Consider the following 144,179-nt stretch of genomic DNA (forward strand, 5'->3'; position numbering starts at 1 on the left):
GAAAAGAAAAGAATAAGAATGATTTTTTTTTTTTTTTTTTTTTTAAGTATATATGATGCTAGTATACTTAATAGCAATATATATTTATTCACAAATTGAATAAAAAAATATAAGAAATTACTATTTAGCTTAAAATGCATAACATACAGAATAATTTTCATCTAGCTATTGTTCCGGTTAGATTCTGACCTCTTTTCATCAGATGTCAGTTCGAATTCCTAATATGGTTGCTCGGCAGTATTCAAATTCAGCTTTAAGTCACAGTTCTTGATCTAATTAACTATACTAAATTATGCAAAACTAGCGTAACCCTTGAGCAATAAACCAAATCCGAACTACGCCATTTGCATCGGTTGCTTTTTTTATTGCAATAACTTTGTATTCTTTAAGTAGTCCAGTATGCTGCTGTTGTTGACTTTCTCGTTTTTAAAGTAGTTTTGTGGATTCCAGTGTATTATGCTTTGTTTTTCAGATTCGTCAATCATCATATGATTGCGTTCTGTAAACGAACTTGAAAGGAAAGTTTACAGCCAAATTCTCAACAATTTTTTTTTAGTCTGCAGTATTGTTTACTATCATTAAGAGCATTTTATCCTTCCTTTCCGTATGCCTTTGTTGTGTAACTGGAAGCATACTCGACGCATATTCGAGAGGTTCGGAGTCGAAATCCGGCGAGGGAACAGCTCATTTTTCACGTCTCCGGCTTAAAAAAAAACCTAATGACTGTACAAAGTAAACTTCAGCAGGTTCCATAAAGACAGCAGTCTGAAACAACAATGAAGCATGTGTTGTAACAATGAAGCACGTGTTGTGACGTACCGAGGAATTTTGTGAGCTTGGGCTGACTATAAGTTAGACAAATGAGCGTTAGCAACAACAACAAGGAAAAAACCCTGGAAACGCCCAAGAAGCCAGCCCGTTCACTGGAATTCGAACTCCTAACTGAATTACCAGTGTTCAGCGACAAAAACTCTCACGTAAATATCAGTGACCGATAATCGTAACTTAGTCGAATTAAGCAACAAAAATGAAGTTAAAATTGGAATGTAGTCACATTTGAGATTCCAGCTTTCTCTACTTATACTCAAATAGTTACTTATTCTTTTTTTTTAAAAAAAATAAGAGTAAATACTTTATGTATTTCTACTCTCAATTATATTCATTAAAACTGGAGTTTTACATTTCTTACGATCATTTTGACTCTGGAAACAATTTCCATCGTATACAATTTTAGTTCCACAACCTCTCTACCATTAAAATACACTCTTTGCTATTCAGAATAAAATCACAACCGTTCTATTTCTATATCGCCCTTTAATTTTAAATGTGTAATGGTTATTTTATTTGTGTTAACTGTTAAATTTGTTCAAATTATTTTTTAGTTCTCGCTTTCCAGGGTGTTTTTCTATAGGAACTACAGTCAGGTTATACAAGAAATAAATTTAGGGTAAGTTAATTAAGGTGTAGAGCCATTAGGTAATTTGGAAGCAGGAAAGATGAAAAATTAATAACCGCCTTCGCCGGGAGTCGAACCGAGGACCTCTGGAATACGCGTCCAGCGTGCAGACCACCACACCATGAAGGCATGCCAAAAAGGCGAGAGAAATACCCTATAAAGTGAATATGCTAGAGCTATCTATCTGAGCTCTCTAAAGTCCGAGCGGATGTTCCTAAATTAAGACTTTGGAACAAGTAATGAGCAGCTGAAGAATAATAGCAAACTATAGCTTTTCTAATCGTGGCAAAGTATAGCTTTTCTAATCGTAGCAAACTGTGCTTTTCTAATCGTAGCAAACTGTGGCTTTTCTAATCGTAGCAAACTGTGGCTTTTCTAATCGTAGCAAACTGTGGCTTTTCTAATCGTAGCAAACTGTGGTTTTTCTAATCGTAACGAACTGTGCTTTTTCTAATAATGTCAAACTATGATTTTTCTAATAGCAAATCGTGGTAAACTGTGGCTTTTCTAATCGTGACAAAGAAAAGCTTTTCTAATCGTAGCAAACTGTGGCGTTTCTAATCGTGACAAACTATGACTTTCCTAATCGTAGCGAACTGCGGCTTTCCGAATCGTGACAAGCCACAATTTGTTACGATTTTTCTAATCGTAACAAATTGTGGCTTTTCTAATGTTTGAACTATGACTTTTCTAATCGTAGCAAACTGTGGCGTTTCTAATCGTGACGAACTATGGCTTTCCTAATCGTAGCGAACTGCGGCTTTCCTTATCGTGACAAACTATGATTTTTCTAATCGTAACAAATTGTGGCTTTTCTAATGGTTGCAAACTATGACTTTTCTAATCGTAGGAAACTGTGGCTTCGCTAGCAAAGCAAAGATGCTTTGTTAGCTTCATTCTTTCCCATCCATGCCTTCTTTGTCAGCACCGTTAATGCCGCTTAATTCTTAAGATCAGCTGCAGGATTGGATTAAAATTATTACTGAAGCAAAACAAAAAAGAAGTGCAGAAAAGGGAAGAGACTTCTTTCTCGAAATCTTTTCTCAAAAACAAATGAAGCAAAATACACAAAGAATCCTGGAAGAAGATGAATGAAACATTACGGCACAATGACGCTGAGTTTGTTTTTTATAGCTTCAAAAAAATTCATCTCCATTTGTGGACGAATGTATCTCTTGACATGGCTCCTTTCTTTCACATTTATGAATGATAAATTTAGAACTACATATCATTGCTTCTGCGAGGAAAATGACAATCTTGATCGTTCCTTTTACAATAGAATCTTTGCAACGTCGTCACACAGCGAACGCCATTGTATATTTCGTCAAAAACCACATTCTCAAACTCAAACACCTGTACTTTAAGAATGTTAATATAATATACAAATCCTGTCATCATAAATCTGGAATGTGTCATCTGTAGTCGAAAGAAAACTTCCAAGAATTTTGACAGGCAAATTTCAAAAACAAGGTGAAAAATACTGAATCATGAAGATTTGATGCAATATCACCATAACTGCACGTTCTGTATTTCAAAACTAAAGAATGCTAACATTTAAAGAATTTTCAATGCTTTCAAAAATACAAAAACAATGACTAATGACTTTTGACAAAATATTGTCTTCGTTGGTGTCTCCAACATTTACTCTGCAGAACTGAACTTCTTAAATTTTGAATACTCGATAAATTCTGCTTTCACAAAATTATTTTATTACATGCCTGCATTTTACAGATCATTATATTGCACATTTAGTGTCATACTGTCGTCACTAAAACCACGAATCGGTATTTTTCCATATATTACACAATGCATTTTCAGTAGAGGCAGTTTTTAATCGAGTAAGAATAAACTTTTAGTTGAATAATAGTAAGTTCAGTAATAAGATTTTTCCTATTAAACTTTTCATAAAAATAAACCTTTTAATATACATTGGCTCCCACCAGCGGTTAAGTGATAAAGTAGCGGAACACTGGTAGTTCGGTTCGGAGTTCCAATCCCGGCGAATGTGCTGGATGTACAGGCATTTTCATATTTTTCACATGTGTAACTTGTATACAAGCCAGTTTCCATCAGAAAATCCTTCACAAAAACATCGTGCTGCATTTTGTACACATATTTAACCTTAATTTTTGTAAATATGCTTGTTTTGCAATTTTGTAGGTCTTGAGTATGTTTTATCAATAAATCTGCATTTCGTTTGCAAAATCTTATTGTTAGTCCAAAGGGTCCTTCCTTTTCCCTGAGGGACTATTGTTTTCGTTTTGCGATTTTGCGTCGAATCACTCAGAATGTCCGTTTTACTTTTCAAGCTGTTGCCAGCAAATATTATTGCCCTCTGCTATAGTTGAAGAAATTAAAGAATGACGAATCTGCATAAATGTATGTATGTTTCTCGCATTGTGGTAAAACGACGGTATCTAGAGCCATCCAATTTTGAACGACGTAATCCTAATGCGAATATGGCCATCTGAAATCCCAAATTTGAAATTTGGAATTTGTTTTATTATCGATTTCATATTTTGTAAAATTTTAACGAATTTTTCATTAGCAAACTCAAAGATACTAATTCGGAAGTCAAATAACAAAAATCAGCGTTATATTTTCAAAATTTTCACAGGACTAGTTTCAATGGTTTTACCGAACCATCATTCATTTGCGGTTTAGCAGCTGGGGATGGTGGTTCCGTAAAACCATCGAAACTAGTCCTGTGAAAATTTTGAAAATATAACGCTGATTTTTGCTGTTTGACTTCTGAATTACTATTTGTTCGGCGTGTTATTGTGTCTTAAACTCAAAGATTTCAACGCCAGTAATGGCAACAATGTACAGGAAGAACACTTTTATGTATGTATATCGGAAAATATATATGTATGTATATCTGCGTATCGGAAATTCTAAAGATATGCTCATTTCAAAATTATTTTGCAACATTGCTGTTGAACTGAATTTTATGGTTTAAGTGCAAAGAACATGATATTTAATAAATAAACGTAGCAAGAAAAAAAAAAAAAAGGCCGCTTTGGACGTAATTTAAAATCTAAACCCTTTCAATTTTTTTTTTTTTTTTCATTTAACCGATTACTAATCACAGTTGCTGATATGTTGATCTAAGCAGAATTACAGTAAGTCAAACTAAAATCTCCCGGTCTATAGTCTAGGTTTACACACTTACAGAAGGGCTATAAGTCTCGAAACAGCATTTTGCGTTGAACCACTAAAAGCGATGAATCACTTTTCAAATTGTTGCCACCAAATATTATCGCCCTGTATTACATTTAAAGAAATTAAATAATAAGGAATCTGCATGAAGTATGTATGTTTCTCGCTTTGTGAAAAAACAACAGTACCAGTACCTAGAGCCATCAAATTCTGAATAACGTAGTCCTCCACCCGCATATGAGCCCTTGGAAGCTCGAATTTGGAATTTTATTATCTATTTCATATTTTGTAAAGCATTTATGAGTTTTTGATTAAGAAATTCTTCGATTTCAAAGCGAGCAATGGCAACGCTGTAAGGGGGGGATTATCTCTAGCGCGCGAGACTGTGTATCGGAAATTCTAAAGATAGGCTCATTTTAAAATTATTTTGCGATATTGCTGTAGAATTGAATTTTATGCTTTAAGCGCGGAGAACATGATATTTAATAAATAAAGGTAACACACAAAACTTTAAAAAAGTCGCTTTAGGCGTAATATAAAATCTGAAAGCTTTCAAATTATTATTATTATTATTATTCATGACTTGAAATATAGCAAGTAAATAGTTCCCTACACAATCGTTTGGTTTTTCGGTTTACGTGATTACGGCAAAACTTCAAGTGCTCGAACATCGGACCGAACTACCTGTGCTCAAGGACTCCAGTGCCGCTCGGTCGTTGGTGGGCCTTTAAGAAGTGGTTATGCATACTTTAACTTGTTACCCTTTATTTTAGAAAATCGTTTTATCGTGTAACTAACAAGAGCTACTTTTTAAAAAGCATCTTCGATTTAAAATATTCTTTTCTGTAAATATTCTTTTGACTTGTGTATTTAAAAGATTAATTTAATTATATAATTAATCAACGGTTATTAAGATGGTAAAATTAATTTTTATTCATCTATTAATTAGTAGTTTTTATTTGGTTTAGATATTTTTATATCTCGTTAATTAAAATTTATCTTTATTTCATACGTTATTTTAAATTAAAAATTCTAAAGGCCTTCTTACTGCATGTTTTTTCTTAGTCATCTTTTACAAAGCTTGACAGTTTCCCACATATATATTATTTTTTTCAGCTGCGAGACATATAGCTTAATTTTTCCAGTAGACTGTAACCTATTTAAATGACGTTCAACTTAAAGAAAAAATTATTTTAATTATCCATCGAAAGAACTGAGGAAAAATTTTGTAATTTAGTCAAATGTTTTCTTTCGCAAGTTTCATACATCAGCAGTTGTTAACTGACGCGTTTCGGAAGTTTAAATGTGTGAAATTTTTCTATTTTTGTCGCTATGTTATTTTAATATATTATGGTTCTTGTATGGAAGCTTGATGGATGCTTATTACAGTTAACAGAGCATAATGTTTTCAATATATTATAAAATTCATAAAATTCTACATGTATAAGTGTAAGTAAAGAATATATTAATGAAGAATTATCTCCTATGAAATGTGAAGTGAAATTTAGATATTAAATGTGTACTACTGTGTAAATTAATAATCGGAATTTGTAAATGATTAAAGTAAAATGCTAGATACTAAATCTCCCGGTCTATAGTCTAGGTTTACATAGATTAAAGTAAAATGATAGATACTAAATCTCCCGGTCTATAGTCTAGGTTTACATAGATTAAAGTAAAATACTAGATTTGTAAATGATTAAAGTAAAATACTTTACTTTGTTGTTTGGATTTTTACTTGAACTGCGAAGCGACTATTTACTAAATTAAAACTATATCAATAACCAGACGTGAAAAGAGTAAAACAACCCTTTTATTTAACTCAAGAAATAATTTGCAGACGGCACCCTTGGTGCTTACAACTCAGCCAATACTTTTGGCTGTAACTCAAAAATAGAAATATAAAACTAAAACTAAATCTAAGTAAAATAATCAGCCGAAGCTGCACAGAGATAATTAAAGCGAGTTGACTCTTATGTCATACCACCGACCTACCCAAACCGTAGTTAAAATGCACGGCAGTAAAATAGCAAGCTTAAAGCAGTGAAACAACATAGCCTTTTCAGAACGCCTTCAAGCAGAACATGCTCTATCTGAAGTACACTGGTGTGCAAAAATTAAGGACGAGACGGTTTTTTCAATATAACTTTGTGCAAAAGCTTTCCAAATCAACACATTTAATACCGTAAGATTCCCAATACGTAAGGACACGAGTAATGTAAGCAACACTTACTAAAAGAGAAATCAGAGGGATAAAAAGAAGCTTTATCGAAATCGTAGCATGGAGCTCAATGCGACTGAAGGCCGAAACATCCCTGTGGTGGGTGTCCAGCAAGAAACATCCGGTCTTTAATACGGGATATTATCTCCCCTGACTGCTAGGCAGGTTTCACAGCGTCTGCCCATGCTGAGAATGAGGGTGTCAATGAGTTGTTGAGGCATTGCTGCCCATTCGTCTTGCAGCGCCAATCGAAGCTCCGGAATCGTTACTGGTGGTAAGGTACGAGCTGCCAAGCGTCTGCCTAGAAAATCCCACACATGCACGATGAAATTGAGATCCGGAGATCGTGCCGGCCAATCCATACGTTCAATATCCTCACTCTCTAAGAGCTGTTCGGCAGCTACTGTGCGATGACATGGTGCATTGTCGTCCATGAAAAGGAACTGCGGACCCATAGCGCCTCTAAAAAAGACGCACATATGGAAGAAGAATCTCGTTACAATAACGGATCCCGTTGACTGAACCTGCGTCGAAGATGTGAAGGTCTGTACGACTACCAAGCATGATGCCTCCGCAAACGAGAACACCACCACCTCTATACCTGTCCCTTTCAATGATGTTCGAGGGATGATTGCGGCTTCCCCGCTCTCTCCAGATGAGTATGTGATGAGAATCGCTACTCAGACTGAATCTGCTCTCATCTGTAAAGAGTATTCGTCCCCATTCATTGTCTCTCCAATTCCGGTGTTCCCGGCATCACAGAGAACGCCTTCTCCGAATGGCAGGCGTTAGAGGTACACACCGTACAGGGCGTCGTGCAAACAGACCACCACCGTGCAGGCTTCTGGCCACGGTAAAACGCGATATCGGTCGTCCAGTCGCCTGTGTCGGGTGTCTAGCGATTTCTCCCACTGTCTGCGGCCTGTTTCTTCTGGCCTGTAAGGCAATATACCGGTCATCTGCGGGTGTGGTTCCTCGCGGACGACCACTACTAAACCCCCGGATAGCTTGTCCTGTAGTTTGAAATTGTCTCCAAAGTCGTGAAACGATGCTGTGAGCAATTCGGAACTCTGCAGCCACACTTGTCACACTGCGGCCTTCCTCCAAATTCCCAATGATTCGACCTCGGGTAAAAGCATTTAGATGTCGTCTAACAGATTGATTATTCGCCATTTCTCGCTGAGGCAGCAACTCGGTGTGATTTTAACTGCTATACGGCGTGCAATCTCTTTGCCAGAAATACTAATCTTACACCGACAACATGCTTTATACTACTCAGACACTCCCCCATTACGTCTACCTGCATATCTGCGCATGTGCTACCTTACATCACCTTACTTAATCTCCTGATTGGTCTTTCTGTCCGCTCTGCCTCTTCGTTCAGCTGATATGCTAATTTTTCGACTTCGTCCTTAATTTTTGCACACCAGTGTAACTCAGACGCCAGTAAATGATATCTTTCTACTCTACTTTGTATATCACGCGAAACTGAATGTCATTCTGGCAGGAAATGAAAACAAGGGAAGACACAAAAGCTACGTTGTAGAATCATTTGGTTTTTTTGAAGCAGAAGACGTAAAAAGTGCGCAATGCCGTCGCCGGGACTCGAACCCTGGACTTCTCGAATACGAACCGAGTCTGCTACCGTTATACCCATGCTGGGTGGAGGGAGAAAATACCTTACATACTCTCCTTTTTTTAACCACCTTTTAGTTTGGGCGCCACTGTAGAGTCATTAGGTTATTTTGAAGCAAAAGACGTGAAAAATGTGCAGTGCTCTCCCCGGTACTCGAACGTGGACCTCTCGTATACGCGCCGAGTGTGCTAGCCGTTACACCACGAAGGCATGCTGGAAGGACGGAGAAAATACCTTAGAACGTAATTGAGCAAGACTGGTTAGTTTAAAACTAAAATAACGTTTCTTACAAATTAAAATCCAAAATTAGAGAATAAAACAAGGGGATTATTGCTGATCCCATAGAAAGATCCCGACTTATGGTAATGGGAACCTGCCCATACAACCACCAATAATTCACGAAGAGCGCGTTTCGTCATTTCGCATGTCTGAACCTAATTCCCATTCCAATTTAAAATTTTCTATTCAATTTTATGAAATCCGAATTTAAATCTTAAAGAAGTTCAGACATGTGAAATGATTTCATAAATTATTATTTCACAATAAAATTACCCCAGCTGAATGAAATAGTTCTTCTCCTTTATTGCCACTACTGCAGATGGCCAGTTTAATTTATTAATCCAACAGTTACACAATTCGTATTCTTCAAGTTCTGCCGACCAACAACACAGTGAATCTGACAGCTAAGCACAGGTATTGCGCTCCGGGTTCGATTCCCTGAGACTAAGTTGATAAACCGCATAAGGTTTTCATATTTTTTTTTAACGTACACACAAGTCGGCATATTAAATGCGCCTGTTCCAAAAGGCTTACATTTTTGATAACTTTGTAGCAAGAAAGCAGCGGCAGACAGACAGGAGTGCAGCTAGGGCAAAGCGTAGAAAGCAAGTGCGTAATGTTCAAGATGAAATCTCAAGTCAGACTGAGTTAGTTTTGGTTTTCAAAGCATTTTGATTGGACAGTTAATATTGCTGTAAAATTACTATTGGCTGGTTGAGTTTTAGTTCCATTTACGTCAATTACGTAAGAATCATATGACATAAACTTTTCTCGAAGTACAAATGGATATTGCTATTTTTAGAATAGAGAAGGGAAATTAATTTACACTGCTAATTTAATCTTTTACATATTCTTTATTTTTCTTACATACAGTGTCTCAAAAAAGTGATGGGACACTTGTGCTTTACAAAAGGAAACTGCAATAAAATAACTTTAAAAAACATGTAAAATTTTTTGTGGGTGTGCTTCATACTTAAATTTAGTAACAATTATTACATAACATACATTTTCTCAAAATATTAAAATATTAATTTAATAAAAATAAAATTGTTTAGAACGGAGCAAAAAATGGCTCACATAAGTGATAGGACACCATTAGATACTACTACGTACTACAATAAAAATATTTTTTTTTGGTTTTTATTTTTTTTGATATAAAAAGAATCATATGATTCAGGATAAAAGAAGACCTGGCCGACCATCACAGCTATCCAATGGAATAAAGCGAATTATCGTTCGAAATATTTAGAAAAAATCCAAGAATGAGTGCTCCTAAAGTTGCTGCTGATTTACAAGCATTATATGGAGTAATTGTTAATTCTAATTAATAATTAAGAAGAGTAATTCGATCTACTGGATATCACGGTAGAGCAGCCAAGAAAAAATTCTTCGTAAGTGAAAAGAATAGAAAACTCAGACTGGCTTTCGCAAAATCCAACATAAATAAGAATTCTGATTACTGGAATGAAGTTATATTTGCTGATGAGAGTAAATTTAATATATTTGGTTCTGACGGTAGAATCTTGGCGGGGAGAAAACCCAGGGAAGAATTTCGAAAACAGTACTTGGTGCCAACAGTAAAACATGGTGGAGGAGGAGTTATGGTATGGGGGTGTATGTCGTCCGCTGGAGTTGGTAATCTTGTTTTTATTGACAGTATAATGGATCAGTACAAGTATATTGACATTTTAAATCAAAATTTGAAATCTTCAGCATGAAAATTGAATCTTCATAACGATTTTAAATTCTACCAGGACAATGACCCCAAGCACAATGCTTTGAATGTTAGACTCTGGCTGCTGTATAACTGTCCTGAAATAATAAAAACACCCCCACAATCTCCACAATTAAATCCCATAGAGAATATACTAAAAGAATTGGAATCAAGAATTCGCAAACACACCATTTCTTCAAAACAACAATGAAAATCAGTGCTTCAAGAAGAATGGGGTAAAATCACTCCAGAAATCACAAAAAATTAGTCGAATCCATCCCAAGAAGATGAAATCACGTTTTAAAAGTAAAAGGAAATCCAACAAAATATTAAAACCTTTTAAAAAGTAAAATTTTTGGATAAATATTTGATGGAAAAGTAAGTGTCCCATCACTTAAGTGAGCCATTTTCTGCTCCGTTCTAAACAATTGTATTTTTATTAAATTAATATTTTAATATTTTGAGAAAATGTATGTTATGTAATAATTGTTACTAAATTTAAGTATGAAACACACCCACAAAAAATTTTACATGTTTTTTAAATTTATTTTATTGCAGTTTCCTTTTGTAAAGCACAAGTGTCCCATCACTTTTGTGAGACACTGTATATATATATAAAAGCCATTTCTTTTAAAATGTCCTCCAGGAAAGCATCACAGACTTTGGCGAAATCTTTACGTGCTGATCCATTAATAAAAAGGGAAGTGATAAAAGTGTATATTTTCAAGTTTACTCTTACTTAGAACATTCGCTTGTACACGTCAGTTTTAGTAGCTTAAATGTTAAGATTCCTTCTAGTAATAGCAGGAGGTCCTGGGTCTCGTTTCTAGGTCACTCTTCCAGCCTCTGAATATCATCCATACTAAAGAGAAATTATCTGGAAAGTCAGATGCTATTTTTAGTAACTAGGGAAGAAACACTCCTTTTTACTTCTCATAGCAAGTCTTGGGTTCTAAACTCAGCTGGAATTGGAACCATGAAAGTAGAAGTATGTATATTCTATCTCCATGGTTACCAGCCAATCGTGAATATTATGCTTGCAAAAAGGCTACTATTAAGTGGGAATATTTATGAAGATAAAATATGTATAAAAAATTCCAAAGCAGCTGGAGGGCAAAAGGTGATGAACGAAAATAATGAAAATGATCGTAGCTGTGTTGTGTATAATTTAGCATAATTTGACTGATTTCAGACAAGGCTATGCCAATGAAATGGTTCACCTCATTAACTCAGTCTAGCTTGCTTGCAAGCAATTTATAAAACAAAATATTTGTTCTTCAGCTTTAATGGTAAAATATTTTAAAGATCATAAAACAGCAAGTTGAAATTAAGTCCTGAAAATGCCATGTGTCCTAAATATGGCAGAAAAACTAGTATTTTAGTTGTAAGCTGCGAAGATTTTTTTCCGTTCGATTGCCGCCAGTCTAATAATTAATGTTTTTATAGTATTAGCCCAAAAGGGCAATTTGCTCAGAAGGGCTATTAATTTTATTTTGGCATTTTGCGTTGGTTCACTATAAATGGCGTTTCACTTTTCAAACTGTTGCCACCAAATATTAGAGCCGTGCATTATATTTAAAGAAATTAAATGATGAAGAATCTGCATGAGTGTATGTATGTTTCTTCCACTGTGAAAAAACAAAGGTACCTGGAACCATCCAATTTTGAATAACGTAGTTCTCCACCCGAACATGGGCATCTGAACGCTCGAATTTCTTATTTCGAACTTTTTTTGTTATCTATTTCATAATTTGTAAAGCTTTAACGAATTTTTTATTAACAAACTTAATGATTTCAAAGCGAGCAATGGCAACACTGCACGGGGGGGGGCATTTTTACCTCCAGCGTGCGAGAATGTGTATCGGAAATTCTAAAGATATGCTGTTTTTAAATTATTTTGTGATATTGCTTTTGAGTTGAATTTTATGGTAAGTGCGAAGAACATGATATTTAATAAATAAAGGTAACACACAAAACGGGAAGGGGAAAAAAAAAAAAAAAAAAAAACCACTTCTTTGGAAGTAATATAAAATCTGAAAGCTTTCAGATATTTTTTTTTTAAATTGATGGTTTCTAATTTTATTTTTATTCAAGAATATGACTACTATCAGCAGTTCTAGCTCTTAGGAGGAAATAAGAAAGTTCTAGCTTTTAGGAAGCATGAGTTCCTAGATTTGGATGATCTGTTTTATAAAATTCTTCGCCAATTTGTACAATACACCTTGTCTTCAACTAGGAATTCAAGTAGGTTAGGTTACGTGATTTCAAGGACTAGCTGCCCATGGGGAGGGATGCCTTCGTGGAGGACTTTTAAAGGGAAACTAAATCGTATCTATGTTACCCGCGGAAAAACCCGCGAAAACCAACCATGCAGCTAGCCCGTTCGCCGAGAATCGAATCCAGGTCGAACTAGCAGTGTTCAGCAACCTTACCACCCTGCGCTGGTGGGCTGAATTCATGTAAGAATATGGTAAGAATGATGATGGGTTCATTCGCATATTGGAAGTATCGTTGCGTTCGTACGGGTTCGTATAGATTGAATGCACACAGCTACAATGGTAGGTTGATAAGATATATTTTATCAAATAAAACACTTCAGAGATCTAGAATTTTTCACAAAGATAGTCCTGCAACTCTTCACGGTATCACAGAGTACAGTTAGTAGTTACACTTCAAACTACTATGAACGTTAAACACAACGCAATGCAAAGGCAGCTAAAGAGAATGCTACCGGAAATATCTCAGTACTCCGAACTCACGCTGAGCTAACAGCTAACAACAAGAACTGCGAGCAGATGCTCTCTCAGGCCTTATTTAGTTTTCGCTCGGCCGTCGGGATATTTCTATCTCTTTCTGTTTTCCGAAATGACTGAAAGGCAATATGAGAGTCGAGTTACGGTTACCGCTAACATAGTTATCAATTACATTTATTCATTTGCGATACCTACTACGGTGATATAGGGACCGTACGAAAATGTCGCCAAAAGCTCACAAAGTTTGGCGATAAGTCGCCAAATTTTAAAACAGAAATTAGTCGCCAAAACGGTTCCCAAGTTGGCGATATCTCGCCAAATTACCGAGATAACCATTTACTCAGTATTAAATAGACTTCCCTTTATTCTTACTTTTCCGGCATATCTCGTCTCTATATTTTTCGCGTTACATTACACAGAAAAATACAACGATTTCACATATAATTGCACTAAAATCATCTATCTATGTACAAGATTAGAAACAGTATGCTTGTTTTAAAGAAAGAGAAGTCGATTGTTAATCAATACAAATATTGTTAAGTTTTAGCTTTACGATCTGGTACTGCAATCCTGAAATAATATCAAAAACATTTCAAGCTTATTTCTTTCGTTTTAAGATATTTCGAATGAATTTTTTTCTGTTGTTTTCTTGTAACAAAATAAAAATGAATTTAAAAGCTGTCAAAAGTATCATTTCTTTTTGTATGTACTTGGAGGGAAGAAAAAAAAGCTATGGAAAAAATCTGAATCAAATTCTTCTTGTTTTTGTAACGGAATACTTAGAACAGAAAAAGAAAAAGAAGCAAAATAGTAAGTATTTCTTGAAAAGCTGCCAGTAAACATTGCATGCCAAGAGCGCAATGCCTCAACTCTCTGGAAAGTGTACGTTTGTGAAAAAACGAAGTCGAAGATAGGGGGTAATAATAGATTCACATTTTGGCACAACACGAAGCTCACCTGTTCCGGATTGCGTGTTCCAGGAACGAAAGGGTTTCAACGGGCTAAGTCTAAAGGACAGAATACAACGCATTCGAATATACGGAAATGATTACTGGAGATTCAGTTATAAATATTTCTTAACTAACTTCTTTTTTGTGTGTAGAAGGAATCGCACGTTCGGTACGGCCAATTGCAATAAAAAAAGGGAGGTACATAACTAGACGTTGTACCAGTCTCACATACAAAATTTCACCAATCTACGGCTAACAATTTTTGAGTTATGCGAGATATATACGTACTTACGTACGTACAGACGTCACGAAAAAAAATCTCTTTAAATCCATTTACAATCCGTTTTGTAAAAAAACTGATGTGTACACCACATGACTTCCTTGTAAGAAATATTAAATTATACGCATTTTTTCTTGCATTTCATTTAAACTTATTGGACTGAATTAAATCTACTTCACCGACACCGCATAAACCACAACAGAATAAATGCATTCTTTAAAATTCACTCTAGTATTTGTTTACCATAGCGATACTCTGGCGCTAGATTCACTTAACAGTATTATATTTCGTTCATATTATAACTCATAATGCATAAAATTTATATCATTTAAAGAATAGAAGTATCTAATCGTTGCCACATGTTCAAGTAGCTAGAATAGTAGCTTAAAACTTGAATGATGTATAAAAGAAATTAAGCAAACAAAACAAAAAAGAAACAGTTTTTCCCAGACGATTGAGTATTTCTCATTCAATTAATTCAGTTTTCACTTCCCGAGAAGGCAAAAATACATAAAAACTCGAAATATCTCTGTTAAAAATTACGAAGTAAATCTTAAACACTTATTTCCTCGAAAAAATTCCAGAAAGAATTAAGCATGATTTAATGGGCAATAATAAATGATGGCGTTATTTTTGTTGTTGCGAAGCTTACTTTCTCTAGATTAGCAACAGATCTACTAGTCTCCTGTTTCAAATGTAAACATCAATGGCCGCCTAAAATTGTTGATAATTCTAAAAATATTGTAGACAGATTTACTAAAGGCATAAAAACCTTAACCGGAAGATTAAAACAACATAATTCAGTCATTTTTAAAGCAAAAAATGTACAATTTACAAACATATAACAGCAAAGAAACTGATATCACTGAGCCGGGTAATAGAGTGGATATATATATAAATATATTTATATACGTTTGGTGCGGCCGATGGCAACCAAAATACGAGGTGCACATTTACATGTTATAGCAGTCCTATATACAAAATTTTAACGTTCTGAGGCTACTCGTTTTTCAGTTATGCGAGATACGTACGTTCGTACATACGTTCGTACAGACGCCACGAAAAATTCTCTTCAGAATTCATTTTAAAGCAGTTTTATAACTTTTTTGAAGGAAAAGAGTATTTTATTCTGTCCTTACGTACAGATATCACGCAAAAACATCGTTAAATTGCATTCGATAGCGGTCAAAATGGATATTTTCGTTGAAATATGCTGCCTGAAACTTTTCGCGATTACAATACTTCCTTTTTACTTCGTACAAGGAAGAAAAAATGAGTGAAATTCAATGATAAGTGATGGAAGAAAACTTGTAGGACAGGAGAAAGAAGTCATTTTCCTGTTCTCCTAGAAGTGGAAAACAGACTAGCTACAGTTTTTCTTAAAATAATTATAACTTTCCTCTAAAATAAGCCATAAAAATACAGTTAAAATTGAAAATAACAATATAAGCTTTCAGATTTGGGCGTTTTTTCACAGGGGGTTCAAAACGGGATTTGAAAAGTGATGCAGACATTCAAAGTCATTCGACGCAAAATACCGTTAGACTTTGTAACGTTTTTGCTTTGCTACGCTGCCAACATGATACCAGTAAGAAATGTAAAGAAATCTCGTACATAACATATCCGTGCTTGAAGGTGCACGCAATCTTAATGTTAATGGAATGCTTTAAAATCGCTGATGTTGTTAATCAGAAGTTCGTTAAAAGTATTTCTCTCCCGCCTTCTTATCTTGCAATAGTCAGCACACTCGAAGCGTATTTAATAAGGTCCGCGGTTCGAGTGCCGGCGATGGCATTGCTCATTTTTCATCTTTCCTGCTTCGAAATAACATAATGTCTCTACAAAGTTTTACAAAATATGAAATAGATAATAAAACAAATTCCAAATTTGGCCTTCCAGATACTCATATTCGAGTGGAGGACTACGTTATTCAAAATTTGATGTCTCCAGGTACCGTTGTTTTATGACAATGCGAGAAACTTTTATAGTGAATCAACGCAAAATGCCAAAACGAAATTAATAACTCTTCTCGGTTAACGTCCATTTGAGCTAATAATAGTATAACTAATTTAATTACTCTAAGAAGTTGAGATCCTGCGCTTTCTTGTAATATAAAGGTCAGCAGAACCAGTCAACTCGGGAAAGTTCCGAATTCCATTCTGAGAAAGACCTAGGTAACTGTTTCCCAATGTTTCTGTCTCAGATTCCTCTCGGTAAGGTATAAATATTTTCAGTGTTTATCTCTACTTTATCTAACTCATAAACTATAGATGAGTGGTATAGCGGGAAGAACTCTACAGTTGTAAAATTATTTACCTGCTGTAAATCGCATAAAGTAGCATTTTAGGTAAAAACATATAGCTCAAACATAATTCAAAGTAGGTACATAATTTAAAACTAAATTTCGAGATAGAGTTTCCTTTTAATAATTAATTGAAGAGCCTAAAAATACCTTATTTATGCAGTTTATTAAAAGCGCTCCTCTATGATATTTTAAAACAGTTCTAAAGTAAGATATTTGCTGGTTTATAAGACGCATTCCCTTTTTACTTCCTTGTACGAAGTAAAAAGGAAGTATTGTAATCGCGAAAAGTTTCATGCAGCATATATTTCAACGAAAATATCCATTTTGACCGCTATCGAATGCAATTTAACGATGTTTTTCCGTCATATCTGTACGTAAGGACAAAATATAAGGCTCTTTACCTCCAAAAAAATTATAAAACTGCTTTAAAATGAATTCTAAAGAGAATTTTTTGTGGCGTCTGTACGAACGTATGCACGTACATATCTCGCATAACTCAAAAACGTGTAGCCTCAGAACGTTGAAATTTTGTATATAGGACTGCTATAACATATAGAGGTGCACCTCGTATTTTGTTTGCAATCAGCCGCACCAAACGTATATAAATATATTTATATATATATCCACTCTATTACCCGGCTCAGTGATCTCAGTTTCTTTACTCTTATATGTTTGTAAATTGTGCAGTTTTTTCTTTAAAAAATGATTGAATTATGTTGTTCTTATCTTTCGGTTAAGGTTTATGTGCCTTTGTCAATCTGTAAGCAATATTTATACAATTATCAACAGTTTAAAAGCTGTTTAAGTGCAATTAAGCCTAATTTTTAAATAACATGGCGGACATATTTGTTTACATTAGAAACAGCAGAATAGTAGATTTGTTGCCAAGTTAGAGAGACTACGCTTCGCAACAACAAAGATAACGCCTTCTTTTATTACTGCGAATAAAATAATGTTTAATCCATTCTGGAATTTATTCGAGGAAATAAGTGTTTAAGATTTAGTTCGTAATTTTTAATACAGATATTTTGAGTTTTTATGTATTTTTGCCTTGTCGCGAAGTGAGAACTGAATTAATTGAATGAGAAATACTCAACCATCTATAAAAAACTGTTTTTTTTTTTTTTTTTTTTGTTTGTTTGTTTTGTTTGCTTAAATTCTTGTATACATCGTTCTAGCTTTATTATGATATTTGAATAGAACATGCGGCAACGATTAGATAATTCTTTAAATGATATAAATTTTGCGCATTCTGAGTTATAATATAAACGAAATATAATACTGTTAAATGAACCCAGCGCCAGAGTGTCGCTATGGTAAACAAATAGAGTGAATTTTAAAGAATGCATTTATGCTATTGTGGTTTATGCCCTGTCGACGAAGTAGATTTAATTCAATCCAATAAGTTTAAATGAAATGCAAAAAAAAATGCGTATAATTTAATATTCCGTACAAGGAAGTCATGTGGTGTACACATCAGATTTTTTATACACATGTTTGAAGGATAAAACTTTATTACTGATCATTATAATTTATCATTTTCTCAATTGGGGGTGGCTCGAAATGCCTCTGTCTGCAGCCCTGTTTCTATGTTCTTTAGCATATGCAATCACACGTAGCTTGTATGCTATGTTATAGCAATTCCGACGTTGTTTTTAGCCATAAATTGTCATCAAGTTTAAGAAAATTGAACAGTAGAAATTTCAAACATTTAAAAGTCGTTCACAAAAACTGGAAAGTTTAAACGATCTGTGATCGTCGATGACAGGGCATGCCCATTCACTGAACTCTACGTAAGTGTATTATTCCCACACTCCGCAAGGAAACAAGAAAAAAGTCGCATAACTCTGAATAGAGGAAATTTCCAGAAATGAAATTTCCTCTATTCAGAATTATGCAATTCTGCATTGGTTATTAATATAGAACATCTTTTTCATATAGACCGCAATAAAAAGTGCTGACTTCTATTTACATATATAACTGGTGTAAATATTTTTCTCATACGCATAGTTTTATGTAAAGATTGCATTTGGAGTCAGATTTTTATCACATATTTCTTTCTTCATCAAATTTACCACTTATTAAGTAATATTTCAGATCGATATTTTTGCGAAGTATCCAACATGTGTTTGTATTTATTTCAACCAGGTAGTGAAATCTTCATAATTGAATATTTTTTATGTAACTTTTAGAAGCAATCGACGATGCTTTAATTATTTTGTACAGGAAATTGCGTGGCAGAATATTTTCAACCATCTTGCTTAAATCTTAAAGCACACGAAAGGTCATGTGACATGACAGAAATATTACTGGATGCTCATTGGTCCATCCTAGAAGCCACTCCCTCGGTGGTTACACAAATGTGCACTTGTGAAATATGCGCACGGGGGAATACAACAATTTTCATTATAATTCTACTAAAATTAGCTAACTACAAAATTCGTAACAATATCAACAATATATACTAGGTACGCTGTTTACTGTATCTGTAAAATATGCCAGACACTCGTTATACTTATCTTTGAAAATTCATACGTATTATTTTCGTATTCGCAATGATTTACATTAATTATTACATTCAGCATATGTTGCTTTAATAATGACCAACTACTGGAAAACATTATAAATTACGTTCTTTTTTCTTCCCCCCCCCTTTTCAACAATAACGTCGATACAGAACTGTTTTTAATTTGTATTGACGTCAGAAGTTCATGTGATCAAAACCTGTATTTGAGAAATAATGAAAAACGTTCTTCGGATGCAAGAAATTCATGCGGTATTTTATGAAAAACGTTGTCCCCAGATTCCAAAAATTTTCATCTGCAGAGTGAAGAAGTCTTCGACTGATGCTTGGTCAGAATAAAGCATTTTGACGGACTCGACTAAAAGTAGAATTCTTAAAATACATTGCGTAATACAGAACATGCAGAACAAAAGGACGGCAAGAATTCTCTGCGCCGAAGAAGTTGAAGTCAATGTTTCAAAAATCGTCTGATCGTAGCATCGATATCGCAGTTGAAGTGTACTTGTCTGGATGGGAACAGTCGATATTTAGTGGAAATAAGTGTTTACAATTTTATATCTTGTTTAATATTTAAAGCTGCGGATCTTCCTGGAACTTTGCGATCTATATAAACTATGGATTTTTATAAGAAAGGTTAATGCGAATTTTCTGTAACATAAACATTCAAAACTCAGGAAGTAGGCTCGGAAAAGAGAAAAAGGACACTAATTATCAACTGCAAATTGAAAGCTTTTTTCTACGAAACTTAGGAATAAAGCTTCTTTGTTCTAAAGGAATTCGAATCTGAATCACGTGATTTTTCATCGCTGCTTTCCAAACAGTAAAAGTTGATGAAAGAAAAATTCGTCATTATTAAGTCCTCGCCATACTTGGCAATTCATTAACTGAAGTTTGTAAATAATGTGACAGGAATGTTTTTTTATTTCTGGTAGTTTAAGATGACGTGTTCTGTATTTTAAACTATATTAAACAAACTTTTATTATTATAGCTGAATAGGTAAACAGGTTGAATAATCTAATGGGTCACAGTCCCTGATGTGTATCAGTTAAAACTCTTAACAACTGAATCAGTATCCTTAGGGCAAAAAGAATTTATTTTCAAGATTTTCTGATATTAGACTGGGCAATTAAAAATATGGCATTTATAGTTTTCCTTTCAAAACTACATGGCATACCTTTTTTAAAGCCTCTTATCGCAGCATTTTAATTTTTATCTGCGAAAAAGAAAAGTGAAATAATTATCAACTGTTATGTATTAGCAGAAAACACTCTTTTGAATGACTAATTAGCAAGCCCGAGATTTAAGACATACTATAGCCTTAGATTTTAGGCGTGTAATCAACCTTTTATATAGCTGTTAAATATTTAGTTTTAGTTTGTGAAATATAAAACATTACTTTTATTCAAGTTTTTTATTTATCAACATTTTTTTTTTTTTTTTCTAATTTTTGTTGTTTAATTTATAAAACACTTTAAAAATAATCTAAATCTAAATAAATTCATATATATATTCTTCGAGTTTTGGAAATGAGGGAAGGGAAATAATCGTCCGGCAACGGGCCAAAAGATTGAGAAATACTATTACATGGGATCATTAACTGCGGTTTTGCCTTTGAAAGAAAAGTTCTCATTAAATCTAATCCGGAAGTTCCTTTCCAGTTCCCAGATGTCATTTCCATTCATTGTATAACAATACTTCGATCTGGCAACGTGAATAGGATCGAATGCGCGTGATGCAGACGATTGTCTTATGCATGACGCGAATATTCAGAAAGGTTGATAGGAAACAAAGAAGGCATTGGGGAGGAGGGCACAGTTCCCGAGGCAGAAGACATTTTTCCTCCTTTCGGCAGATGGTCTTTACGTAGAAAACCAGTCTATCGGAGAGGCAGATGTTTAACACCGTCAAGGGGATACATTTTTTAAGAGATACCGAGCCCTCAGGAAATCATAAAGTTCGCGGAGTTATGTCCTTACAGCTTCTTAGCTACTACTAACCTTTTATTGTCGCCGTATGTTTTTTAAAGCTCATTCAAACAAGCTAAACAGCTGGCGCAAAGAATTGTAGCCTTTAAATGTGTTTTCAGATTAAATTCGGAAAAATAATCATGGATCGTTCTGCCCTTGAATAAATTCTTTGGGAGGTTATAAAGCCGCACCTGTAATTCGATGAAAATTGCATAGCAGCTGTCGAAGCTGAGTCAGAGAGAGTTCTTACAAGGAAACGGTTATTGAAAGCAGTAAACTGTAGGCGTGTACAGATTTTATTGATGGATCTCTTGCAATAAATAAACACATAAACAAACAAAATGTATTTTAAAATAAAACCTAATTTAAGACTTTGCTCATTCATTTAATTAAAAAGTGTGTTCAAAATGCCATTTTGAATTTTCTGTAAAGTTATTTTTGTCCTCAGTGTTGCTTAATATGCTAACAGTTGAGGAAGATAATTAGCATTCATTAAATAACTGTCCCAAGATAAGCCATGTTTATTAGTCTGTGGTGCATTCTTAACTATTGGTGAAACAAAACATATTGCGAAAGAGGTCCGTGGCTCTATAAGCGACAACTTAAATTAGGCTTCTCTTATAGTATGACACTGACGATCACTATTCTGAGGGACAGGTTGCTTTAATTTTATGAGATAACGGAAGTATCTGCTTTATTATGTTCCAATCGCGGGATCTAGCCATTTACAGGCCTTGGCCACTACTAAGGCCAAAAACAGTAGTCTCTTTGTTATAGAGGTATCGAACAGGAGGGCCACCGTTGCCTCCTATGGAAGAGGACGGACAAATTATATCCATGCCTTCTTCCGGGATTCGAACCCGTGCCCTTCGTAACCGCAAGCATAGTCACTAAAACCACTTTACCGTCTGGACGGCGCTTCATTATATATGAATGGAATATTTATATTAGCAAGCATGGAAAAAATACAATAAAAAAAAAAAGAAATATAAAAATCTGACAGCTTTCAGATTTTACATTACACCCAAAGGGGCGTTTTTTTAGCGTTTTGTGAGTTACCTTTATGTATTAAATATCAGGTTCTTCGCACTTAAACCATAAAATTCAGTTCAACAGCAATATCACAAAATATTTTAAAACAGCATATCTTTAGAATTTCTGATAGGTAGTCACGCGCGCTGGAGATAAAAAAGTTTTTTTTTTTTTTTTTCGCGCAGTGCTGCTACTGCTTGCTTTGAAATCATTGAGTTTGTTAATAAAAAATTTTTTAAAGTTTTGAAAAATATGAAAATTCGGCCTTCCATATGCCCATATTCGGTTGGAAACGTACGTTATTCAAATTGGGTGGCTACTGGTGCCGTTGTTTTATCGGTGACCGGAAAAATGCCCACAGGAAAAATGCTCACAGGTATAAATGCTCACAGGAAAAAAGCCCACACAGAAATATGCCCATATAGAAAAAAGCTCACAAGGAAAAAAGCTCACATAAATATATGCTCACACGGAAATAAGCCGACTGATAAATAAAATAGGTAGAAATATCCTTGGATTAATCAATCAATAATTAATCGATTTGAATATCGTACATCTACGCGAATTGTTCATAGAAAAGTATTTAAATTACCAAAACATCTATGGTATCAAACTTATGTGTAGATTCAGTTGCTATATAAGATTAACAAATGGGCCGTTTTGAATTGGGAAAAGGAGAGAAAGAAGGGGAAAAAATGAAATAGAATGTACAGTAAAAAATTATTACAATTTTAATTGTTAAAAAAATAAAATAATAGTAAATATAACTTACACATTTTGTAATATAAACAATGCGAGAAACATACATACATTTATGCAGATTCTCCATTATTTATTTTTTTTTAAATATAAAACAAGGCTCTTAATATTTAGTGGCAACAATTTGGAAAGTGAACCGACATTTACAGTGAATCAATGCAAAATGCCAAAACGAAATTCCTTTTTGATTAAAAAGAAATGTCACGTTTATGTTTTGAGGAAATTACCGAAGCGAAATTATACATATAAAACTGATAATATAACGGGAAAAAGTAATTACAATTCCAAGCAAAGCAAATATTCAGGAGAAGAAAATTGGCTAAGCGTATGACAGAGAGAAATTTCAAATATTAATTAATAAAACGAAGAAGAATAATGAATAAAGACGAATGAAAATAAATTTTATAATATAAACAATGCGAGAATTAATACATTTCTTCTGTATTAATTCATTCAGTTAATACGTTCAAAAGATGCAGAATAGACGTGTGATACAGAATAAAAAGAAAGATTAAAAAAAAAAAAAAAGTCTAAAAGTTGAAATTTTGTATATATGACTGTTATAACATGTAGATGTGCACCTCGTATTTTGGTTGCAATCGGCCGAACCAAACGTATATAAATCCTATATTTATATATATATATATATATCCACTTTGTTACTCGGCACTGTGATCTTAGTTTCTTTACTCTTATATGTTTGTAAATTGTGCATTTTTTGCTTTAAAAATGATTGGATTATGTTGTTCTTATCTTCCGGTTAAGGTTTTTATGCCTATAGTAAGTCTGTCTGCAATATTTTTAAAATTATCAGCAATTTAAAAGTTGTTTAAGTGCCGCTAAGCCTAATAATTTTTTCCATGGCGGCCATTGCTTGTTTACATTTGAAACAGTAGAATAGTACTAGATCTGTTGCCAATCTAAAAGAAAGTAAGCTTCGCAATAACAAAGATAACGCCTTCTTTCATTATCGTGAATTAAATCATGCTTAATCCATTCTGGAATTTATTCGAGGAAATAAGTGTTTAAGAGATTTACTTCATAATTTTCAATACAGGCATCTTGAGTTTTAATGTATTTTTGCTTTGTCGCGGAGTGAGAACTGAAATAATTGAAAGAGAAATACTGAGTCGTCTGTGAAAAACTGTTTCTTTTTTGTTTTGTTTGCTTAATTTATTTTGTATATCATTTTAGATTTATTATACTATTTGGATAGAACATGTGGCAACGATTAGATAATTCTTCAAATGATATAAATTTTGTACATTCTGAGTTATAACATGGACGAAATATAACGTTGTTAAGTGAACGTAGCGCCAGATTTTCGTTATGGTAAACAAATACAGTGAATTTCAAAGAGTGCATTTATTCTCTTGTGGTTTATGCGCCATCGACGAAGTAGATTTAATTAAATCCAATAAGTTTAAATGAAATGCAAGAAAAATGGCTATAATTTAATATTCCGTACAAGGAAGTCATGTGGTGCACACATCAGATTTCTTAATATTAAAAATATAAATTACACGTTCAGAGTTAGAGTCCTTTAATGTGTTTACAAGTTTAGAAAATTCAAAAATACGCATACATTTGTCGAATTATTAGCCTAAAGACGCGATAGCTCAGAAGAGCTCACTGTCTCGAAATGAGATTTTGCGTTGAGTCGCTATAAAGTGCTGAATCACTTTGCAGATTTTTGCCACCAAATATTATCGATCTGTATTATATTGTGTTTTTTGTAAATTTTAGTATTGTCTTTTTACAGCGTGTATCAAATCTTCCAGTTGGAAAAGGGTTTCAATAGCTTAACTTTAATGAATGTTAGTAATTGTGTTTAATATGCATAAGAATTTAAATTTCCCGCTTTTTCACTCTTTTTAGATAGAAATTATTTATTCCAGAACAGTTTTACAAATTAAAAGAGTAGATGTCAGTCATAATTTCACACCTCTACTTATTTGTTTTCAAAATATTCTTGCATTGATTAGTAGCTACGAGTCCCTCCAACTTTGCACTTTAGAAAAACGAAGCATGAATCTTTTTAACGTCAAAGTGTGTGAGTCACTTGGTGATGCTTAGAGTGAACTAGGTTAAGAAAATAATTATACTTACGTAATTTATTTGTCATACTCAAAAGTCAATGACATGGAAGTGACGCTAGATATATAAGCAATTATTTTAATCTGAAAACTTTAATCTTTGATACAAGCTGTGTGTTCAAAAAGACACGAATGCCCACAATAGGTTCCCTGTCGCAATAGTCTAAAACAAGCTTTTCGCCCCAAATCCACTTTAATAGAATGGTGGTCAGTCGATTAAAAGCATAATCCTGTTTTATTATTTTTTTGCGTGTGAGTGAGCACAGTATAGTCATTCGTTCAATTGTAAACTCCCGAAGTTTCAAAATGTCAACTGGCAACAGTAAGGTCTGTTGTTGTTTTCCTTTTTTTCCCTCATTAAAAATAAGTTGCACGTTCAGTTCTGCCAGCTTTGAATTTAGTACTGACCGGATCGAACTGGTTTCCCGTGATGTTGTTCCCACGTGATTAGAACCCTCAGCGTGTCGTGTCACATTTCATGGATGCGGTGGCAGCAGCAGTTGAATTTTTTTCCCTCCCGGTATGAGAAACTGAGTAAGGCTTGAAGGCAGAAAAGCTTTGCTTCTGGGAATTTTTTTTAATATATTCTATATTGCTTTGCGCATGCGCAATTTCATGAAAGAACTCTGTGTTTATCCCTTAAACAGCTGTAGGCGAATATTTCCTGCCTTTCAAAATGATGTAGTGGGAACATAAGTTATTGTTTTTATAATATTATTAAAATTTTCTAAGTGGCAGCATGATTTAGTTTTTTTTTTTTTTTTTTTTTTTTTTTTTGCATAATTATTAAGATTTGCTGTGTGGCAACAACGAGTTCAGTTAAAAATGTTGTTCAGTTAAAAACTTTGAGTGATCCATAATAATCGTTGCGTAAGCCTTATTTCCTTAAAAAGCGTTGTTATATTATTTTCATGTTAAAAATAAGTAATATGCAACAAATAAGTTGTATAAAAATATATATGCTATGCTCAAAATTACAAATAGTATTTTTTCCCTCCCTTCTTTACATTTGTCCTTAGAGGTATATTTTTAATATTTATTGGAATTAAAAGAAAACGAATTTAGATCGCTTTCTTCAGCAGATTCCAAACTTCTGAACCAGAGAAAAAGCCTTTTTAGAATCAATTCCTTTAGTGGAGCTCCCATTAGGCCTGAGCCTATGTCTTAGAAGTTACTGATGTTTAAGAATAGCATTATAGGAGTAGTAAAAAGGTTAGATAAGTTAAGAAATTCAAAGTAAAGGAGATATCGAAATAGTTGTGCAATGTTAACGAAATGAAATTATATTTAATTTTTTTTAAATTTATCATGCATTTCTATTATTTATCAAACGGAATGTGATATCTCTATTTATTTCTACGTCATATTGTAAAAAAATTAGCCTATAACGTTGCGCGCCTCCAACTTGCACGCAACCAAGAAGTGACTGTGAAAACTTGTATAAAAGATAGAGCCTTGTGAAGGGTTTAAGTCCCTTTTTATTCAACGTAATAAATTACAATTGCGTCCTCTTGACGCTTACAGACTGTGCCAACTTGGCAGTCAAATAAAAATAATAACCTGAAAAGAAAATAAAGACAAGATTCTAACTACGAGGCTCTCTAAAATAACTAACTCACCGCGTTTTACAATACCGCTGCTAATTCAGCAGACTGAAGCTCACTGGAACGATTACCACTACTTCCCGCCAAGCACATAGGCCGCAACGCGGGGTTCTTCAATTCTCGCTATCTACCTCCGCGCTCGCTAAGTAAGAATATCACTTAGAACTCGTTTCCTTCTATTTAAATCATACTATTTCCGCTGATAATTTGAATCCTTGCGCGTTCTACTAAAATTTACATATTCTGGCATTGGCAGTTCCAGGGGAAAGTAAGGCTTGACAGGAAAGATAGTTTAAACTTAAAATAAATGTTAGTTAAAATAAATATAAACCCTACATTTGCCGCTGCCAGAATTTGGAAAACTTGAAAGCAGGTCCTACAAACGACCTGTTGTAAGTTTCTCTAATTCTGAACTAACTGGCGAGAACCTCGTTTACACAAAAAAAAAAAAAAAAAAAAAAAAAAAAATCTTATGTAACAATTATACTAAAATTCTGTTGCTCGTTACAAAGCTTCCTTCTTACAGCAACTTTTCCTGGACTTCATCAATCAATCTTGGTCTTTCCTTCCAGCATCTGGAAGGAATAAGTATCAGTATCTTTCTACATACATTATAATTTACACTTTCTTGACACAATAAATTTTTGTTTTCAAACGATTCGCTTTTCTTAGTTATTGCTTACTTCACAGTCATTCAATTTTTCAAGCATTAATTTAACTTTACCCTGGCTCTCCACCGTGTGTGGTGTCAAACGGGAATATTCGTGTTTTAGTCTTACAACACTTCCCCTAACCACCATGATTTGTTAGAATTCAACGACCAAATAGACACACCTTACTCGACATTCTACAACTCAATGAGCTACTTTAATATTCTTAAAAATTCAAATGTAGGTGGAGAACCCTACAAAACACATTCATTCTAACTTCCCCCTCATTCATCTTTAAACATGCAGGCTTTCGCTCTAAAGCATGACTTTATCTACAATTTAATACTTAAATTTTGACTTCATTGCTTTTAAGCATTCACTTTTAGCATCTACAATTTTATGCTTCTAGACTAAATTCTACTTTTACATAACATTCAAGTATTTACGTACATTTACAAAATTTTAATACATATGATTTTTACAATTTACCATAAAATGAATAAGAGAAAATAAATTTTTACTTTACTCCTTCTTCGCCAAGCTGGTGGCACTGAAACTAAAATTCTTATTAATACAAGAATACGAAGTTATTTTTATCTTCGGCCAAATTTTGGCTTTAACATAACAGAATTAGTCCTTCGACCAACAGAAAATGCTTGTTTTTAGCTTTTACACTTAAAGAAAATAATACTTTTGCCTTAGCTAAATAAAGTAAAACAAAACTAAGTCTCAACCGAGACATATTGACTTTCGTCAAAACATAGAACTTTACTTATGCATAACATTTCGGAAAAAAAGAGAAAAATATTTATAGAAGGTTTTAACTTATCTTTGAGTTTTCGATGCTTGAAACTCCGTCATCCGTTTTTGGCAAAATTGATCCCAAGTTAGAGGTTTCATGGATGTCAATCTTCTCCTTATTGATCTCCGAGTGTCGTCCCCGTTGCTTTTTCTTTTGCGTCCTCTACATGCTGGCCTCTTGACGGAGTAATCGTCTGGTTGTTGGCCTTTGCGTTTCTGCCTGGGACGGCTGGTCTTGACGTCCTCCGGTCTGGAGTCCTTCTTGAATTTCTTCTGTTCCTCGTATTTTTGTGCCTCCTGCTGGCGTTTCAGTTTCCGGAACGGCGGCCTTGCTGGCACCTGACTCTGTGGCCGTGTGCGCGTTCTCCTTGATGTGTAATTTCTCCTGCTATCCTTTGTAGGTGGTGTTTTTCTCTTTACCACGGTTTCTTTACCCGGTTCATCTGTATTTTTGTTTTTCTTAAACGCCGGAGTTTGAAAATCATTTTTTCTTTTTGATACCGACGTCCGGGTTGTAGAAGTGCTATGTCTCTCTTCAGTTCTCTGTTTCTTGGGTGGTGGAATAGTTGTTGTAGTCTCTGAACCTTCGTTTAGACTTGAGTCCTGCAAGAAACTTTTAAGGATTTCAAAATCATTTGGATTATAGTATTTTTTCACCTGGTCGGGACTTGCTTTACAGATTTCCCCTCTGTCGTTCTTAAGATATAATACTACCCCTTTGATTTCCTGAATTACATAGGGGCCTTCAAACTTTGGAGCTAGCTTTGCCATAAAATTGTCTGGGGCACTTGATAAAGAAAATTTCCGCTTCAATACGTTATCCCCAACTTTAAAATCTGCTTCACGGCGTTTTCTATCATAATAAAGTTTCTGCCTATTTCTTGCCGTATCCGAGGTTTTAAGCGCCTGATCAATCAACTTTTGCACATCTTGTTGTTTAAACTCCTGCTCTCTTTGTTGCACAAAGAATAATTTATCTAAACGCGTAATTAACTTTCTGCCTAAAAATAATTCTGCTGGAGTTTTTCCGGTAGTATCATGATGTGCCGTTCTTAAAGCATAAGCTAATTCATTTATGTAGCCATCCCAGCGCTTGTGATGTGTGCTAACGTAACTACGAATTATTTTTACAATGTTTTTATTAACTCTTTCTGCTATGTTAGCCTGTGGTCTATACGGAACCATTTTGATATGGCGTATGCCAAGTCCATTGCATATGTTTTCAAATATTTGACTAATGAATTGTTTTCCGTTATCGCTAATGACTTTTATCGGTGCACCGTATTTTAAAATGTATCTGTGTAAGAATGCATCTGCGACTGTTTTGGCTGACGCGCGTTTAAGTGGAACAATTTCTATCCATTTTGAAAAATGATCTACTATTACTAAAAGAAAACGATTTTTATTTAACTCGCTCTGGGGGAAGGGACCAAGAAGATCTATGCCTAAAATTTCATTCGGAAATGTAGCGCGAATGCTATTTAAGTACCCGGCCGGGCTGTAATTAACATCATTTATTAACTGACATTGATTGCAGGACCTGACATACGCCGTTACTATTTTGTATAATTGCGGAAAATATACCGCCTCGCGTACCCTTTTTATAGTCTTTCTGACCCCGAGGTGGCCCGCTGTTTTTTCTTCGTGCAACTCCTTCAAAATGCTTAATCGAAGCGAGGCTGGGATGACTGGCTTATACTCAAGATTTTCGTTTGTTGTTTTCGTATAGAATAATAAATTATCTATTATTTCATAGTTTTTTGCTCTATTTCCTATCGCATCGATATCTGTATGCTCAAAGCTTTCGGGGTCTTTCAAATAAGCATAGATATTTCCAAATTCAGGATCAGCTTTCAGTTCAGTAATAACCGTATCTCTAGAATCTAAAATTTTTGAAGTCAACACAGCGCATTTAAGTTCATTTCCTTCGTCGTCCAGTTTTATACGAGAAAGTGCGTCAGCTACATTGTTTTCCTTACCCGGTTTATATTTTATTGTGATATTATATTCTTGGAGTTTTAAAGCCCATCTTATTAACCTGGGCGTTACGTTTTTTCCCGAGTAAAGTCTACCAACAGCCGCATGATCCGAAAAGACTGTTACTGGCGATTTGCCGAAATAAACTCGAAATTTGTGTACAGCCATTAATACGGCTAATGTTTCTCTTTCTGTAGCTGTATAATTCCTTTGTGTCTGATTCAATGTTTTACTAAAAAATGCCAGCGGATGGTTATTTTGCATAAGAACCGCACCCACCGCATAGTCTGACGCATCTGCTGCAATTTCCAGGTTTTCGTCCCCCTCAGGGAATTTTAAAACAGGGGCATTAATAAGCGCTTCTTTTAATCTTTCAAAAGCTGTGTTAGCTTCCGTTTTCCACGTAAATTTACTCTTTTTTCTTTTGATTACTAAGAGTGGTTCAACAATATTAGCGAAATCTTTTATGAAAGATCGATAGTAAGAACATAATCCAAGGAAAGACGAAAGTTTCTTGGCGGTGTTGGGCGGTGGGAAATTCTTAATAGCTTTTATTTTTGAATCTTGCGTTTCTATACCCTTTTGCGAAATTTTATAACCGAGATATTTAAGTTCTTTAGTTGCGAACTTGCATTTTGAGGCGTTAATTGTAAGACCGGCCTCTTTTAATAATTTAAAAACTTGTTCGAGGTCATTAATGTGTTGTTCCAACGTACTACTCGTTATAATTATATCATCTAGATAAATTAAAGTTGATTTTCCTAGGACAGGCTTTAGAACAATGTCCATAGCTCTCTGGAATGTTGATGGGGCCCCACACAACCCAAAGGGCATGCGTAAAAATGCATAAGTGCCCGATTTTGTTATAAACGCGGTTTTGTGTATATCTTCGGGTCTCATAGCTATTTGATAGTAGCCAGACGTTAAGTCCAAAGTAGACATATATCTCGTCGATTTGATCTGTCTAATGATCTCGTCTATAACCGGCAAAGGGTAAACTGGGAATTTAGTTATGCTATTTAGTTTTCTATAATCGATAGCAAACCTCCAAGCCCTTTTATCCGAAGGAGGAAACTCGTTCTTTTTCCTACATAGTACGACTGGACTCGCGTATTCACTATTTATGGGCGTTATTATTTTATTCTTTAACATCTCCTGAATATGTTCTTCGATGATTACGTCTTTTTGTTTGTCATAGCGGTAAGGTTTAGTCCTACAAGGTTTTTCGGCATTTAATTGAATCTTGTGAGTCACGATCTGACAGTTTCCCGGTTTTTCTGAAAACAAATGAGAAAAATTACTCACCACTTGCTGTATTGCTTTACTTTCCTGGTCATTCAAATGGCTAAGGTCCAATTCAGGTGTCTCCACCGGTTCCACCACCCTCTGGTCCATCTCCAGCACCACGGAACTATCTTGAAAATTTAATTTGGCCCTCGCGGCCCTTAAAAAGTCCATACCTAAAATAAGAGAGTGTTGGAGGTGTTTCACCACAAAAATTAATACTTTGAGATTTTCCTCTTTTATCTGTAAGTTTAATGATACTTTCCCGATGCAGTGACATGTTTTTCCTTGCGCTGCTATAATTTCCGTATTTCTGGTTTTAAATAGTCGTATCCTATAAAAATTCTTTTTGAAGAACTTTTCACTCATAAAATTTCCTTCTGCTCCTGTATTTATGAGGGCTTCTACTGGTACATCGCCAACCAGGACTTGTATAATTGGTAGCTGTGAGTTTTTTACGATGACCGTGTTTAAATGTCTATCTGAGGGTTTTTTTAAAACTTCCGGGGTCTGGACCCTCCCTTTCACAGGCCCCTCTATTCGTTTAAAGCTTTCCTTTCAATCTGTGTCTTCTGGGTACGCGGATGTTTATTTTCAAATTTTCTTTTTGGGCCTTGACCTTCGAGTTTCGATGCGTTAGCTTGATAGTTCTTTCCCCCATATGAGCGATTTCCATTTCTGGTTTCCTCCTTCCTTCGGGTATGTTGAGAATATGTTTCCCTCTCGCTTTTTCCGCTATTCTGCGATTTTGAAACTTCACCGCCAATTCGAAAAGTTCCTGCAATGTGGTTGGGTTTCTAATTTCAAAGTAGTCTTGAACAGCGGGTAACAATCTTGGTAATATTATTTCAATTATCTCCGCATCGGGTTTTTTTCCATACAGCATATCCGTTAGCTTGATTTTTCGTAAAATAAAGTCCGTCAGTTGTGCTGTATCCCGTTGATAGAAACTATATAGTTCGGCTTCCAGCCGTGCGCGATCTTTCACTATGGGGAAGGCCTTTACTAACGATTTTTTGAAATTTTCAAATGTATACGTCGGGCTTCCAAATTCACCTAGAAGAAATTTGCCTATATTTTTCCACCATAGCGCGGCCTGTCCTCTTAGTGCTGATGTGGCGATGGCAACTTTTTGTCTCTCAGGCATAGGGTAGAGCTGAAAGTGGTTTTCTAGACCTTCTAAAAATACCGCCACCGAATTTTTTCCGTCGAAATGGACGTTTGGCTTGATTGATGCTCTCAAAGTCTGGACCAGGTATCCAAATCCTTCTGAGTTGTCATTTCTTGGTGTTGTCCAGCGGCTTCCATCCAGTTTTCGGCCATTTCAGTTCGATAAGTGTTCGGGCGCCAATATAACGTTGCTCGCCTCCAACTTGCACGCAACCAAGAGGTGACTGTGAAAACTTGTATAAAAGATAGAGCCTTGTGAAGGGTTTAAGTCCCTTTTTATTCAACGTAATAAATTACAATTGCGTCCTCTTGACGCTTACAGACTGTGCCAACTTGGCAGTCAAATAAAAATAATAACCTGAAAAGAAAATAAAGACAAGATTCTAACTACGAGGCTCTCTAAAATAACTAACTCACCGCGTTTTACAATACCGCTGCTAATTCAGCAGACTGAAGCTCACTGGAACGATTACCACTACTTCCCGCCAAGCACATAGGCCGCAACGCGGGGTTCTTCAATTCTCGCTATCTACCTCCGCGCTCGCTAAGTAAGAATATCACACCGAACTCGTTTCCTTCTATTTAAATCATACTACTTCCGCTGATAATTTGAATCCTTGCGCGTTCTACTAAAATTTACATATTCTGGCATTGGCAGTTCCAGGGGAAAGTAAGGCTTGACAGGAAAGATAGTTTAAACTTAAAATAAATGTTAGTTAAAATAAATATAAACCCTACAAGCCATACATAATAATTCTTCCAGAGCTCAATAAATCAAACTAATTTGCTAATAAAATTAATTTTTATCTTCAATGCGCGAGGCTGTCTATTGGAGATTCTAATGATATTGCTGTTTTTAAATATTTTTAGCCCAGTGGGGCATTAGCCCTTATGTGTCTGTAAATGGAAACAAACAAAAAAAAAAAAAAAAAAGAAAAGAAAAGAAAAGAAAAAAGAAAAGGGGGGAAAAAAGAAAAAAAAAGAAAAAAAAAAAGAAATGAAAAGAAGGGAAAAAAAAAGAAAAAAGAAAAAAAGCCCATTTAAGCGTAATATAAAATCTGAAGGCTTTCAGATTTTATTTTTATTGTTTTAAGCATCTTGATGTTATTTTTTTCGAGAACGTTTCTATAAAAAGCATGTAGTCATTATCTTCTTTTTTCAAGCAGCCCGATCAATACATAGGTCTCTTCTTAAAAAAAGATACTTTGGCTTTTGAAAAAAAAAAAAAAAAATAGTGTCATTTTTCCTTCCATTTACAGGTTTATTTCGTTTATTTTGCTGCATACATTGATCAATATGCCATTTTACATACACTGCCTTGCATAAACACTAGGTTTTTTTCTAAGCTGCAGACATGAAAAATGAGCAATGCCCTCGACGGGACTCGAAGGACGAACCTCTCGAATACGCGCCAAGCGTGCCACACCACGAAGGCATGCTGAGAAGGCGGAAGAAATATCTTATACGCTCCCATTTCTAAAGAGCGACCCAATTGCCAAATCCTGGTGGTGGAGAATCATCATCCACCACCTTTTTTTAGTTCGGGCGTCACTGTAAAGGCATAAGGTTATTTCGAAGCAGGAGAGTTGAAAAATGAGCAATGCCTTCGCCGGGAATCGAACCACGGACCTCTCGAATACGCACCGAATGTACTAACCATTGAACCAAGAAGGCATGCAGAAAGAAGGAGGGAAAACTACCTTTTATCATTTTAAAACATCGCGGATCGTGCATCGCCAATGCAGCACCATGTTCTATTAAAAATTATACTGCCTGTAGATGCAGTTTCACTCAAATATATCAATGTTCTTCCGCGAGGGTACCATCTTACTTCAGTGTGCAACAGGATTGACTCATGGTCCTTTCTTGAGTCTGTTTTAAGTCTACCAAGTCAGCTAAAATCTACTGTTGAAAAGTCACGGTTTTATACAGTTTATTATTATCTTTATTAATAAAAATTTACTGGCTACATAGCCTCACAAAGAACCCACAGAAAACTTGCGAAAAATTTTGTTACTATTATCGCTATGAACATTCAGAGCGAAGTGATTCTAGTAATTCTCTAAAAATCGAGAGTAGTGAAGAAGCTTCTTAAATGTGCAGTTGCAAGGAATGGCCAAGCAATCGTCTGCTAGAGGAGATGCGAAATTCTACTCGGCGCATTTCTGCAGACAGAATGTAATTTCTAAATTTCTTATTTTGATTCTACTTTTTGTTTCTTTCTTTATCATTTATTTCAATGAGTTTTGATTTATTTTATTTTTCTGAACAGGCAGGGGAGTCCCATAGAAGTGCAAGCAGAGCCCTCAGGGCACCGCGGAACATAGATTAGAAACCGCGGGCCTATGCTAATAAAAGTGTAATTTAATAGCTCCCTAATATAAATTTCATAAAAGTTAAGCCTATATTTTTATGTCTTTATTCATAGTTTAATATAAAAAAAAAACAAAAATTAAGTGGTATTAAATGTTAATTTTTATTTCGTGGCAGCAGATTCATCAATTGAGAAATATTTTATTACTTTAAATAACACAGGATATTTTTCCTCGACTCTTGTGTGAAACTTAAATTGCAAATTTCTGATTTTAATTTGACTGTTAGACAAGTATATAAATTATTTTTTTTTGTATTTCTATGATCCACTGATGATAGACAGAATAAATGCTATTGGACATCGGTAGCTTCTTCCTGAGTTCGATTCTGGCAGTGACACAACTTCAGTGCGGTTTGCTGTTTTTGTGATTTTGCTTTGTGTATTACCAGTGCAATTCAGAAGTTCCCGAGGTCTCATCATAAATATTATGTACTTTAACAAAGCGAAATATTAGCAAATATTGCTATTTGTAGTAAATGTGTTAACTTTCGGAAGTTATTTCGGTCAGTTAGAGAGAAAATGGATTTAAAATTTTTATTATATTTGTATTATCGGTACAAAGACAAAAATGTTTGACAATTGAAGGTTGTAATAAAAATGCATGATTTTCATGTAAATAATTTATATGCGTAAATTGTCAGAGAAAAATCAGATAAATTTCCTGATGCCATTCTAAGTTAAAAAAGCCATTCTTGGAAAAAAAAAGACTAATCTTAGAAAACTTAAAAGTGGCCAAAATAAGGCTTATCGATAGATTACGCAATTAATAAAATATTACGCATAACACGCATTATTTATTACATATAATAAATAACCAATAAATTATGTATTACTATTAAAATTTGTGCGTGTCTCCTTGTTTGTTTGTTTCTTTGTTTGTGGCATTATCTCGTCTGCAATGGCGAGGAGTTGAATTTCGAGAGAGGATTGCAAAAATTCTTGAGAAGCCATTCCGACGATTCTCATCTTCGTACGACTTTAATTAGCGGAAATATTAATTAAAAACTATAAAAATGCTAAATTTCGCTCTCATTTTTCCGAGTGGCAACAGCCTTGCACGCTGGAGATAAAAATCTGCTTTATTTCGAGAAGTGTTGCCGCTGCTCGCTTTCAAAACGTAGAATTTGTTAATAAAAAAATTTTACGTTTTATAAAATATGAAACAAAAAATATCACTGCCAAACATTAAATTTATTATTCCCAATTCCAAAAATTTGTGGGAGGCCGTTTAGATTGTTCCCATCTTCGTACGACGTTAATCAACCGAAATATTAATTAAAAACTCTGAAAACATTCATTTTCACACTCATTTTTCCGAGTGGCAACAGTCTCGTGAGTTGGAGATTAAAATGCTTTATTTCGAGAAGTGTTGCTACTGCTCTCTTTCAAATTGTAGTTTGTTAATAAAAAAATGGTAAGTTTTACGAAATATGAAATAAAAATAACATTTCCAAATATTAAACATATTATTATTATATAAGTCTTCTAACTTTGAAGAAAAGCACGCGATTGAATTTGACGTCAATGTATATCGAAAATTGATCGTAACCTTTTTGTTTCATGTTAGTGTAATTGACACGATATATTAGTGCCCCGTTAATTCTTTTATTAATATTCAGAAAATGTTGTTATATTACATTAAATTTAAATCATTACGTCATACGTATTAATATTAACCTGAAGTGTTAAAGTTTTTGCCTTCTGGTTCGTTAATTAAAAATATATATATATATTTACGAATTGGTTGTTGCTTGGAAAAAATGAGCTAATTTCTTTCATATCGAAATGTTTTCATACATTTGCATTTCGGGGGTACATAGAACTTATTATAATTATTTGCTTTGGCTGCTGCCCGCTCATGTAATTATAAAATGCGCAAGTTTCGTGACTTATGTACCATGGGCCGCGTCTGTTTCATAGGACACACAGGAAACAAAATAATATCTTCCCTCTTGGCATCTTCATGCACCCTGCTTGGCCTCCCAAACTGCCCTTGCAAGGGAGTAGTTCTTCTCTCTTATATTGAAATCCATTGTTGATATACAGTGCCGCTTAGGAAAAAAAAAAATTGCAACCCGCAGCGATGTTAGTACTTAATTTTTTTTTTTTTTTCTTTTTCGTGCATTATAATGAGCAGGAGCGGGGGGGTGGAGATGAATAGAAGGGAAAAGGAGAGACAGCAAGTTTGGGTTTCGGCATACAGCTTTGGTTCTTACCAACCCACAGTCACGCTAGGATCCATACCGCCAGGGGGCGCTGTTAAGTATGTTTCTGACCTTCATTTGGATAGGTGCCTGTTGAACGAGGCGTAGCTTGTCCATCAATTCTCTTCACCTATAAATCATATGAGAATAGTTCCACGATATTCAGGAACTCGATTTTCCACCGCAGTATTATGTATCTTGATTGCTATCGCCGAATTTTCCTTTTTTTTTTTTTTTTTTTTTTTGTTGTTATTTGTTTCGATCTGAAACAGGTTCTTCAAAGGTGATCCCACATCCGGAGTTGGGATAGGCTCTTTCCAGACCATTGTATACAGTGTTCCACAACAGCAATTTTTGTATTTTCGTGCATTTTTTTCCCCAAAAATGATGATAATGATAGAAATCAAGCAAGTTTTGTACCAACTATGTGAATCGTTTTATATTATACTAAGTAATTTAATTTTTTAAAATTATTTTTTGATTTCTAAGATTGCGATAATTGATGTAAATCATTAAATAAACACATATTGCTGGTCTCTTATATGAGAGTAAGGGTTCCGATACTCCACAATGTGTACAATTTTTGCATCTTTGGAACTTAACTTTCAATCACCTGCTGTTGACCCAAAGTCTTTCCGTAAACGTCATCGTAACGTATATTTTTACTTTTTAAGTATTGTAATCGCAAACAATTTCGGGTATCATATTTCAACGAAAATATTCATTTTAACTTTTTTTTTTTTTTTTTTTTGCCTGACGTCTGTATTTACGGACAGAATAAAGTATTATTTATTCCGAAACGGATTGTAAAATGGATAGTGTATTCAGACGTGGTTTTTTCGCGACGTATGCATGTATTTCACATAAATCAAACACGATTAGCCGTAGAACAAGGAAATTTTCTATATGGGACTGCTATATGATGTACTTGTGCACTTCCCTTTTCTGTTGCCGCACCAAACGTGTATATATAAATATGTAAATAAAAAATCTGATGTGGACACCACATGACTTCCTTGTACGGAATATTAAATTATACGCATTTTTTTTCCTTGAATTTCATTTAAATTGATTGGATTAAATTACATCTACTTCGTCGACAGCGCATAAACCACAATAGAATAAATGTACTCTTTAAAATTCACTATATTTGTTTACTATAACAAAATTTATATCATTTGAAAAATTATCTTATTTCAAATATTATAATAAAGCTAGAACGATGTAAGAAAGAAATTAAGCAAACAAAACAGAAAAGAAACAGTTTTTCACAGACTATTTAGTATTTCTCATTCAATTAATTCAGTTCTCACTTCGCGACAAGGCAAAAATACATAAAAACTCAAAATATCCGTATTAAAAATTACGAAGTAAATCTTAAACACTTATTTCCTCGAAAAAATTCCAGAAAGGATTAAGCATGATTTAATTCGCAATAATAAATGAAGGCGTTATTTTTGTTGTTGCGAAGCTTAGTCTCTCTAGATTGGCAACAAATCTACAATTCTGCTGTTTCAAATGTAAACAAATATGTCCGCCATGTTATTTAAAACTTAACCGCGGTTAAGTACATTGTTGATAATTCTAAAAATATTGCATAGAGATTTACTAAAGGCATAAAAACTTTAACCGGAAGATAAAAACAACATAATTCAATCATTTTTTAAAGCAAAAAATGTACAATTTACAAACATATAAGAGTAAAGAAACTGAGATTACTGAGCCGGGTAACAGAGTGGTTATATATATAAATATATTTATATACGTTTGGTGCGGCCGATTGCAACCAAAATACGAGGTGCACATCTATATGTTATAGCAGTCCTATATACAAAATTTCAACGTTATGAGGCTACTCGTTTTCGAGTTATGCGAGATACGTACGTACGTACATACGTTCGTACAGACGCCACGAAACATTCTCTTCAGAATTAATTTTAAAGCAGTTTTATCATTTTTTTTTGGAGGAAACGAGTATTTTATTCTGTCCTTACGTACAGATATCACGCAAAAACATCGTTAAATTGCATTCGAAAGCGGTCAAAATGGATATTTTCGTTGAAATATGCTGCCTGAAACTTTTCGCGATTACAATACTTCCTTTTTACTTCGTACAAGGAAGTAAAAAGAAGCAGTTAACGAGGTAAGAAGTAAGTACGAAAGTACTAAAAGTAAACATTAGCGCAATTCGCTGCTAAATTTAAATGAAGTTCAAAGGTAATGTGTGATCCAACTCATCAGCAAGAAGACATGAATTCTTCCAATAATGTAATACATGAAAAACAACCAAGTAAAAATCTAAAATATTAAGACATTGATCTGAATGTATAAAAGAAATAGAGAAAGCTAATCTGCAAAGATTAATTTTCCTTGTTTGGAGCTTCATAACATAACTTGTCAAGGGAAAAGCGTTTTGAAACTCCATACCTATTCGATTAATTAGATAGCCAAGACAAATTTCGTTCCGACTAATTCACTGAGACTAGGAAACGTAGTTCTTAATCACTTAATCAACGAATTAATAGAATCAGGAGTCACATTGAACTGTCTCTTTTCACGATTTGTAAAAAATAAAACAAATAAAAACGTAAAAACAATTTTACATTTTACAAAAACAAGTAAAAAATTGAGTTTTAAGAATAATGAAATAAAAATTGAAAAAAGCCTCTGAACTCATGAAAAAGTTAATTATGCAAAGAAGGTAATAAAAATTAATACAATTTCAAGCGATTGGTCTTTGTTAATGTAATTAAAAGAGACTGTCATAAATTACATCTTAAAAAAGAAGTGTCTCGAAAAAGACTGAAGAAAAACGTTTTAGCTAAATATAAATTATTTAATTGAATGTGAGTACAAAGTAAGCGAAACTTCTTAAAACTCAATTTTTTACTTGTTTTTGTAAAATGTAAAATTATTATTAGTCCGAAGGGATTTGAATCCCGAAGGACTATTAGTTTCGTTTTGGCATTTTGCGTCGGACTCATAAATGTCGGTTCACTTTTCAAACTGTTGCCACAAAATGTTAGAGTCCTGCATTATATTTGAAGAAATTAAATAATGAAAAATCTGCATAAATGTATGTATATTTCTCGTATTGTGATAAAACAACGGTACACAGAGTCATCGAATTTTGAATAACGTAATCCTCCAACGAATATGAGCATGTGGAAGACCAAATTTGAAATTTGAAATTTGTTTTATGATCGATTTCCTATTTTTTAAAACTTTGACGAATTTTTGATTAACAATCTCAAGGATTTCAAAGCGAGCAATGGCAACGTTGTGCAGAAAAAACATTTTTATCTCCAGCGCGTGAGTCTCTGTATCGGAAATTCTAAAGATATGCTCGTTTTAAAACTATTTTGCGATATTGCTGTTGCACTGGATCTTATGGTTTAAGTGCGAGGAACATGATATTTAATAAAGAAAGGTAACTCACAAAATGTTAAAAAACGCCCCTTTGGACGTAATTTAAAATCTGAAACATTTCAGATTTTTTTTTTAATGTTTTTATTTGTTTTATTTTTTTACAAATAGAAAAAAAAAAGAGGCAGTTCAATGAGACTCTTGATTCTATTAATTCTTTGATTAATTGATTACGAACTACGTTTCTGAGTCTCAGTGAATTAGTCGGAACGAAATTTGTCTTGGCTATCTAATTAATCGACCAGGTATGGAGTTTCAAAACGCTTTTCCCTTGACAAGTTCTGTTATGAAGCTCCAAACAAGGGAGATTAATCTTTGCAGATTTGCTTTCTCTATTTCTTTTATACATTCAGATCAATGTCTTAGTATTTTAGATTTTTACTTGGTTGTTTTTCATGTGTTACATTATTGGTAGAATTCATGTCTTCTTGCTGATGAGTTGGATCACACATTATCTTTAAACTTATATATATATGTAAAATATAAAAAATGCGATGGCTTAGCTCTGCGCGAACAAGCTACCTCTAATTAACTTTCCGCAATTTCAGAATCTTCCTCCTAGACCAGTACTTTCGTGAACATTCTGGCATGTTATATAACCACTAGTATAAATACTGAGTACGCGCCATTTTTTAGTCAGAGAGTCTGGCATGCTGGTTTACTTCACAAATTATCAAATTTCCTTCTGCCTAATAGCATCATTAAACTTACCCATTCTTATCTCTACCGACGCACACGTTTCAAGTAAGATGCGGGGAAGCTGTCTCATCAAGAAAAACGATTTTCCAGGCGTCCCTCAAGGTTCAGTTTTAGGACCGAAATATTTTAATATTTTCATAAATGACATGCCTGTCCCACTACACTCAAGTATTTTTAAATATGCTGACGATACAGTTTATCTTAACCAGTTCTAGAAATCCACAAAATGCTCTTGACAAACTCCAAATGCAAGCTAATCTAATCAATAAATAATGTGAAGATTGGAAAATTAAAATTAACGCAGCTAAATGTTGTGTTGTTTTATACCGCAGATACAGGAAAAATTATCTTGTTAACTACAATATAAAAATAGATAATTCACCAGTTCCTGTAGCAAGCTCATATAAATACTTAGGAGTGTACGTCGACAAAGCTTTAAATTTCAAGGATCAGTATCCAGTATACCATCAATTCAAATCATCAATATTTCAAATCCAGTATACCATCAATAAAGCTAATGCAGCATCATATCTCTTTACTCTCTGCTTGGAAGGAAATCTAAATTAAATCTCAACATCAAGGGAAAACTTTACATCACCCTCATCAGACCAATTCTACTTTATGCAGTTCCTGCATGGACGACTGTTGGAAAAACTGAACGCCAGAAAATAAACGTCTTACAGAATAAGATTCTTCGAAGCATTACCAAAGCACCTTGGTTTGTGCGTAACGCGCAAATTCATAAGGATTTAAAGATTCTGCCGATTCACGATCAAGTACTAACTACTGCACACAACTTCTTTGAAAAAATGAAAAATTCGCAATACCCGGCTATTAAAGAACTCACAAACTATGATCCCACTGAGGAACATGTAGTAAAATAACCGCGAACTATCCATCATAATGCATTATGGTGGTAGTATACAGTATATATATTTTATTCTACTTATTTCACGTATTTTAATACTCTTCATTTAATCAAGTTTTGCTTATGTTTTGGACTATGCTCTGACAAAGCTTATGGACTTTGATTGCAACTTATATTACTTAATTAAGACACAATAACACGCCGAATAAATACTAAGAATATTCTTGTCCGACAAGAATATTCTTGTCCAGGCTTTCTTATCTTATCTAATCATTTTTTCCTATCTTGTTCATTTGCGGTTTTGCAGCTGAGGATGGTGGTTCGGTAAAACCATCGAAACTAGTCCTGTGGAAATTTTGTAAATATAACGCTGATTTTTGTTCTTTGTCTTCTGAATTATATTACTTATTTTACTTATTATTTCTATTTAACCAAGAATTTATTTAGTACTGTGTAGTGTTTTATAACAAAGACTTTGCTTACAGTGAAAAATTTTAGTTCGCGGTCTTATGACTCCTTCACTCGCTACTGGCCATCTCGCATCACGTGGTGTTTACTCTGCAACTTTAAAGAAATAGATTTTCTTGCATGATTAATTAATTGTACTGTACCCGAATTGTGTTTCTGAAGAATAAGGACATTATTACCTCTTCAAATTCGCCTTTTTGAACTTCTACAGTCTTATTTTACGTTTTATTCAGCAATTTTATGAAACTTAAGACTTATTTTGCACCGACCACTGCTAATGACATGCCATTTAATTGCATTTAAAAATTACTATTTACTGAGTTTATCTCATAATTTCGATCTCGCCTTCGGATGTGGTGTATTTTTCAATACACCTCTTATTTTGTTATGATTACTAAGGGCCTTTGGTAAAATGTTTAACTACTGGTTAGAACTCCTAGAAGTTGATGCCAGAAGAAAAGATACGATCCTAGATCCTCTTTAGTCAGACTGCTTCCTACTATCGCTGCTACACAACTCTCCGCTGCTCTGTCCATCTTTCTTCCCTTTGTTAGAATAGCTATGACGTCAAAAGCCTATTCATCTTATTTAGTTTAAAACATTATTTGATATATAATTGAAGAATTTCATCTAAAAGAAAAAAAGATCTGCCATTTGAATTGAATAAAGATATGCAATTAAAAGCAAAATCCTTCTATGTCATCATTTTGCTATATTCCACTCAGCCAAACAATGTCCGAACTCTGATGCCAAGCTTCGTCATTCCTAGGCCTATCCGCAAAATCAATATACGCTGTTACCCGGCTCGGTGTTTTTATACCTATATGTTGGTAAACTGTGCATTTTTTACCTTAAAACAGATTGGGTTATGTTGTTATGTTCCGGTTAAGGATGCCTTTAGTTAATCTGCATGCAATAATTTTAGAATTATCAACAATTTAAAACTGTAAGTGGCTCTAGGCCTAACGTGCCAGCCATTTGTTTACATTTGAAACTCGTAGTAGCAGAGTGAATTAAATTAGCTGGTACACCAATTTCAGTGTCTTTTTGGCCAGTAGGACCAAAAGTTAACTTTCAGTTTTGTGCACCGAAAATTTTGTCTTCCTGTCCGTTGGTCGAATTAATTGTTTTTGCGCAGAAACTAATTTAAATTGTAAAAACTGTTTTTAAGTGTATTTGGTGTTTCACGTTTTTAATGTATTTTACAATTTTAATCAGGGATAAATAGAAGGGCTAGCTCATTTCTTTGTTCGACTCCTCGCCGACGTGAGCCTAATGGGGGGACGTAACAGGCAATAATCTGACGTCACTGTGATGCCACCTGTCCTGATTTCCCGCGTTTAAAACAGTAGTTTCATTGAGCTGCGAGACGATTTTCTAGAGGTTACATATCCCAAATTAATTTTAATAATATATATATCTGTTTTCTAATAATGTATATATTTAAAATAATTTATATATATGTAATTTTAGTCAGTTTTTATTTTAAATTCTATATTATAAAGTATCGTTTACGTAATATGGCTTTTTGCGCTGCAGTAACGTGCCGTAGCACTTACAGAAGTATGAAAGGATGAGATATTTTATTTCATGGGACCAAAGGATCTAAATGAGAGGTTGCTTTTGACGAAAGAATGGATACGCAAATGTCAAAGAGAAGATTCTATTAATGTGAAGAGCGGAAAAATCTGCAGCGAACATTTTCTATGCAGTGTTTATGAAGATGATATGAAAAATCGCTTGTTTGGATAGCCACAAAAAGAAACTGTTGAAATGGAATGCTGTGCCGAAAGTAAATTATGATGCAATAATAAATCGAAATTGATGAGGACAATAATAAATCAAATTTTAATGATTTTGAAATAAAACTCACAAATGAAAATGTAGATCATCCTGAATGTTTAAGGATAAACAAGAATGCATTGATAATTTGAAGAACAAAATAATATCCTTAGAAAATTGTATTAAATTGTATTAAAGTATTGAAAAATAGAGAAAAGAAAAATTTTAGAATGTTTTTTCAGCGAAAAATGTTGGACGACATCTAGACAGAAATTGGTATCAGAAAATTAAAATCGCAAATAGCGAAATTTGGGGGGGGGGGAGCACAAATCGGAGAATTTGGGAAAATGTCTAAAGCCTATTTTTATAAAGACGCAGATTAATGCATTACTGAAAAAGAAGAAACAAATCAGGTGGACTAGTGAAAATATTTCACGTTGCATTGTCATAAGAGCTCTGTCATCTTAAGCTATGATTTTTGGAAAGAAAAAAAATTAAGAAAAAAGTTGGAATATCTTTACCTAGTATTATCAAATTAAAGAAATGGTGTTTATTTTATTTTTTAGTGTTTTCTACATTTTAATGTAGTCCAAGAATTCAAAGTAATGTTCTAAAGAAGGAAAGAGGCGAATATTTGTATTCTGTAGAAAAAATATGCGTTCTCAGTTTCGACGAAATGCATATAGATTGAAAACTCTGCTATGACTCTAAACTGGACTAAGTTGGTTCTTTTCAAAATGTGCAGTTTGTTGTAATCAGAGGTCTCATTTCGCGCTCTGCCTCAAATTACTGAGAAACCGCGTTTTAGATAGAGGATTTGTTTTAGAAGATATAACTGTTTTAATTTTTGATATTATTAAAGAGGTTTTAAATAGAGATTGAGAAGAAATCAAATTGTGTCACAAACTAAAACTAAATTATTTAATGGTCAAGGGAAACGAGAGACAAAAAGTCGCTCCAGAGAAAACATTATTTTCAAAAAGTACCGCAAAAGGTATACTCTACCCCACAGGAAATCAGAAAGCATCTGACTTCTATGAGTTAATCGATAATATCTTCGGTATTATGAATAGTACCAACAAGAATAACAAGTATTTAACAAACTAATTTTGTTAAGTACTTGTTAAAGTTATTCTTATTGTATCCTTTGTAACTAATTATTGATTAGATTTTGTGCTAGATTAGCATTCTAGATAAAATGTAATAGTATAAAACATCAAGTAATTGGCATAAAACTCACACTTTTGAAAAATTAAATAACTGTTTTAGGTACTCTGAATAAAGCTATTAATTAAGGTAAGAATCTTATATACATTTATTTAATTGTAATATAGATATAAGTACAAATTACAAAATTATTTAAAAAATATCTATTATATTGAATCGGAAGAGAATTATAACAGTGTAAAATTTACAATTAGGCAAAAAATCAAACGTAGGTTAGCAGAAATGTTGCCATATATGTCATATATGTTTAAACCTATGTCAATGTAAAGTTGTTTTTTGAGTAAATTTAAATAGCTGCTATTATAGTTATCTTAGAAGCAGTATAAAAATTCTCTCAGTTAGCATGCAAATAAAGAAATGATTAGAAATAAACGTGCATTAAATAAAAAAACCTGCAAATAAAAATAAAAATAAAAAAAAAAAAAAAAAAAAAAAACCACGGAACTTTATGTTAAAAGAGTAGCACATTTTATCTTTTATTTTAAAATTGAGTAAGCATTATTAAATTTTTTAATGTTTCAGTCTAAAATGAATAAAGCAGTAACATTGCCTCTTCCAAATTATAGCTATCTTTCACACACAGCTCATTTTAAACGCTGGTTCAAAAACGCTAATTTCCAAGCTGTGGATTATATTGGCGCGCTCAGCGTCATCATGGCTACGTCATCACTTATCACTTTCTGCTTCAGGGGGAAAAGCTCTATGAGCTAGCCCTTCTCTTCTAAGTCCTGATTTTAATAGTTTTTATGTATTTTTGTTTTGCCACGAAGTGAGAACTGAATTGATAGAATGAGAATTACATCTCCGTTCGCCGGACCGAACTACCAGTGTTCAGCGGCTTTTACCGCTCGGCCGCTGGTGAGCCTAATTATTACCCTTGAAAAGCAGTGTAGAGTTCAGATTAACTAAGTGCGGATATGACTTCTCTTTATTTTGTTTATATTTCACTCACTGCCAGTGGCGGCATGGGAAGTCTGCAAGTGTTTGCGTGCTAATATTTTGGCAAATCTTAGCATTTTTGTAAATAATATGCACTTATTTTATGGAAATAAATCATAAATTAATTTAATATTTACATACTTTTTATATATTCTAAATATTCTGAAATATTTAACGTCCCTCTTCCCTCATATTTATGGGTTATATGCTTTGCTTACCAAAATATATTTTTTCTTATTTTTCTTCTATTAAAATTGGTATTTTGCTTGGGGAGGGGGGCATGTTCATGTGGATTTCATCTTCGCATTTTGGAACCAGTTTTCTTCCTTCATATAGGAAGAACTGGTATAATATTAATGAATAAAAAGACAAATGGATTTTAAAATTCATGCTTTCATCGCTGTTTGGAGCTCTAGCTTTCTTAAGTGTTGTCATTCTTTCGTTTTTATCATGAGTTATTTCCACCCCACTTAAGTACCTTTCTTTGGTAATTTGGAATTAATTCAGTGTTAAAAAAATTATTTTCATTTGTAATGTTACACCGGAAAAGAAACTTCATTACGAACATTCTGAATACATTATGCTATTATTATTACTCGACTTTATCATTATTCGACTGCGTGTCGAACATTTTAAAAAAATTATTCTGAACAGTAAATTTGAACTTAATTCCTGTATCCTGATGTTTAAAAAAAAAGTAGTTTGTCTAATTTGTGTTGCTAGATTTGTGTATAACTAGATTCTCTAGCAGTCCCATTTACAAAATTTCAGCATTCTGCGCTAATCGTTTTTGAGTTATGCGAGATGCATACGTACGTATAGACGCGTCATGGGAAAAAAAAAAAAAAAAAATATTGAATGCATTTTGAATCTATTCTACAATCTGTTTTGGAAAAAAAAAAAAGTCCTTTGTTTTATTTGTACTTCCAGGTGTCTCGCAAAAAAATTGCCTAAAGAGATTTGGGAACGGTCAAAATGGATACTTCCGTTGAAATATTATACCTGAATCCTTTACTTCCATACAAGGAAGTAAAAATTGCTGTTACTATTATTAGTATTACTACTGATATGAAAAAGTCCTAAATTTTTAATTCACTGCGACCTTGTGTTCCCCGATTCTTGCCGGATAAACAGTTTTAAGTAAAATTTGTCGCTTTAACTGGGAAAAGAGCTAATGCATTTCGTGTTCGACCTTTTGATTTTTCTGAATTGCACGCTTTGATACTCATGGTACAGAAATCTGCGTCACTCGGCTAGCTGCCCATGCGAGTTTGTATCTTTATGCATGCACAATAAATCACAAATCATTTTAACTTCGAAACGTACAAGGCCACGCTTCGTTTTCCTCTCACATGAATAAATACTGACTTTTGATTGGACAGGACATATTCCGCATGAGTTCCATTTCAGGGGTTTGTACAATACTCAGTATTAATAAACTAAAATTGAAATACCTGTTGTGAAAGTTTATGGTTCACTCTTTGCAACTTCACAACACCTCAATAATCTTCCCATCAAAGGATAAAATGGGTGAAACCACGCATTTATTAATAAGTGTCTTATGAATAAACTTCAAGTTATTTTGCGTCTTGATGAAGTATTAGACCTTTATAGACCAAAGGAATTTTGTCCCTGAAGGACTATTGTTTTCGTTTTGCGATTTTGCGTTCAATGATTCATTATAAATGTCCGTTTCACTTTTCAAACTGTTGCCACCGAATGCTAGAGTCCCGCATTATATTTGAAGAAATTAAATAATGAAAAATCTGCATAAATGTATGTCTATTTCTTGCGCTGTGATAAAACAACGGTACATAGAGCCATCGAATTTTGAATGACATAATCCTCCTACAAATATGGGCATGTGAAAGACCAAATTTGAAATTTGGAATTTGTTTTATTATCGATTTCATACTTTGTAAACCTTTGACGAATTTCTGAGTAACAAACTCAACAATTTAAAAGCGAGCAATGGCAACACTCTACAGGGAAAAAAACTTTTTATCTCTAGCGCGCGGAATTGTGTATCGGAAATTCAAAGGTATGCTCATTTGAAAATTATTTTGTGACATTTCTATTGAACTGAATTTTATGTTTTAACTGCAAAAATATAATATTATACTTAAAGAAATTAAATAATGAAGAATCTGCATAAATGTATGTATGTTTTTCTCACTGTGAGTAAACAGCGGCACCTAGAAACACCAAGTTCTGAATAACTCCTGAACTGACTGAATAGTCCTCCACTAGAATATGGATCTCTACAAGCCCAAATTTGGAATTTTGTTTATTATCCATTTCATATTTTGTAAAACTTTAACGAATTTTTGATTAAAAAACTCAACGATTTCAAAGAGCGAGCAATGGCAACACTTTACAGGGGGGAAAAAATAATTAGCGTGCGAAACTGTGTATCGGAAATTATAAAAATAGGTTTTTTTAAAAAATATTTTGCGATATTGCTGTTGAATTAAAGTTTATGGTCTAAGTGCGAAGAACATGATATTTAATAAATAAAGGTAACACACAAAACATTTAAAAAAACACCCCTTTGGACGTAATTTAAAATTTGAAACCTTTCAGTTTTTTTTTTTTTTTTTTTTTGTTTGTTTGTTTTTATCACGACTGCTTGAAAAATTGAGAAATTTCAAAATCATGACTTCAGTGATTACGATATCACAACACGACATAAGTGGTTGCTTTTAATTAATTAATATGTCAAATTTAAATAATACTTGGATAACCAAATTTAATACTGTACTCTAAATCTAGATGAAAAGAGGTACGCAGTTAGGTTGAGGATGTAAGGTTCATTATTAATTTCCATTTAAATTTACAAATATGTAGCTTAGCAGAACACAGTTTGAAGACCATTGTTCTAAATGAAAAGAGGTACACTGCGAAGAAAAAAAAAGAGGGGCAGTTCTATATCTCCCGTTCTACTGGGCCGATTGCCAAAATTCAAATTGCGTTTTTTATGTCTCGAAAACGCGACTGAGGGTATATATCAGATTTATACATAGCTTTATTCTAACATAGGTATTTTGATATAAAGTCGAACTTTTTGTGAAATAACATACCATTTTTTCCCCCACATTTCGATTTTACGATTCAAATTATGTTTATAGAGAATTTTAAAAATTTATCTTGGCGTATTTATTTTACTTTGCGCCAAGAATAATTCAACTAGGCGAACTTCTTCATTTATAGCAACCTAGTTTCCTTTCCTTTTTCTTCATTGTCCACGAACGAAAAAAAAAGTCATCGTTCATACTTTCAAATAATTTCTTTTTCCGCAGTTTACATAGTTAGGTTAAAGATCTGAAGGTGATTGTTAATTTCCAATTAAATTTACAAATATGCAAATAGCCATTTGCAGGGATTAATTTGAAATAAATAAAGATACATTCAAAGCAACAGCAGCAGACTCTCCTCTAGCAACCACCTCTCTATTGTAAGTGCCTCTGAAGGCGATTAGTAGTTCTTAAAATAAAAATAAATATCGGTAATGAAACATAAACTCTTAGACGATCACCTCCACAGAGAATCAAAATCATTTGAAACCACACGTGGTCGTCTTAGAAAAAAAAATTTTTTCTACTATATCCAGATACAAAAGTGCTTCTGTAGAGGACCTCCTTCCTTTGTAGAGCGGTTTAATAGTAAATACTAAACTAAATGGATAAAAGTTTGAATTTCTTATATCTTTTGCAATAAGTAGGCCACTATACAGTTAACTCCGATTGGTGATATTATTTGGCGAGATTTTGGAGTTCATTTTTTCCGTTCCTTATTTTCTGGTGCCCTTTTTTCCGTTTCCTTTTTTCTTGGGTAACTTTTTCCCTTGCGCCTGTAAAACAACTACCCACGCTTTCAAGTGATTATAGCCATCTGAGGAGGTGGCCGTATTAGACAGGTTACGCTCGATATCGATGTTCCTTGATATTCTGAGAAATAACGTCGCTTTCACCAGCTGGTCGTCTGCGGGTACCCAGTGTTGATATTGTTCAGTATAATACATCAGAATAACTTCTTATATCCAAGTTACCACTGACTTCCAGAGTAAACATTCTCTGTAAACTCAGAATCCCAATGCATGAAACATTGCTAAAATCCTCATTCAGCACAGTCAAAGTCTTGACAGGGTCTCTTTAATAACAACAGGTCATAAATATTCATCTTCCGAAGTAACTTTATAAATTACGCTACAAATGTTAATATTCTATAGAGATTTTTGGCTAGGCTTAACGACAGTAGAATGCTCCACCAATTGAGTACAAATGTTGATAGTCATATAACAGGTGGTACAGCAACTCAGCTGGTGGTAAGTAAGTAAGTAAGGTGGTTGCGGCGGGAGATTTCACTGTATTTGTATAAAGAGTGTACGGTTTTTTTAATGAAAGCTTATTAAAAAGAAACCTTCAGAGAACAGAACACCAGAGACGAACTCCTATCCTGGTTTATACCTTCAGGAATAGACAGACTCCGGAGACCATCGAAGCGGGCGCTGGCTCCGCGGTCTTCTCTGCGCTTTATACAAAGCATAGGAGAAACTGCACTCTCAGATTAAAAGAAATATGATGACAGTTGTGCTTCCGCGCAGCAATTCGGTCGCGACAAACATATTCATATGGATGTTCCATCTGATCTCCAAACCCCCAAGGATAGCCACAATTATCTAACAATGTTGAGATACCACAGTCAAGGGGCAGACAAGACAATACCATATATCTGGCTCGGTATCATATACCGATACCGAGCCTGGATCATCCCCCACACGAATGGAGGTTCTAGTTCTGTGAAGGCTGATTTTATGCCCCTTCCTGCCTAAGTACAGATCCTAGCCAGTAGCTTCACCGGTTTACCTGCGTCGACCCCCGGGAGGGGGGAAGAATCCTTCACAGCCGAGACTTTGCTTTTATTTACAGATACTTAAAATATGACATATAAATGTACAAATATGTTTTAAATGCACACAAATGCATAACACCCCGCCATCCTCCCTTTCTCCGTTCCCTCCTGGTGGTTTCACGGTCCAGACTGTTATTATGTCATGAGTCCTTCGGGCATGAGCCGGACATATTGCACTATTGTGCGACACTCGCGGGGATATTAGCTGAGATATGTTCAATTCAAGGCCCACCACTGGCTGAGCGGTAAAATCGCTGAACACTGATAGTTCCGACCTGGGCTCAGACACTGATAGACCTCCAACGGGCTGGTATGGGCTTTTGCGTGGTTTTTCCCATTTGTAAGTGTATAAGAAAAAGCTTCCCTTAGGAAGTCCTCCAAAGCATCCCTCAGGCAGATAACCCTAGTGTGCTTTGCCATAGTCAACTAAACCGAACCAAAACCAAATGCATAAAGCTATTATAAATGCATAGAATGTGTCTAATAATTGAAATAATTGCATTGTGGAAATAGTCTTCTAAAGTGCGTTATTACAGAAATATATGATTTTCGGTAGAAGATTCTGCTGATATGTTGCATTTCGTTGTTTTACAACTAATAGTTAATCACCTCCTTGAATACACGTTGCCATTTCACAACAGCAAGATACTTTCTAAAAATGATGACTACCTAGAGAAGAGAATAAAGAACAGGCTACGGTCAAAATTACTAGAGCTAAGAATATAACCTCTAGGAATGGCGGGGAAATAAATAAATAAATAAAAAAAGGAAATAAAATAAATAAATAAATTCTGGTTTGAAGGCAAAAGAAAAAATGGCACTAAGGGGACTGGGAGAATCAGCCGGAGAGAACCATTTTGTCAAATAACAGTAATTACCATTTCCAGATAGTTTCTACTACAAATTCTATGCTAAAAAAATAGCCTGGCCCTTTTTTTCTCTCTCTCTCTCTTTTTTTTTTCACTCAATCTTGTAGTCTGGCCTTGTAAATACAGTGATCGCATATAACGTCTCAGCAAGTTGACGATAAAAACGAATCAGCGGTGAAGTGAAGTGAAGCAACGGTTTGGAACAGGATAATGGCCCTATCAAAAGTGACTTGAGGCACGATGGAAATAAAATTGCAAAATAAAACAATACTAAAAATTGAAGAATAAACCAAAAAAAAAAAAAAAATAAATAAAAATAAAAATAAAAATAAAAAAACGTACCGCACGCAAACAGGTTTCTTTTTATGAGCTCCTGCTTCGCGATTGGTCTATCTTTGTTGCTATGGGAGCAACTTCACTTAAGCTTACTAACAGATAAATATCGAGTACTTATTTGTTTGCACAAGATACGTTAGTTATCTTTTTTCAGTTGTGAAAAGAAGCAGTTCACTCTGGTTTTGTGCGCGATATGGGGGGTTGATTAAACTTGAGAACAACATATGGATTTTTTAATAGTTGCAACGCACATGGATTAAGCATGTGTGTATTCACAAGATAAAAACGCTTTGTGATATTCCTGCTTAAAAGTTATTATTATTATTATTATTATTATTATTAGCCCTAACGGCGTTTCGCTTTGGCATTTTGCGTTGATTCACTGTAAACGGCGAATCACTTTTTAAACTGTTGCCACCAAATATTATAGCCCTGTATTATATTTAAAGAAATTAAATAATGAATCTGCTTAAATGTATGTGTTTCTCGCATTGTGATAAAACGACGGTACTTGGAGCCATCGAATTTTGAATAACGCACGTTTCCACCCGAATATGGGCATCTGGAAGCCCAAATTTGGAATTTTTTTATCTATTCCATATTTTATAAAACTTTAACGAATTTTTGATTAACAAAGTAAGCGATTTCAAAGCGAGCAAGGGCAAAACTGTACGAAAGGGAAAAAAAAAAAAAAAAAAAAAATTCATCTCCAGCTCGCGAGACTGTATCAGAAATTCTAAAGGGTAGGGTACGAACTGCGCGCAATGTGATCGAAGATTCCTCACCTCTTATCTAATCCACGAACTGCGCGACGTTTTCCTGTCCCCTCTTTCTAAGAACGTGAATTCTCAAGAAGATGGTGCTACAAAAAGTCATTTATCGCCATTAATGGGACATTTTATTGAGACTACAAGCCTCTGTTTTCGTTTATCAATATTGTAAAAATTCTGCATACAAAACAAATACTGATTTAAAATCTGGCGTGTGCTAAAGTAAAAATGAATTTCTTTTACACTCATTTTAAAGTTTTATGATGCTTAAAAGAATAATGAGCCAGATCTTTTTTATTGTCTGTAAGAATTAAAAACTTTCCAAGTTGTAGATTTTAGCTGCTGATATATATATATCAGTTTCGAATAATAAAATTCATGATGAAATAATGAATAATAAAATTTATGACACACATAAAACAGATACATAATCAATCTTTAATCTTTTAAATAGCGGATTTGTACGGCAACTTAAATAAGTTTTTTTCTTGTCTAGATAAATATTAAAAAATTATCTTAGATAGCAGAATGGTTCTAACTTTCAAATTTACCATTTTAGGTAAACAGTTCTAATTTAATTAAAAAAATTCTCTTAATTAAATCTAAAAATTAAATTTCTTAAGTGGTTCTAAATTCACACTAATATTATTGCAATACATGCCGCATTAAATGCGAGAGCTAACAAAGAAAATAAAAGGTATTGGTAAACGTTTTTCTAAGCTTTCCATTTAGAAAAAAATGACTAAAAATGGAATTCAATGACTAAAAATGGAAAGCTTAAGCTTTCCATTTTTAGTCATTGAAGTTATTTTAAGTTTATTTAACTTTCTTACAAATTCCATATTTTAATACTAGAAACGTTTAAATATTTATTCTATTCTACAGTTTCTCTACCTGATGTACTTTGGCATACATTTAATTTCTAATACGCATTTAATTAATAAATTGATAATTCTGAGCATCTGCAGAATTTTCATAATTAACAAAAAAAAGAAAAAAAGAGGGAAAAAAAAAACCGAACTCCCTTATATAAAATTCCCTTTTAATATTTTATACAGTAAATAAGTACAAAAAAAGAAAGAGCTGGGGGATCACTGGGACTAGAAACTCGGGTCGAACTACCAATGTTTAGTGACTTTTCCACAAGACCTTTTGAAATTAGGCTGAACAATATATCAAAGAAAATAGAAGATACAGCACACGTAAGAACAAAAGGGACTGAATTAGAGATTTACATGTTTGGTGAATGAGTTAAAATAAGTTTACCCTTAATATTTTGGGATTTTCAGTTCCCTTTTAATACATTCCTTTTCCACATATTGTTGCACTGTATTCTAGTTTTCATATATGTAGAATTTATATATTTTTTTATTATATATTTATTTTGTATTTATGCCAATTTATATTTAAATGATAATTTTTACAAATTCTTGCATCATAACTCTAGTTAACAGAAGATGTTTCTAACACCTTGGCAAAGCTTAATCCTCAGCATGCAGCTTATTTTCTAACCTAGTTTCAGGCTGAATTATTTATAAAATTAATTATTTGAAATTATTTGTTAACAAAGATGGTCGCTAAATCACACTAATAATATTTCTAACTGTTTTAATTTATAATGCAACGAGTTCATGTGATTTATAATATAATTCATTTATAATTTTTCAGCAGTATTGAAATTAATAGCAGATACTGATAATGTTATACATTTAGATTACAATGATTTAGATTGCCATTGCCTTCTTCACTGATGCTTTTATGCTACATTCCTAAAATTTCATAATGGCATACAGGTAAGTTTAGCTCATTCACCAAACATGTAAATCTCTAATTCAGTCCCTTTTGTTCTTACGTGTGCTGTATCTTCTATTTTCTTTGATATATTGTTCAGCCTAATTTCAAAAGGTCTTGTGGAAAAGTCACTAAACAATGGTAGTTCGACCCGAGTTTCTAGTCCCAGTGATCCCCCAGCTCTTTCTTTTTTTGTACTTATTTACTGTATAAAAATGTAGCGTAAAAATTTCAGTTCATGAAGTAAAAATACTTTTTTAATTTAATCTTTAAAAGTATTGCAGAAAGTTTTACCTTTACCTTAGCATATCGTTTTACAAATCCCTCTAATAAGAAAAAATAAGGAAAGAAATTAACTCAGTTTCGGTGATTGATACCTCGGTGCAAATTATATGTAACATTTTTCCCAAAGCATAGAGTTTATATGGATATCAATAAATTAAGGATTATTTCTCCATCTAATTTTCTTAACATGTTTATTCCAGAATTTTCTTTTCACGCTGTAGCGCTTAACTTTATCAGTTTTCTATAATCATTCAATTTCTCTAGCCATGGCAACTTTGCATACCTTCTGACATGTAGTTATATTTTTAACCACTGTATTTTAATTCCTGTTGACTATCAGTATATTATTCACTTGTTTCATAAATGCAAATATTTATTTTATACGCAAATCTACGTAAAATAGCAATAAAACTTCAGTTATGCGGAGCTCATGATCGATTGCTTGTTTTAGATTGAATGAAATTAAGCTTAATGTTACTGTTAATTAGCTTGCTATTAATTTAATTATACATTTCTAATTAATTAAATGTTCAGATATTTCTAAGTATATTATTCATACTTTTGCATCTCAATTTTAATTTTTAGTTAAGGGGACTCGTACACCTTAAAACCCATAAGATGTTCGAATAGGTGACTGTTGCAAGAATTGCGATAACTTATTTGTTTTAAAAGCAATTACTACCAACCTTTTACAGCTGACTACATAATATAGCTGCTTTCTGAAATAGTAATCAGAAATTTTGTATTGCCACAAATATTTTCATAATTTAATCCGCTTTGTGACAACATTTTTCGTCATATTTCCAACTTGCGCGCACAGTTTAAAACATTCTGTTTCATAATTTAATTCCATATTTAATATATAGCTTTTATAACATTTGGAAACTACTATGAACCTAAAATTCTAAAAATTTCATGTTAAATTTTTATTTTATTTCGAGTTGAGTTTATAAAATGTATTTTATTAACAAAATTTGTAATGTTTTCATCCATAAAATTTTTTAGTATTAAAATATTCATCAGATTGTTGGTTCAGTTAGAAAATAGTGCCCATATAAAGAATTCCATCAAATTTTAAGTATGTACCATGAGCCATTTTTAAAATATCATGCGCGCAAGGTGGAAACATGGCGAAATATTTTGTCACAAAGAGGATTAAATTACAAAAATATTTGTGACAACACAAACTTTCTGGTTACTATTTCAGAAAGCAGCTATATTATATAGTCAGCTGTAAAAAGTTGGAAGTAATTGCTTTTAAAATAAATAAAATATCTCAATTCTTGCAACAGTCACATATTCGAAGATCATAAAAGGTTTAAGGTGTATGAGTCCCCTTAAAAAAATAAACTTTTATTTATTGAGAGTCCTGATTGATTATATTAATTTGCAGTACTGTTTATCTAATTCTTTTCTTCTAGATAAATTTTAGAAAAAACTTCTTAGCATAATAATTTAAATTTATTTACATTTATAAGTCAGTGTTCCAAACGCATAGTAATGTTGTTATAATAGATTTCATGCTAAGCTTTTTTTAATTTAACTATTAATTTCTGCAAACATTTACATGATTAATTAACAAAAATAGTTTTAGCACACTTTGATATGGAATAATCTTTTGCACGCCAGTGAACTCTATCAAATTTTCCAGTCTAGTTCAGACATCTTGACTATTTTTGATGTAATTTATAAAAAAATATAATTGGTATGCTTTATAATTATTTAATTTATGATATTATTATAATAAATGAAAGATATTTGTAATGCTAATATGTATGTTTACCAATACTTTTTATTTTCTTTGTTAGCTCTCGCATTTATTACTATTATTCAAGTAATTAGCCTGCGAATTTTTGTTAACTTTAAAAGGCTGTATCACTTTTCGAATCGTTGCCACCAAATACTATCGCCCTGTATTATATTTGAAAAATTAAATAATGAAAAATCTGCATAAATGTATATATGCTTCTCGCACTGTGGTAAAACAACCATACCTAGAGCCACCCAATTTTGAATGACGTAATCCTACTGCGAATACGGGCAGCCCAAATTTGGAATTTGTTTATTATCGATTTCATATTTTGTAAAACTTTAACGAATTTTTGATTAACAAACTCAACGATTTAAAAGCGAGCTATGGCAACACTCTACGGGTGTGTGTGTGGGGGGGGGGAACCTTTTTATCTTCAGAGCTATGTATCGGAAATTCTAAAGATAGGCTCATTTTAAAATTAATTTGCGACATTGCTGTTGAACTGAATTTTATGGTTTAAGTGCGAAGAATATGATATTTACTAAATAAAAGTAACAGACAAAATTTTAAAAAAACGCCCTTTTGGTTCGTAATATAAAATCTGAAAGCTTTCTTTCTTTTTTTAGTCCAAAGGGACTTGAATCCCGAAGGACTATTAGTTTCGTTTTGGCATTTTGCGTCGGACGGATAAATGTCGGTTCACTTTTCAAACTGTTGCCACAAAATGTTAGAGTCCTGCATTATATTTGAAGAAATTAAATAATGAAAAATCTGCATAAATGTATGTATATTTCTCGTATTGTGATAAAACAACGGTACATAGAGTCATCGAATTTTGAATAACGTAATCCTCCAACGAATATGAGCATGTGGAAGACCAAATTTGAAATTTGAAATTTGTTTTATGATCGATTTCCTATTTTTTAAAACTTTGACGAATTTTTGATTAACAAACTCAAGGATTTCAAAGCGAGCAATGGCAACGTTGTGCAGAAAAAACATTTTTATCTCCAGCGCGTGAGTCTCTGTATCGGAAATTCTAAAGATATGCTCGTTTTAAAACTATTTTGCGATATTGCTGTTGCACTGGATCTTATGGTTTAAGTGCGAGGAACATGATATTTAATAAAGAAAGGTAACACACAAAATGTTAAAAAACGCCCCTTTGGACGTAATTTAAAATCTGAAACATTTCAGTTTTTTTTTTTTTTTTTTTATTGCGTCTTGTCAGCTACTTTCAGATCATGTAGTTGGCACTCGTCCAATTTTGAGTTTGAGACCACTGCCTTACTTCACAAATTCGCCGCCGAGTGTAGCCACTACTCTGTACTTTTCAAAATAATGCAAATGTTCTGAAACATACGGACTTTGGGCGTTACTGCATTACGTCACACAACTCAAATCCATAAATGCATTGATTTAAATGTTGAAGATTACAGCGTGTCTAGACTTAGCTCTTTCAATGCAGTCTAAGCAATATGAAAGTGAAAACCCTTTATGTTTTAAACGCAAATAGTATATCGCAAAGAAGAATTAACAGACGCTGCGCCATTTTATTTGTTTACTTTTTTTTTTTTTTTTTTTGCTGCTCTCTAGTAAAGAAAGCGTTGTTAGTCGATGCCAGATTTGAAAGGGCTATATTAGCGAATTTCACTCCGAGTTGCAGGAAGGATCAGAATAAACGTTTCGGTGCAAAGATAAGAGCAGAAGTTTTAGACAAACATCCTTGCAGATGTGTTGCACGTTACCTAATCTCCGATATGTAAGATAGGTACGCTTTCCATCTGTTTTCTATGCTCGTTAATCTTTTTCGCAACGTTCTTTTTGTTTTTTCTTTTCTTTTCTTGCTTTTCTTTTTAAAAAAAATACGCGTCCTCTTTTTATGCAGTTAGTCACCTGATCGCTTATTTGCGTGTCATGTTATGCGCATATTGAAACTGAATATCGTGAACTGAGGGTAACGCTTTTCAACCATCAGTGTGAATTCTTTTACTACTTTCAAAAGAATTCTGTTGCAAGAAGTAGAGAGAAACGTGAACTGTTTTTTGCCTTTCAATTTATTTTCGTAAACGAATTCTTTATCACATGATGTTGAACACATAGTCAAATGCGCGATACCATCTAGGTATAACTAATAGTTGTAAATTGTGGAGCCATTTTAACGAATGGTACAAAGAAAAATATCTTCAATCTTTTAACACTGAGTTCCATGTCCCATTATGCGGTAGAATTCGTGCCGAAAAATTTTCAGGTTGAAATGTTTTTTTGTGCAACGTGTTGCCAGCTCTATTGAATGTAATATTTACACGGTTCTTGAACTAGTTATTCTCTTTAGGAAAAAATAATCCACTTCTATACAAAACAACTTTAATTCGTAGGAACATAAATTGAAAATAAAATTATCTAATAATTACAAACTATTGGCGGAGTGTATTTTCATATATCGCTGTTCATGAATCTTTTCCATTACTTTAAAGTAGGGGTCTTCAACCTTTCACGCCCGAGTGCCACATCAATGAATTCACAAAGATCCGCGGGACACATGTCTGTCAAAAATAATTGTGTAGTCAGAAAATTTATATAAAAAAGGGAGGTTTGTTTTGCAAGACTACAGTTGATTCTAAGCGAAGAGATAGTGTTACAGATTTGTATATATATAGTACTTTAGCATTATATGAAAACAATTCTACACTGAGATTATTCATAAAGAACTTCTCAACGCAACTACTTATCAATCAGCCAACCTTACAGAAACATCTATAATAAACAGGATTAAAACTTTTCATAAGAAACTCAATATTACTTTCAATGCAAACTACAACAGATTTACTAATCTTTATGCGATTCCCAAATTCCATAAAACACCATTAAAATTTAGATTTATAGCTAATGGAACTAATAATTACAAGAAAAATGTAGACTATTATTTTTCAATTCAACTTAATAAAATCTGTAAATTTATTTTCAATGATTGTAACACTAATCATAACTATTGCTGGATCATTCATAATAACACTCCTGTCATTAATGCCATTCAAACCATTAACATCCAAAACATTAACTGCTATGATTTTGAAAACTTATATACCTCACTTCCTCTAGAAGAAATCTATACCAGTCTACTTGATGTACCTAAACTTTTCCCTAATATACTCAATATCATGACTCTTGACAAATGGAAAACCTACCTAAAATGCACACTTTTTCATAACTACATCAAGTTTCAAAATCAACTTTTTAAACAAGTCAGAGGATTGCCAATGGGCTTACATTCCAGCACCTTGATCTGTAATATCTTTTTATTTGTCAAAGAATTTAACTTCCAAAAAAATCTACAACCACAAGAGTTAAATTAACTACAAACACACCTACAGATATATTGATGACCTTATTACAATTAATAATTTTGGTAAAATTGAACACTCCGAGATTTATCCGAATTGTCTTACACTTAATAAAACTAATAATTCACAAAATAGCATAGACTTTCTAGATCTTCAAATCATTAACTACAAAAAAATTTTACTTTTTGACAAAACAAGAAACTTCAATTTCAATACTAACAAATTAATAAATTGGAACTCCAACATATCCAAAAAAGTAATTAACAATACTATAATTAATCAAATACAACGAATTAAAACTATATGCAGAGATACAATAGATTTACAACGCGAAATTTTGATCCTTATCAAAATTCTCAAAAATAATCTAATTCCCATTCAATTTATCAACCATTGCCTTAAAAGAGCAGGCGTTAAATACTCACTCTAAATCATTTAACTGATAGGGATATGATAATTTGTTCCTAAACCTGAAAAGGCGGTATAAGTTGGATGACTGTCAGTTGGAAGATTTGTATATAGTGTAATTACTCAATTGTATATATTCTAAAAAGCTAATTGTCTTCAGACATATACTGTTACTATACTGTTACTAAAAAAATGGGCCTATTTCATGCCTTTAGTCTGTCTATCAGCTCTTGGACAGTGAAAATTCCTTTTTCCTTTCTTAAATTCTTAATCATTGCGACACGACAATTAGCCAGAAATTAATTAATTTCCATTCACTAGTATTTTCAAAACAATCTTAACAGACAGTCTCTCTCAGATAAGAACTCCACAAAATACATCCCTCAAGAATTCCAAGTCCCACCCACTACCATAAATTACTTCACCCAGGTCTTACCGACTGATATTATTCAAAGCCCCTACTGCCGCTAAGAATTTTCGGACACCCTACACTTCTGAGTCAGACACGAAGAGAACACTTTGCCAACTCCCCACTAGAAAGAATGTAAGTTACTTAATACCATTTCTGGCCTTTATATCTTCATGTACATTCACTGATCTTATTTATATTATTTTCTATATTATTTTTATATTATTTTTATATTGTCTTTGATTTTTTACAAAGTTTGCATTATTTATCTTATTTTGTAATCTTCTATGTTTATTTCAACTTTACTTTGAATTCGATTTCATAATAACAATTTCCAATGCTTAATTTCTACAAATAATATAGTACTCAAATGCATAAACATGAAAGTGTCGGGGACGGTTACTCGAGTTAAATAGCATTTCTCGACAGTAATTGATTTTTACTCCAAATTGAATTGACTAAAATGCTTCATAAGAATAAGTTCTTTGAGTATCAGCATTGGTTCATAATTCCTTCTATTCGCGGAAATATTTGGCCTGACTAGAATTGCCGGTTTGGCTTTAATTTATAACTCGAGTAAAGACGAAACACTTTCGTATTTACGTATTTTTATCAATTATTGTTCATTGAACGGGAGTTGGTTTGTTCCCCTTGAAAAGTCAACTAATTTCCGATCAATGACAATGATTACATGTTTTAATTTTTCCTTTTACAATTGAAATTTTATTCTTCGTGATGATTTAACTCCAGTCCCCGTTAAAACATTATTAACATTTTACTTTCAAATTACTTCAAAACATCTTTCAAAATATAACTTACCAGTATGGATTCACACTTTTAAAATAATTCTACTTTAATTAAACTTAGGAGATAATATAATCAATTAATCAATACTGTTTAGGAAATAAATTATATATACTATATATATATACACTGGTTCCAAACAGTCAGATGGAAATAGAATTAAAATGTTTTAAATCTTTTTTAACTATGAAAAAAAATGTATAAAGATAATTGTACAAAACTGTGTTACAAAATGCATTTGCAATAAAAAAATAAAAAAAAAAAAAAAAAAAAAAAAAAAAAGAGAGAAAAAACTTACATTACTGGCAGGAGATGGTAGTTACTTTAGTTTTAATGTGAAATTTGACTTTGTTTTACTTAATTAAAGCTTCAATATCCGGTTAAATCTGTGTTGTTGCAATTTGTAAAGTAAAGTTCCTTCAAATTTTTTTCTGTCAGCCGTGTTCTTGGTTTTGAATGTAGGATTTTCATTTTAGAAAAAATCTGTTCACATATGTAGGTACTGCTAAAGATAGAAGGTATGAAGAGTGCGTGTTTACGAATTCCTGGATACTTGTCTTCGGTCACATGCTTCGAATAAAAATCAATTAATGTAGGATTTTCAAGAAAATTTCATTTTATTGCAGAGTCACACTGTAAATCTAAAAATTCTAATTGAAGTTGAGTTGGAACAATATTGCATAAGATAAATTACATAACAAAAATTGAAATTTTTGAAAAATTCGTCGGTTCCAGAAAATGTTATCTCAAATATCAGGCATATCAATGAAATGTTTTAAATATCAAGAATAAGAGAAAAAAAAAAATTTTTTTTACGACAAAAAGCTGACAAGGCAATTTTTCTTGAAATCAAAATTTCTTAAAATTCTTCAAATTCAAATGCGGGGCCACCAAAATACGTTCCGCGGCCCACGGGTTGGAAAACCCTACTTTAAAGGGTACTGATATTTTTAAATGTGGGGGGGGGGGCGGTTAAAGAAATGAAGTAATTCAACTGTTCATTTTTTAAGCACATAAAATGTGTTTAAAATATTCTTTCGTCTGTTTTATTAATTTCAATAAATATCTTTTGTTAATTATAATAGCACTGAAAATGTTTATAAAATTATCTTTTGCATATGTTACAAATGAAATGTATTTTAGCTTCGAAAAGTTCGATGCATTATTGAAGTAATAAGAATGAACCAAACACGATTCTGTACCAAAGTTTGTGATAAATTGTGCCAGACGCATCTTTTCTTAATTACGATAATGTTATTCATGTTCATGATTATCACTTGGATATACACAATATCACAAAATAATTTTAAAATCAGCATATCTTTAGAACTTCCGATACGCAATCTCGCGCGCTGGAGATAATCCCCCCCTTCCGTACAGTGTTATTACCATTGCTCGCTTTGAAATCGTTGAGTTTGTTAATGAAAAATTCGTTAAAGTGTTACAAAATATGAAATCGATAATAAAGCAAATTCCAAATTAGGGCTTCCAGATTCCCATATTCGGTGGAAGATTACATTATTCAAAATTGGATGGCTCTAGGTACCGTCGTTTTATCACAATACGAGAAACATACATACATTTATGTATATTCTTCATTATTTAATTTCTTTAAATATAACACAGGTCGACAGCATTTGGTGGCCATAATTTAGAAAGTGAAAAGGAGATTTAAAGTTTTTTTCGACGCAAAATGCCAAAACGAAATTAATAGCCCTTCTGGGCTACTGCTTCTTTGGGCTGATAAATAAATATTCTTATTAACTGCTTATGCTTATGCTACACTACAAGTAAAAATCTCTGAATTTGAAAATTACACATGGCAATCTCCCAAAACTGACATTTCTTGAAATTTCTCTGTCACCGTATCTACAGACTTCCCACTCTGTTCTTAGCAACAAAAAAGGGATTTAAAGCACTATGACAGAGGTGTTTCTCACCAATATACATCCAAACACAAAACTGTTATATAAGAATCGGCAGGTTCATCTATATCAGCATTTACTTAGCCATGAACTCCAAAACAAACACAGATTTTATTATATCAGCTTCATTATTTAATATGTGCACAATTAAACTAATTAATTGACCTAATTAATTAATAATTAACTTAATTAATTACATTTTTAAAGTATCCAGATACACTGAAAATTGCTTTCGAAGAAGACAATAGAGCAGAAATAGGAAGAGCTTCACAAAACATTATAAAAGTAATGAACACATAAAAAAGAAAGACAGATAAACGGTGATTTAAAGGATAAATTAAAGGTCATGTCGATTGGCATCATCCCAGAAACTGGCATTTTTTTGACACCGCGTAAAAGATAGAGATCGCATGTTACACGCGATGTGACAATTGATCGAGTGATACGGATGACAAATGTACTGTAGCTAACGTAACATAACGCTCCAAACGATTCAAAATTCTCCATCAAAGTCATTTCTACCACTGCATAAATGCTTAAATTATTCAGACATGGCAGTACTCTGAGAGCAGTCTATATGTGAGTTCATATGGAATATAAATTGAAGATTTTAAAGCTTCGCTCAAAAACAATATTTCAATACGTTACGTTATCAAGCAGTATTCAAAAACAATATTGCATGATAACGTAACGTAACATATCAACTAAAATTTTTGAAAGATTGTGCTAAAAACATTTCAAACATTAAAAAAAAAATCTAAAAGGTTTGAGATTTTTTTAAGGGTTGTCCAAAAGGGTTTGTTAAGGTTTGTTACGCTATTGCTGAAAAGGCGGTTCACTAGTCTGCTCTTACACTCTCTGCTGTTAACCCCCCCTTCTTTTTTTTTTTTTTTTTTTTTGGTAAGCTTTATTATTAAGCATCGCTTACTTAGCTCGTATACACTACACAGTTCAACAGCAAAATTTAAAAAAAAAAAAAAAAAAAAAAAAAAAAAAAATTTTAAATTAAAACGTACATAGCACCGTAAGTTTAGAATTTCCGATGCAAATGTTGGTATATATTTTTTACATTTTTTTCAATCGTTTCCCAGTTTAGCGAAAAAAAATTTAGCCCTAAGGAGCGTTAGCCCAGAAGGGCTATTATTCTTGAAACAATAATTTGCGTTGGATCACTATAAAAGGCTAAATCAATTTTCATATTGTTGCCACTAAATATTATCACCTGTATTATTTCAAAAGAAATTAAATAAACAAGAATGTGCATGAATGTAGGTATGTTTCTCGCATTGTGAAAAAAACGATGGTACCTAGTGCCATCCAATTTTGAATAACGTAATCCTCCACCCGAATATGGGCACTTGTAAGCCCGAATTTTGAATTTCGAATTTTTTTTTTTTTTTTTTTTTTTTTTTTTTATCTATTTCTCATTTTGTAAAAATTCAACGAATTTTTCATGAACAAATTCAGCGATTTCAAAGCGTTCAATGGCAACAGTGTACAGAAAAATACATTTTTATCTCCAGGGCGCAAGACTGTATCGGAAATTCTAAAGATATGCTGTTTTTAAATAGTTTTTGATATTGCTGTTTAATCGAAATTTATGTGATTTAAGTACGAAGAACATGATATTTAATAAATAAAAGTAACACACAAAACCTTAACAAAATTTCCTTTTGTTCGTACTATAAAACCTAAAAGCTTTCACGTCTTTATTCTTTATGGTTATCAAATTTTATTTTTATTTATTTATTTTGTTGTTATTTTAAAATCTTATAATGCAAAGTGTTTCCTTGAGATCAAAATTAATGTAAAGAGAAAAGAATGAAAAGCCGGAAATAATTTTGCTCTAATTTCTACTAATATTTTCATTTGACTTCTGCGATATTCGAAGGCAATATTCGAATAACAAAGGGCTGTTAAATTATCCGACATTGGAAGGCTATGCTTTATTTGGAGGCCATATGTTATTAAGGCTATGTGCTGAGAATTTAATGTATGCGAAACAAATATATTATTCGTGTGCATGACAATTATGCTACGCAATATAACGTGAGCAGTGCTATATGATAAGAAGAGATTAGACAAAATTTAAAATACTTCCACTCTGATATTGGTTCTTGAAATAAAAAAAAAAAATCTAATGTGTACACCACATGACTTCCTTGTCCGGAATGTTAAATTATACGCAATTTTTCTGCATTTCGTTTAAGTATATTGAATCAACAGTTAACGAATTTTGAATTAAATCTACTTCGTAGTATATTTTTGGTGCGGCCGATTGCAACCAAAATGGAAGGTGCACATCTACATGTTATAGAAGTCCTATATGCAAAATTTCAACGTTCTGAGGCTACTCGTTTTTGAGTTATGGGAGATATATACATACATATGTAGATGTACGTACAAACGTCACATGTATGTATGTACAAATGTCACGCACAGATGTCATGCAAAAACATCGTTAAATTGCATTCGATAGGGTCAGAATGGATATTTTTGTTGACATATGATAGCCGGAATTTTTCGTGATTACGATATTTCCTCTACTTCGTACAAGAAAGTAGAAGAGTTAGTCGTGAAGCCATCTAATATTCTGAGAAATACGATGCCATAAATTTAAAGACAGAAATTTCGTAAACATCTTTCAAATCCTGGGAGATATTTTTAGAGTAACCTTTACGCCCATCGTAAAGTATGCAAATGTAAGGCAAGTGTTTCCCCTTTATTTTTTATACAATCTGATTCGATTGTGTCTGAAAGGCTGAAACGAATATCGATTATTCTCTTTGCTGCTAATTAAGAACTTTGAACTTGCTAAGAGAATGGTAATTAACTTGTCTGGTAATGGAGAAAAAATTAAGCTTGCGCAGTTCTGATTCGTTTATAATGATAATTAATTCTACATTGTGCTCTTTACTACACAAAAAGCGATTATTATTCTCACTTCTTAACTTGAAATAATTACGTTATGTAAAAGTACAAAGTCACCTTGTTAACGTTTCATTCTGAAAAACTTCAGTAAGAACAGGAAAATGCAGATTTTCTATCATTGCAGTTTTTTTTTTTTTTTTTTCCCTTTGCCAGTAAAATAATGAGAATCCATGAAAATATTTAAGATTTTTAATTTGAGAAAGGAAATTCTACTTTCTCGCATTTTTGATACAAGCGATACCCTAAAGATAGATAGTATAGAGTAATATAGTTAGTATAGAGTAGTTAGTATAGAGAAATGCAGTAGGCGAAGTAGTATGTCATATGTATATGATATTCGAAATATTAGAGTATAAATATCAATAAAATAGATACTTTTTTCAATAAAATAGATAATTTCAGTAAGAACAGGAAAATACAGATACAAGATAGTTTGAGGCCCCTTTAGAACATTCTAGGTCCGGGCTTTGCGGGCCTGGGAATTAAACAGATTTCACGAGAGTATATAAACTTAGTCAAATACTGGAACTTGAGTCCTATAATCTTAACAGATATGTATCGAGTTATTGCTTTGTATCAGATAATATAATAAAGATTTAAAGATTTTTAAACGACCCTTTTTACTTCCTTGTACGAAGTAAAGGAATTATTGTAATCACGAAAATTTTCGGGTATCATAACTTCAACGAAAATATCTATTTTGACCGCTATCGAATGCAATTTAACGATGATTTTGCGTGACATCTCTACGTAAGGACAGAATAAAGGATTCTTTTCTCCAAAACAGGTTGCAAAAAGGATTTGAAATGGATTCAGAAGAGATTTTTTTTTCGTGACATCTGTACGTGTGTATGTATCTCGCATAACTCCAAAAACGAGTAGCCTCAGAACCTTGAGATTTTGTATATAGGACTGCTACTATAAACAGGCAGTTGTGCACCTCCCTTTTTGGTTGCTATCGGCTGCACCAAAAGTATATACATTTGCTTGTTTGAAATGTTTTAACATTTTAAAATTCTTTGTTGCATTTATATGATTATTTAAAATTTATTAATTATTAATTTCAATTTATGGTTTTTGTGAAATATTAGTTCTAAATTTCTTACTTTATGTCTTTAATGATAATTTTTCTGCAGCTTAATGCACGAAAATACTAGGCAAGTTTGTGTTTTGTTTTCAAAAGAATTGTTCTGTAATTATATGTATATATATACCCACTTTGTTACTCGTCTCAGTGAGCTCAGTTTTTTATTCTTATATGTTATTAAATTGTGCATTTTTTTTTGCTCGAAAAATTATTGAATTATGTTGTTCTTATCTTCCAGTTAAGGTTTTTATACCTTTAGTTAATCTGAATGCAATAGTTGTAGAATTATCAACAATTTAAAAATTGCTTAAATGCGGCTAAGCCTAATTTTTTTACGATAGAAGCCATATTTGTTTACTTTGAAACTTAGCAGAATAGTGAATTAAGTCAGTTTCTGCACCTTCAGTGTCTTTTTGCCGAATGGAACCAAAAGTAAACTTTCAGTTTTGTGGATCGAAAAGTCTGCCTTCTAACCCGCTGGCCGAATTGCTTGTTTTTGCGTAGGAACTCTAATTTTAATTGCAAAAACTGTTTTTTTTAATTGTTTTAAGTGTATTTGGTGTTTTATATTTTTCTATAGTTTTTCAATTTTTAATAAAGATATTTTGAGGTTTTGTGTAATTTTGCATTGTCGCAAAAGTGTGAACTGAATTTATTGAATAAGAACTATATCTCTAATGAAATTCGGGGAATTAAGTTTAAATGAAATACTGGGAAAAGTGCGTATAATTTAATATTCCTTACAAGGAAGTCATGTGGTGTACATTTTTTTTTTTAAATGAACTTGCAAAAAACAGGGTGAAGCTCGTGCTACAGATAACCACAGCTTGCGGCAATGCAAAACTCATATCAAATTAAGACTTAAATCAACAGTCTAAGACTACACAATATAGTCTAAGACACACTATATACTCTAAGACACTGACCTCTAGCGGTCGCCGTTCGCATTTTCGGACGCAAGTTCTATGTAAATCTTGTTTGTCATGGTATAACAGACCAGCATGTTAAGTTTGGCAACGACCATGTGAGACACCCTGTAGTAAATTATAGAAAGGGAATATTTGGCTTTTGTTTTCCAAATTTTAAAAACTGCCATTATCATGCAAAGTTTCGCTTAGTTTCAATTAAATTATTCGTTTATCTAAAACATTTAATTCAACGTTTATTTAAATTAAAGCGTAACTTATTTCTTTAAATTAAAACCGAAATCTTTGGAAAAAATTTGTCTTCGATATCAAATGTTATCATTTTCCGTATTTAAATTCCTTTAAGTTAAAAACTTTTAAGATGAATAAGAAACATCCATGCATTTAACATTTTTAAATGGTATTTATTTTTTCCTCAACAATAAAAACTGAAAGCAATTCCGAATGCTTTCTTCGAGACCACATTGACATATTTGTTATTTATTATTTTGTGATCTAATAAAAAAATATGCCAACATTCTGAAATATAAACGCATGAAATATGATTTAAGGCTTTGGATTTTTTTTTTTTATTATTATTTTTGTGAGCTTTTATTTATTTTTTTTTTTTTTAGTTGTTCTCAAGAAAGTATTCGAAACACTCTATACAAAGCTTCTTATATCTTTAGATCAAGCATATTTATAGCATTCGAAATTTTCGAAGGTCAAGCAAATAAATTCTTCAGAACTATTGCTGAAAAACAAGTAACTTACGAAGATTTGTCCATAGAACTAATGCAGACTATCTAATCCACCACGAATATGGTCTTCTGAATAGTTCTTTTGATAAACCGTTGATCTGTAAGAAAAGAGAGAGTATTGTTACGTTATTTTCTTCCTTCGGTACGTTCGTGTGAATTTGGAGTGAATAACGACGACATTTGATGAAATATCGAAAACAATTTATTTAACCATTATTAATCAGGGCAGCTCCGAAACACTTTTACAGTCGTCGAAGATCTACTATAAACACGCTGTAACAATCAGCGACACAGCCTCCAGGTTATCAGGCTATAACAGTGGAGACAGCTTCACTGCAAAGCACCAGAGTACAGCTCCCGACTCTGCTCGGTCGTTCTCGGAATTCCAGGTTCTCTCGAGACTCTCCACGCTACAACTCGCGATGCACTCGACGACACACAGAGCACAACTCCCGACTCTTTGGCTCAGTCGTTCCCGGAGCTCAACACGCTCTCTCGACGATGCACTAACCGCGATACACGAAGAGACTCTTTTGATGTACTCGAAGACCCACTCGGCACTCACTGGCCGGCTGTCAACTCGATCGACTCTGCACGGACTGTCTAACTCGAGACTAACTATCTCGCATTCTAGACGAGGTACTCTGACTGACTGCGGACCAGCAGGGTTTATATAGCTTTCGGCTTGTGTTCGAGAACATTCTGGGCTAAGCCGGTAAGAATTCGTTCGAGAAGGTTCTCCATCCGTCCATGGCATATCGCCAATTATGACGCCAAATGTCGCTAAATGGGCGATTTCTCGCCAAATGTGGCAACCCTGCTTTCCCTTCCATTTTATGGCAACCCTAAACTTGCTTTGCGGGGAAGCTATCTTACCGCGCCTTGACATTTCGTAACAATATATATTATATTTCGTTTAACATTAGAAAATCCTATGCAAGGAAATATGTGAAGCCATGATCATACTTCGGAATTGTGAACGAGAAGAATGGAAAGAATCTAGAAACATTTCTTAGCAAATGCTGACCACCGTGCGAAGTCCTTTGATGTAACTTCCACTGCCCTTTCGTATAACTAATTCTTAATTTGGTAAAATACACTCGTGTCCATAAATTAAGGATAATTCGGAGTCACGCGGAAATCGAACTCTAAAATAAATATATCACATGTAAAATCACTACACACATCTTCAAGAATCATATGCAAATTTCAGGAAGTAACCACCAGATGACACCGATGGTACGTCACAATGACGAGAGTGTATGAGAGTGATATATAAGGAATACAGGCAAAGAAGTAAAATTGTTCGCAAGCGCTTTATAAGCATTTCAGTGCAATAATCGAATAGTTATGACACAAAGGACGCATTTGGATGATTTTTTACGTGGTAGAATTATCGGCCGTCTGGAATGTGGGCGTACCCAACTGGAAGTATCAGACGAACTTGGAATTGCCTAGAGTGTCATCCCCAGGCTTTGGCAACGATTCCAAGATGATGGTAATGTGAGTAGACGTTACAGCACAGGTCGCCCCAGAGTTACAACGCCAAATGAGGACCGGTATTTGGCAGTTACTGCCAAAAGAAACAGGCGGAGCACAGCCTCAGACCTGCCTCGTCAGCTCTCTTCAGCCTTTGGTACGACAATTTCAAGGCAGACCGTGTACAGACGCTTAGGGCAGATTGGTCTATATGCTCGTAGACCTGTCAGATGCGTTCCACTTACTGAAACTCACAGTCGCCTGCGGTTAGCCTGGAGTAGAGAGCATGCATTGTGGACACCGCTACAGTGGGCTTGTGTGATGTTTTCCGACGAATCCAGGTTTAGCTTGCAGTCTGTTTCTCGCCGGACTTTCATATGGAGAGCTCCAGGTACCCGCTACCACCAAGAAAACATCATTGAACGACACCGTTACGGTGGTGCAGGAGTGCTCGTTTGGGGTGGAATTATTCTGGGTTCCAGAACTGACCTGCATGTTCAAATTGGAACCATGACAAGCCAAATCTGTCGGGACGTCATTCTGGAACAACATGTACGTTTGTTTCCGGGCGCCATGGGAGCACAATTTGTGTTTTTTAATGACAACGCCCGTCCTCACCGTGCAAACATCGTAAGCGAATGCCTTCAATCGGAGGATATCACCCGTATGGACTGGCCAGCATTCTCACCGGACTTGAATCCAGTAGAGAACGTGTGGGACATGCTTGGCCGACGAGTTGCAGCCCGTCAATCTCCTCCTACATGCCTACCGGAACTTCGGAGAGCACTGCTTTTTGAGTGGTGTAATATCCCCCAAGATCAGATCGATAATTTGATACTCAGTATGCCTAGGCGTTGTACGGACTGTATTTCATCGTCTGGGAGACATACAATGTATTAACAATCATACCAACCATGTAATATTGGTTTTTTGTAATTTGCTCCAGGCAGAAAAAATCGCTAATTTTTTTAATAATATCAAACATATAGCATCTTTTTTTGCTCTTTATCTTTTGTTTTATAAATAAGCTTTACAAATAAGTGAAATTTGCTTTGCTTCTAACTCTTCCTTTGCCTGATTTTGCATTATCCTTAATTTATGGACATGAGTGTATAAGATCTTTAAAATCGCTTTAGTATTTAAGCCATCCAATTTATATGAAAATCGGCCAAAGCGGTTCTCACACCAAATGTTGGCTAACTCAATCCAGAATATGTTTGTAGCTGTCAAGTACCCAGAGTATGGGAATACTTAAAATTATATTGGGAGAGACTGGCGAAAACAGAAGATGGGCGAATGCCAGGATTCCATCACGTGGAATGATCTGCGTCAAAAGTGGTTTGTAATTTGTCAGAGTCTTACGATGTCCAGCTGTGATGAAGAGGCATTATGATGCATCCATGAATAATGTATAAACATATATTAAAAATTTCATACATTCGGTTTCCTCTTCTGATAATGTGTCTACTATTTCTTGACCACAAAATTAATAAATTAATCTTTAGAATATCCGACAGTCTCGCGTGCAGGAGATAAAAAATTTTTGTTTCGTACTGCGTGTTGCCACTGCTGGCTTTGAAATCGTTGAGTCTGTGAATCAAAAACTCGTGAAGGTTTAAAAATATGAAACAGGTATTAAAACTACCTCGAAATTCAAGATTCGGGCTTCCAGGTGCCCGTATTCGGGTGGAGGACTACGTTATTCAAAATTTTATGTCTCTAGGTATCGTTGTGTTTTCACAATGCGTGAAACATATTTTCATCATTTCATCATTTAATTTTTTTTTAATATAATGCAGGAAGATAATATTTGGTGGCAACAATTTGAAAAGTGATACAGCCCTTTATAGTGATTCAACGCAAAATACCATTTCGACCTTCCGGGCTATTAATATCGAAACTTAAAAAAAAAAAAACCACCTTTTAGATTTTAGATAAAGGGGCGTTTTTTCAACCTTTTGTCTGTCGTCTTTATTTATTAAATATTATGTTCTTCTCATTTAAACCACATTAAATGCAATTCAACAGTAATATCACAAAATATTTATAAACAGCAGATCTTTAGAATTTGCGATAGGTAGTCAGTCTCACGCGCTGGAAATAAAAACGCCTTTTTTTTTTCGGACAATGTCGCCGTTGCTCGCTTTGAAATTGTTGAGTTTTTTTTAATCAAAAATCCATTAAAGCTTCATAAAATATGAAATAGGCAATAAAACATATTCCAAATTCTGGCTCTCAGGTCCCATGTTCAGGTGGAGGACTACGTTATTCAGAATTTGATGTTTCTATGCACCGTTGTTTTTTCACAATGCGAGAAACATTCATGCAGATTCTTCATTATTTAATTTCTTTAAATATAATGCAGGGTTCTAATATTTGGTGGCAACAGTTTGAAAAATGAAACGCCATTTTATAGCGAACCAATGCAAAATGCCAAAATGAAATTAATAGCCCACTGAACAAATTATCCCTTTGGCGTAAAAAGTGGATACGTGGATTCTCAGACACAAATTTTATGAAATGCATAATTCAAATCATATTCCTTCGATTCTACAGCATTTATTCATTATACTACTTTTTTCTCATATAAATATAGTTAAAAATGGATTGAGCCGTAGAGTCGATGTCGTTTTGTAACAGCATATTTTAACAAGTTACTAATTTTTCCTAATTAATTAATTTTTCTGGAATTCCTATTAAAACATACATGATATTTCTATTAATAAACAAAAGTCTGTTGTTCAGAACTATTTGTTAGATAGTTTTGAACATTCTGTTGTATTTAATTTGTATGGTTAGAAATTTATCACTGTCCGTTAATATTATTGAAATCAAGGGCACGCTCAGAACTGATGGCGTTTTAAAATTTGAGAAATAAATACCTAATCACTAAATTTCATAGTTTTGATACGAGAAAGGTGAAAGATAGTACAAAATATAAACGAGATAATAAATTACCCAGTTTTAGCAAATTTGATTGACGCTGCCACAAAATTATGTAAAATATAAGTTTCAGTGCGTTCCACTTACTGAAACTCACAGTCGCCTGCGGTTAGCCTGGAGTAGAGAGCATGCATTGTGGACACCGCTACAGTGGGCTTGTGTGATGTTTTCCGACGAATCCAGGTTTAGCTTGCAGTCTGTTTCTCGCCGGACTTTCATATGGAGAGCTCCAGGTACCCGCTACCACCAAGAAAACATCATTGAACGACACCGTTACGGTGGTGCAGGAGTGCTCGTTTGGGGTGGAATTATTCTGGGTTCCAGAACTGACCTGCATGTTCAAATTGGAACCATGACAAGCCAAATCTGTCGGGACGTCATTCTGGAACAACATGTACGTTTGTTTCCGGGCGCCATGGGAGCACAATTTGTGTTTTTTAATGACAACGCCCGTCCTCACCGTGCAAACATCGTAAGCGAATGCCTTCAATCGGAGGATATCACCCGTATGGACTGGCCAGCATTCTCACCGGACTTGAATCCAGTAGAGAACGTGTGGGACATGCTTGGCCGACGAGTTGCAGCCCGTCAATCTCCTCCTACATGCCTACCGGAACTTCGGAGAGCACTGCTTTTTGAGTGGTGTAATATCCCCCAAGATCAGATCGATAATTTGATACTCAGTATGCCTAGGCGTTGTACGGACTGTATTTCATCGTCTGGGAGACATACAATGTATTAACAATCATACCAACCATGTAATATTGGTTTTTTGTAATTTGCTCCAGGCAGAAAAAATCGCTAATTTTTTTAATAATATCAAACATATAGCATCTTTTTTTGCTCTTTATCTTTTGTTTTATAAATAAGCTTTACAAATAAGTGAAATTTGCTTTGCTTCTAACTCTTCCTTTGCCTGATTTTGCATTATCCTTAATTTATGGACATGAGTGTATAAGATCTTTAAAATCGCTTTAGTATTTAAGCCATCCAATTTATATGAAAATCGGCCAAAGCGGTTCTCACACCAAATGTTGGCTAACTCAATCCAGAATATGTTTGTAGCTGTCAAGTACCCAGAGTATGGGAATACTTAAAATTATATTGGGAGAGACTGGCGAAAACAGAAGATGGGCGAATGCCAGGATTCCATCACGTGGAATGATCTGCGTCAAAAGTGGTTTGTAATTTGTCAGAGTCTTACGATGTCCAGCTGTGATGAAGAGGCATTATGATGCATCCATGAATAATGTATAAACATATATTAAAAATTTCATACATTCGGTTTCCTCTTCTGATAATGTGTCTACTATTTCTTGACCACAAAATTAATAAATTAATCTTTAGAATATCCGACAGTCTCGCGTGCAGGAGATAAAAAATTTTTGTTTCGTACTGCGTGTTGCCACTGCTGGCTTTGAAATCGTTGAGTCTGTGAATCAAAAACTCGTGAAGGTTTAAAAATATGAAACAGGTATTAAAACTACCTCGAAATTCAAGATTCGGGCTTCCAGGTGCCCGTATTCGGGTGGAGGACTACGTTATTCAAAATTTTATGTCTCTAGGTATCGTTGTGTTTTCACAATGCGTGAAACATATTTTCATCATTTCATCATTTAATTTTTTTTAATATAATGCAGGAAGATAATATTTGGTGGCAACAATTTGAAAAGTGATACAGCCCTTTATAGTGATTCAACGCAAAATACCATTTCGACCTTCCGGGCTATTAATATCGAAACTTAAAAAAAAAAAAAACCACCTTTTAGATTTTAGATAAAGGGGCGTTTTTTCAACCTTTTGTCTGTCGTCTTTATTTATTAAATATTATGTTCTTCTCATTTAAACCACATTAAATGCAATTCAACAGTAATATCACAAAATATTTATAAACAGCAGATCTTTAGAATTTGCGATAGGTAGTCAGTCTCACGCGCTGGAAATAAAAACGCCTTTTTTTTTTCGGACAATGTCGCCGTTGCTCGCTTTGAAATTGTTGAGTTTTTTTTAATCAAAAATCCATTAAAGCTTCATAAAATATGAAATAGGCAATAAAACATATTCCAAATTCTGGCTCTCAGGTCCCATGTTCAGGTGGAGGACTACGTTATTCAGAATTTGATGTTTCTATGCACCGTTGTTTTTTCACAATGCGAGAAACATTCATGCAGATTCTTCATTATTTAATTTCTTTAAATATAATGCAGGGTTCTAATATTTGGTGGCAACAGTTTGAAAAATGAAACGCCATTTTATAGCGAACCAATGCAAAATGCCAAAATGAAATTAATAGCCCACTGAGCAAATTATCCCTTTGGCGTAAAAAGTGGATACGTGGATTCTCAGACACAAATTTTATGAAATGCATAATTCAAATCATATTCCTTCGATTCTACAGCATTTATTCATTATACTACTTTTTTCTCATATAAATATAGTTAAAAATGGATTGAGCCGTAGAGTCGATGTCGTTTTGTAACAGCATATTTTAACAAGTTACTAATTTTTCCTAATTAATTAATTTTTCTGGAATTCCTATTAAAACATACATGATATTTCTATTAATAAACAAAAGTCTGTTGTTCAGAACTATTTGTTAGATAGTTTTGAACATTCTGTTGTATTTAATTTGTATGGTTAGAAATTTATCACTGTCCGTTAATATTATTGAAATCAAGGGCACGCTCAGAACTGATGGCGTTTTAAAATTTGAGAAATAAATACCTAATCACTAAATTTCATAGTTTTGATACGAGAAAGGTGAAAGATAGTACAAAATATAAACGAGATAATAAATTACCCAGTTTTAGCAAATTTGATTGACGCTGCCACAAAATTATGTAAAATATAAGTTTCAGTGAAATGGCATTAGTTCCATCCACTGCGTCAATCTCATTGTCAGTGACAATCAAATCGAAAATAATCACTTTGTCAGTGACAAACACAGTTCTTATCTTTCATTCTTTTTTGATTAATAACGTCAGAAAGAAAAAAACTTTATCCGGAGTGTCATTCACTTTGATTTAACACCACGAATTATCATCGATTATAATCTTATTGAGAAATGAGGGCTTTATTTCCTTCGGATAAGTTTTCGCACTAGAATAGCAAACGATTTCCATGGAAAAGTAACCGAATAAGAAAACGTACGCTAGCCTCCAGTCGTTCTCAGTTCGGAGGTTACAAGGATTAGAACCTTTCATCTCATACTATGTTGCTGTTATTACAATAGCAGTGTTTTAAAAAACACTCGAGTTCCGATTGGGAGATAATAATATGACGTCAGTAACGTGACGTCATAAACGATGTGTTGCCATAAAGGGTGAACGAACGTACGTCTCTAAATCAGCGCACTGATGAGTGAAGTTCGAACTCTTTTTCAGTAGCAAATGTTTCGGTAACTTCTCAACGGTTGAAATTTATGATAAAATAATAGGCAATATCGTTAGTCCTCGTCTTGTTTTTGAAGGACGATGAGATGATGAAAGTTTTATAATGTACTCTGGAAAAGATAAATTAAAAAAACCTGATGTGTACACCACATGACTTCCTTGTACGGAATATTAAATTATACGCATTTTTTTTCTTGAATTTCATTTAAATTGATTGGATTGAATTAAATCTACTTCGTCGACAGCGCATAAACCACAATAGAATAAATGCACTCTTTAAAATTCACTATATTTATTTACTATAACGACACTCTGAATGCACAAAATTTATATCATTTAAAGCCACATGTTCTATTCAAATACTATAATAAAGCTAAAACGATGTATGAAAGAAAATAAGCAAACAAAACAGAAAAGAAACAGTTTTTCACAGACGATTTAGTATTTCTCATTCAATTAATTCAGTTAATTCTCATACAATTAATTTGCGACAAGGCAAAAATACATAAAATCTCAAAATATCTGCATTAAAAATTACGAAGTAAATCTTAAACACTTATTTCCTCGAAAAAATTCCAGAAAGGATTAAGCATGATTTAATTCGCAATAATAAATGAAGGCGTTATTCTTGTGTTGCGAATCTTAGTCTCTCTAGATTGGCAACAAATCTACAATTCTGCTGTTTCAAATGTAAACAAATATGTCCGCCATGTTATTTAAAATTTAACCGCACTTAAACAGCTTTTAAATTGTTGATAATTGTACAAATATTGCTTCCAGAATTACGAAAGGCATAAAAACCTTAACCGGAAGATAAAAAACAATACAAAATTTCAACGTTCTGAGGCTACTCGTTTTTGAGTTATGCAAGATACGTACGCACGTACGCACGTACGTACAAACGTTCGTACAGACGCCACGAAAAATTCTCTTCAGAATTCATTTTAAAGCAGTTTTATAATTTTTTTGGAGGAAACGAGTCTTTTATTCTGTCCTTACGTACAGATATCATGCAAAAACATCGTTAAATTGCATTCGATAGCGGTCAAAATGGATATTTTCGTTGAAATATGCTGCCTGAAACTTTTCGCGATTACAAGACTTCCTTTTTACTTTGTACAAGGAAGTAAAAAAAGATTAATTAGCTTAACTTTAATTTGAGGATTAAATTTTTACTAACTATATTACCGCTGCTTCCTCTTTATAATATGCAATGGTACAAACAGTTTTAAACCCATGCTGTACTGAAAATGGAGGACTCCTACATGAGGGAATATAATATTTACATTGTGTGAGAAAAACAGATCAGTTCATTTGCCAACAAATTTAGTTTACGAGATATCAGTTCATTTATGAATTCTAGTCTTAGCAACTATTTTTATTGTCTAATTATAAATTTATGCTATACTCACTCCACGTAAATGAAGAGGTGCTACGTGAGAAACTGTTTTACAAGATGAATCTTAAAAAATAGTGGTTTAAATCGCCTTGCTATGAACGATCAAAATATGACGTTAGAATCGCTTTTTGTAACAGACCATCGAAAAACTTATGGTTGAAAAACAAAATTAAACATCTGATTAATTAAATTTTGTGGAAGCTATTTACCTTCATTCGATTAGAAAATACTTATAATTAAGAATAATGTTACTAACAAAAATTAAGCCCAGTCAAAAAAGTTCTGCGTTCTTTGAGGCCAATATGAAGTTTTAATTTTCGACCAACTCTTAATCAAATTTTTGTTTATTATATCAGCGCCGAACTTTTTCAGTCACTGTTTCAAACGTGTCAAATGTAGACGTCTCCATTTGAGTTTTCATTTCCCGTGAATTGAAGAAATCGTTTTCAAAAATGATAACATGACTTTATTTAGTGTGGAATACAAATCACATTTTACACATTTTTTGCAAAAGACTGACAAATATTTACGTGAAATATTGCCAGTTTCCAGTGGATCAAGTGTTCGACCTGGTTTCGGATACCAGCAAACGGCTGACTGTGTGGTCACGTCGGAGTTTCTCTCTAACGTAAAGGCGATTCTAGCTACTTTCTTTCAGAAATTTCTTCAAGAAAGCATTCCTTTCCTTAGGCAAATCGTCTTAGTATGCTTTGCCATAAATTAGTAAATCCCATATAAACTTGACCCATATTAAAAAAATCATGGAAAATACTGTTGCATGCGTAGGAGTTCGTAATAGATTGAATGCATACAAAACCGATAAAAGCTTGATAAAATTTGTTTTGCCAAAAGAAGCACTTTACAGTTCTGGAACTTTCCACCAAAATACTAGTACAGCTATTTTCAGTATCACAGGGCACAATCAGTAGTTACATTTAAACTACTAGGAACGTTAAACCATGCGCAATGCAAAATGTATCTAAAAGGCGAAGCTCACACGGGGATATCACAATACTCTGAACTCACACACAACTGAGTAAACTAATGCCTTTCCAGTCTTAGTTTGCCCCCGGCCGCCGAGAAATCTCTAGTACCTTCCACTTCATTACAGCATTTTGCCCTACGTATTGCATCCGCATTTCTGTATTGAAGTAATGTATTATTTTTATCTTATATGTCACATAATATATTTTTAGTATGCATATGCTCTTTGTACCTCTGGTATAGCATCACTTGCGAAAATAGTATTATATGGTATTTCTCCCTCCTTCCTAGCATGCCTTCGTGGTGTGGTGGTCTGCACGCTGGGCGCGTATTCCAGAGATTCCCGGCGAAGGCGTTGCTTATTTTTTATCTTACCTGCTTCCAAAAATACCTAATGTCTCTACAGTATGTTTGCACAACAATCTGTAAATATTACGTATGTTATATAGTTTATATCCTATTCTTCTAGATGTAATGACTCCTATGTAAATTATGCCCTGCTTTATTTGTAATACTAGTTACATATGTTAAAGTTGTTCTCTAGATAATGGTGGGCGTGGTGCTGTACTGATTAACCACTATGGCAAATAGGCAGTGCCCACGTCCTCCGTCGCTTAGCATTTACCTTCCAGTTCTCGAAATTACTGGAAATCATATGATAGCCTCATACGGTTACAGTTACACATACGATCAATTACAATGCCCATTACAGTTATACAGGGACCGGACCCAAATACGCCAAAATAACCGCCAGCTTGGCGATATCTCGCCAATTTAGCGAGACAGCTATTTACTTAATGTTAAACAGACTTGCTCCTGTATTTTTTTTTCCGGCAGAGCATCTTCTCTTTTAAGCGTTTCATGTCACGCTATACAAAAAATCCTACAATTCCACTAAAATTATTTACATATGTACAAAATTCATAACAATATTTTTTTTGCATCCAGGGTAAAAAATAAAACAAACCAGGTAGAGGATATGTACAGGTTTACTATGTATGTAATAGTGTATTTTATTCATTGCACCTATATTATATCTTTTTAATCCCTGTTTCCTTCTAATACAATTATAAAAATATAGTAACAAGAGTCATTAAATTGAAATAAAATTTAAATCGTTAGCTAATATAAATTACGAGTGCAGAATTACTTCTCTCTTATTCATTCTGTTTTTATAGTTTCAGATTCAGACATTTGCTTTTCCTTTCTCTTCTTTTTCATTTTATTTTTTAATTCATGAAGAAGATGGGGGATCTTTTTTCAACTCCCCTTTTATTATACGTACATGAAAGCAGACCAAATGTTCCATTTGTTGCTGCATGTTGGTGAACCTGTCCCCATCCTAATCTCGGAATCTAGTTCTTCAAAACAAGCAATTATATGATTCAACAATCTGAAACTTTCTGCCATCATCTGTATGTAAGGACAGAATAAAAGACTCTTTTCCTCCCAAAAAATTATAAAATTGCTTTAACATGAATTCTAAAGAGAATTTTTCGTAGTGCCTGTACGTACGTACGGTATGTATCTCGCATAACTCAAAAACGAATGGCTTCAGAACGTGGAAATTTTGTATATAGGACTGCTATAACATGTAGATGTGCACCTCGTGTTTTGGTTGCAATCGGCCGCACCAAACGTATATAAATATATTTATATATATATCCACTCTGTTATCCGGCTCAGTGATCTCAGTTTCTTTACGCTTATATGTTTGTAAATTGTACATTTTTTGCTTTAAAAATGATTGAATTATGTTGTTCTTATCTTCCGGTTAAGGTTTTTATGCCTTTAGTAAATCTGTATGCAATATTTTTAGAATTATGAACAATTTTAAAATTGTTTAAGTGCCGCTAAGCCTAATAATGTTTTTGATGGCGGCCATTGCTCTTGTTTACATTTGAAACAGCAGAATAGTAGATTTGTTGCCAATCTAGAGAGATTAAGCTTCGCAACAACAAAGATAACGCCTTCATTTATTATTGCGAATTAAATCATGCTTAATCCTTTCTGAAAATTTTTTCGAGGAAATAATATTTTCTTTGTAATTTTCAATATAGATATTTTGAGTTTTTCTATGTACTTTTGCCTTGTCGGGAAGTGAGAATTGAATTAATTGAATGAGAAATACTGAATCCTCTGAAAAACTGTTTCTTTTTTATTTTGTTTGCTTAATTTCTTTTATACATCATTATAGATTTATTATAATAATTGAATATAACATGTAGCAACGATTAGATAATTCTTCAAATGATATAAATTGTGTGCATTCTGAGTTATAATATGGAAGAAATATAACGCTGTTAAGTGAAGAAGCTAGCGCCAGAGTGTCGCTATGGTAAACAAATAAAGTGAATTTTAAAGAGTGCATTTATTCTATTGTGGTTGATGCACTATCGAAGAAGTAGATTTAATTCAATAAGTTTAAATTAAATGCAAGAAAAAATGGGTGTAATTTAATATTGCGTACAAGGAAGTCATGTGGTGTACACATCAGATTTTTTATTTTAGTGTTCTTGTTTATCGATGTAATATGCAAAAAGTAAAAAATAAATAAAATAAAAAAGCATAACGCATTTAATCAATAATGATAAACGGAATTTAAATCTGAGTCATTTGATAGCCCATGGTTTAATTACTAGACTTATTTGACAAAATACATCGTATCAAACAGCGAGCAATTTATCATAAAAAAATAAAATAATAATAAAAAATATAAAAAACTTTCAGATTTTATGTTACGTCCAAAAAGGCGTTTTTTTTAACGCTTTGCATATTACCTTTATTTAAATTCTTCGCACTTTAACGATAAAATTCAGTTCAACAGTAATATCACGAAACATTAAAAAAGAGCATATCGTTAGAATTTCAGATACACAATCTCCCGTGTTGGAGATAAAAGTGTTTTTTACGCACTTCCCCGCACAGTGTTGCCGTTGCTCGCTTTGAAATCGTTGAGTTTGTTAATAAAAAATTCGTTAAAGTTTCATAAAATGTGAAATAGATTCGAAATTCATAATTCGGGCTTCCAGGTGCCCATGCTCGGGTGGAGGATTACGTTATTCAAAATTTGACAAAATCGTTTCTTCACAATGCGAAAAACATGCCTACATTCATGCACATTTTCAATTATTTATTTATTTTTTTTTAGAATGATGCAGGACGGTAATATTTGGTGGCAGCAGTGATTCGGCTTTTTACAGAGATTCAACACAAAATCTCGTTTCGAGACTATAGCCCTTCTGAGCTAATAAGCTCTACATAAATACGTCTCTATATATCTGAATTTAAGCTACAAATGTATACGGTTCTAGTCAAATTATGTGCCCTTGGCAACTAGAGCTAAAGAAGAGTATAGTAAGTATTCGCTGCTCTTCTTACGGTTAAAATAATCTTTTATGCAAATCAACGAAATATTTGATAGTTGTCCCCTCTCGGGCTTAAAGGAAAGCCTCCACTTCTTAAAGTAGAAAATAAGAAACTAAACTAATTCTAACTACTTAAAATTTAGCAGAAGCTGTACAGAAATAACTAATTGAGTTGGTCCTTAATTAAACCGGGCCAACCAGCGGCCGAGCGGTAAAGTCGCTGAACACTGGTAGTTCGGTCCGAGGTTCGAATCCCGCGAACGGGCTGGCTGCATGGGCGTTTTCGCGGTTTTCCCCATGTGTAACGTGTATACGAGCCAGTTCCCCTTAGAAAGTCCTCCACGAAGGCATCCCTCCCTCTAGGCAGATAGCCCTAGTGTGCTTTGCCATAATTAAATACACACCTTAATTAAACCTCGCAGACGAACACTAACAGGAACGTAAGACTTGTTTTTATTAGTTAGTAAATACAATAATGAGAGAAAAGTAAGTCATGAAAATATTAATGAGAAAATAAATAAAAAATTTGAAAGTTTTCAGATTTTATATTACGCTCAAAGGGGCTTTTTTTTTTTTTAACGTTTTATGTGTTTCCTTTATTTATTATATATCATGTTCTTCACGCTTAAACCATAAAATTCAGTTCAACGCCAATACTGCAAAATATTTAAAAAGAGCATATTTTTATAATTTCCGATACACAGTCTCGCGCGCTGGATATAGAAATGCTTTTTTTCTCCGTACAGCGTTGCCAATTCTCGCTTTGAAACTGTGGAGTTTCTCAATCAAAAATTCGTAAATGCTTTACAAAATATGAAATAGATAGTGAAAAAAATCCAAATTCTAAATTTGGGCTTCCAGAGGCCCATATTCTGGTGGAGACGTACGTTATTCAAAATTGGATGGCTATAGGTTCCGTTGTTTTATCATAAAGCGAGAAACATTTATGCAGATTCTTCATTATTTAGTTTCTTTAAATATAATACAGGGCGATAATTTGGTGGCAACAATTTGAAAAGTGAAACGCCCTTTATAGAGAAACACCACAAAATGCCAAAATGAAATTAATAGCCTTTCTGGGCTGACGTTCTTTGGACTGAAAAAAAAGTTTGCTGTCATACAACCCTAATTTCCCCCAGTCCCCTTATTTTTTTTCTCTTAATTTGGTGCTTGAATCAACCAGAATAAGAACCTTAGATCATCATTACGTAATTCGGAAAGATAGGCCTCATTAAGTAGAACAGCCCATATCAGGCTCTGGAGATACGAGGCCCGTGAAAATAGAAGTAAAGCTTAAGAAAAGCCTTGGATAGGGGGGGAAGCAGTGCGAAAAAACTAGCCAAGAGAAGAGGAAAAGTCGCCATTGCGTGATCTCAGCTACCTTTCAAGTCACGGAGAACTGCCCTGCTATTTCATTTGAAGAGAAAGTTCGTCCACTCGTGGATATGCAGTTCTTGAAGCGTCTCTTCCTTTTTAGACTCGATCTACTCTTGTTTTATTAGAGGAAAACTTTTGACACAAGTCTCGAAAAGATTACAGCTTTCGAGGAATTGTGATTTAGTTTAATGTGTTTAAAACAATATTTATTTATTTATTTAATCGATGATTGAAGAGAGAGGAAGGCGAGGAAAGAAATTTAACTTCTTATGACACAGGAATTTCCTATTTTCTTATAAGAATTATTAGTTTTCCTTCTTTTTGCGTGTGAAGGGGAGGGGATTTAATAATAAATTTCCTTTTCAGCTTTTAATTTAATAATCAATTTATTAAACACGTAGGATTTATTATAACTTAGGTGATATTTCCTTAACACTTCTACCTTGGAGAAGGATTAAAATAATTTTCAGCTGATAGGTAATCTTTACATAAAAATCATTCGGTAGTTTAGCGTAATACTTTAAATTGGTAATTATTTTAGAATTATTAAATCTAGAGAGCTCTAGATAAGTGTTTATATCAAAAGTATTACTTAAAGATAATGCTTAAAATAATTTCAGAAAATTAATCGAAGTAACCTGTCCTCATCAGTTCATTCCCTACTAGCCGTAGTAAGTAGTATAAAAAATTACAAAATTATAGCATCAAAACCATAAACAAGCTTAAAAACATTTAAAAAAACCTTTACAGCAGACCGAGTTAAAAAGAAACATGTAAGTAGAAGCAATCCAAAATATGAATAAATAATAAAATATAAAAATTTAAAATCATGCAGGTCGGAGTAAAATTTGCGGAATTGTAGCATCAAAACCATAAATAAGTTTAGAAAAGCTTAAAAATCTAATAAATGTTATTTTCTTTTTCAGCAGACTGAGTCCAAAAAGCAAACCATGGAAACCCAAGCAATGCAACAAATGAAAAAATAACAACAAACGGAAATCTAAAATAAAAAAACATTAAAAAAATGCGAAAGCTTTCAGATTTTATATTACGTCCAAAGTAGCTTTTTTTTAACGTTTTGTGTGTTACTTTTATTTATTAAATATCATGTTCTTCGCACTTAAACCATAAAATTCTACTCAAAACTAATATCACAAAATATTTTAAAAACAGCATATCTTTAGAATTTCCGATACACAGTCTCGCACGCTGGAGAGAATTTTTTTTTTCCCGTACAGTGCTGCCATCGCTCGCTTTAAAAGCGTTGAGTTTGTTAATTAAAAATTCGTTAAAGGTTTACAAAATATGAAATAGATAATAAAACAAATTCCAAATTCTAAGTTCGGGTTTTCAGATGCCCATATTTTTGTGGAGGACAACTTATTGAAAATCTGATGTCTCTAGATACCGTTGTTTTTTCGCAGTGCAAGATACATACTTACATTCATGCAGATTCTTCATTATATAATTTCTTTAAATATAATGCACGGCCCTAATATTTGGTGGCAACAGTTTGAAAAGTGAACCGATGTTTATAGTGAACCGACGCAAAATGCCAAAACGAAGTTAATGGCCCTTTCGGGCTGATGCCTTTTGCTCTAAAAATAAAAGATAAGAGGAAGAGTTAGTTCTTAAATCTATAACGTTAGAGCAACAATTGTTTTGAAATGAAAAACTATGAATTCGAAATGCCGAGTAGCATTAGAATGGAGTTAAGCCTAAAAAGTACTAAGTTATGAAATTACATTAACAACGAATTTTAAAATGACTAAGAACAGGAAAAAATTAGAAAAAAAAATTGTCGCCCAATATTAAAAATGGTGTAATAAAAATGAATAACTAGCAAAAGGTCAAAAACATCGAATGCCTGGATTATAAATCCGAAATGGAACTGCGATTTCTTCCCGCCAAAAAAATTAAGCCCAACTGATGCTTTAATTCACTTCATTTCAACAAATGGAAAAAGTTGTAGTGCTTTAGCATCAAAATTGATTAAATTTCTAATTTCAGCGAGCGAAAGAAGTTGTAGTGCTTGGCGCAAAAATATTTTCGGAGAAGTTATAATAAATTTTGAAGAATAAAATAAATAAGTTCGAAGAAGTTGCAGTAAAATCGTACTGATTAAAAGAAGAATTGGTATTAAAAATGCGAAGAAGACATGACAGTGTCTAGTAATCGCGAGGAAAGTTGTCAGCAATTTTAGAGAACTCAAGTGAGGAATTAAGCAAATACGTTAAAAATTATAAATAACCTAAAAAAGAAAAAAGGCAGAAAGCAAAATAAATTGTCAATTCAGAATATAGAACTCACTCAAGAGGAGTTTTTTGAGACTTAGAAGTTGAAAGTAGGGCCATTTTGTTAATGAAAGAGATAGATAATTATTACACAATCTAATTATTCTTGTCAAAATTCTTACATTAGTTATAATTTTGATTTAGACTGTTTAATTTTGATTAGATGGAGTTGATATTTTTGCCGTCATAATAGTTTCCAAAACTAATGTTATGAAATGTAAGTACCTCTCTATTGACTTATCCCTTTAAGTGTACATTTACAAAATTATATAGGTGATAATGAGAGGTGGCAAACTACATGTTAACTGGACAAAGATGAAGGCAGGATCAGGAAGACAGGAAGGACAAAGATCAATAAAAAAGTGAAAATTACTCTTCTGATTTTAGATTAAGAATGATCAAGTTATATTTTGTTTCTCAATATCGCTGCAGACCCGGTGAAACTGATGTAGTCGCTTTGGGCTGCAAAAACCTGGTGCCGACTCTGTTTCTTACTAGCGAGAAGAGTATTGCCTTAAAAGGCGGAGTATATAAGGTATTTTCTCCTTCCTTTCTACATGCCTATGTGGTTAACGATAGCACACTGGGCTCGTATTCGAAAGGTCCAGATTCAAGTCCCGACGAAGGCATTCTTCTGATTTTAGATTAAGAATGATCAAGTTATATTTTGTTTCTCAATATCGCTGCAGACCCGGTGAAACTGATGTAGTCGCTTTGGGCTGCAAAAACCTGGTGCCGACTCTGTTTCTTACTAGCGAGAAGAGTATTGCCTTAAAAGGCGGAGTATATAAGGTATTTTCCCTCTCCTTTCTACATGCCTATGTGGTTAACGATGCACACTGGGCTCGTATTCGAAAGGTCCAGATTCAAGTCCCGACGAAGGCATTGCTCATTTTTCTTGTTTCCTACTTCAAAAATCCTAATGACTCTTCACGCTTGCAAGTTGCAAACACATGTTTTATAAATTAACATTACTAAAGTTTAAACTTTTAAGAATTTGCTGTAGTACTTTTTTTGTGAGAGGGGGAGGGATAAATTCCTTCTATATTGACGATCTCAAGAAAGTCAATACTGAATTCAACAGAATAATTCCTTAAAATGATAGAATGGACATTTTGTTGATCACAGCTCATGTTACTATTTTCTAACATTTTTAGTAGATGTTAAATAACTTTTATTGTCTGCCGCAGTAAGTTCGTTCGAAAATGAATTTCGTTTCATTTTTTACGATAAATTATTGACTTTTGCTCGAGAAATTTGTTTAATAACCCGAAACTGAAAGATAAAATTTCTTTAAAATTTTCCCTGGGCAGCATTTAGTGAAAAAAATTAATCAAGATATTTCTTTAAAAAGTAGGCTAATAGGATTCTAATAAAAAAATTCTTCGTCTTTCTTTTTTCATTTCTTACATAAGTACATGAATAACTAATAGAAGAACCTTGTAATAATTTAATCCCTCATCCTATAATTTGTTTTAAAAAATGATAAAAGATTTAGCAAGATAAAATGTTTAAGTAATACAGAATTTTTATTCTATGATAATTTGATAATAACTGGCTTATAAAGCGTTCCTACTTGTCACAGTGTAAACAATAAATTATTATTATGCATGAAGACGATTTTATTTATAGAAACGTTACTGTTAAATGTGCCTCTGCCCACGAAAATTGAAAAATTTGGAGAACTTATTATTGAGTATCTTCATTGCACTGAGTGATGGATCTTCACGAATAATTAAAAATCTCACTAGAGTCGTGAAATCGAAGAATAATGCGATGTGATTTTAGATTTTGATTTAAATGGTAAGTAAATTCGAATGAAACCGGCCGAATGTAAAATTTAGCAACGAAAATCTGCTATAAAGAAATAACTGAGCAGAACAAATCTTAATACATCAGCTCAACTGAAATCACACTCTAAAAGGCTAAAAAAATTGATATGAGCACAATGTAAAGCAAATACTGTAAACAAAAACAACAAAAAAAAAAAAAAAAAATTAACCGCAAAGACTGTAAATCCAATTAAAATCTACCTTCGTCATATTACCAATTTTCGGAAATTACGTGACTTTGTTCTCGTCATATCCTGTATTTCCTGCGAGCTTTTATCGCGAACATGAACAAGATGTCCGCTTCCCTTCCTTAATAGTTATCCCTTCCTTAGTAGTTACTGTTACTGAAAAGTCGATAGTGTTTTTTTAACTTTATTTACTATTGCTCAATAAAATTGTATTTTATTAAATTAAAATATGAAATCGTCGTGCTTACCCCCAACTCATTTCTTATCTGGGGATTATAAATTTGAAACAGTTACAGATTTCAGTTATTAGGGATCGATATTTAACAAAAACAGTGATATCCTACTTGAAATAAAGACATGTATTTTTGGGGGTAATAAAGGTTTTTATAGATTAAAGTATTTATTTAGATCTGGCTTTTTATATGGAATCACAAAGTTACTACTCTACAAGACCCTAATCCGTCCTGTCCTGGCTTACGCTTCGGAGATCTGGGCTATGACCTTGAAGGAAGAAGGGATCTTTCGAACGCAAGGGCTTGAGAAGTGTTTTCGGTGGGATTCAGAAAAATAGCATCTGGCGTAGAAGACGCAACACCGAATTATACCGAATGTTCAAAGAGCCAGATGTTCATGGTATTAAAATAGCCGCCTCAGTTGGGATGAGTATGTTATCCGTATGAGCGAAGGTAACATACCAAAAGAAATGTTTTCAGCTACACGAAGTAACACAAGAAGAAGACCTAGACTTCGATAGATAGATGGTGTAGAAAAGAATTGTTTAGTCCTTAAAGCTAAGAACTGGAGGAGTCTGGCTGCTAGTAGAGGTGGTTGGAAACGTCTAGTTCAGAAGGCCCTGGTTCCCTGTGGACTGTCGCGCCATAGATGATGATGATGATCAGATCATCGAGAAAGTGTGATATTTATTTATTTATTAACATAAAATCTAATTTGCTCATATTTTTGTGCGCTTGACAATGCTTCATTATCCCTGGTCTAAATGTTTCACATATCATAGTTACTTGTATATTTCCTCTCTAGTTTTGTTAATCTTATCTACGAAAATTGAGAGGGGAGTATTTTGCAAATAATTTAATTTCTGAAGGATGCTGTTTTTATAAGAACATAACAAATGAAAAGTATTCATTGATAAACTACCAATAACTATCACAATATTATTTATTTTAAAAAACAAAAATATTTCAATTAGAACACATAATAAATAATATTAACATTATTAATATCTAATGAGCTATCTTCATTTTCATTTCCAATATCATGATTCTCGCCTGCTGTAATTGTTGTCCACTGTTATCCTCTGGGCTTCAAATATTTAATATTGCTACAGCTTGTAAGTCGTCGCCATTGTCACTGTTGTCATCGTCTGGAGATGACACTCTGATCTCCAGACGATGTAGAGACTGAGTGGAGATCGACCACTCTGTCTTTCCACGTCAGAACCATCAGCATTAGGCATTTAGTTTAGACAGTGGTATAAGTATCACAGAGACATAAAAGGCATAAAATGGCATCCTTTCATCATAATGCATAAATGGCATAATCATAATGCATGAAAGGCGTCCGTTCACACCTGCGAGACAGGTCCAAGTGGTAGCCAATTAGAGAAGGTAAATTTGCGCATGCGTAAATGTGTCTGCAGCTTTCCCGCTCAACAGGTATCGCGCATTCGTTGTGATTGATTGACTCCTGAACCAAGTTGGCATAAAATTCAAAACTTCGAACTTTATGCCAAAACCCATAAACCAGTTTTTGTGATGTAGGTTTTTGACCTATAGTTTTTGTGTTTTGTGATGTTTTTTTGGTTACCTAGCAACGAAGTTCGGCTTAAACCAGTTATGACATTTACATTACCGTCTGAACGGAGCCTTTGATATTCCCGTCTCATTGAAGTTCTTTACTGTAATTCAGAGGTTCTCAACCAGAGGGAATTCTCTCCGTAGGGGAAAGGGATTTCATAGGTTCAGAAGGGGCGATGGGGATCATTCTTTTATTTAGTTGGTAAGTATTTAGTTTCATTTTATAAATATAAAAAATCTACTTTTTTCAAGTATTTATTAGCATTTTCTATACTTTTTGTTGCTTAATTTATAAAACATGATGAAAAATTTAAATCTATATAAATGTATATATGTAATTTCGATTCTTGGAAAGAAGGTAGGCGGGCTGATTTTCTAGCAGTAGTGAAAGGGGTAGTAGGGGAAAATAGGATGAGAACCTCTGTTATAATTACTTCATCCGTCAGAGCCCATCCACCCAAAATCCACAAGGAAATCATTTAGTAGGACGTAAACAATTCCTGCGTAGACGATTTCATTTTAAAATTTAGAGAAGGTCTTTTTCCGAAAGCCTCGAGGAAGGGATAAATGACATGAACACTTCAAAGATTTTTAGAGCCTTAAGCTAAAAAACTGAGGGGAAAAGGGAGCGAGGAAAAGAGATTTTAAATACGATATTTACCAAGTCGTTCTTGAAATCAAATCTCTATGAAGGCTCTTTTTTTAGATTTCATATATTATTGAACAGGAATGACGAATTATTTTATACAAAGAAGTTGAAATCGTATCAAATACAGGAACAAGCTGTCTAGAAAGAGAGACAAGAGTAAACAATTGTTAACAGGCAAAATGGTATCCATAGATATAAGTGTGCGAATGTATGAAACATACCATTAAAATTTTAAAAACGGGATGAAATTTCTTCCAGTGACTATCACTGAAAATAATTAATACATCTAAACATATAATTATAACTCTTCAATCGGAAAAGCGTGTGGCCTCCAAACCTCAACGTTCTTTCAAGACCAATAGCAGCATCTGCTACCTATTACCTGAAGCCTTCCAGTGTACTTACTGCCTTAATGGTCTGGATACGTTTCAAGATCCATATATATGTAGCTACGTATTTAATACAGAGGGTCTGTCTCAAAAAGGCCCCGGGAAAAGTGTGATAAAAGTCTTATAACACGAGAAAATGAAGCAACATTTGTACATGACATACCTTTATGTTTGAGAAGTGAAAGTGTATTACAAGAGGTACTGGAAGTGTTCATCCCCGCACCTGTACACACAGATCAGTACGGCACTACATGTTCTCGTATATTGCTAACAGAGTATTGAGCGTCATTGCCTGGATTTCACGGCGGATGTTCTGACGTAACTGGTCGATGGTACGAAGTGTGTGCTTGTGGGCATTACCTTTAAGGCAACTCCTTAGGAAACAATCAAGGGGTGTCCAGTCTGGAAAAATGATTCCTACGCAGTCATATCCACTGTAGAGGTGGGGCATGTTGTCCCATCTTTCTGGTACCAGACAAGGGTCAGCTTGGTTAAGCCAACTGGCTCATAAATTCATGAAACAGTGCCTGATACACTTCACTGGTGACGGAAGTATAAAAAAATTGCCCCGACGATGCAGCGCTGTGATAAGGCACAGAACACGCCCATTGTCTGTGAATGAAGGGGTTCCTGGACGATTACATGCTGGTTGTCACTACTCCATAACCGTTAGTTCCTGTATCCTTACAAGTGGCACCACTCTTCATCACTATACCACATCTACTCTGGCAGCTGCATACACCAAAATGCAGCACCGTGTTCAATTGTGTATACAGGCTGGGGAAGGTCCTTCTAGCCCCTCTTGTAATGTACTTTCATTTTTCAAACATAAAAACATGTCAAGTAAAAATTTGGTATCATATCCTCTTGCTATAAGATTTTTATCACACACTTTTCCCGGAACCTCTTTCGAGTGGACAACCTGTATAAAGGTCATTATTGTGATTAACAGACTGGACAGTTAATGGTGGTATATGAGACTGCCTTTAATCATATTCTTCTAAGGTGACTATCTCCGCAGAAGATAAAAATAGTTTGGGATGAAGGTTGTTGCCTAACAGAAATTTTGTTCTTAATATTGTATATTTCTTTTACATAATTTCAGAGTTCCTTTCTTTCGTCACGGTTAGATATATGGTTTGAAGAACAGCCTTTAAGAGCAGGAAAATTTGCCGTCTGTAAAAAGTAGATAAGAAAACGAAATTTTTAAAGCCTCAGAAACACTGGTGAAGCCTATCTTCAGATACTATTTACTTTTATGACTTTATATGGCTGCAAATGTAATATTCCCGAAGCTGGAAGTTTATCTAAGGTTGCGTCGTCGATCGTTTTTACCCGTCACATTTATTCCTACAATCGTCTCACCGATTTCATCAGTGTGAAGTGTTGAAAATAAAAAATAACAGATGTTATCTTATGACGTTATCTTCACGCATATGAATATATTCAGCAATGTTGAACGTCTCCCATTATCTGTGTTTACACAGGGCTTTAGAGACGCGTATTATTCATTTTTATTTAGTGTAGGAGTTGCAAAAATTGCCAGCAGATTTTTAAGACAAGAATTTTTCTGTATACGGAACAGTATAGAGCAGGCCTCGACAATTTATGACCCGTGGGTCACCGGTTGTTCATATGTTTCGGTTAAGGTTTTTATATCTTTAGTTACACTGCATGCAATAGTTGTAGAATTATCAAAAATTAAAAAATTTAAGTCAAATTTAAATTAATCAAAAATTAAATTAATTTAAGTAAAATTAAGTTTAGGCCTAACTATGTCGCCATTTGTTTACATTTGAAATTCTTAGTAAAACAGTGAATTAAATTAGTTTGTGCACTAACTTCAGTCGTTTTTGCAGAATAGGACCAAAAGCAAACATTCAGTTTTGTGCATCAAAAAATATCTCTTCTTGCCCACTGGACAAATTGCTTCCTTTTGCGTCGAAACTCTAATTTTAATTGTAAAAATTGTTCTTTTCAACTGTATTTAAGATTTATGTTTTTCTGCATTTTACAATTTTTAGCGAAGATGTTTTTATTCATTTTTGCCTTGTCGGGAACTGAGACCTGAATTCATAATAAGAAATATATCACTAATGAAATTCGAGGAAGTAAGTTTAAATAAAATGCAGCAAAATATGTGCATAATTTAATAGGCCATATAAGGAAGTCGTGTGGTTCTAGTTAGTTAGTTCTAAGCACTGGCCCCCAGCCCACCTAGCAGGGAAAAAAAAAAAAAAAAAAAAACCGTAAAGTAGATACATACATTTCCAAGCATTCCCGGTGAATTAGTACATAAATGCGTCGTTTCCATTCCTGACTGTTTTTCAATTAGTTATTATTATTCAAATCTTTTTTATATTATCAAAATTCATCTTAAATTTATAAGTTACCTCAATTATTTCTGTTTTCAGTAAGATTTTCTGCTTTGTTATATCTCGATACCAATATTCTTCTTATTCTCATTCACCGTTTGCATAATATCTCTTGCAAATTTTCTAAACAATTTATAATTACTAAATAAATCCTCAAACTTCGCAAATTTATATTTTTCTCTCACACTTCCAGTCAGGCAACAGTCCTCGACGAAATGCTTTGAATCGCCGAATTTATTACAAACTTTACATATATCATTTTCCTGGAGGTGGAACCTTTTTAAGTAAGCAGGGAACCTTCCATGTGCAGTGAGAATTTGATTAACATTTGCATCTCCTAAAATTCCCATTTTTTTGCTAATTTTTAAACATTTTAGATAGTTTTTGTTTCTTTCAGAGAGATCCCATAAATTTTTCCAGTCTCCAATAAGCTTGTCATATATTATAGTACATGTCTTCTTTTTCGAATCGGAAGTCATGTGGTATCCACATCAGATATTTTTATTCAAGGATTACGAATACAAATTCATGAAATGAAGAACACAAATAAACATTCACAAGGCCTCTTCGCCAGCAAAAGAAGAGTCAATCTTAATCTGAAAAAACTCATATTATAATGCTTTGCGCTTAAGCCTTGCGGAATGGTCTTCCAATCTTTAAACTATCAAACACCCCGTTCACCACAAATAATATCCAGAAATTTTGAATTGGCAAAATTCAAGTCTTACTTACTTAAAAATATTTTTAACCTATTCAATGTTGATCGAATGGGATTGTATTTTCCCTATCGATTGTGCCAATAAGAAAAAAAAAGAAAAAAGAAAAAAGAAAAAAAAAAAAAAAAAAGAAAGAAAGAAAGAAAAATGGGAGGAGAGAGTTCTGTATTTCCCCTTTTTCTGGTCCGATTGACGAAATTCAACTTGCGTTCTTCACGTCTCGAAAGCGCGACTTATATGCATTAGATTTATATATAGCATTTATTGATATGCATATTCGTGTAGGGGAAGTTTCTGTAGACAAGGATTTCTAAAATACATTGGTTTCTAGATTTTTTTATTATTTTATAAAAAATTAATTTTTAAAAAATTTAATTTTTTAAGAAAAAGTTTAATTCTTGACTTTACTTGCTTGTTTCTCAAAAGACTTAATTAGTATTTTCCTTTTTGAACTTTAATTCTTAAATGCTAATACTTAAATGTTAATTTCTAAGGGTACCACTTTATTGGAATTACTTTTGGTTTTGACTTTTACCCTTGCCTGCATGAATGACGAAACACGAATTGAATGATTGGAGAGTTAGGTTTGGAGGCAACTTCCCCTTGATAAGTCTGTCTCCTGCCTACTCTACGATCATTCACATATGCATTTTTTAAAAAAAATGTTTAATTTAATTTTAATTTATTAAATAAGTAGATTTATTTTCATGGATAGATTTTGAACTTGATTTGCTTATGCTTCTGAATTTAAATGATATTGTAGATTAGTTCGAGAATTAAATCTTTTACATGTTTGCATATTTTTAAATTATTTTAAATTATTTTGGCTTTTTTCCTTTTTTTAAAATTTAAATTTGCTTTTTTACTTTTTTACTTTTATACGTATTTGTTAAGAATTTAAATTTGTTTAAATTTAAATTGTTCTAATATAGGTATTTTGACACAAAATCGGACTTTTTCTGAAATGGCATGCCAATTTTTTTCCATATTTCGATTTTACGACTCAAATTATGCCTAGATAATAAATTTTGTAATTTTGGTGAGAAATTTAATTTATTTTGGCAATTTTTTTCCAGTTTGCCCCAAAAATAATTCACTTGGCGAACTTCTTAATTTACAGCAACCTATTTTCCTTTCCTTTTTCTTGATTGTCCACGAGCGAGGGAAAAAAAAAAGTTCATAATTTCAAATAATTTTAACAAAGTGCTTAAACTACATTTGGCGTTGTTATCGCTTATAATAAATACGCCAAATTTCAAAACGCGCTAAAATGTAAAGTAGGGTATATCTTAGGAAATTTTGTATAAAAACTCTCATTTTTTGCAAGTATGCTTTTAGGCGAATTTTATTTACAATGAACCTTTATTTTGAAATATGAAGGGAAGAATCAAATAAGTTTAATAAAAAATAGATATTAATAAATATATATCAAATTCAATTAACATAGAGAAGCTAAAATTTTGAGAGCTAATTTTTTAAAAACTACTCGTATGATTTTTACAAAACTTGGCAGTTCGGTGTAATTTGAGTCGTAGAATCGAAATATGGAAAAAATTGGCATGTCATTTCAGAAAAAAAAATCCAATTTTGTGCCAAATACCTATATTAAAACAATGCTATATATAAATCTAATAAATATCTTAAGTCGCACCTCTGAGACATGAAAAACGCAAGTTGAATTTCGTCAATCGGCCCAGTAGAACGGGAGATATAGAACTTTTTTTTGGGGGGGGGGGAAGTGTACATCCTCACTATTAAATGTCTCAAGACAATTACGTCTAACTAATATTAAATGTCTAATTTATTGACTCTTAAAAAAACTTTAAAATGTAGATACTATTTCCATTACCGTCTAGAAGTATGTTTCTGAAGTTGACAAAAATCATATTTTCTTTAATCCTTCCTACGCCCAGTAACACCGTAAGAGTGAATTTTCATTTTTAAAATTCAAGGTCTTGTTTGATACTCTTACAATATTCATTCTTCGACTTGTTACTTTTCAATTTTCTTTTAATTAGCTCAAAAGGACTTTTTACTTTTCCCTATATTACATTTAAGGAAATTAATGAAAAATCTGCATGAATGTATGTATGTTTTGCACACTGTGAAAAACTAGGGCAGCTAGGGCCATCAAATTTTGAATAACGTAGTTCTCCACCAGAACATGGGCACCCGGCAGCCCGAATTTTGAATTTCTAATTTTATATTTCATACTTTGTAAAACGTTAAAGAATTTTTAACAAATTTAATGATTGGAAAGCGACCAGTGGCAACACTCTACGGATTAAAAACTTTGTTATCTCCAGCGCGCGAGACTGTCTATCGGAAATTCTAAAGATATGCTGTTTTTAAACATTTTGTGATTTTATGTGGCGAAAGTGCGAAGAACATAATATTTAATTAAGAAATGTAACACACAAAACGTTAGACAAGAAAAAACGTTTTGCCAGCCATCTTACTCAGAAAACTGTACATTGATATGATAAACCGAGAAAAGACTGAAAAAACAGAAAAATGTATGGCACTACTTCATCAGGAATTCTAAACACAGTTGCTTTTAAAATTTTTGTAATTTTGCTGTTGTCAGATTTTAATTACTTTTTATTTTTATTTATTTATTATTTTATTCTCCATATATTCTATAATCGATATAGATCTCAGGATGAATAGGTGCAGTACTATAGTATTTGGCAGCGATTTTTAATTTAAATTCAGACAGTTAATTACTAAATTTAAAGCTTTTATTTTAGAAAATAGTATTTTTAAAATCATTACAAATTAAATTTAGCAGAAAGCTAAAATTATATTTAATAAATGTTTTTAGAAAATTTCGCGGTTTTTTTGTGCACTATTTTTACATGACAATTTCATTCAATATTTCATTGCAATTTGATTATTTAATTCTATCTTCCTAAGTTTCATGCAGTTCCATTTATTATATTCACTATCATCCACTAATGCTCATTATCTTTAGAAGACTGCTAATTTTCTACAAATTCCTCAACGCTTTTTTCCTGCACTTGATACAAATTTACATCGTCTGCTCGCGATTCATTACATTTATTCAGCAATTACGAAGTTTCGTGAGAAGGAAATTTCATGACGTAAGCAGTCACGTGCTGCGCGGTGCCTCATGGCGCATCTTCGAAATCGTTTGGATCCGATCCCAAGCAGATTGGAATTAAAATTCCTCAACACCACTACTGGATGACAGTGCCAGAACATTCTGTACGCTAATTGAAGTGCTGAAGTCAGAGCAAACATGCACCGAAGGTAACTAAAAAAAAAAAAAAAAAAGAAAGAAAGAAACTCTGGAGAGATTGTAAGAAACGATAACAACTCATGCAATATATGACGCTTCGGAAATCGCAAAACGGATGCCAAAGTGTTTGTTGGATTACGAGTTATTCTAAGAATTATTGCAACATCTTCGAAATGTATCTAGTTTTGAAACACTGGATAATTTAGAGCTTTATGACCTGTCATGCTAGCTCTTTCAAGTACTTTTAATTAAAAATTTGTAATAATTTTGCAAAAAAAAAAAAAAAAAAAAAATTCTGTTTTTTTCACTCTTTTCCCAATTCATCACTACAATGTTCAGTTTTCTTACTAAGATGGTTTTTCAAAACTTTTATTGTGTTCATTTTGTTTATTAAATAGCATGTTCTTGGTGTTTAAATTCGATTCAACATGAATTTCGAGTCAACAGCAAAATCACAAAATATTTAAAAACATCATTTCTGTAGAATTTCTGATAGACAGTCTCCCGCGCTGGAGATAAAGATGCTTTTTCCGTACAGTGTTGCCACTACTGGTTTTGATATTGTTGAGTTTCTGAATCAAAAGTTCGTTAAAGTTACAAAATATGAAATAGTTAATAAAACAAATTTGAAATACAAAATTCGGGCGTCCAAATGCCCATATTCGGGTGGAGGACTACGTTAGTCAGAATTTGATGTATCTAAGTACCATTGTTTTTTCACGATGCTAGAAATATGCATACATTCGTGCAGATTCCCCATTACTTAATTTTTTAAATAATACAAAGCTATAATAATTGGTGGCAACAGTTTGAAAAGTGATTCTCTGTTTAATAGTGAATCGACACAAAACCCCGTTTCGTGACTAATAACTCCTTTAGAGAAAAAAGAAAATTTTTGGATTCAAATAAGGATTTATCCTGTTTAGTGGAAGCATTCCTAATGTTCAAAACCTGGTACTATAAAAAGTGTCATTTCTTGTGCACTCTTAGAATTTAATTTATCACCATTTATTTAACAGCTATAGTTTCAATCTACACCCCCCGGTCATGTTGATGCAATTAACTGAAAGATTTGAAGATGACTATGAGAAAATTTGGCAGGTGACTTGATGAATTTTTTATAAAATCTGTGATTCATTTGATATAACAGCTGTGGAAAGAAATAACATTTCACCTTTGTCTAAGTCAAAACCATCCTTTGCAGAGTAGGTAGCAGACTTAAAAATCTTATAATTCTGTGCAAGAAAAAAGTTCTTCGTACTCAACGTATGCAAACTTACAAATCTACTTTTTATTTTTTTCAATTGTTAAAATGTGTAACTGTTTGCAAATTTTATATAAAATAATTCATGTATAAGTTAAAAAAAAATCTGCTTATCAGTGCCATTTTATGCAGAGTTATGAACTAATATTAATAACAGCACCGAGTTCTTAAAAGATTTCGTCTCAGCCCATTTCTTATTGAAACTTTGTACGAAAATTAATTTTACTTTCCATTCATTAAAAATAGGTGTCGCTCGCGCTATCTAATTAAATCTTTTTTATTGCGTCACATTTTTAAGAGTTTTAGTAACATATTAAGATAAAATATTTGCTTCTTCTTTAAATTCAGTCTTTAGATTCGATCAATCGCATTGTTACTCCAAAGTTTCTATATTTCTTGTTATAAAAATAGCATAGTGTTTGATAATAAAACTTTTAGAAAATGCGAAATACAAGTAGCATTGCCAAATATTAAATATATTATTCCCGATTCAAAAAATTCGTGGGAAACCATTTTGACTGTTCCTGTTTTCATACGACTTTAATCAACCGAGATATTAATTAAAAATTCTGAAAGCACTCATTTTTCACTCATTTTTCCGAGTGGCAACAGTCTCGCGCGTTGAAGATGAAAATGCTTTAATTCGAAAAGTGTTGCTACTGCTCGCTTTCAAATTTTAAAACACAAACTGTCTACGTTAAATACGGACGTATGGTTATTTAATAACAAGCAGGCCAGGTAGGCAGTTTAATTACCTTTATTTCAAAGGGAAAAAATGTATGTTTTATAGTATGCCAGTAGTTCCTTTCGTGTGTGTGTGTTTGTGGGGAGGGGGGGGGAATAATTCAGGTAAGCATGTTGCCCAACTGCAAAAATATACATTTTTAAACACAAAATTATTATTTAAATTCGTTAAATTAATATTGTTACGAAATGTACAGGCGCGGTAAAATGGCTTCCACGCAAAGCAGTTTTAGGGTTGCCATAAAATAGCAAGATAAGGCAGGGTTGCCACATTTGGCGAGAAATCGCCCGTTTGGCGACAAAATTGGCGATATGTCATGGACGCATGGAGAACCTTCTGGAACGAATTCTTACCGGTTTAGCCCAGAATGTTCTCGAACACAAGCCGAAAGCTATATAAACCCTGCTGGTCCGCAGTCAGTGTGTGCCTCGTCTAGCGAGCTGATAGTCAGTCATTGAGAGTGTGCCTCGTCGAGAGGGCGAGAGTGAGTGCCTCATCAAGTGCGAGATAGTTAGTATCGAGTTAGTTAGCCCGTGCGAAGTCGATCGAGTTGACAGCCGGGTAGCGAGTGCCGAGTGGGTCGTCGAATGCACCGAAAGAGTCTCGTAGTGTATCGCGGTTAGTGCATCTTCGAGAGAGCGTGTTGAGCTCCGGCAACGACTGAACCGAAGAGTCGGGAGCCGTGCTCTGCGTGTCGTCGACTGCATCGCGAGTTGTAGCGTGGAGAGTCTCGAGAGTACGTGGAGTTCCGAGAACGACCGAGCAGAGTCGGGAGCTGTACTCTGGTGCTTTGCAGTGAAGCTGTTTCCACCGTGATAGCTTGGTAACCTGAAAGCTGTGTCGCTGATCGTGTCAACGTGTTTATAACAGTTCGACGACTGTAAACGAGATTTTGGAGCTGTTCTGATTAATATCGGCCAATAAAGTGTGTGTCGATCCTTCATCAAGTGTCGTCGTTATTCACTCCAAATCCACACGAACCCCGTACGAACGTGAAGGAAGAAAACGTAACAACTGGTGTCAGAAAAGAAAAACACAACAATATTGTAGGAAAATGCCTACAATGCAGAAGGAGTAGGAAAAAAATTTCTGTGACACGTATCTGTATTTTCGAGTCAGTAATAGAAGATAATGTTACATTTAAGTGGCACGATAGACTTTTGCCTGTGCATGTGAAGTGGATATTTTATGTTAATCTTTTACCCGTAATAAACTTTGAACTCTTTAAATGAATAAAATTAGATGACAGGATGACTTAAGAAAAAGAACACTACTCCTTTATTTTTCCTCAAAATCAAATCAAATAATCTATCAGTGGTTGCTGGGCAGCAATCTTATGTTGCCATCTTACAAAAATTAAAACGTACAGAAATTAAAGATAAGATGAAGAGGAACCATTGAGGACGCTACACCTGGTTTCAAGTTGACCAAACTAAGTTTCTTTGCCCAAACCCTTTATTATCTGTAAATCTTCTGTTTGCAGTTATCTGCACTAAGGTATCGCGAGATTTGTTTCCAATCTCCTAGCCTTTTCTTTTAAAAAGAAATAAACAGAAAAGGAAGACAAAAAGGAGAGATGCAGGAGCTTAACTCCTTTCGCAGTAATTATCTATTCTTTATATTTTCTTGCACAGTCATTAACTTTTTAAAAGATAAAATTCTATGGAAGGTTACGGTTGAAAAAGCTGTTACATGGTTTAAATTTTCTCTTCTGTTTTTTGAAGACTTGTAGCATCCGGTTGTGCATCGGGAAAGCAAGAATATTTTTTTTTCTCTTTTGTTTTGTTTCTTGATTGTTTTTTTTTTTTTTTTTTTTCCCTTCCATCACCGTTGTACATCATTATTTCGGTCTTTATGCCCAGTGTTAGTGAAAGCCTTATATCTTTCATTTTTTTAAATCTTGTTTCTGTTTCAGAACTAAATGAAGCGTTTTATTTTGGTATGGGTTTTATGAGATCTTTGCTTCATCAAAAAACGTGAAATTTTATCTCTCATGTTGAGTTCAGAAAATGTAAGGAAAAATACTTTTCATCATTTGATATTTAAATCAGCTTTCGCAAGGAAATATGACTTCGAAAATTGGATGACGCTAACTTAATGATATTCTTTTATCCCTTCTTTCTGGTTCTAAAGAACTACATTCTGAAAACTTTCATCAACTAGTTATCGAGAGACGCAAGCCAAATGACTCGAGTTTTTTCACAAAGACATATAATTTCCGTCTTGAAAAACTCGAAGCATGGGAGTCGTCTTTGGGGGGGGGGGAATAATTGAAGTTTTTATTTAAAAACTGATCACGCGCAGATTTCTCGTTGTGTAGAAATAGCAACAAACGCTTTGCATTATTAACCTTCATGAAGCTGAATTTATTTGGGAATATTAAACAGGGAATTCTACTCTCGGTTTATCATTATAGAGTTCGTCGGTACTCGATTTTAGAATCTTGTATTCTTTGGTAGCACAAATTAACAAGCTCTAAGAAATTGTATGAGAAATTATTCCTAGATCTTAACACAACAGAAAAGTCAGAAGAACGGTGTAAAGAACCTTTTATTCAATCAATATAGGTTCATAGATGGCCTAATTCGAGCTTACATGAAACCAACACTTCTGGCTTAACTCAAACAGGTGACTTTGAATTTAAAATAAAATGTATTAAATTAGACTTACGTCTCACAAGATAATGTAAAGCGCAGGAAGGCTCTGACTCGTAGTAGCCGGCGTAGCAAGCTTGATGGCTAGAAGCACTCAACGCCACAGCATCAAAGGCGAGCCCGAGTTCGAGTCCCGAAGAAGTCTTCGATGTTTACAAGTTTATAGTGTCTTTGCAGGCTGAGGGAGATTAACATGCATGGGAAGTTGGAAGTCCTGCCAAGTGGTTTGATAGTAAGAGAAAAGGGATTTTGAATGGAACTGCGAAAGTTGTACTGTCACCCATAGGGTACCCCAGGCTCATGCCAGCAACAGATGCAATCTTGTACGCCCCGTCACGATAAGTGTCGTGGACTTCTCAATTTACTATCAGACAAAGAGGTAATTTATATTAAAAAAAAAAAAAACAGTAGTAATTATAGAAAAACACAAAGTAGTTTTTCTATAATTTTAAGTGTTTTTCCTTTAGCATAAAATTAATTTTTTAGTATTTTGAATAAAATTATTTTGGTTAAAGAAATTTTCTATGGATTTAATAATATTGCAAGAATTAAGAGTATTGTAATTACTCTTTTCGCTTTCACCACGAGTGTATCTTTTGCATTTATTTTGATAAAATTGAAAATTGTGATAAATGCTAGAGTTGTTTTGATCTCTACTGTGTTGTTCGTAGATTTAAAAAAAAAGTGAACTTATAAAGTGTTTACATTAATTCAATTTATTATTATAATTCATTAAGTTTGTTATTAAATTTATTCTTTTTCCTAATTGCAGGTCTACTGCGGTCAGAAACATTACCCGATTGAAGCTAATAATAGTGAAGGGAAGTGCTAGTCGATCTGACTCTTGTATTTCCAGCACTATTAATATATAATAAAAGCAAATATTTAGCACTACTGGCGATTCCCTTCTATAACTTCAGAAACGATTGGAATAAAAGTAAAATCTGTACTTTTCAAGAGAAAGAAAAGCTAAACTCCATTTCTGGCTTCAGAAGTTAAGAGTAATTTATTAGTTCTTGCTAAAAATTTATAGCAAGCATTTATTTTATTTATCAAATGCCTGGCCATTGACCATCAGGTCATTAGCCAATGAGCTCTTCAATACTGCTTTACAATACAGTCTAAACTCTTAAGTGCAGAGCACAGGTCCAGATGAGCAACCTCCATGACTTATCCAGAATCACACAAAGCACATAAAGGTGAGGCAGTCAGTCATGTCCAGTGAATAATCTAACTAAACTCAGCCACAGCAGTAGCACAAGGACAGTCCGAGACACAGTCCGCTTTTAATAGCACCCTCCATGAATTTTCAGTAGCACTAACAGCAGCATTATCAAAGCATTTTTTATAAATCGTATGGATTTAAAGTTTAGCAGAGTGAAGAGATAGGTCTCTGGAAGGCCTTTGGAGAGTATCCGTACATTTTTTGGCCAAAACGTCAGCGATCTCATTTCCCCAAAGGCCACAATGTGATGGAACGCACTGGAAATAGGCACTGACACCTTCGTATGAATTCTGCTCAACAGCTCCCTGCAGCTCTGGACACGAGCACTTTGTTTTCCTGGGTTACTTGCTAAGGCCTGAAGAGCAGAACTCGAGTCCGATAAAATTAGAGCCTTATCAAGAGATGGGCAGAGCTGTTGAAGGACTAAATGGATGGCCTCGACTTCACCATCAAAATAGGTTCTATGAGAGCCAACATATAAATAAAAGGAAAACAGATCACAGAAGACGCCTGCACCAGCGCCTTGGGTGAAATCCAAAAGGGAACCATCATGTAAATATGAAGCCACTCACCAGGAAGACAGCGAATATTAATGTTTTCCAAAGCGATGGCACGAACAGCATTTGTGCGTAGGTCGTTTTTCCTCACAATGCCAAGTTCAATCTGACATCGAGAAGCATAAACTCCAGTGGATTTATATGAGTTAGGCCTTTTCGTTATAATGGCATTATACTGAGCGATCTCCTGGGTGCATTGAATGGAATCCTTCTGAGTCTTTAGATTACATTCTCTGTTACGATCGTATTCACGCCAAAAAGAAATATTTGGGAGTCTAGTAAGTCTATTATAAAAGATAGCTGCATTCCTCCGAACCAGGTTAGTCATTGCCTGTAGGTCACAAAGCAAATGCATTTATAGTAAATAAAGTGAACTTATTTGAGTCTCTTTTGAAAAATTCACTAAAGGTAAGATAAGCTTCTCCAGAGAAGGTTATTTGTTTATTAAGTGCAATACGCACGTGCATCCCTTTGTAGAGGTCTTTCTCTCTCTCTCTCTCTCTATATATATATATATATATATTAAAAAAAAAAAAAGTGCATTTTCACATTACACAGGCATTTTCACAAACAAAAACCAAATCAGGTGAACAAAGTTTTATAGTTCCGCAATCATTTTTAATTTTATGCACACTATGCATTTTAATAACCCCAAATATAGTCCAAAACATGTGGAAAACAATTAAACCTTAAGATGATATGGAACAATATGGATAAAAACATACGGATGTTAAGGAAGAAATTAAAAAAGTTCTGCTTGCAGAAGCTTATAGTTTTGTTGAGAGCAGAAAATTAAGGAAAGGTTTATCGAGATGTATAAGATAATTTCTTTCTCCTTTCCGCATGCCTCCGCGGTGTAATTGAAGCAAACTCGAAGCGAATTCGAGAGCTCTGGAGTTCGAATCCCGACGACGTCTCTGGCCATTTTTCACGTCTCATCATCAAAACCCCTAACGACTCTTTGCAGTGGCTCTCACACTAAAAGGTGATGGACGTCACCACCAGGATTTGGAGATCGGGTCCCTTAATCCCCAGTCGCCTTTTAAAAGGGGGTGAGTATATAAGGCATCAGAGGTAGGCGCAGCTCGACTGACCTAACCAAACAAATAAAGTCTCATGGTCATAACAGGCCATGAGTATGTAAGGCATTTTCTCCCCACTTACCGCTTGTATTCGTGGTGCAATTGAAGCATACGCGATGTATATTCGAGAGGTTCCGAGTTCGAATCCCGGAGAAGGCACTGCACATTTTTCACGCCTCCAGCATGCAAAACTCTAGTGACTCTACAAGTGGCACTCGAACTAAAAGGTGGTGGACGATAATCCGTCACCACCAGGACTTGGCGACTGGATCCCCCCAATCCCCACCCACTCTAAAATCGAGAGTATATAAGGTATTTTCTCCCTCTTTTCTGCACGCCTTCGTGGTGTAATTGGAAACATACTCGACGCGCATTTGAGAGATCCAAGGTTCGAATCTCTGGATCTCTTGAAAAATGTGCCCGTGATGAGAAAAATGTGCACGAGGGCAATGCACATTTTCCACGTCCCCAGCATCAACACAACCTAATGACTCTACAATGTATTTATCCAAAAAAATGTGAAAATATACTTCTTTTCGCTTAATCGCGTCCCTTGGAATACTTTTGTTTTTAAAATCTAATGTTATATGTGTAATTTATAAAAACTGTATAGTCTTCTTTTGCTTACTATACTTCCAGAGTATGGCACTGCACATTTTTCACGTCTCCTGCTTTAACAACAACAACAAAAAAAAAAAAAAAAAAAAAAAAAATTATTCCTCTATAAATATACAAAATAAGTTAGATTTCAAAAGACTTTTCTGTTTAAAGCCATTAAATAATTATTTTTAGATTACCGAATTCAAGCATGAGTGATAGCTGAAACAAATTTTTAATTGTGACGGTTCCACCATGATTTGCGTAATGGAAGTAATTTTCGAACAAATAAATTCTTTCATAAATGACAATATGTTATTTAAAAATCAAAGCAGGAAGTGTAAATCTGTCACGACGATAATACTTTCCTCTGGAATGTGCTGCAAACCATATCATCATAAAAGTGAGGTGGAGGAGGTTAATCATTTTTGCATCTTTGAAGTAAACACCCAATCTTGATATAAACCTTCAGCCATTAAACCCTTCGAATTCTGCTGTTCTCCGCCTATCATTTAACTTTTTTAAAGCAGTGAATAAAATCAACATTCACTGCTTTAAAGAAAGTTAAATGACTCATTTTCCTCTGCGAACAAAAACCACGATTGTGAGAGCATCTCGCAGAATAAAAAGACAAAGCAAAAAGCTTCGTTGGGTAACTCAACTCTTCACGAATTCGGTCGCTGCTTTTCAACTTGACGATCCCTTTAGTTCCTTTTTCTTTTTTAAAGACTGAAGCACACAATAAACGGCCATTGAAGAACAAAATAAAAGAATTATCCCGGCCTAAGCAGTGACCGAGCAGCGCATTTAATGCGCCACTCGTCTCACACAATGAGGCGCAAGAGGCCTTGTGGATGTCCGGTTGGACAATTGAGCCAACTCTATGAGATAGAGATCTCACAATGATTGTTCTTTGCCTAGCTGTCCCTTTTTGCTTTTTTTTTTTTTTTTTTTTTGGTCCATGCATGTTCGTGCTGCATTTCTTATACTACAGGTGTGACAGGAGGACCTTGAGGCTGAAAGTGACAACTACTCGGAGATTGTAACAAGGAAGGTTGCTCTAACAATCACGCAACGTCAGTTGCTATGTGCCGCTAGTTCGCACAATTTGTCACTTAAAATATTATAATGTAACATCCTCTTTAATTCAGATTTTCCACAATGCATCTTTGTTTTCCTTGAAATGGCACTGAAGAATACTCAGAATTATAATTTCGATGTCATCCATTTTCTAGAATATTGTATACATAAATACAGGTTTTTGTTTAATCTCCATGCGGTGTTTAAATGTTAATGGAAAAGATCTCATATTCCCAGTGAGTTAGGAATTATAAAGTGCAGTAAGAACTTGATTATCCATCACTTTTATAACCGTCAAGTTTTGTTTAGCCAGCAACCATCCGCTGAGACAACTCGATGTCCAAACCGAATCCAATACGTGTCAAACAAAGAAAGAAATTCAAAAGCAGAGGAGAGAGTTTGTCTTAACTTAAATTAAGCCATATTCTGAAGTAAAATATACAATATAGCAATGTAAATTAAAACTATATATACATATATATATATATATATATATATATATAAAGAAGAAAAGAAGAAAGTCTGTTTGTTCGCTAATAAGTGAGTCAATACTATAGGTATCGTCAGCAAACTTTTAATATTTCTTTTCTGGGTCCTGGAAAATGTCGAAGTCCACATTAAAAAAAAAAAAAAAAAAAAAAAAAAAAAGTTGGAGATAAAAATGCTTTATTTCGAAAAGTGTCGCTACTGCTCGCTTTCAAAATCGTAGAGTTTGTTATATACAAAATAAATATCTTATAACTGCACTCTGCATGTCTTCAAAATATCCGGATGCAGTTCTTGACGCAAATCAACACCACGATTGTTGATGTTTTCCTTCAAATATTTAATCGAATGGGATTTCCATAGGAGGTTCAAACCGATCAAGCCACATCTTTTACGAGTGCGCTGACATCGAATTTCCTAGAAAAATTCGGAATTAAAGTTAAGTAAAGGCTCTATTAGCTCTTCGAACCACTATTCACGACAGTACCAGTTTGTCGCCCGCCGAATTAGTTCATGGCAGAACTCCAATTATGCTACTGTTTGAAAAATTATCTGGTAAATAAGAGGAAGAAAATACAGTAGTGGACTATATTTTTTGAACTAATGAATCGAATGAGGAAATGTCAAGAACTGTCTGTCCAGCATATGGAAGAAGCCAAAGAAAGGCAAAAACTCTGGTGTGATCGCAAATCCGTAGAACGTAAATTTCAAGAAGGAGACTTAGGAGCTCCATCGAAGCCAGACAAACTATCAGTTAAATGGGTAGGTCCTGGAAAAATAGTTCAACAATTATCAAAGACAAATTATGTAGTCGAGTTTCCCGAGAAAAATAAAACTCAGGTGTACCACATTAATGTGTGTGAAACCGTATTTTCAACGAGCAGAAAATATAAACTTGTTTTGTTTAAAAGATAGGATAAACAGCTATGAAGATGAAATACCGAGTCTAAATTATAGCGCAGATACTGAAATGTCTGAAGTTTTGCAAGGCATCCAGTTGAATTCACTATTATCTGAAGACCAACGAAACAATTTAAAGCAGTTGATATACAAGTATTCCTGTATTATCTTTAATGAACCAGGATATACTGACCTTCTTGAACATGATATAGAATTAGAAGCAGAAAGATCGATATGCACGAAACCTTATCAAATGTCTGCCAGACAAACCGAGATTTTAAAAATTGAAGTAGAAAACATGATAAAACTCAAAGTAATAGAACCAGGTGAATCGGATTTTAACGCTTCACTCATACTGGTTGGTTGAAGTTCCTGGAAAAGAGGCAAGACCATGCATTGATTACCGTCGCTTGGACAAGGCAACTATAGGACACAGTATTTTCCCTTGCCAAACATTAAACATTTAGTGAAAAAGTGTCATCTGCCAGATATATAACTGTTCTAGATCTTACTCGAGGTTACTGGCAGATCCCATTAACTAAAAGAGTTACGCTGCTTTTGTGGCAAGTTTTGGAACATTTAAACCCTTAAGGTTACCTTTCCGGCTAAAAAATGCAGCATATGATTTTAGCCGCTTGATGGCAGGATTATTAAGAAACTGTGAAGAATTTTGCTGTACCCTATATTGACGATGTTGCAGTATTCTCGCAAACCTGGGAAGAACATTTGAAGCAGTTAGAAATTATTTTGGAGAAGATGAAAATTGCTAGACTGCATATTAAGCCTTCGAAATGTCAGTTTGCACATACGATCGTCAAATATTTAGGTCATGCAGTAGGACAAGGTCAAAGAAGACCAGCATAAAAGACTTCCATAAACCTACCACGAAAAACACAAGTCCGGTCATTTTTGGGACTTGCGGGGTATTATCGAAGGTATATTTCTGAATTTTCTGTGGTTTCTGGACCACTGACAGATCTGTTAAAAGGAAAATGTTGCAAATCAACCATAAATTGGATTGATGACTACCAAAACGCTTTTGATGAACTCAAGAAACGGTTAAGACAAAATCCAGTCTTATACAGTCCGAACTTTTCTCAGCAATTTATCGTTCGGTGCGACGCTTCGGATATTGGTATTGGCGTTGTATTATCACAGATAAAGGCTAAAGACGAAGAACATCCAATAATATTTCTTAGAAAAAAAGTTTTCACCTACTGAACAGAAGTAGAGTACAATAGAAAGGGAGTGTGCTGCCACTGTCTTTATAAAAGTTAAAATTCTACCTAGATGGACCTCATAAGTTCATTATTCAGACTGATCATAATCCTCTAGTATGGTTGGATAAAAATACTGGGACTAATCCTAGACTATTATGATGGACTTTGATCTTACAGCCTTTTAACTATGAAGTTGTGCATAGAAAGTCGAAGCACCATCAAAATGCTGAGAGTTTAAGTCGTTGTATCCAAACATCTCACAACTAAAAATATACATTCTAAGAAGTTTAAAACTTCATTGTTTAAATTTTTCTAATATTAGAATATTAAATTTTTATTTAAAATGCTTCTTTCAAAGCACTTGTACTCATTTGGTTAGGTATCTAATTGTATTTGTTATAGATATGATTGAACATCTTTTCTGTCGTTAAAAAAATTATGTGTTTGAACTGAAAAGTTTTCTTGAAAGTTCCATAAAATTGAAAGAAAAACTTTTCTTCGAAAAGTTCCCCGTGAGGGAAGGAATTTGAGACTAACGTATTTGCTTTGCTACGCTACGAACATAATTTCACTAAAAAATGTAGAGAAACCTCACGCAAAGAATATCCGTGCAGACGATACACGCGATTAAAACTGTTTTTCAGCTTCTGTAAGTTTTGACTAATAAAGTTGGTTGTTCGTTCAAAAAATGGCAATATTTCTTTAAAACTTCATTTACAGTACCAAATATCCCAAGTACACAAGTATGCTCTTTCTATCCACCTACCCAAGTAACAAGATCTTTCAATAAATATCACTACACATATTGTGGCGGGAATTTGTTTATGCTTTGCAAGTTCGTTGGTATAAACAATCTTTGGAGAAATCATTAATCTTTACCATTCTGTTTTCCTATAGCGAAATGAATGTTAATTAATAATTTGCTGCAGCGCAAGTGCAGCAGACATCTAAAAGTTTTATGCATTTTTAGTCAGTCCCTGCAAATTACATTTCTATCCAAGTAACACGTCCTTTCTACAAATCTACCGAAGTATCTTTCCCAACTATTAAGTATCCCAAGTACCCAAGTATGCTATTTTTATCCACTTACCCAAGAAACATGTTCTTTCATTGTTTCACATGTTGTGGTGGGAATCTACACATGACCATTTTGTTTTCCTACTGCGCAATGAGTGTTAACTTTCTGCAGCGCACATCTAAAAGTTTTATGCATTTTCGGGCAGTGCCTACAAATTACATTTAAAAAAACATCTAAAATACAGAGGCTGTTCGCACATTTTTTAGACGATTTTGGTAAGCGGTAATAAAAAATTGTTTGCTGCAAAAGAAGTAATTGCAACTGTACTATGTTTTTAAAAGTCAAAATTATGGTCTGTGGCTTGAAAGTTTTGTTTTTATTCAAAATGGCGAATTTAACAAAGCAGTGGTTCGAAGGCTACATTTACGCTCTTTCCGAAGAGAAATATGCATACTCCGTTATCCAAAAACGATGTGAGAGTCATTGTTTTGTGATATCTAAAGCGACGATAGGTAATATCATCAACAAGAAAGGAAAAAAGCGTCAAATTGGAGCCTCAAGTGGGACAAAAATTCCAAACAAATACCCAAGGAAAAAACGGACATCTTCGACTATTGCAAAGGTACGTTGTTTAATGTTAAAAGAAAATCCCCCTAGTCAAAGGACAGTTGCAAAATCATTAAAATGCCCGGTGTCCACTGTAAACAAAATGATAAACATTGATTTAAACCTTAAGAAAGCGAAAAAACGCAATGTGCATCGTCTTCTTCCACAGCTTATAGCTCAACGCAGGACATGCTACAGAATTCTATATGAGAAACACTTATCCAATGAAAAATGGAAAACAATTGTCACAATAGATGAAGCATGGGTGTATTTAAATGATTGTAACAAAAAAAGAGCCATTTATGATCATAAAAGAGGAGAAAAAAATTTAAGTACATGGTTCAAAGAATCGAAAGAAAGTTTTTCTAAGGGATTCATGATTGTTGCTGGTTTTTCTTATAATGGCAAGTTAAAAATAAAGAGAGTGCAAAAAAATGTCCCAAATACTATCAGGAACATATTTTATCGCCAATTTTTCTGAATGAAATTCCATCGCTTTACCCACAGTGCCATTAATCTGTGAGACTCCATCAGGACAAAGCTAGCAGTCACACATCAAAATCCAATGTAAATTTCCTAAAACAAATTGAACAAAAAATTGGTATCAAGGCCATACATACTCTTCACTGATATCCCTACTAAATCACCCAATGTGTCAGTTATGGATTTTTGTGCTTTCGGATTTTTAAAAACTGCAAAACCCTAACAGGACTCTGGAAAGCTGTTCGTGAGGAATGGGATAGAATATCTCTTCTGCCACTTCAAAAGGCATTATTATCCTGGAAATTGCGGTGTCAAAAGATAATTCAGAATAAGAGATGTCAAATAGAACATTTAAAACACAAGAATTTTATGTAATTTAGTTTTATGAATACAATATACATCGTCTAAAAAACGTGTGAACAGCCTCTGTACCGTTGTATTAAGCATAGGAGCTCTAAAAAAAATTCCAAATGAGATTGAGTAATATAATCTCCGGAAAGGGAGAAGAAGCCAAAAAGGTTAGAAAATGGTGATCTGCTATTATCCATGATGACAAGACTCTCGAGATTGACGTATAATCGGAGACTCCACATTATTTCTTTCGTTTCAATCAAGCTTACGTTCGTCATCTAAAGAGAAAAAGGACATTAAAGCTTGCAAAGTTTTAAGCTTGACGTAATTAGATTAATATCATTCTAAGTTAATCTTATTTACGACGAAATTTAACTGATATCAAGAATGACACAAAGACAATTCTCTTGGTGACTGCGTCGTACATTTTCAGTGTGGATGCAAAGAATTTAGGATTTTCCTTCCGATAAGATGTTAAGACATATAACTGTATTTGACGTTTTATTACCTTTATCAGTTTGCCAATTACTTAAGCACGTATAACTGTTAACATACAAATATGTATTTTTATCAAGGTTTAGAAGCACTATAAATGGCTTGTTTTCGTTTTTCAATTGGCATAATCTGTGATCGCGCCATATTCCGTTAAGAGATATTCGTGGCATATCTCCTGATAAGGACTTAAGTTGTTAAATGACTTGTTTTTCACAGGTTTATAAATCAAAGTTCTCTGTTTTGGGTGAATTCCTTATTTATACATAAAATTCTGATAAGATAACTAAGTAGTTGTACGATAAAGGTCATAAAGATGTGCTCATAAACTTCGTAACAGGATGCAAAACATAATTAATTCATCTTGGAGAAAGACTTTTAAAGAAGAGAAAAGTTTATTGGTTATTAAAAATTTTATCAGCCCAAAGGGCATTAGCCCAGGGGGGCTATTAATTTCGTTTTGGCATTTTACATTGAAAACATTAAATATCCGTTTCACTTTTCAAATTGTTGCCACCAAATATTATCGCCCGGAGTTATATTTAAAGAAATTAAATAATGAAGAATCTGCATTAAGTGTATATATGCTTCACCACATTGTGATTAAAGAACGGCACCTAGAGCCATCGAATTTTGAATGATGTAATCCTACTGCGAATATGGGTATCTGGAAGCCTAAATTTGAAATTTGGAATTTGTTTTATTATCGATTTCATACTTCGTGAAACTTTAACGAATTTTTGATTAACAAGACTCAAGTATTTCAAACCGAGCGATGGTTGTACAGAAAAAAACATTTTTATCTTCAGCGCGTGAGATTGTGTATCGAAAATTCTAAAGATATGCTCAGTTTAAAATTATTTTGCGATATTGCTCTTGAACTGAATTTTATGGTTTAAGTGCGAAGAACATGATATTTATTAAATAAAGGTACCACGCAAAACGTTAAAAAAGTCCCTTTGAACGTAATAAATGAGCAATTTTTTTCTGTCATAATTACTTTTCGATGTAACCTGCAATTATCATTGAAGTGAAATTGGAATAGTTTGACAATGAGGTTGCATTATAGGTGTTTACCTTTTTCAGCGTTCACAATAAAAATTATAAAAGAGAAATATTTCTATAAAAAGTTTTGGTAAAGCTGCTGTAGTTACAATCGGCAAATTGGAAATTATTATTCATAAATTAACTTATTGTATTTCTGCGATTTGAAGATGCTATTGATTGCGAGGTGTGATAAATCCGACTGTGAGAAAGATTTTTATTTTATGAAAATAAAATAAATTAAATATTTAGTAAAATAATAAAAATAAATAACAGCAACCCCCCCCCCCAAAAAAAAAAAAAAAAAACTGAAAGATTTCAGATTTTAACAGTCACCCAAAAGGCTTTGTTCAGGTTTTTACGTTCTCGCTGTGCTCACAGCTGCTGCAGTCACTCCTACTAACCTTTTTTTTTCATTCTGCTTTATTATTAAACATGATTTTCTTTGAACTTACGCCATATACAATACTACAGCAAAACTACAAAAAATTTAACAGCAGTATAGTAGTATAAGTTAAGAATTCTTGATACAGTGTTAAGAGTTGGCATACATTTTCCTGGATCCCCCCCCCATGTTCATTATATCAATATTCAGTTTTCTTACTAACATGGCTTGACAAAACATTTTTTGTCTTTTTGTTTTTCACGCTTCGTGAGTTTATTTTATTTATTAAGTATCACATTCTTGGTGACTACGCCACAGAAAATTCGATTCAATGGCAAAATCAGAAAATATTTAAAAACAGCATACCTTTAGAATTTCCAATGCCTCGCGCACTAAATATATATTCCCCCCCCCTCCCGTACAGTGTTCCCATTGTTCGCTTTAAAATAGTTGAGATTGTTAATCAAAAATTCCTTAAAGTTTTACAAAATATGAAATAGATAGTAAAGAAAATTCAAAATTCGGATTTCCAGGTGCCCGTATAAGTGTAGGCTCGGGTGGAGGACTACGTTATTCAAAACTGGATGGCTCTAGGTACCGTTGTTTTTTCATAATGCAAGAAACATGCATACATTCATGCAGATTCTTCATTATTTAATTTCTTTTAAATACACAGGTACAGTGATAATATTTGGTGGCAACAATCTGAAAAGTGATACGCCGTTTATAGGGATTCGACGCAAAATTCCGGTACCTAGAGTCATTGAATTCCGAATAACAAAGTCCTCCACTTGGACATGGGGCGCCTGGAAGCCCGAATTGGAATTTCGAATTTTTTTCACTGTCTATATCATATTTTGCAAAATTTTAACGAATTTTTGATTAAAGAACTCAATGATTTCAAAGCTAGCAGTGGCAACACTGTAGGGAATACAACATTCTTATCACCAGCGAGCGGGACTGTCTATCGGAAATTCTAAAGATATGCTGTTTTTAAATATGTTTAGCCCGAATTGTCTCGAAACATGTATGTGTCTGTAAAACAAAAAAAAAAAAAAAAAAAAAAAAACCTCGCCCGTTTGGGCGTAATATTAAATCTAAAAGCTTTCAGATATTTTTTTATTAAGTAGTTGTTTCTAATTACAAATAAGTACAATGAAATCCTCTGTGAGACGACCACTATGGTTCCAGATTATTTTTGTCTTCTGTGAAAATGGTCGATCTAAAATATAATTATTAGTTAGACAATTTTCTATTCCTATGACTGATTTACCATCTTTAAGGCTCTTAGTGTCTGTTCGAGAGAACAGAAGTGCGGCATATCGATTGATTAAAATCATTATATTAATTGAAATAAAATTCAGATACAAAGGTAAGTGGTGAATAATGGGATTAACTTACTGAAAAATGTACTCTGCTGAAGTAATTAAACAAGCAACTAATTTTTTGGAAGAGAACGAATTCAAATATGTCAAAAGGAGGTGACCAGAATAATTACAAGAACCGAAAATGACATCTTAGATTAAATTCATCCTTACAACCAACAAGTTAAAATGATTTCTTCACATTAGTTCACCAAAACAATATAATTAAAATGTAGACAATGCTATTTAAATGCACGTAGCGTATTCGGAAACTAAGTACCGTTTCATTCTAGCGCCGTCGCGGCGCTGTGGTAGGCGTCCCGCGCATGCGCACTAGTCTTTCTTGTTCACTGATTTTCAATTGTCGCCATTTTGGTTGCTCTATGTTGTGTTTTCAGTTTGCTGTGCACATTCAAAATGTTTAAGACAATTAGTTCTCCCGCTGACTGTGAGATTCGTGCCGTGATTAAATTTTTGAACGCGAGGAATGTTAAACCGGCCAAAATTTATCGTCAAGTGACAGAAGTTTAAGGTGAATACGCGATAAGTGATGGAATGGTGAAAAAGTGGGTAAGAATGTTTAATGCAGGTCGAACAACGGCGTGGTCGGCCTTCTGTTGTCACCGATGATTTGGTTAGGAAAGTTGATGAAGCAATTCATGAGAACAGACGCTTAACAATGACAGCTCTTTCAGAGGCATTTCCACAAATTTCACGAGCTTGGTGGCAAGCGCTTTAGATCTGACGATGACGCGAAAAATGCTGTGGAGTCGTGGTTATCAAAACTGGAAGTTTCTTTGACGATGGTATACAAAAACTGGTCACCCGCTATGACAAGTGTTTGATCATTGGCGGAAACTATGTTGAAAAATAGTTTAAGACATGTATTTTTATGTAAAAATAAAATTGGATTCGAAAAAATTGTTTTACTTTTTTTTTTTTTTTTTTTTCAAAACGGTACTTAGTTTCCGAATACGCCTCGTATATATATTTACTAAGGACAAGTGCTTCACAAGAAAGACGACAGACAAATATTAGGAAGATTACTACAATATTGATATAAATATATTTATGTTACAAAATAAACTGATGAAATCTATTACATGAACTAAAGCTAAATTATAACTTATATAAACCTATTGCGCCAACTTATTAGGTCATAATACTTTACGCTATCAAATGGAAACATTTACATTAAACAAAATGGGATATATGCACTTAAAGAATTCGAGATAATCTTACAATGTGAAATGACATCATCTCAAAAAAAAACTGAATCATATAATAAACTTTACATCAAGAAACTATTATGAACTAATATAATAATGACTGTTGGTCTACTGTTATTATATCTATCAGAACTATTATAATTATATCTAATGGTTATGATACCACTCAAAATGTCAATGTACTATTAAAAACTATTATATATACTAACTTTTAAGTATTATACATGATCATGTCATTGTCAATTCATCTGTCGATTACGATACCTGACGTTGAACTATAGCAAATACGAACTTTTAATCTAGAGCCATTCCTAGAGCCTAACTTATTTAATAATCCTGCTGAATAGACATAAAGTATACAAAATATTAACAATTGAGAAGTGTTTACCTAATTTTGGACTTATTTATTAATAACTATTAAGAACTATTATAAACACTGATTTATAAGAACTAAATGTCGGTGAACTACACTGAAGTGACAAAAGTCATGGGATACCTTCTAATATTTTGTCGGTCCTCCTTTTGCCCGGCAAAGTGCAGCAACTCGACGTGGTATGGACTCAACAAGTCGTTGGAAGTTCCCTACAGGAATATTGAGCCATGCTGCCTCTATAGACGTCCATAATTGTGAAAGTGTTGACGGTGCAGGGTTTTGGGTACGAACTGACCTCTCGATGATGTCCCATAAATGTTCGATGGGATTCATGTCGGGCGATCTAGGTGGCCAGATCATTCTCTGGAATTGTCCAGAATGTTCTTCTAACCAATCGCGAACAATTGTGGCGTTGTCATCCATAAAAATCCCATCGTTGTTTGAGTACGTGAAGTCCATGAATGGCTGTAAGGGATCTCCGAGTAGCTGAAGGTATCCATTTCCAGTCAATGATCGGTTCAGTTGCACCAGAGGACCGAGTCCATGCCATGTAAAAACAGCCCAGACCGTTATGGAACCACCACCAGCTTGAACAGTGCCTTGTTGAGAACTTGGGTCTATGGCTTCGTGGAGTCTGCGCCACCACCCTCAAACCCTACCATCAGCTCTTACCAACTGAAATCGTGACTCATCTGACCAAGCCACGGTTTTCCATTCGTTTAGGGACCAACCGATATGCTCACGAGCCCACGAGAGTCGCTGCAGGCGATGTCGTGCTGTCAGTAAAGGCACTCGAGTCGGTCCTCTGCTGGCATAGCCCAAGGAAGACAAATTTCGCCGCACTGTCCTATGGGACACGTCCCTCGTACGTCCCACATTGATTTCTGCGGTTATTTGACGCAGTGTTGCTTGTCTGTGAACATTGACAACTCTACGCAGACGTCGCTGGTCTCGGTCGTTAAGTGCAGGTGGTCGGCCACTGCGCTGTCCATGGTGGGATGTTATGCCTGAAATTAGATACTCTAGGCACACTCTTGACACTGTGTATCTCGGAATGTTGAATTCCCTAACGATATCCGAAATGGAATGACCCATGCGTCTAGCTCCAACTACCATTCCGCGTTCAAAGTCTGTTAACTCTCGTCGTGCGGCCATAATCACGTCAAAGCCTCTTGACATGAATAACTTGAACACAAATGAAAGCCCTGCGAAAGCATTTCGCATTTATACATTTTCTACGCGATACTACTGCCCTCTGTATATTTGCATATTGCTATCCTATGACTTTTGTCACTTCAGTGTATTATAATTATTCTTGTTGTTTATAACACCGATAATTTTGCCAGTAAACTATTATGAACTACAAAGAATTATTTACCAATATCCTATAAATGTACCATTATGAACTATATACAAATTATATACGAACTATATAGCAATGAACTATGTGAACTGTATGCCAATATATTACTTTGAACTTTTATGAACTATTACAATAATAAACTTATTAGGATCAATGAACTATTTATCATTGATGTATTGAATATATAAACAGTGTTATATTTGGATATATGTACTGAATTATTATACTAAACTAACTTGAATTGTACATTGCATTATATATTGGAATTAGTGAAACACTAAATTGTGCTATTCATTTAAGTACTGTACTAATTAATTTAGATTCTCAAACCTTTACCATCTATTAATAACTAGTCAAAATTGTACTGTATGAATTGTATCAATATTATTATACCGAATTATACCGAATATATATGTATTATACCGAATATATATGTATTGCTACCACCAAGACCAAATTGTACAAGTCAAAACTGGATATGTATCCAAAGCATGTAAGTGTGATGGCACCACCTCTGAAATGTTATGTACATTTTTGTATACATTTTCGAAATTTTAATAAATGTCTGGAGTCTTGGTTGGCAGTCCCGGGGTTCACAGGAGGTCTCAGGACTGTCGGTGTGGGGTGAAACAGTTGTTTCCAGCCACGACAACTCGGTGAGCCCTGTGATCTTTTGAGTTTTCTCTAGATTAAAGTGTGGTGGGACTATACGTACATTACTTATAGTAAACATTGGGAGTCCCACTACATTACTACCAGACCAGATCAGACCAGCTTGTAAAGGGAGGTGCACTACTAGATGAACAGCTGTCCCATATACAAAATTTCAATGTTCTACGACTACTCGTTTTTGAGTTATGCGACATACATTATACGTACGTAGAGATTCATACGTACGTAAAGATGTCACGAAAAAAAATCTCTTTTGAATCGATTTGACAGTCAGTTTGGGGAAAAAAATAAGCCTTTATTCCATCCGTACGTTCAGATGTCACGCAAAAATATCCTTCAAATGAATTCGATAGAGGCCAAAATGGCTATTTTCATTGCAATATGATACCCGAAATTTTTAGTAATTACAATTTTTCCGTTACTTCATGTAAGGAAGTAAAAAGCAGTATAATATTTGCATTTAAAAAAAGAATCTGCTAAGAATAAGATCCATACGAAATACTTTTAAAGCAGTTTCGTTTAAACAGCAAACAAAATTAAATTCTTTAAAGACAATCTAATGGAGAATGAAATACGGGAATTAAAAATGTTACATAGTTTTGCCTCCTTAAAGCAACAACCTGAGACATTTACTACTTAGGCTAAGTAAATTTAGTTTCCGATGGCGAAAGACAAGTTTTCGCAAATTATAGTTCCTAATTTCTGAATCACGTGACAAAATCGATTTGTAGCATTAAGGAAGTTTTTGCTTTTGGCAATGAAGTGCTTCGTAAGTGGAAATACTTTGACGACATTATTAAACACGAAGAATTTCAAAAATAAAGTAATCTGGGGTTATACAATTTGTATTTGCATTAAATCGAGTTGTTTACGGAAGTTTAAAAAAGAAAAATTAAGTGCTTTTCAGAAAAGTTGATTGCCAATTCGATCTCTGTTCCTAATATTTAGCAACAACTTTTTAAATTTCTTTAAAACTATTTGAAAAAATTTAAGCAATAAATTACGTCTTCGACGCTTATTAATACTGGAACTCTTAAATTTTATTTGAGTTTTACGCAGGTGCACCTAGACAAGAGCCAATGCACTTCGAAGCGATTTTTTTTCAAAATTCGAATGAGGTTTTTTTTTTTTTTTAGTCCAAAGGGATTTCAGTCCCGAAGGACTATTGCTTTCGTTTTGGCATTTTGCGTCGGACTCATAAACGTCGGTTCACTTTTCAAACTGTTGCCACAAAATGTTAGAGTCCTGCATTATATTTGAAGAAATTAAATAATGAAAAATCTGCATAAATGATTGTCTATTTCTCGCATTGTGATAAAACAATGGTACATAGAGCCATCGAATTTTGAATGACGAAATCCTACTGCGAATATGGGCATCTGAAATCCCAAATTTGGAATTTGTTTTATTATAGATTTTATATTTTGTAAAACTTTAACGAATTTTTGATTTACAAACTCAATGCTTTAAAAGCGAGAAATGGCAACGTTATATAGAAAAAAAAAATACTTTTATCTCCAGCTCGCGAGACTGTGTATATCGGAAATTCTAAAGATATGCTTAATTTAACATTATTTTGCGATATTGCTCTTCAACTGAATTTTATGGTTTAAGAGCAAAGAACATGATATTTAATAAATAAAGGTAACACTCAAAACGTTAAAAAAACGCCCCTTTGGACATAATTTAAAATCTGAAAAATTTCAGATTTTTTTTTAAAATTTTTATTTTATTTTATTTTATTTTATTTTATATTTTTTGATGAAATTGCATCAAATCAATAAATGTCACCTAATGTGACAACAATCACGCAGCCATTGTTGCTGATGTATCACTGTAATGTTGCTGATATCAGCACTGTTGCAATCGGAAAAATGAGGACGATAATTCTGTGCAGTTTTTAAATTTAATGTTTCTTTTAGATACTGAACGTTTGTCGAGAGAAGGCAACGAGAAGTTAATTTATTTATTAGGATAATTAATATCTGTATTAAGGGGTATTGCTTATTTCAGTGTAATATTTTTTAATATGTAATACATTTTTATTTTATTTTAGGGGCTTTGTCCCTAAAGGACTATTGTTTCCGTTTTGCGATTTTGCGTTGAATCATTATAAACGGCGAATCACTTTTCAAACTGTTACCACTAAATGTTAGAGTCCTGCATTATAGTTGAAAAAATTAAATAATGAAAAATCTGCATAAATGTATGCATATATTTCTCGCATTGTGATAAAACAACGGTACATAGAGCCATCGAATTTTGAATGACGTCATCCTCCTACGAATATGAGCATGTGGAAGACGAAATTTGAAATTTGTTTTACGATCGATTTCATATTTTGTAACACTTTAACGAATTTTTGATTAACAAACTCAAGGATTTCAAAGCGAGCAATGGCAACGCTCTATCTTTTTTATCACCAGCGCGCCGAACTGTGTATCCGAAATTCTAAAGATAGGCTCATTTTAAAATTATTTTGCGACATTGCTATTGAACTGAATTTTACGGTTTAAGTGCGAAGAACATGATATTTAATAAATAAAGGTAACACACAAAACGTTAAAAAAACGCTCCTTTGAACGTAATTTAAAATCTGAAACCTTTCAGAATGTTTTATTATTATTATTATTAATTATTATTTTATTTATTTTTAATTGTAGAAATTTTACTCAAAAATGGTGCATCAATTAACTGAGTTGTTTATTATTCTTATTATTTTTTCTAAAGTTGTTCTGCAGAGCAAAATTCTGTGCAGTTTTTAAATTTAATGTTTGGTGTTCCCTTTAGGCATTTTTCCGGTACAGTTAAAAACAAGAACGCGGCCAGTCTTCCATTAGGGATAAAGAAGTTACTGCTGATATTTGAGGCATTATTAACCGCAATTGCTGCACTATACCCCCAGAAACAGTTTGTAAAAAATGAATTTTCCGGTACACTTACATAAATATTTTTTATTTAATATATATAAATCGCTAACAAAACTGTTGCTACAAATGTTAGAGTCTAATTAAATAAAAGAATAAACAGAAAGTCCTTATACAGTGTCTCACAAAAGTGATGGGACACTTGTGCTTTACGAAAGGAAACTGTAGTAAAATAAATTTAAAATATGTAAAAATTTTTTGTGGGTGTGTTTCATACTTAAATTTAGTAACAATTATTACATAACATACATTTTCTCAAAATATTAAAATAGTAATGTAATAAAAATACAATTGTTTAGAACGGAGCAAAAAATGGCTCACATAAGTGATGGGACACTTACTTTTCCATCAAATATTTATCCAAAAATTTTACTTCTTATAATGTTTTAATATTTTGTTGGATTGCCTTTTACTTTTCAAACGTGATTTAATGTTCTTGGGATGGATTCGACTAATTTTTTTGTGAGTTCTGGAGTGATTTTACCCCATTCTTCTTGAAGCAATGATTTTAATTGTTGTTTTGGAGAAATGGTGTGTTTGCGAATTCTTTATTCCAATTCATGCCAAATATTCTCTATGGGATTTAAGTCTGGACATTGTGGTGGTGTTTTTGTTATTTCAGAACAGTTATACAGCAGCCAGAGTCTAACGTTCAAAGCAGTGTGCTTGGGGTCATTGTCCTGATACAATTTAAAATCGTTATGAAGGGTCAATTTTCGTACTGAAGATTTCAAATTTTGATTTAAAATGTCAATATACTTGTCCTGATCCATTATACTGTCAATAAAAACAAGATTACCAACTCCAGCGGACGACATACCATAACTCCTCCATACCATAACTCCTCCTCCACCATGTTTTACTGTTGGCACCAAGTTCTGTCTGCGAAATTCTTTCCTGGGTTTTCTCTAAACCAAGATTCTACCGTCAGAACCAAATATATTAAATTTAATCTCATCAGCAAATATAACTTCATTCCAGTAATCAGACTTCTTATTTATGTCGGATTTTGCGAAAGTTTGCGAATAGTTTTCTATTCTTTTCACTTACAAAGAATTTTTTCCTGGTTGTTCTACCGTGATATCCAGCAGATCGAATTACTCTTCTAATAGTCTCAGGATTAACAATTACTCCATATAATGCTTGTAAATCAGCAGCAACTTTAGGAGCACTCATTCTTGGATTTTTTTAAAATATTTTGAACAATAATTCACTTTATTCCATTGGATAGCTTTGATGGTCGGACAGGTTTTCTTTTATCCTGAATCATATGTTTAATGATATTGAAAACTGTTGAATGACTCATATTAACTGTTTCAGCAGTTTCTCTAATAGATTTTTCACGTTCAGTATGCAAATTAATAACTAATTTTCGAATTTCAGGCAAGGTTTCTTTTCGTTTAGCATTCATGGCTGCACAGAGCTAAAAAACACAAAAATTCCAAAACAAACTGGAGAGAAAGACTGCAGACGATTTTATAAATTATTGCCAATTGCTTTTGAGTAAAAATAAAAACCCAACAAAATATTTCTATTGTAGTACGTAGAAGTATCTAATGGTGTCCCATCACTTATGTGAGCCATTTTTTGCTCCGTTCTAAACAATTGTATTTTTATTAAATTATTATTTTAATATTTTGAGAAAATGTATGTTATGTAATAATTGTTACTAAATTTAAGTATGAAACACACCCACAAAAAATTTTTACATGTTTTTAAATTAATTTTATTACAGTTTCCTTTTGTAAAGCACAAGTGTCCCATCACTTTTGTGAGACACTGTATATGTTATTTTAAATAAATTGCTTATGCAATCGTATTACATACTATTATTAATGCATATATTAAATAAGTTCCATTAAATTATGTTGTTATTTTTAATAAATTGTTGACAAAGTTGCATAAAATACTATAATAAATACAACTTTACATTAAATCATTTTTATATGCATGTGTTACCGTGAAAAACCGAAATTGAAGAATGTCGACTTTCACCGGAGAATATCAACATTCACCAAATACGTCGGTGAAAGACCGAATATTTCACTATATTCTTTTATATTCGGACCCTCACCGGTTATGTCGACAATCACAGATATGCTCTGGTGAAAGTCGAAAAGAGAGGTCATAAAGGGCCATAATAGTTTAAGTTGTTGCAATCAATAAGATTTGAATCACATAATTTAGTAAGTTTTTTATGACTGTTATTTTATTTTCTCATTTAGAACGTACTGTATAATTAAGTAAGTTTTTAATTTCTATTATTTTCCTTTCTCATTTTGAATGTATTGTGTGTTTTAGGTTCTCATGTTCTTAAGTTCATATTTCAAGTCTCAAGTGCGTTTATTCGGGACTGAATTACGGAGAAGAAAATATAATATTGTTATGTGTTCAACATTCACCAGTATGGTCACCAGTATGGTGAATGTCGACATTGACCGGTGTAAGTCAGAAATAAGAGTATTTGGAAAATATTTCGGACATACACCAAGAGACTATGTGAATGTTGACATTCACCGGTGAAAGTCGACATTCTCCAGATTTCGGTGTTTTACCGTAACATATGTATTAAATTATTTAGGCTTAGTATATATCGAATGTATTAGTGTTTACCGTAGTCAATTTAGTTTTCATGCATGCATATATAACATTTGGCAACAAATCGCTCTTTCTCAAACCCGAATTGCGCCAACGCTATTTACTTTCGCCAAGACCGTTTGTTAAAAATGCATGACAGCTTGGTATGTTAAAAATATTCTTCAAAGGGGGGTAAGGAAATGGTCTAAATATATCTTGCGATAAAATTAGCCGTGTAAAGGTAAGCTATGATTTTTGAACGATATTTTAGAAAGCAAAACATCGTCTTATATTGAGATAACATCCAGTGTTTTAAACTAACGCAAGTAATTATTTCAACACGATCTTAAAATGTTTATTTTTGTTTCTTGCCCTTTCGATCTTAAATTTTTATTGTCTGGTAAAACTTTATCTTTTTATCTTTGTTCAAAAAGTTTAATCAAACTGCGTTTTAAATGTAACCGTCATCATATTTTTTATTGTAATACGCAGCAAGCTCTACACTCTTCAGGAACGGAGAAGCAATTGTGATAAAACGCAGCCCATACTTGAAAGCTGTTGTTTTAGCCTCCCGCCCCCCTCTGCAGCGGATGCACCGAACATGAAGTCCACACTAAAATATTTGGCACCATCGCAATCTTGGAGACCTTGAAAGTGCAGATTATTACGTCGTAACGCGCACGCAAAGTTGAGGAGAAAATTCGTAGCTGCCGCCGCGTACAAGTGACCTTGATCTTGATCCCAGCCATCGTAACATCTCCCAAGGGCACACGAGCTTGCTGGGGCTTTGTAAAAACGCAGTGAGTTCCAGTATGTGACTCCATAAAATGGATGGGGCTCTTTCACTGCTCGCTTTGAAAGGCATTTCGCCAGGGAAACTTGGTTTAGTTTCTATATAATAGTAACCGTTTTCTTCGCTGGTTCATACTTTTATTTTTAAATTGTATTTATGACTGAATAATTAATAGGATGCTGCTATCTGATCAGTACTGCTTGTATGAGCGAAGATCAGTTTTTCTGAAAATTTTTATTCCGAAGCTCTCAGATTAAACATTGTAATTGAAATTAATGGTATTTTTGTGTGATAATGGGGTTCTAGATTTAGTTGCAATATTTATCGCGAATGTCCTCTCAAAAGTGAGAATATTTTCTTAAGAATCTATTTATTTTGTACAAATTAGAGTTAGTTTAGTTTATTTGATAATGGCAAAGCACTCGAGGGCTGCTGCCTAAACGCAGAGATGTCTTCGCGGAGGACTTTCTAAGGGAAACTGACTCGGAGGGAAAACTTTCTAAGGGAAAACCACCAAAACGCCCATGCAACCAGCCCGCTCGCCGAGATTCGAACCACGGACCGAACTACCAGTTTCAGCGATTTTGCCGCTCGAACGCTGGTGGGCCTTTTTTCCTGAATGAAAAAATTCTCAGGACAAATAAGTTTTTGGTCCTGAAAAAGACGGACTTGTGTTTGATCGCCCTCGAAATCCATAGTTGTTATAAAATTTATTATTCAAATTTTTTCAAATTAAAAAAGATCCCTTCCAGTTTTTTTAACCCAAAAGGGGCTAGTAGTTTCGATATGGCATTTTGAGTCTGTTCATTGTTAACAGCGTATTATTTTTCCAACTGTTTTCTTTTTTCCCTCCCTCCTTTATCCTCCCTCTCTCTCGCCCCTTTTTTTAGCCCCAAGGGATTATTTTCCCAGAAGGGCTATTAATTTTGTTTTGGCATTTTTCGTCGTCCACTATGGAACGCCGTTTCACTTTTCAAATTGTTGCCACCAAATATTAGAGCCCTATATTATACTTAAAGAAATTAAATAATGAAGAATCTGCATAAATGTATATATGTTTTTCGCACTGTGAGAAAACAGCGGCACCTAGAGACACCAAGTTCTGAGTAACGTAGTCCTCCACTAGAATATGGGTCTCTAGAAGCCCAAATTTGGAATTTTGTTTAGTATCCATTTCATATTTTGTAAAACTTTAACGAATTTTTGATTAAAAAACTCAACGATTTCAAAGCGCGAGCAATGGCAACACTGTACGGGGGGGGGGGAATAATTAGCGCGCGAAACTGTATATCGGAAATTCTAAAGATAGTTTTTTTAAAAAGTATTTTGCGATATTGCTGTTGAATTAAAGTTTATGGTTTAAGTGCGAAGAACATGATATTTAATTAGCGCGCGAAACTGTATATCGGAAATTCTAAAGATAATTTTTTTTTAAATATTTTGCGATATTGCTGTTGAATTAAAGTTTATGGTTTAAGTGCGAAGAACATGATATTTAATAAATAGAGGTAGCACACAAAAAGTTACAAAAACGCTCCTTTGGGCGTAATATAAAATCTGAAAGTTTCCAGATTTTTTTTTAATGCAAAGCTTTAGTTGTACTTATTATTTCAGTTTTAAGATATTATTTTCCAATTTTTCATTTTTAAACGTTGTGAATGTTTTAAACTTATTATGCTAGAATAAAAAGCACATTGCTATGATGATCAATTACTTAAGTTTTTCACGATTATATGAAATTTTTCCAATCCATCTGTGAAGAAAAATTTCTTAAATTTATGAATTTTACTATATCGAGGAATTCCAACGTTAAGCCTTTGAACTCGTGCTCTGAAAACGTAGAACAATTTTTTGTAATATCCGTTACATCACAAAATTCCGTGAATGAAATTTCTAGAAATATTATTCGGCTAGAAAAGAAATGACTAATTTTTTATTTATTTATTTATTTATTTTTAGTTTATTTATGTTTTTTATTTTATTTTATTTTATTTTTATTTATTTATTTATTTATTTATTTATTTATTTATTTATTATTTTATTTTATTTTATTTTATTTTATTTATTTATTATTTTTTTTCCCAGAGAACATATAGACTGTTCGATCCCGGAAATGCAGTTCTTTTTGGCCCTATGACAAAACATAAAACAATACAGTTAAGGGAACAGGCAAAAAACCGCGTAACTGAGAGTTGAGGGAATTCAAGCGCTCCCTTTTACTGACTAAAGAAGTCAGGCATGTGAAGGATATCGTTACTGACATCTTTTGTGCTACTGGTTACCAAATAATTTCAGCTTTTCTTATGAATGTAGAAGTGTTTAAAAGAAAATGAACACTGACTACACATATCTTACCCATTTAGTTGATGTGTCAACTAAATGGGTAACATTTGTTCCCGATTGCTTGTCTGTGGTCTATGTGTTCCTTGAGAGAGGACATTTGGTTAATTGTTCAGTGGCTAATTGTTTATGGTAAAGCCTGCTAGGACCATAGAGGCAGTTCTTCTCAGAAATGCCTCTACGAAGGCATCTCTGCCTTTAGACAGACAGCCCTTACATGCTTTACACTATTTAGTAAAAACGTAACGTGGCTTATGTGCCTAATTACATATAATTTAACGCGCTTAATTTCATATTAACGATTAGCCATCAAGTTTCAAATTTTTGATTTAAAACACGTTTTAGGATACATTTAATACCAAAGTCAAATTTTCTAGTAAATATATTTTGAGAGAGCATTCGATACCACTTTTAGCTATTTTACCCAGTTTAATAGTTCTCCGATAATATAATAAATACTAACTATCCATTTCACATTTAAACATGAACTTCACTGTCATCAGATCGCACTCTTGATTATCTTGCAGAGACATTAGGTATTTTAAGCAACCACGATGAAAAATGAGCAATGCCCTTGCCGGGACTCGAACCTCTCGAATATGCGACGAGTGTGCTGGCCACTACACCACGAAGGCGGGAGAAACACCTTAGCCTTACTCTGCATAATATTGTTTCATTTTTTTAAACTGTTAAAACAACTAGTTGATCTAAATTCACAAATACCTGAGATTTATATATATATATATATGTGTGTGTGTGTGTGTGTGTGTGTGTGTGTGTGTGTGATGTACCAGCTTTTGTCAGGAATAAATAGATTATTGAAGAATCATAAATGTAGTCGTAACTTAAATTATCAGACGATAAATTTTAAAAAAAACAGGATCCATTTATTATTGGTCGGGAGAAATAGCAGTTACAAAATCAGATATCCGGAGTCAATAAAAAAGAACTACTAATAACATTTTTTGTATGAAAAAAAGTTTACTGCATCGTGACATTTAAGGGAAAAAAAAGCTCCGATATTCTTTTGCGAGTCTTTTTATAGCCTCTGGAAAGGCAGAGATTCCAAGAAATGACGTCAGCCTCGTCAGCCATTCCAGTTCGTTTTAAATATTTCCAGAACATTCTATAACTGTACGTGTAGAAAAGGCGGGAAAAGCAACTTGACTACGGGGCTGTGGATTTAATTCCACGTACTTTTAAATAAGAGAACGTCGCCATTAAAAATGAAAAGAACATGCAGTTAGAATTTGAAGTGTATTCTTGACTATGGAATTTTAATATATATATCAGTATATTAATCAGTATATCAGCAATTGCGCAAGTAATAATAACTTGTATTCGCACTAAATAGATTTAAGATCATACAACATTATATATATATATATATAATGTTGTATGAACTTAAATAAGTTAATAATAATTTATTTCCTTATATATATATATAATTTATTTCCTAAACAGTATTGATTAATTGATTATATTATCTCCTAAGTTTAATTAAAGTAGAATTATTTTAATAGTGTGCATCCATACTGGTAAGTTATATTTTGAAAGATGTTTTGAAGTAATTTGAAAGCAAAATGTTAATAATGTTTTAACGGGGACTGGAGTTAAATCATCACGAAGAATAATATTTCAATTGTAAAAGGAAAAATTAAAACATGTAATCATTGTCATTGATCGGAAATTAGTTGACTTTTCAAGGGGAACAAACCAACTCCCGTTTAATGAACAATAATCGATAAAAATACGTAAATACGAAAGTGTTTCGTCTTTACTCGAGTTATAAGTTAAAGCCAAACCGGCAATTCTAGTCAGGCCAAATATTTCCGCGAATAGTAGGAATTATGAACCAATACTGATACTCAAAGAACTTATTCTTATGAAGCATTTTAGTCAATTCAATTTGGAGTAAAAATCAATTACTGTAGAGAAATCCTATAAAACTCGAGTAACCGTCCCCGACACTTTCATGTTTATGCATTTGAGTACTATATTATTTGTAGAAATTAAACATTGGAAATTATCATTATGAAATCGAATTCAAAGTAAAGTTGAAATAAACATAGAAGATTATAAAAAAAAGATAAATAATGCAAACTTTGTAAAAACGAATCAAAGAAAATATAAAGATAATATAAAAATAATATAGAAAATAATATAAATAAGATCAGTGAATGTACATGAAGATATAAAGGCCAGAAAAGGTATTAAGTAACTTACATTCTTTCTAGTATATATATATATATATATATATATATATATATACACTGATTAAATAACATTGATGATGCTTTTTTATGTCTTAAAACTCTTTCAAAGATAGCAGACTACTACTCACGTATATGTATCGAATAACAAAGATTTTTCATTCATAATTTTGTATTACATTTAGTTATCAATTAAACATGTTGCTAAATAAAATTTAAAAAAAGAAAGACAGAATTTAATTTTTTTTCAATTTTTAGCTAACCCAAAGTGTAAAACCAAAGTGATTATTTTCCATTTATATAAAAATAAAATGATAATATGTGGATGACAAAACATGTATTTTACTTAAAATATTTTGGTGTTTGGAACATAAAATAAAAGTAGCGAATACTCTATCAAAGGTATCGAAAGACGTATACAGTTTTAAAGGTAACGTAAAATCGCTGTTGCAAGTTATCGAAAAATAACCACAATGTGATTTTTGCGTGAATCTCACTAAACTATACAAATTTCTGTTATCTATCCAACAATGAATGTTTCTTTTATGCGGGAGTGTCCCGCTTTTCGATTTGTATGGAACTGTCCTGTGTGGAAATACTATCAAAGTGCCGTTAAGGAAGCTTTGGATGTAAACAAAATACACCCCCTCTGGAGACCGAAGCCTGGGAGTAGTGCTTCACTCGTAGTGCGGAGTTGGCCCCGCCTTCTATTCTTACCTCTATGGCTAGGGCTATCTGGGAGGGATGTCAATGGGGAAGGTATGTCTCTGTGCAGAGTTTTCTGAGAAAGTCTAGTTTGTAATCAGTTACATAAGCAGCATGTAGAATTTATTACGCAGTTAGTCCGTTCACTCGAAAAACAATTCGAGTCGAACGGCTAATGGTCAGACATCTTAGCCACTCTTAATAAGTTGGCTTCGCATTAACAGGAAATGAAGCTTCCACGTCTTGAAACCAATTAGTATCACACACTAATGATTATAGATATTTTGCAAAAACATGGTAAAAATAGAGCTTAGCCGGATACTTACTCAGCGAAATGGGAGTATAATATAGTCTGTCATTAGGTTCATTTGTATAGGTTTGCTGAAGTTAGCAGAAATAACACGTTAATTATCCAGCGAAAAACATGTTTTAGTTTTCGAGCAGTATTTCAAGAAATGATAGGATCGTATTATTTGACTTTCTGAGTATCGGAAAGAATGACTTTGTTTTCTTACCGTTACGAGGTGCTGAGTTAAGCAAGTACATTAGCATAATGATGTGGAAAAATCATTAGAGCAGAATGTTTAAATTTCAAACCCAACCTCCAGTTCGATTATCTTATTTTTAGCATCGTACTAATGACATTTTGAATTAGTTTCGTTATTCGCTAGGATCTGGTATCTTTTGCTTTTGCCATAAAGAAGGATCTTATGAATCACTGCTAAAAACAAGTTCGAAATTATTAACCAGCAACTTAAACGCATTTTCCAAAAATTTCAAAGGGAGATAGGTGGATATTAAAATTTTTTGTAAAATACAATTATGGAAGTTTAAGAAGAGGACAGAAAAAAATATATTCATTTAAGTTCAGAACTGAAATACCTTTTTAAAACGTTCTGGGGAGGATCAAACGGGCGTTTTGTTTCATTAACACACACATACGCGTTTCGAGAGCATTTCGGATACGCCAATTTGGACTGAAAATATTTAAAAACAGCATATCTCTACGATTTCCGAAATCTCGCTCGCTGGAGATAAAAATGTCTTTTCCGCACAGTGTTGCCATTGCTGGTTTTGAAATCATTGAGTTTGTTAATTAAAAATTCAGTAAAGTTTCATAAAATGTGAAATAGGTAATAAAACAAATTAAAAATTCGGCATTCCAGGTGCCAATTTTCGCAGTAGGATTACGTCATTCAAAATTGGCAATTTTCAAGTGATATACGTTTTTTATGAATCAAATGTTTGTGCCAGAAAACCCCATGCTTATTATTAGTCCAAAGGGGCTTTGTTCCTGAAGGACTATTGCTTTCGTTTTGCAATTTTGTGTTGAAAACTTTAAAAGGCTGTATCAGTTTTCAAATCGTTGTCACCAAATACTATCGCCCTGTATTATATTTGAAGAAACTGCATAAATGTATGTGTGTTTCTCGTATTGTGATAAAACAACAGAACCTAGAGCCATCCAATTTTGAATGACGTAATCCTACTGGGAATATGGGCATCTGAAGGCCCAAATTTGAAATTTGGAATTTGTTTTATTATCTTTTTAATATTTTGTAAAACTAAAATATAATTTTCTTCTATTTGTTTTGTAAAACGGCCGCACAGACGGTGTAGTGGTTTAGGGAAGCCTGTCTGCGATGCCGAAGGGCCTGGGTTCGAATCCCGGAGAAGGCATGGTTGTAACTGTCCGTCCCTTCACAGGAGGCGATGGTGGCCCAGCTATTAGGTGCCTCCATAATAAAGAGACCACCACATCTGGCCTTGTATAGATTAATGGACTGTGTTACACTGTAACTGTTCACAATCTTGCACAGGAAAAAAAATATTTTGTAAAACTTTAACGAACTTTTTATTAACAAACTCAACGATTTAAAAGCGAGCAATAGTAACCTCTACGGGGGGGGGACCTTTTAGCACAAAAATTAGTTACAGAATATTTTATTGAAAGGCCATGTAAATATTAACTTTTAAAGGATTTGTTTTATATTCTCAGTTCTCAGCTTTGAGCAGAGCCGCTGAATTATAACGGAATACGTAATGCCATTTTCGACTTCCTTTCAACATTTATGTTAGGCACCAGAAATAAACTGCATTTGAGAAAGAAACTGAATGATTATTGATGTTTTATTTTTGTTGAATTAAAACTTTGGAGCTAAAATATTTTCCCGTGCATTTCAAAGCTTTTTTTTTTTTTTTCACTTTAAATTATTACTAATAATAATTACAATAAATATCTAGTTAGGTCTATAGTTTAGTCTATAGTTAGTCTAATAGTTTCTCTAGTTAGGTCTTGAGAAATAATTATTACTTATAATAATTACAATAATAATTACTAAATTATTACTAATAATAATTACAATTAATAAACAAACAAAATGTTTATTTTTTTTAATTTATTTATTTATTTATTTATTTATTATTATTATTATTATTATTATTATTATTTTTATTTTTATTTTTTTTTTTTTTTTTTTTTTAAAGTTTGAACATATACAAGTCAAACTTTAGTAGCCGATAAACTAAATTCGATTTGACTTGGAATTAAGTGAAAATTTGGTCGAGATCAAGTACACATAATATTACCCTTCTATGTCTGGCTGCAGAGTAGAACAGCTTGACTTAACACTTTATGAGTGTCAGAACTTTACATCAGCAGGAGCCGCCGGAACCCGCAACCCAAGTCCGAATCATTTAAGTCTTTGACTAAAATAGTAATTCCATCTGTAAACCTAAATAACATATAAACTCTGGTATTTTAATTAATTTTTCAATAATTTTTTATTCATTTAAATTTATTTATTAATTTTTATATATTTATTTACATATTATTTAATGTAGAAGTCATTATTAGCCGAAAGGGTTTTAACCCAAAAGGGCATTTTGCATTAATTTCGTTTTGGCATTTTGCATTGATTCACTATAAGTGGCGAATCACTTTGTAAATTGTTGTCTTTTTAAATTAGAGCCCTGTATTATATTTAAAGAAATTAAATAATGAAGAATTTGAATAAATGTATTGCATGAATTTGCATGAAAGTAATTAAAATGAATGAATTTGCTACAGAAAGTAAGTTTCTCTAGTTAGGTCTTGAGATACCAATTCCTTCAGATGGCCCCCGAAGGAAGAAATCCAAAGGTGTCAGATCTGGAGATCGTGGGGGCCATAAAATCGGAACTTCACGGCCAGTCCAAAGGCCTGAATACTCCACATACCGCAGTTCTCTAGGCATTTTTTATGTATTCCAAGCGAGGTTTTTGTCTGCGCAGAGTTTGCGCGGTATTGATGGGACACCCTGTATTTCAAATGAAGTTACTGGTAAGTAAATCGGGAGTACTGTCCATTCTTCGATCAGATCTGTTTCCAACTATTATACAGTTTCGGTTAGGTAGGGATATGCCGCAAGAGCACCCGCAGCACTCCGATATTCTTTTGCGAGTCTTTTTATAGCCTCTGGAAAGGCAGAGATTCCAAGAAATGACGTCAGCCTCGTCAGCCATTCCAGTTCGTTTTAAATATTTCCAGAACATTCTATAACTGTACGTGTAGAAAAGGCGGGAAAAGCAACTTGACTACGGGGCTGTGGATTTAATTCCACGTACTTTTAAATAAGAGAACGTCGCCATTAAAAATGAAAAGAACATGCAGTTAGAATTTGAAGTGTATTCTTGACTATGGAATTTTAATATATATATCAGTATATTAATCAGTATATCAGCAATTGCGCAAGTAATAATAACTTGTATTCGCACTAAATAGATTTAAGATCATACAACATTATATATATATATATATAATGTTGTATGAACTTAAATAAGTTAATAATAATTTATTTCCTTATATATATATATAATTTATTTCCTAAACAGTATTGATTAATTGATTATATTATCTCCTAAGTTTAATTAAAGTAGAATTATTTTAATAGTGTGCATCCATACTGGTAAGTTATATTTTGAAAGATGTTTTGAAGTAATTTGAAAGCAAAATGTTAATAATGTTTTAACGGGGACTGGAGTTAAATCATCACGAAGAATAATATTTCAATTGTAAAAGGAAAAATTAAAACATGTAATCATTGTCATTGATCGGAAATTAGTTGACTTTTCAAGGGGAACAAACCAACTCCCGTTTAATGAACAATAATCGATAAAAATACGTAAATACGAAAGTGTTTCGTCTTTACTCGAGTTATAAGTTAAAGCCAAACCGGCAATTCTAGTCAGGCCAAATATTTCCGCGAATAGTAGGAATTATGAACCAATACTGATACTCAAAGAACTTATTCTTATGAAGCATTTTAGTCAATTCAATTTGGAGTAAAAATCAATTACTGTAGAGAAATCCTATAAAACTCGAGTAACCGTCCCCGACACTTTCATGTTTATGCATTTGAGTACTATATTATTTGTAGAAATTAAACATTGGAAATTATCATTATGAAATCGAATTCAAAGTAAAGTTGAAATAAACATAGAAGATTATAAAAAAAAGATAAATAATGCAAACTTTGTAAAAACGAATCAAAGAAAATATAAAGATAATATAAAAATAATATAGAAAATAATATAAATAAGATCAGTGAATGTACATGAAGATATAAAGGCCAGAAAAGGTATTAAGTAACTTACATTCTTTCTAGTATATATATATATATATATATATATATATATATACACTGATTAAATAACATTGATGATGCTTTTTTATGTCTTAAAACTCTTTCAAAGATAGCAGACTACTACTCACGTATATGTATCGAATAACAAAGATTTTTCATTCATAATTTTGTATTACATTTAGTTATCAATTAAACATGTTGCTAAATAAAATTTAAAAAAAGAAAGACAGAATTTAATTTTTTTTCAATTTTTAGCTAACCCAAAGTGTAAAACCAAAGTGATTATTTTCCATTTATATAAAAATAAAATGATAATATGTGGATGACAAAACATGTATTTTACTTAAAATATTTTGGTGTTTGGAACATAAAATAAAAGTAGCGAATACTCTATCAAAGGTATCGAAAGACGTATACAGTTTTAAAGGTAACGTAAAATCGCTGTTGCAAGTTATCGAAAAATAACCACAATGTGATTTTTGCGTGAATCTCACTAAACTATACAAATTTCTGTTATCTATCCAACAATGAATGTTTCTTTTATGCGGGAGTGTCCCGCTTTTCGATTTGTATGGAACTGTCCTGTGTGGAAATACTATCAAAGTGCCGTTAAGGAAGCTTTGGATGTAAACAAAATACACCCCCTCTGGAGACCGAAGCCTGGGAGTAGTGCTTCACTCGTAGTGCGGAGTTGGCCCCGCCTTCTATTCTTACCTCTATGGCTAGGGCTATCTGGGAGGGATGTCAATGGGGAAGGTATGTCTCTGTGCAGAGTTTTCTGAGAAAGTCTAGTTTGTAATCAGTTACATAAGCAGCATGTAGAATTTATTACGCAGTTAGTCCGTTCACTCGAAAAACAATTCGAGTCGAACGGCTAATGGTCAGACATCTTAGCCACTCTTAATAAGTTGGCTTCGCATTAACAGGAAATGAAGCTTCCACGTCTTGAAACCAATTAGTATCACACACTAATGATTATAGATATTTTGCAAAAACATGGTAAAAATAGAGCTTAGCCGGATACTTACTCAGCGAAATGGGAGTATAATATAGTCTGTCATTAGGTTCATTTGTATAGGTTTGCTGAAGTTAGCAGAAATAACACGTTAATTATCCAGCGAAAAACATGTTTTAGTTTTCGAGCAGTATTTCAAGAAATGATAGGATCGTATTATTTGACTTTCTGAGTATCGGAAAGAATGACTTTGTTTTCTTACCGTTACGAGGTGCTGAGTTAAGCAAGTACATTAGCATAATGATGTGGAAAAATCATTAGAGCAGAATGTTTAAATTTCAAACCCAACCTCCAGTTCGATTATCTTATTTTTAGCATCGTACTAATGACATTTTGAATTAGTTTCGTTATTCGCTAGGATCTGGTATCTTTTGCTTTTGCCATAAAGAAGGATCTTATGAATCACTGCTAAAAACAAGTTCGAAATTATTAACCAGCAACTTAAACGCATTTTCCAAAAATTTCAAAGGGAGATAGGTGGATATTAAAATTTTTTGTAAAATACAATTATGGAAGTTTAAGAAGAGGACAGAAAAAAATATATTCATTTAAGTTCAGAACTGAAATACCTTTTTAAAACGTTCTGGGGAGGATCAAACGGGCGTTTTGTTTCATTAACACACACATACGCGTTTCGAGAGCATTTCGGATACGCCAATTTGGACTGAAAATATTTAAAAACAGCATATCTCTACGATTTCCGAAATCTCGCTCGCTGGAGATAAAAATGTCTTTTCCGCACAGTGTTGCCATTGCTGGTTTTGAAATCATTGAGTTTGTTAATTAAAAATTCAGTAAAGTTTCATAAAATGTGAAATAGGTAATAAAACAAATTAAAAATTCGGCATTCCAGGTGCCAATTTTCGCAGTAGGATTACGTCATTCAAAATTGGCAATTTTCAAGTGATATACGTTTTTTATGAATCAAATGTTTGTGCCAGAAAACCCCATGCTTATTATTAGTCCAAAGGGGCTTTGTTCCTGAAGGACTATTGCTTTCGTTTTGCAATTTTGTGTTGAAAACTTTAAAAGGCTGTATCAGTTTTCAAATCGTTGTCACCAAATACTATCGCCCTGTATTATATTTGAAGAAACTGCATAAATGTATGTGTGTTTCTCGTATTGTGATAAAACAACAGAACCTAGAGCCATCCAATTTTGAATGACGTAATCCTACTGGGAATATGGGCATCTGAAGGCCCAAATTTGAAATTTGGAATTTGTTTTATTATCTTTTTAATATTTTGTAAAACTAAAATATAATTTTCTTCTATTTGTTTTGTAAAACGGCCGCACAGACGGTGTAGTGGTTTAGGGAAGCCTGTCTGCGATGCCGAAGGGCCTGGGTTCGAATCCCGGAGAAGGCATGGTTGTAACTGTCCGTCCCTTCACAGGAGGCGATGGTGGCCCAGCTATTAGGTGCCTCCATAATAAAGAGACCACCACATCTGGCCTTGTATAGATTAATGGACTGTGTTACACTGTAACTGTTCACAATCTTGCACAGGAAAAAAAATATTTTGTAAAACTTTAACGAACTTTTTATTAACAAACTCAACGATTTAAAAGCGAGCAATAGTAACCTCTACGGGGGGGGGGACCTTTTAGCACAAAAATTAGTTACAGAATATTTTATTGAAAGGCCATGTAAATATTAACTTTTAAAGGATTTGTTTTATATTCTCAGTTCTCAGCTTTGAGCAGAGCCGCTGAATTATAACGGAATACGTAATGCCATTTTCGACTTCCTTTCAACATTTATGTTAGGCACCAGAAATAAACTGCATTTGAGAAAGAAACTGAATGATTATTGATGTTTTATTTTTGTTGAATTAAAACTTTGGAGCTAAAATATTTTCCCGTGCATTTCAAAGCTTTTTTTTTTTTTTTCACTTTAAATTATTACTAATAATAATTACAATAAATATCTAGTTAGGTCTATAGTTTAGTCTATAGTTAGTCTAATAGTTTCTCTAGTTAGGTCTTGAGAAATAATTATTACTTATAATAATTACAATAATAATTACTAAATTATTACTAATAATAATTACAATTAATAAACAAACAAAATGTTTATTTTTTTTAATTTATTTATTTATTTATTTATTATTATTATTATTATTATTATTATTATTTTTATTTTTATTTTTTTTTTTTTTTTTTTTTAAAGTTTGAACATATACAAGTCAAACTTTAGTAGCCGATAAACTAAATTCGATTTGACTTGGAATTAAGTGAAAATTTGGTCGAGATCAAGTACACATAATATTACCCTTCTATGTCTGGCTGCAGAGTAGAACAGCTTGACTTAACACTTTATGAGTGTCAGAACTTTACATCAGCAGGAGCCGCCGGAACCCGCAACCCAAGTCCGAATCATTTAAGTCTTTGACTAAAATAGTAATTCCATCTGTAAACCTAAATAACATATAAACTCTGGTATTTTAATTAATTTTTCAATAATTTTTTATTCATTTAAATTTATTTATTAATTTTTATATATTTATTTACATATTATTTAATGTAGAAGTCATTATTAGCCGAAAGGGTTTTAACCCAAAAGGGCATTTTGCATTAATTTCGTTTTGGCATTTTGCATTGATTCACTATAAGTGGCGAATCACTTTGTAAATTGTTGTCTTTTTAAATTAGAGCCCTGTATTATATTTAAAGAAATTAAATAATGAAGAATTTGAATAAATGTATTGCATGAATTTGCATGAAAGTAATTAAAATGAATGAATTTGCTACAGAAAGTAAGTTTCTCTAGTTAGGTCTTGAGATACCAATTCCTTCAGATGGCCCCCGAAGGAAGAAATCCAAAGGTGTCAGATCTGGAGATCGTGGGGGCCATAAAATCGGAACTTCACGGCCAGTCCAAAGGCCTGAATACTCCACATACCGCAGTTCTCTAGGCATTTTTTATGTATTCCAAGCGAGGTTTTTGTCTGCGCAGAGTTTGCGCGGTATTGATGGGACACCCTGTATTTCAAATGAAGTTACTGGTAAGTAAATCGGGAGTACTGTCCATTCTTCGATCAGATCTGTTTCCAACTATTATACAGTTTCGGTTAGGTAGGGATATGCCGCAAGAGCACCCGCAGCACTCCGATATTCTTTTGCGAGTCTTTTTATAGCCTCTGGAAAGGCAGAGATTCCAAGAAATGACGTCAGCCTCGTCAGCCATTCCAGTTCGTTTTAAATATTTCCAGAACATTCTATAACTGTACGTGTAGAAAAGGCGGGAAAAGCAACTTGACTACGGGGCTGTGGATTTAATTCCACGTACTTTTAAATAAGAGAACGTCGCCATTAAAAATGAAAAGAACATGCAGTTAGAATTTGAAGTGTATTCTTGACTATGGAATTTTAATATATATATCAGTATATTAATCAGTATATCAGCAATTGCGCAAGTAATAATAACTTGTATTCGCACTAAATAGATTTAAGATCATACAACATTATATATATATATATATAATGTTGTATGAACTTAAATAAGTTAATAATAATTTATTTCCTTATATATATATATAATTTATTTCCTAAACAGTATTGATTAATTGATTATATTATCTCCTAAGTTTAATTAAAGTAGAATTATTTTAATAGTGTGCATCCATACTGGTAAGTTATATTTTGAAAGATGTTTTGAAGTAATTTGAAAGCAAAATGTTAATAATGTTTTAACGGGGACTGGAGTTAAATCATCACGAAGAATAATATTTCAATTGTAAAAGGAAAAATTAAAACATGTAATCATTGTCATTGATCGAATTAGTTGACTTTTCAAGGGGAACAAACCAACTCCCGTTTAATGAACAATAATCGATAAAAATACGTAAATACGAAAGTGTTTCGTCTTTACTCGAGTTATAAGTTAAAGCCAAACCGGCAATTCTAGTCAGGCCAAATATTTCCGCGAATAGTAGGAATTATGAACCAATACTGATACTCAAAGAACTTATTCTTATGAAGCATTTTAGTCAATTCAATTTGGAGTAAAAATCAATTACTGTAGAGAAATCCTATAAAACTCGAGTAACCGTCCCCGACACTTTCATGTTTATGCATTTGAGTACTATATTATTTGTAGAAATTAAACATTGGAAATTATCATTATGAAATCGAATTCAAAGTAAAGTTGAAATAAACATAGAAGATTATAAAAAAAAGATAAATAATGCAAACTTTGTAAAAACGAATCAAAGAAAATATAAAGATAATATAAAAATAATATAGAAAATAATATAAATAAGATCAGTGAATGTACATGAAGATATAAAGGCCAGAAAAGGTATTAAGTAACTTACATTCTTTCTAGTATATATATATATATATATATATATATATATATACACTGATTAAATAACATTGATGATGCTTTTTTATGTCTTAAAACTCTTTCAAAGATAGCAGACTACTACTCACGTATATGTATCGAATAACAAAGATTTTTCATTCATAATTTTGTATTACATTTAGTTATCAATTAAACATGTTGCTAAATAAAATTTAAAAAAAGAAAGACAGAATTTAATTTTTTTTCAATTTTTAGCTAACCCAAAGTGTAAAACCAAAGTGATTATTTTCCATTTATATAAAAATAAAATGATAATATGTGGATGACAAAACATGTATTTTACTTAAAATATTTTGGTGTTTGGAACATAAAATAAAAGTAGCGAATACTCTATCAAAGGTATCGAAAGACGTATACAGTTTTAAAGGTAACGTAAAATCGCTGTTGCAAGTTATCGAAAAATAACCACAATGTGATTTTTGCGTGAATCTCACTAAACTATACAAATTTCTGTTATCTATCCAACAATGAATGTTTCTTTTATGCGGGAGTGTCCCGCTTTTCGATTTGTATGGAACTGTCCTGTGTGGAAATACTATCAAAGTGCCGTTAAGGAAGCTTTGGATGTAAACAAAATACACCCCCTCTGGAGACCGAAGCCTGGGAGTAGTGCTTCACTCGTAGTGCGGAGTTGGCCCCGCCTTCTATTCTTACCTCTATGGCTAGGGCTATCTGGGAGGGATGTCAATGGGGAAGGTATGTCTCTGTGCAGAGTTTTCTGAGAAAGTCTAGTTTGTAATCAGTTACATAAGCAGCATGTAGAATTTATTACGCAGTTAGTCCGTTCACTCGAAAAACAATTCGAGTCGAACGGCTAATGGTCAGACATCTTAGCCACTCTTAATAAGTTGGCTTCGCATTAACAGGAAATGAAGCTTCCACGTCTTGAAACCAATTAGTATCACACACTAATGATTATAGATATTTTGCAAAAACATGGTAAAAATAGAGCTTAGCCGGATACTTACTCAGCGAAATGGGAGTATAATATAGTCTGTCATTAGGTTCATTTGTATAGGTTTGCTGAAGTTAGCAGAAATAACACGTTAATTATCCAGCGAAAAACATGTTTTAGTTTTCGAGCAGTATTTCAAGAAATGATAGGATCGTATTATTTGACTTTCTGAGTATCGGAAAGAATGACTTTGTTTTCTTACCGTTACGAGGTGCTGAGTTAAGCAAGTACATTAGCATAATGATGTGGAAAAATCATTAGAGCAGAATGTTTAAATTTCAAACCCAACCTCCAGTTCGATTATCTTATTTTTAGCATCGTACTAATGACATTTTGAATTAGTTTCGTTATTCGCTAGGATCTGGTATCTTTTGCTTTTGCCATAAAGAAGGATCTTATGAATCACTGCTAAAAACAAGTTCGAAATTATTAACCAGCAACTTAAACGCATTTTCCAAAAATTTCAAAGGGAGATAGGTGGATATTAAAATTTTTTGTAAAATACAATTATGGAAGTTTAAGAAGAGGACAGAAAAAAATATATTCATTTAAGTTCAGAACTGAAATACCTTTTTAAAACGTTCTGGGGAGGATCAAACGGGCGTTTTGTTTCATTAACACACACATACGCGTTTCGAGAGCATTTCGGATACGCCAATTTGGACTGAAAATATTTAAAAACAGCATATCTCTACGATTTCCGAAATCTCGCTCGCTGGAGATAAAAATGTCTTTTCCGCACAGTGTTGCCATTGCTGGTTTTGAAATCATTGAGTTTGTTAATTAAAAATTCAGTAAAGTTTCATAAAATGTGAAATAGGTAATAAAACAAATTAAAAATTCGGCATTCCAGGTGCCAATTTTCGCAGTAGGATTACGTCATTCAAAATTGGCAATTTTCAAGTGATATACGTTTTTTATGAATCAAATGTTTGTGCCAGAAAACCCCATGCTTATTATTAGTCCAAAGGGGCTTTGTTCCTGAAGGACTATTGCTTTCGTTTTGCAATTTTGTGTTGAAAACTTTAAAAGGCTGTATCAGTTTTCAAATCGTTGTCACCAAATACTATCGCCCTGTATTATATTTGAAGAAACTGCATAAATGTATGTGTGTTTCTCGTATTGTGATAAAACAACAGAACCTAGAGCCATCCAATTTTGAATGACGTAATCCTACTGGGAATATGGGCATCTGAAGGCCCAAATTTGAAATTTGGAATTTGTTTTATTATCTTTTTAATATTTTGTAAAACTAAAATATAATTTTCTTCTATTTGTTTTGTAAAACGGCCGCACAGACGGTGTAGTGGTTTAGGGAAGCCTGTCTGCGATGCCGAAGGGCCTGGGTTCGAATCCCGGAGAAGGCATGGTTGTAACTGTCCGTCCCTTCACAGGAGGCGATGGTGGCCCAGCTATTAGGTGCCTCCATAATAAAGAGACCACCACATCTGGCCTTGTATAGATTAATGGACTGTGTTACACTGTAACTGTTCACAATCTTGCACAGGAAAAAAAATATTTTGTAAAACTTTAACGAACTTTTTATTAACAAACTCAACGATTTAAAAGCGAGCAATAGTAACCTCTACGGGGGGGGGGGACCTTTTAGCACAAAAATTAGTTACAGAATATTTTATTGAAAGGCCATGTAAATATTAACTTTTAAAGGATTTGTTTTATATTCTCAGTTCTCAGCTTTGAGCAGAGCCGCTGAATTATAACGGAATACGTAATGCCATTTTCGACTTCCTTTCAACATTTATGTTAGGCACCAGAAATAAACTGCATTTGAGAAAGAAACTGAATGATTATTGATGTTTTATTTTTGTTGAATTAAAACTTTGGAGCTAAAATATTTTCCCGTGCATTTCAAAGCTTTTTTTTTTTTTTTCACTTTAAATTATTACTAATAATAATTACAATAAATATCTAGTTAGGTCTATAGTTTAGTCTATAGTTAGTCTAATAGTTTCTCTAGTTAGGTCTTGAGAAATAATTATTACTTATAATAATTACAATAATAATTACTAAATTATTACTAATAATAATTACAATTAATAAACAAACAAAATGTTTATTTTTTTTAATTTATTTATTTATTTATTTATTATTATTATT

The 144,179-nt window shown here is 33.4% G+C and overlaps 1 long non-coding RNA gene across 1 annotated transcript; it reads left to right on the top strand.

The window, feature by feature from the left end:
• Nucleotides 1-58,923: 58,923 nt before the first annotated feature.
• On the top strand, nt 58,924-108,207 carry LOC118180829 (uncharacterized). Its single transcript, XR_004756752.2, has 2 exons — nt 58,924-59,091; nt 103,791-108,207. It is a non-coding gene; the product is annotated as an uncharacterized LOC118180829 (long non-coding RNA).
• Nucleotides 108,208-144,179: the final 35,972 nt, after the last annotated feature.

This window comes from Stegodyphus dumicola, chromosome 12 (assembly GCF_044657685.1).
Source record: "Stegodyphus dumicola isolate Sdum_Otavi_A_Nest chromosome 12, ASM4465768v1".
NCBI classification, from domain to species: domain Eukaryota; kingdom Metazoa; phylum Arthropoda; class Arachnida; order Araneae; family Eresidae; genus Stegodyphus; species Stegodyphus dumicola.